This window comes from Rhinichthys klamathensis, unplaced genomic scaffold (assembly GCF_029890125.1).
Source record: "Rhinichthys klamathensis goyatoka isolate OS25496 unplaced genomic scaffold, OSU_Roscu_1.1 h1tg000108l_1, whole genome shotgun sequence".
Lineage (NCBI taxonomy): Eukaryota > Metazoa > Chordata > Actinopteri > Cypriniformes > Leuciscidae > Rhinichthys > Rhinichthys klamathensis.
Window position 1 is genome coordinate 1,421,975 of NW_026606646.1, and position 144,179 is coordinate 1,566,153.

At 38.3% G+C, this 144,179-nt stretch overlaps 4 protein-coding genes and 1 long non-coding RNA gene across 6 annotated transcripts; 3 read left to right on the forward strand and 2 right to left on the reverse strand.

Annotated features, from left to right (window-relative positions):
- Positions 1–1,321: 1,321 nt before the first annotated feature.
- LOC130087358 (uncharacterized) lies at positions 1,322–3,429 on the reverse strand. The gene is made up of 5 exons (XR_008807356.1): positions 2,889–3,429; positions 2,590–2,770; positions 2,065–2,231; positions 1,763–1,885; positions 1,322–1,363 (listed from the first exon to the last, which is right to left on the reverse strand). It is a non-coding gene; the product is annotated as an uncharacterized LOC130087358 (long non-coding RNA).
- Positions 3,430–12,077: 8,648 nt separating this feature from the next.
- On the forward strand, positions 12,078–16,956 carry foxh1 (forkhead box H1). The gene is made up of 4 exons (XM_056253635.1): positions 12,078–12,132; positions 13,522–13,960; positions 15,258–15,362; positions 15,458–16,956. The coding sequence occupies exons 2-4, from the start codon at positions 13,595–13,597 to the stop codon at positions 16,403–16,405; spliced, it is 1,419 nt and encodes a 472-aa protein (XP_056109610.1). The 5' UTR covers positions 12,078–12,132; positions 13,522–13,594; the 3' UTR covers positions 16,406–16,956.
- A 4,454-nt stretch (positions 16,957–21,410) lies between these two features.
- oplah (5-oxoprolinase, ATP-hydrolysing) lies at positions 21,411–76,159 on the reverse strand. The gene is made up of 26 exons (XM_056253667.1): positions 75,944–76,159; positions 75,570–75,761; positions 66,449–66,563; positions 65,778–65,901; positions 64,674–64,869; positions 63,294–63,459; positions 57,082–57,220; positions 52,950–53,017; positions 51,257–51,543; positions 49,601–49,713; positions 47,992–48,162; positions 47,733–47,870; positions 47,512–47,650; positions 46,258–46,370; positions 42,674–42,825; positions 42,382–42,542; positions 38,831–38,932; positions 37,727–37,901; positions 37,397–37,581; positions 37,141–37,287; positions 36,221–36,355; positions 30,084–30,233; positions 28,915–29,072; positions 28,665–28,825; positions 22,895–22,992; positions 21,411–21,632 (listed from the first exon to the last, which is right to left on the reverse strand). Exons 1-26 carry the CDS (start codon positions 76,112–76,114, stop codon positions 21,513–21,515), a joined length of 3,876 nt encoding a protein of 1,291 aa, XP_056109642.1. The 5' UTR covers positions 76,115–76,159; the 3' UTR covers positions 21,411–21,512.
- Positions 76,160–85,179: 9,020 nt separating this feature from the next.
- On the forward strand, positions 85,180–111,689 carry stat5b (signal transducer and activator of transcription 5b). 2 transcript variants are annotated; one of them, XM_056253671.1, is made up of 20 exons: positions 85,180–85,404; positions 87,215–87,350; positions 89,000–89,156; positions 94,158–94,247; positions 94,349–94,523; positions 95,525–95,655; positions 95,748–95,899; positions 97,977–98,132; positions 98,227–98,406; positions 101,812–101,899; positions 102,936–103,058; positions 103,171–103,263; positions 103,969–104,175; positions 106,243–106,337; positions 106,411–106,553; positions 106,699–106,854; positions 108,635–108,692; positions 110,328–110,432; positions 110,524–110,595; positions 111,449–111,689. In XM_056253671.1, the coding sequence occupies exons 2-20, from the start codon at positions 87,223–87,225 to the stop codon at positions 111,570–111,572; spliced, it is 2,433 nt and encodes an 810-aa protein (XP_056109646.1). In that variant the 5' UTR covers positions 85,180–85,404; positions 87,215–87,222; the 3' UTR covers positions 111,573–111,689. The 2 variants fall into 2 exon arrangements, with proteins under 2 accessions (XP_056109646.1, XP_056109647.1); XM_056253672.1 differs by lacking the exon at positions 110,524–110,595 and having other exon boundaries at positions 85,187–85,404.
- A 15,557-nt stretch (positions 111,690–127,246) lies between these two features.
- On the forward strand, positions 127,247–138,644 carry ghdc (GH3 domain containing). Its single transcript, XM_056253673.1, has 11 exons — positions 127,247–127,359; positions 127,807–128,073; positions 129,691–129,887; positions 130,312–130,506; positions 131,538–131,657; positions 132,216–132,513; positions 134,098–134,287; positions 135,772–135,843; positions 137,027–137,160; positions 138,214–138,302; positions 138,389–138,644. Exons 1-11 carry the CDS (start codon positions 127,284–127,286, stop codon positions 138,608–138,610), a joined length of 1,860 nt encoding a protein of 619 aa, XP_056109648.1. The 5' UTR covers positions 127,247–127,283; the 3' UTR covers positions 138,611–138,644.
- The last annotated feature ends 5,535 nt before the right edge of the window (positions 138,645–144,179 follow it).

The following is a 144,179-nucleotide window of genomic DNA, read 5'->3' on the forward strand; positions in this document are numbered from 1 at the left end:
TATTAACATGAATACAAAAAATGGAAAAAATGGAAATAAACCCTGTTGGACAACACTGAGAAGAGATTTCTAGTAGCAAACAGAAACAGCCTAGTAGTGTCTGCTTTAGACCATGGCAATTAACTTAAAGACTATTTAAGGAACATTAAAGGAACACTCCAGTTTTTTTGGAAATAGGCTCATTTTCCAACTCCCCCAGAGTTAAACTGTTGAGTTTTACTGTTTTTGAATCCATTCAGCCGATCTCCGGGTCTGGCGGTAGCACTTTTAGCATAGCTTAGCATTGATCATTGAATCTGATTAGACCGTTAGCATCTCTCTCAAAAAAATGACCAAAGAGTTTCGATATTGTTCCTATTTAAAACTTGACTATTCTGTAGTTACATCGTACACTAAGACAGATGGAAAATGAAAAGTTAAGATTCTCTAGGCTGATATGGCTAGGAATCTCTTTCCTGCGTAACAATCAAGGAATTTTGCTGCCATACCATGGGTGAGCAGGCACAATGATATTACGCAGCGCCTGAAAATAGTCCCCAGCTATAACTTCCAACGTGACCGGCACTAAGTTTCAATCGTGGCGTAATATCATTGCACCTATGGTACTGCAGCAAAGTTCCTTGATTGTTACGCAGGAAAGAGAGTATAGTTCCTAGCCATATCGCCCTAGGAAATCACAACTTTCCATTTTCCGTCGGTCTTAGTACACAATGTAATTACAGAAGAGTCAAGTTTTAAATAGGAAAAATATCGAAACTCTTTGGTCATTTTTTTGAGAGAGATGCTAACGGTCTAATCAGATTCAATGATAAATGCTAAGCTATGCTAAAAGTGCTACCGCCAAACCCGGAGATCGGCTGAATGGATTCAAAAACGGTAAAACTCAACTGATTAACTCTAGGGGAGTTGGAAAATGAGCCCATTTCCAAAAAAAGTGGAGTGTTCCTTTAATACCTTTTTGATTACATGAGTAAAAATATTCAGCATCCAAGCATCTTTGGCACTTTTTTGGGGGGGAATCCCACAGGCACATGTTTTTCCTCTAAAAATAGTCCTCTGAGTTAGATTAAAATTTCCTCAAAAGTCAATTTAAAGATTTACATATGTAATCTGCAATGTATTCTCTGCTGTCTGTAAAAATATATACTTACATTATAACATTTTGAACATGCGCAGAATTGGCAACATTTCGAAAACAAACTTAAGAACATTTTGAAAATGTACATTAAGGCCATTTGAAACCATTATAGTACAGTAGAACATTGTGACAATATGCATCATATGCAATGCATACATAAAAACATTTAGGGATGAAACTGTAAGGTAGGCACCTGTGCCACTGCGAGCTAGACTTGCAGGTTAACTCTTAAAATTGTCCTGTGAGGTAGGCTTGTATTTTTACCTCTTAAAAGGGTCCTGGTGAGGTAGGTTTGTATTTTTACCTCTTAAAAGGGTCCTGGTGAGGCAGGCTTGTGTTTTTACCTCTTAAAAGGGTCCTGGTGAGGTAGGTTTGTATTTTTACCTCTTAAAAGGGTCCTGGTGAGGTAGGCTTGTGTTTTTACCTCTTAAAAGGGTCCTGGTGAGGTAGGCTTGTGTTTTTACCTCTTAAAAGGGTCCTGGTGAGGCAGGCTTGTGTTTTTACCTCTTAAAAGGGTCCTGGTGAGGTAGGCTTGTGTTTTTACCTCTTAAAAGGGTCCTGGTGAGGCAGGCTTGTGTTTTTACCTCTTAAAAGGGTCCTGGTGAGGTAGGCTTGTGTTTTTACCTCTTAAAATAGTCCTGTGAGGTAGGCGTGTGTTTATACGTCTTAGTACTTGTGGATCCAGGAGAGATGACCATCACTTTGGTAGCTGCAGCTCCTCTCTGCAGCATTATTCCAGTGTTGCCACTGTCAAACAACAACAAACAATCATTATCATAATAATAAATAAACTGTACTATCAGGAATGTACAGTATCCTGATACACTGCAAGATAATGTTTATAAAGTAATAATATCAGTTATCTTGTCGCTTAATGTGGCAATGCCAGACTGTCAAAACAAAGAGAGTGAGATTAAAGAGCTCACCGATCTATATGAAGTTCCATTCAAAGTCAAGGAGATTCTTCAGTAGCATGGCGACGTGTGTATTGACTGCAGAATACTTCTTCTGGACGATCACACCTTTCTTCTTGGAGACAACCTTGCCCCTTTTGGCCTTGGTCCCTCTCTCTGGATTTATACCAATGAAGCGCCTAAAATCAAAATAGTCTAAGATCAGAGTGGGGTTGCAACAACATACTGTTTTGTGTACATTAAATTAAATGCAATGTATTGGGTTTTTTTCTTCAATGCACAAATAGAGTGGACTTGAATTACGTATAGAAGTGACATCAAATGGAATTATTATAAAGCCTATAGTACAACAAAATACCCTCTGTGTGTGTGTGTGTGTGTGTGTGTTGTGGCTTGAAATGTACAGTACTAATACCATTTTATGCGTGTTGTGGTTTGAAATGTACAGTACTAATACCATTTTATGCAAACAATACAAACACATTAATTTAATTGTATATATCCATATAATGATGACAAGGAATGAAGGGGTTTTACCTCTGAATGAATTCAAGAGTGCAGGCTGCCTCATCTTGATATTGAAGGTTGAATATGTAGTAGATTGCGAACACAGCAGCAAGTCCTGTTGCAAATGTTGGTGTGATGCCCTCAGAGATTACACGGCCCTCTAAGGTGATCATCCAACCTTTAATTGTGACTTGCCCTGTTGCACCTGAAACTTCAAGTCATAGCAACATGAGAATGCATGTTACCTTGTATAAACATTTGTAAACTCCAGATGAATGGCCGCTATGATATATAATGTGTCTATCAATTAATCTAAATGAAATGTATACCAGGCAGTATCAGGCGAGGACTTGCAGGAAGACTGAGAGTTGTCTCAACATCAGCTGCAGTGGCAGCAACCTTTAGGGAACAAATGAATTATGCTTACCATAATAAGATTTTTAAGAAGAAAAATTATAATAAGGTCAATAATTAGTAAACACTAGGTGAGAATAACCTAGAGGCAAATGAGATAGGCTTCTGAAGTACCTACAGTCAAACTGCTAAATAGATTTGGCATTCAAAATTTAAAGGGTAACAATTTTATTTTTTACAGGTCTTGGGGAGTTCTACTGTAAATGTCTAAAAAGTAGTATAAACCCTTTTGTGGTTCCAGAGGAAACTGCACATAATCTGATAAATTGCCTCAAGTGATGTCACTCAGTGGTCAAGTTGCATTGTGGATAATCTAGGCACCAGCTTTTGAAAAGGAAGAAGAATATTTGGAATTAAAAATGTAATATTTCTGTTTCTGCTGTATTGATTTGATCATTTGCTTTTAAAACGTTCAACAGTGTCATAGTAGGGCAAAGAAGACAAGTGAAATACTTTTTAAAACCTTGCACCTACTTTACCCATAATGCAATTTAGCAACTGTGTGACAACATTGAGGTAATTTATCAGCTTACATGCAGCTTCCTCTGAGCCACAAAATAATATACACTCACTACTGTTTTCACATAATGTAGTAGTACTCCCCAAAACTAGTACACAAATTAGGTGTCTGGACACTTAAGACTGGTGGAGTCACCCTTTAAAACACAGGGTTAGAAAGAAAAAATAAAACTTACATCTGTAAGAAGGATCAGCCCGGTTAGGTCCTCTCCAAAGTGTGCCATGAGCAGCTGAACAACACGAAGTGCCATCTCATTATCTTCACCATTAGAGAGGATATCCTTGACATCTTTGTTGGTAGGTTTTCCCCTGAAGTATTCTGTGATGGCTCTTCCACATTCCTCCATACTGAGTTCCAAGCTACGAAGCACATTGATGTCTGTGAGCAACTCAAAATGTGCGTATATATACCTTGGCGTGAAAAGAAAAGGCCATTTGCTTTTCACATCTTCAATGTCAGGTGGTGGAAGTGTATTTATATGGCGACGTTGTAGAGAGAATGTGAGCTCCATTAGATTTTTAACTTCTGCTCTTTCTGCTCCACCTGCACCCTCCTGTCTATAAATCTCCTCCAGTCTCTGGCGGTGCTGCTTCACAGTGTCATCAGTTTCTTCTGGGGGTAGCTCTGGCTGAAATCGTGTACATCCATATGTGTCAGTTGGACCCCTCTTGCCTGTGGAGGATCGGTGGCATGAGAAGCTTCCGTCACGGTTCACATTCTCAATGCGGTTTTTCACTTGAATCAAAAGTGATGTATAACCTCCACACAGAAGTGACCCATCTGGTGCAATATCAGCAAAACTCTTTGGATACTGCCTGATGATATTTCGAACCACAGTTAGGCACTGTGCGCGAGTGGGGTTAGCTTCATACCTTCTCATTTCATCCGCGAGTACTCGTACCATCTGGCGTCGCTCCACTGGTTTAGGTCTCTTGCCATCTGCAATTGCAGAACGAATTTCCTGTGGCATTTGTTCCCAAGGGACCTGGAATGTTTCTGGCCATGTTTTCAGTATCTGAGATGTGGAAGGTCTGTTGCTTGGCTCGCTGTTTCTTGTCTGGCTTGAACATGTTGAAATGGCCGACAGCTGTGATGAGCTAGAATTAGGCGGAGTGCATAATGTTGGTGATGAAGACCCAGACACCGATCGATCACTAGTCGTCAGTGGTGATGAAGTTGGAATGACTTGAAGATCCAATGTAACTGTCTCGGTTTCTAAAAAACAAAAAAACAAAAAGAATTAGGGCACATAACATATAAGCTATATCAGAGTCACTGCAGAGATTTGGCCAAAAGTCTACTTAACTCTCCTTATTAGGCATATTTGAAAAGTTTAAAAGTGCATTATGTAGATTTAGAACAAAGAAATTCCACAACTGCGTAAACAAGAGAATTTGACAAGAGAATGCCACACTAAATTAACCATACATTACCTAATTTGAATGCATCCAGGAGTTTTCTGCGCTGGATAACAGGTAACAGATCAGCAATGTCTTCCTGTTGTACATATTTTAAGTCTTCTTTTGACTCCAAGCCGGAGCTCTGAAGTTTCGATACTATTTGCAACTGGGTCTCTTCAGACAGATTTGGCAAGGTCTTGCAGATTATCTCTTTGATCTCTTCACTCATGTTCGCCATCATTCTGGACTAGAGGGAAAGAATGGTGAAGAATGATCAGTGGTGTACCATGGAAAGTGTACTCAGGCAAGGGATAGTAATCTAGCAGATTCTCCTGATTAATACAACAGTAGCTTCTCTGCATCAGTGTGAGGCTGTAAACACCCATGTCAGGAATACGCAGGGCATGATACTTTTCAGCAATAAAATATACTGCTGAATCCTTATGAACGAGAATCACTTTGATTTTTCCAGTTACAAGCCCCTCATCATCATCATCAATCACAATGAGCATGTTCTTTTTGTATTTTGTCCCCTTCACAGTCACTTCATTGGCTATCAGAGTGTTTGTGGACTCAAAATTGTGATGTGCAACTGCTTCTATGATTACATCATTGTAGTCATCTGAGAAAAACTGTGTGCCCCTCTCCACTGAAACACCTGGAGGGAAGAAGGTGCCAGCACTCAGAAAGGCCTGCAGAAGCTGATGTCTCTCTGCAAGAGTAGAACATGGATTCTTAAAGTTGCGCAATTTTCTCATACACTGTTTAAAATAGGTGTGTTTGCTCTCGAATCTTAAAGTCCATAGGCGAATAAGTGGCCCAAAGTGGATAATGAGCTCAGGATAATGACTGACATAATGATGTTTGGGCTTCAGTGGGTTGTCAGGAAAGGTTTGTATTCGGCAATGCAAATATTCTTCAATCAGAACTCTTAGGTAGGCTATCTGGCCATTTGAAATTGCAGGTGCACAAATGAGGTCCACAACTTCTCTAAGTTGCAAAACCAACTGCCATACTTTGTTGTCACCTGGGTTTTTTACTTTGTCTCCGATCAAAACGGGCAACATTCTCAGCAAACACCAATTCTGCACAGCATGTCCCCCAAGTTTTACACCCTCTGGATTAACCTCACACGGTTTGTCATTAGCATCCCTACCGAGATACTTGAACTGATTTATTCGTCGATTCAACTCAAGATAGTTAAACATTTTATCCACCTTAACAAGATGGTTAATGTACAGTGCCAGATCAGAGGATACAATACCTTCAAAAAGATCGTGGCCAAGACATGGAGGCAACCCTGGCTGACATACATGGAAGTATTTGAGCGTATTGAACACAGAGTCAAATTTAACACCTCCACTAGATGTAGACTGTCCTTCACTGCTCTGAACATGACCACTGTATGACTGCACTGTGCGTTTTGTGCCCTGGATAAGAGGATCTGCATGGAATGCTTCTCTGCTGATATCACAATATCTGCAGAAGTGTGAACTCCTGCTGAAGTTCTCCACAAAGCCTCCTATGTTATGTGAGCCTAGGTTGTCGCCTGCAATGGCACACAAAGTTCCCTTGTAGACCTTTCCATCAGACAGGGTAACACCATTGAGCTCAAGATCTTTAAGGTCATTGACGAGGGTGCCCATAACCAAGTCTTGACCAAAATACTTAAAATCGTGTTCTTTACAGAGAAGAACAAGTTGCATTTGATCAGTGCTGGATCTGTTGTGTGGCATTAAATCTGCAAGAGTTAGATACACTGCAAGTATCTTGTGTTTTTTCTTTCCAGATCCCAGTGGGTTTACCACTTCAAATGCATCCTGATACAGGATCAAGCTCAGTGATGAGCTCTCCGTCTGGAAGAGAACATTCTCAGCCATATTTTTGCCATCCCACACATCCTTAAGAATATCCTTAGAACCAATACTGGAGTGTACTTGCTTATATTGTTCCTGCACTGATTTGCAATGGAATAGAGAATCAATTGTCTGTTTAATAGGAACATACTGGGCAAAACACTCTTTGCCTGCCTCATTCTGACCTAGACAGATCTGAACTGGCTCAACATAGTTGAAGCTGTTCTTGAAAACTGTTTTTCTTTTCTGATCAGTTTTCAGTGGCTGAGTGTTGCAGGTCCTAAAGAGATCCTCAGTTTTAATGACTTCAATCACATTGTTTGTGTCAGGTTCAGAAATCCCAAGTGTAACCAACTTCTCTTTTAGTTTGAAAAGCAAATGTGACTGACTTATATCATGTACTTCCTGAAAATCTTCAATAATTGTTTGGATGACAGAGGATGGAAGCAAACACTTTGCTTGCAATTTCAAATAAAAAAGGGCTAAATTTTTAAAGAACTGTGATTCATCAGCAATTTCTGGGTAAATCTCTTGTTCATCATCTGCATCACTAGGAGGCTCAATCTGCATATCAGACTGATCTTGTTCACTCTCATGGGAAACACCAGGATTCACAACGGACTCAACCAAATTTTCCTCAGCACCATTTTTATGTTTCCGACTCATGTGTGATGTGAATGTTGATAAAACTGTAAAGCTCTTGCTACAGTGTCTATAAGGACAAGCAACTGTTTTCCCCTCTCTAATGTGTGTTTTCAAATGAGAGTAAAATGCAGTCAAAGTCTCACACCTTGCACTGCAGATATTAACATGACATGTTAGTTCAACACCAGACAAAGTAGGCCTAACTACACGTTTGTTATGTCTGTAAGTGTGACACTTAAACGTTGAAAAGTTTTTAAAATTCTGACTGCAATCTGGCAAAACACACTTAAAAGTTAAATTAGGTGTATTTTTATGAATTCTCATGTGCCTTACGTATGTCACTATTGTGGCACAGTTATGACAACAGATCTGACATGGGAACATTTTGTTACTGCCTGATTAGTCTTGATTACGGCTGGCTGCTTTTTAGTGACACCGTATCAGTCTTCACGGAGAAATGTTTAATCTTAACCGAGTTGCAATGTTAAGATTGTGAAAGAAAAGCCACAGATGATGCTAAACGGTTTGAGAAAGCTAAAACAGTTGGGAGATGTAGTCTGTGTGGAGACACGCAGCAACAGATAAACCAAATGCATTCACAAAGAGTCCAGAAAGGCAATATTTTCACATTAATTTTCCGTTTAAACAGAAAAATGCAAAGCCTTGAGGATTCAAGTGTCTCTCTTTAACCGATCTAGCTTAATTTTCTTATTAGATGTTTGTAAAACACACTAGGCTACATTAAAAGTCGACACAAAATAAATCTCACCAAAACCATCTCGGTTATAGCCGATGTTCCAATAATCGTATGGTCTGGTTGAAATAAATCCTTAATCACCGGGCATCAATGTAGGCTAATTATTCCAGTACAATGATATTTTCCTGCTGCCTCCATCTGCCGATTGCCTCTTACCGATTAACGTGTTGTTCCTCGGATGCAAACGTTCGGCTAATGTTACCAAAATTAAACAAAAAAAAAAAAAACACCCAAAAATATTGTCATTCAATCTAGCCCTCACTGATAAATGACATGTTCAAATCCCTAGCTAGACAAGCTCCTGAACATCAGTTTGATATCAAACATTCGTGGCAATATGAATACGATTTTAATTACCGTTTAATTTGTAGATCCAAGACCCGATGGATGTTGTTGATGAAGAACACTCGATGATGTGTTGCATGCACGTCATCTAAATTGTGCGTCCTCTTCTGGAAATGATGGTTCCTGAAGTCCCGCAGGAGTGATGGCAAATTATTTCTGTATTTTATAAAGAAAATTTACCAAAACAAAAGTAGTAGCCTCAATGTAAAAGACTGACGTTGTATCAAACTTCTGACCGTGCTCCAAATTCCCCAGTCACTCAGTTTCTAAAAAAAAATACTGTAGTTTCCTGTAATTTAAAACATCAGCATACTGTTTAGGGCCTCTGTCCTGTTTCTCCAAGTTAAGCAGCCCACAATGCATTGCTAACTACAGTACTAAACTGTTTAACATGAAAACAGTATTTTAATGTTGAAAATTGGCTGTAAATTTACAGCAATTGCTTACAGTGTGGTGACAACATAGAAATGCATGGCAAACATTGCATGTTGCCAATATTTTTGAGAGACCCTGGCTAATGCAAATGAATACAATTTGTGTCATGCTGGAAACATGTAAACATTTTCTGGTGTTTTTTTATTTTTTTTTATTTTTTTTCCGATTAAAGCCAATGCAGCTTTTTTCTTCTTCCAAATAAGGAAATTAACCCACTTCTTTTTTGATTATGGTGGGGAGGGGAAATTACATCATGCACAATAATTTGCACTAGTTATAATGACGTTTGAGATATCTTTAACTTTCATTCTGCCTAGGCAAAACTGAATTACAGATATCTGCAATTGTCATTTAAGATGTGTGACGAGTTGAATGTCGTTTTCAATGACGTCATTGCTGATATCTGTAATTCAGTTTTGCCTAGTCAAAACTGAATTACAGATATCTCTATCTGTCGTTTCGACTAGTCACAATTACGTTACAGATATCTTGAATGACAATTCCAACTATCCAAAATGTAATTACGACTAGTCAGAAAGACGTTGTTGATATCTACAATGTTAATTCCGGATAGTCAAACTTAGCTTTTAAATGCTAAAATGGCTTGCCATACTACCCCAGACCTAAACCTACCCGCGTCATCTAACTGACGCTTAGGTACAGCGTCAGTAATGACGCCCTAGGATCGCGTCATGTAACTGACGCTAAAGGGTGCCTAAAGCGTCGAATATTGAAGCATGGTCAAAATTTTCATTTTAGTGACGCCTTGGGGTGAGAATGCGTTGCAATGCTCAGTACGAGCTAAACCAGGGCCAGGGGTTCAAACTATTATGACTGAGTGTCTCGGGATAGCCACTGAATAATGATACCACAGAATTATATGCCTTTATAGTGCATGACAGATAAGAAAAGACTTGTAATGGTGGCACCAGCAGGGAGCAGAACGACAAGCACTGCCTCTTGTGCACAAAATCCATCAAACTTGGGAACTTGGTGCTAAATGACTTAGGCCTATAGATAAACTCTGACTCTGGATAAAGTTTGTAGATTTAATTGGATTTTATGCACATTTACTCTCTGCAATGCATTTGAAATCAACACTCAATACACGAAAAATAAAGGTTCATTATTGGCATCAAGGGTTTCACCTTTGACATCCAACCTTTCCATTGCACAAAAAGTTTTTCATAGAAAATGTTTAGATTATTCAAATGTAATATGGTTCTTTTAAGAACTTTTCCTTGAAAGGTTATCTGGAGAACTCAAATGGTTTCTATATGGCATCGCTGTGAAAACCTATTTTGGTTTTTAAGAGTGCAGGACTTGGGCCTATATTGTCCATAGGTTTCTGTAAAGTCTATTGATCTTTCAGAAATATACAAAACCGTAATTATTTGAGATTGAGGTTGTGTCCCATTTTTCAAAGGGTAGAAGACTTTTTTTTTTCATCGGCTATGTAGCTACACTGGAGTGTTGTGTTGCATTTTATTATAGAATTATTTTGTGTCTTCATGTGTGTAACCCGGAAATATGCAAATAGGGGACAGTCCGTCAGTGGTCGTGGGCAGAGCATGGGCAATATGACATCATATTGCTCAGAAAATCCAAACGGCTTGATTATTGAGAGTGTTCAGACTTTTTGAGGATAAAAAAAGAGGAGTGAATGGATTTTTTTTTATTGTATATGGTGGTTGTGTCCACACACTGCAAAGACACATTTATATGCAAACACCATATAAAAGTGAATTTTGCATCCGATGACCCCTTTAAAGAATCCAAAGCAAATCAAATGCCAATATGACATATTTCTTGCACATGCAATTTCCAACTAATTTACCTAAATACCCATTACAAATAAGAAAATAGATTCTTAGTGAAAAAGTTAACAGATTAAAGATTAGAATGCTTCTCTGGAAGTACAGACCTGACCCTATTATAATTTTGATTTAGATTGAGTTAGCACATGGACAGCCCTCACAGCAGGCAGGTTACACACGGCTTATCTGTTTATTCACTCGCAGGGCTCGTAAAAGGGTCATCATGACCACTAGTCAGCAATAATAGCGGAACATTGGGTCATATAAACCAGAATCAGGCAAAAGTGAAATGATGAAAAAATGTGTTCTAAATATGCTGAACTGTTGAACTGAAAGTGGAAAAACTATTTAAGGAGAAAGATTCAAATGGAAATCTCTATCTGAGATCACTAACCTCATCTCAAGTGTTTAATCTGGTGACCCCTGAAATGACCTCACAGCTTCTTCTGATCTTTTCCAGAGGGACGCAGGAAATAGAGTCCTCTGCTTTTCTTTACATGACTGAAGTGAAGACAGTTCCGCTTTACTGATTACAAGAAGATGTAGCCTATATTCCTCATCATGCGTATTTTATTATGTAGCTAAATCTTTGGCAAATCAACACGCTGCCCCTTCTGTTACTTAGGCCTATACATCTCAAACTTACTAACTCACAAGTGGTTCAGAACATGTGTGCCAATTTTTTCATTTGCTAGTGAATTAATGCAAGAAACAAAGTGTCTTAAAGTTGTGCAGTTATAAATGCAAAACTTCCCATTTTTGTTTCACAAGCTTCATTGTTTTTCATAGCTTTCAAATTTAGACTATAAGAGAGATTAATCTAAATTTAAAATAGCATGTAGGCCTACTTTCCATCAGCATGATCTATATTATATCACTTTTTATACTGTTTTTACACCAGTGAAGAACCAGCACTGATTTCATACAGCAGAAGAACTAAATCTAAACAGTGTGGCTACAGATCCTGATTCAAATAAAATATCAAAATCTTATGTGAAAATTAGTTTCTATAATTTTGATTATTTGTGTCATAGCCTATTGTATTTGTTTTGTTTTGCTCTTATTTATTAAATATTAAAAACTCTTAGTGCCAGGACTTACGAATAATTGTCTATTTTATTGTTTTAAATATTCAGTTTATAAGCACGTTAGTAAGTAAGAAAATAAGTAAATATGAAGGGTATATAGATTTTGCAGCAAATGTTTGGTTTGGATCATAGACTTTGGTTTGGACCATAGACTGTGGTTTGGACAGGTTCGTAATAAATGACGAGTTGGTCGTCCAATCAGCGTTGAGAATTCGTTTGATTAGAGCGTTACTTACGTCATCTTTACGCAAACGAGCTGCAGAGTCTTCTCAAACAGTCAGAAAGCGCGTGATCAGGTAAGACACGCGTTCATTCATTCACGTTTAACAGCAACATCAGCTCCTTTAAAATCACTTAAAATGTTTATTTTTATAGTTCAAAAAAATGTGTAAGGTAAAGTGGAAAATAAACCAATCAAATCCTAATGTGAAATAAATGAAACACTGTTAACTTAACAGAAAATTCCCTTAAAAACGCGTAGGCCTACACCATTTGTTCCGTAATATTTAAACCATAAAAAAGTCCAGTTCACATATTGTGTCAGCTACTAATTTGGAACCAGTGATTTGATAGATGTGCATATGAAAGACGAGTATCCCAATAACGTGCTACAAAAGTAGTCAGTATGTTGTCAATCAGTTTTCAAGGCGATTATCAGACTCTCGGTGTGATAAATTTAGTTCTCATCCCACTATTGTGTTTTTGAACCCCCGGGACGGAAGAGATTCTTTCTAATCCAACTTGTTTTCTCTGGCTTGCTGAGATATGAGAGTCCTGCTTTAAACCCAACCCAATCCCCCAAAAGCCCTTTCTTTCGGCCTGTGGAAATTCCACATTTTGATGTTTAATCCGGCTAACTATTTTTTTTTTACCCAATAAGCATCAGATGCGTGTATTGATATAGTCTATGTGACAATGCTGCATATAAGTAGGCCTATAATTTGCAGTTATTTCCTGATTGTGGATTGGGTGTTAATCTGTGTATTGCTGTTTCCATTCTTTTATTATTCACACCTCGTAATATCTGACAGACAGCATGGGAATGTGTTTTTCCTCAACAATAATATTTAGTTGTTGTTGTTTTTTTGTTGCTTTTGTTGGCAGTTCATTCCATTATCTTTTGTGATGTGCTGGCAATGGATTTTAAAAGCGTAATAATCATTAATTGAGAGTCATAATCGCACATTAATTGGATGTTTTAGATGGCCTATAAAATGTGCTTAAAAAATATTTCACTAAACTATCGTTGTATATGGAGTATAGCATGCCACACATGCTGTCACTGTCATGGCATGTCAGCTACCCAAAAATCTGAAATCTTTATTTGGATCTCACTAGTTAGTGGAGCTGTTGCACTTCTTCTGCTGTGACATTGATTCGTTTCAACAGTAACACAAGTTTACTTTAGTATATTTAGGCCATCTTCCACCCAGCACAAGCGCCTATAAAAGGGCCTACTTCGAGATTTAGTTATTCTTATTTGCATGATTTGTGGAGAAAGGTCTACACATGTAGGACACATCATGGATAGGCCACTTAAGATGTCTTTCAGGTAATCTGAGCGCTGATTTTGATCGTGTCCTCCCCCTCCTCCCCCGCGGTGATCGCGCATCGCGCCTCATTCTCACTCCCATTACGCAGCGGGATTGACATGAAACTGTGAATTGTTTGCTGCTCAAATATAGTTGACCTGGAGCCAGCAGTCTGAGGGGTTGAGGAGCGACCATCCCTGCCTCCCTCCTCCCCCTCTACATCAGCATGACAAAGCACTGGGGGGGTCCGGGCTTGTTGGCACCACCCGTGATCATTGTAGGAACAGGAGCCCAACGCGACCATCACCTTGACTGCAAAACCAGCTTTTCCTCTTCCAACCCCAGCTGTCATTGCACCACAAACCCACTGCTGGAGTTCGGCGGCCGACTGGATAAGTCCACAGGGATGGCGCAGGACTCCTGTTACAGAGGCAAACCGTCGGATCGGAGCGCATGGGAACTGCAGGATGGAAACTCCAGCGGAGGAAAGAAGAAGAATTATCAGCGTTATCCCAAACCACCGTACTCTTACCTTGCTATGATTGCCATGGTCATCCAGAACTCTCCGGAGAAGAAGCTCACTCTATCAGAGGTTGGTCACTTTCACATGCGCGCAACGCGCAACTTTTTTTTTTCTTCTTTTTTTTTGTCTTGGTCAAAATCCAACAGGGAATGCAAATTAAGTTTCATAATCACACAGTTAATTGCAAAAAAGATGCAGAAACAATTCTCGATCAGGAACTGTAATTTGACAATTGATTACAAAGAAACGGCACACTGATTTAGACATTTTTGAAGTAGAAATATTTTCTTGTAAAGTAGCCTACTCCAGTAATTTACTTTTATTACAACTTCAAAATATGTATTTTTACAATTTCATCATGTTTCGTCGTCAATTCTTTTCTAATTTAAGAGTTTTCAGCGTTTCAGCTGAAACTATTATCCTTATCAGAAGCCTAACAGTAGCAACGTGTACACTTTCAATTTAAGTTGTGAGGCAGCAGAATGACTTTTTCATTTTTCATTTAGAAAATCTTATTTTTCATTCTATCTTAATTTTTCATTCTAAAATCTTATTAGATCCTTTCAGATTTAAGGTTCCTAATGAATAGAAGTTATTTTAGTGTTATAGGCTACTTGAAACTTTGATTCAAAGGAATTACCTGAAAATTAATACAAAACTTAGTAACCATCACAACACTGGCGTTTATTTCCACAAATAAACTGCATTAAGTTTACGTGACGTGAGTTTTTAGTGCTGGTTGCCTGGGGCGCGTAATCTGTCTCGTGTCTGGATCTCGATGGGGTTTGTGTTGTGAATAGTGAAAGCAGAGGGCGATACTCTATCATGCTGATATCTGTGGCTGGAATCACACTGTGCCACAATTACTACGCGATTGTTTCGAAATGTCGCAATGTGTAAGAATCCACGATCCGGATTAACAGTGTGCTGACTTTCAAGAGTGACTCCTGTGAATTTTTGTTGATGAATTGAGGTAGAACCTGTTACAGGTGATTGGACTCGACATTTTCTTTGATTAAAATAGCATTAGATCCTGTATTTGGTCATTTAGGCCAAAAACATTATTATTATATTATAGCCCATTTTAAATGGTAAATTCGGGATAATATTAAGTGTGCGTTTTTACATGTATAAAGTGTCACCCCACAGAAAATAACACTTTTTAAAATGTGATTTAATTGAGATATATATATATATATATATATGTGTGTGTGTGTATGTACATACATACAGTTGTTTTCAGGAAGTTAACATCTATGTATTTTTAGTAATATAGTAATCAGCTGTCTGTTTTGAATCTGTGCAGTTTAGAAGCTGTGCCCAATAATAATACGTTTTAAATAACTAAATTGTCTTCATGGAACAGATTCTGAAGGAGATCAGCACTCTCTTTCCATTCTTCAAGGGGAATTACAAAGGCTGGAGGGACTCGGTCCGACACAACCTGTCCTCCTACGACTGCTTTGTGAAGGTGTGTGTTTGACTTCAAGTAATTGATAAATGACGTTATATGTTAGTTTAATGTTAGTTTGACGTTATCCTGTTGCCCTCTCCTCCTCTCTGTAGGTTCTGAAGGATCCTGGTAAACCCCAAGGTAAAGGTAACTTTTGGACTGTTGAAGTGAACAGAATTCCCCTGGAGCTGCTGAAAAGACAAAATACGGCAGTGTCCCGTCAGGATGAAACCATCTTTGCTCAGGACCTGGCCCCTTACATCTTTCAAGGTTACGCTCCGTCGAACAAGTCCAAACCTCTGCCCGCTGACCTCTCATTACCCCCTGTTCCCACCCGTCACAGCCCGCCCCAGTCAGAGGACCCCTATCGTCCCAAACTGGACTCTACGTTTGCCATAGATTCTCTCCTGCATAGCCTCAGGCCTGCCAGTTCTGCTGGGGAGGGGGTTCGAGAGAGGGAATGTTGGGGTGTTGGACCCCCTCCACACACTCGCTCTGCCACTCCACCTCGCCCTTGTAACGCCTCGTACAACTGCAGTTCGTCGGCCAGCTCCGTCAGTCCCGCGTCAGATTTGTCCGACGAGGACTGGAGAGGGGTGACGCTTGTCGGGAAAAGGTCAAGTGATCGAGGATCGACTTCTGATGGATACAGTGACTCCTGCCCCCCGCCAAACAAAAGCTCCAAGCGTGGCATCACTCCTCCGTGGGAGCTGCCGACCTCCTACGCCAAATACACCCCCCCAAATGCGGTAGCCCCTCCTAGCATGCGCTTTAACGGAAACCCGTTTATGCCACTGGGCGGGATTCCGTTCTACAGTTACGGTGGTGCGCACGTCACATCATCACACTTGATCGGTCACCCTTATTGGCCCATTCTACCAAATGGGCCGGTTTCCATTCAAGCACCTCCCCTTCTCATGGACTTGGACAGCATGCTGCAATCTGTTCCTCCCAATAAGAGTGTGTTCGATGCGCTTGGCTCCAACAATCAGACTTCTCACCCAACTCCAAACCAGTATGCCCTTCAGAACGGACCTTCCCTTTGCAAATATTCTCTTTAAACTGTCTATCTCATAATAGTCCTGGAAAAACTTCCCATCTTTGGCACTGCATGGCCAGGTTTACACACACAGATTTGCAAGCATTAATGCTGCTCAACACAAAATACTCAATCTGTGAATTGTCTCAGGGAATTCTTTGAGAAAATCCCTCTGTATTACTGAACTGTTACTGGAGTTAAGAAGGGCCAATATTGACCAAAGATTCAACCCGACCAATGTTGACACTGTTCGTCCACTCATGTGACTTTCTTTGACACAATTACTACCTCAGACTTTTAATGTCAGTGGAGAGATTGGTACATTTAGCTGCTCTTGTTTCCTCAATGGACCCTTGTAGTGTTTGGCGATAATGCAATACTTCACATGATCAATTGAATGTTGTCTGTTTATAAGCCTGAAATATTGTGTGTGGCTGCTTTAACTTCCTACAAATTGACCAGAAAAATCGTGCTGGACATTTGTAGGGATTGGGGATGTGTTTGTGTGTGAATGTGTACTTTTGAATCTGTAAGGAACCTGCAATGTTTACATAAAGATTGGCTTTTCTGCCATGAATGTGTCACTTTTTATGTGTTGCAGAGTAAACATGCATTTTTTTGGGGGGGAAATCTTGACTTTTGTATGGCTTTTCTGACCTGATTCTCTACCCCCAATGTGTGTGTTTAAAACTTTCATTTCACCCCCCCCTCCACTTGGTAAAAGTCCAATCTCAGGCTCTGATAACAACTGTGGAGGCTTGACAGATCTGATAAGATCCAGTCTTACGCGTTTTTTTTCTGGCATGCATTCACTTTGAAGAACTGTAATTAGAGCCATTTTTTATCAGTCCACTGTGTCTCTAAGCCTTATCACAACCCCGTGTCCCTGTGGAGTGTATAGGTGCTGTAATTTTTTTTTTTTAATATAATCTGGTCATGAAATGAATGTTTGTCACCTTTTGATCATGCATGTCTGCATAAAACTGTCCAGAAGCTCATATTGAGCAATTTGATCAGTAATTGAATGTAAGGGTCATTTAACTGGTGGTCTGTGGTTGTCCCTCTGTCTGGTGCACGTCACCTCACCACCTCCTGCTGTTTTTTTCTGTCCTGTCCTCCCTCAAATCACTCATTCACACCCCCAACACTTCCACTCTCTTACAGGTCCATTTCTTTATAATGGACCTTATGAGCGTTTGTGGCTGATTAATTGGCTCCACTGTAGAGAGTCTTTCTTTATTGTGTCATGGTAGCAGTCAGACTGTATATTGTGCTTAAAGTGTGTCCATTTTAGGTGGAATCCCATGGAAACATGTCCAGAAGCCTCCATAGATTTCATCTTAAAAGTGTGTATACACAAATAGTTTCAGTTTGCAAGGGAAAGTGGCCCAAAGGTTTTTTTTTATTATGTTTTTTATTTTATTTTGAAATGTCAATTACAAAGCATGAGAGACATTCTCACAGAAAATACATGTTTGTTACTGTTGTTTTGCTTTTAGTCAGTCAAATGTTCGGTTCTTGAGTTGTTGTTGTTACTGTCTGACAGTCACATCATAACTTTGTGGTTTGAGAAGCCCTGCACATCTTGAACCCACTATTTTACTTGAACCCAGTGATGAAATTGACAGGAATTTTAAAAATTAAGAGATTCATAAATCAAATGCAACCTGATTTGACTTATTTTCTTGGTATTTTAAAAACAATATTCTGTATTTCAAAAGATTTGTGCTGTTCACAAAGAAAAATGCAGTGGAACAACAATAATCTATTAAAACTATTTTGAAAAGCACGGTAAATAAAAAGGCTCAATCAGCACTGAACCTCATTTAAAACTAAGTTTGTTTTGCTCAGCACACATCCTTTAATTCAGAAACTTCACCCACTATGTTGTTTTCATTGTGGAGACAAAATGGGCACTCTAAGAAAACTAACTGAGACCAAAATAAGAATGAACAAATTCAATTTAAATAAAATCACAACCAATTGACCAAAGCGTAAAATTACTAAATAATTATTGCTTTGAACATGATAGAACATAGACAATAGAATTGGTGGTACTATATTTTTTTTGTTGAGAAAATCCATATTAAAACGCTATATTAGCGTAACTTTTTAAGGGTCAGGATCAAAATACCAAATAGGCCTAGTCTATTGGCCTAATCTTTTTAAAAATCCTTCATGATGTTATTCATAAACAGTCTATGTAGGCCTATTTCCATAGCTGCTGTGAGTAATACTGGCATTACCAAAATAAATGAAAAATACAAAATTACAGAAGAAATGGCAGAAATGATATTCTCGAAAAATAGCCCTTATACATTTTTTGTTTTTCTCAAAGTAAATCTAGTAGCATAAATCTCGTGTTAGACAAAGGACCTTCGAAAGCACATTTGAAATGCTGATGCTTTTACATAAAGAATGTTTTAATGAATTAAGTAGGCCTAATCAAATATATCTAGCCGATAATGAAATGCACCAAAACCCGTCTTCTCCACGAAATAACAATATTAAACGCCTAGCTATGCGTATAGAGTAGGCTATATCTCAATCTGCATATTGTTTTCTAAAATAGGCTATTGAATATCCAGACAAGTGATAATGCAAGGGAAATTTGTAATAAGAACTGTAAATGTCGCTTAACGGAAAAGATCCGTCCATCCATTATTCAAACCGTTTGTCAGGCTATAGGCTATTGCGCTCTCAAAGGGTTTGAGATTGAAACATTTCGTTTTCAATAAAACCCACAATACAGAAAACAATCAAGTAGGCTAGACTACAAAATATATATTTTTACATTTGAACAAACACGCAACCAATATAATAAACAAAAATAGGCTCAAATGGCCACATAGTCCATAAAAAGATGGGTAGCCTATGGCTATATTCAGCTTCAAAATAAGAAAATAAACCATGTTAAACATATTAGGCCTATATTATGCCAATGAGCATATACGTTTGAAGGTAAATTATTCATGCTTTCTGTCCAATTAGTCTGCTTTTAGATTGCCTTAATTTTGAACTTTTGTAAATAATAGGATATCAAATGAATGACAACCAATGAATCTATTACGCTACATATTAAGTGGAGGCATTTAAGTGAGTTAATGGTTTAAATAAAAACAATAACAGCTAATAAAAAACACGTTTAAAAAAAGAAACAAAAACAACACAAAACAATAATTCGAAATTGTAAAACGCTTATGAAAAATCAATACGGAAAATTCCTTAATTTTAGTAATGTGCTCCATTTTTACAGACTTTAGAGTTTAAAGAGGTTTAGAAGTAAAAAAACAAAACAACTAAATTGAACAATTTGTCATGAGCCATAGCCAAGCCGTATTTGGGGTAAAACGCGCATCTGTTGGGGCAAAAGGCACAATAATTAACATGATGATAAACAGCTGTCTGACTATTCCATTTGTTGACATGACATGGTTAGATTCAGATGGTAAATAAATATAATATATTAAGTTGGGTGTCCACCTAGAGATAATCACCATATTCATAATGAAACCATCATATTAAAAAATATGATACATTAATCATATCATATAATAAAACATAATTTTTTGTTACTATTGTAAATCTATATTACATTATTATGGGATCTACTTCAATGCTTTCATAATCTTTACTTTTTAAAATTATTTTGTTTCTGTATTTTTATGTTAACATATTGAACAAAAATTAATTATTGTATTTACCAAAATAAACAGAAAATAGGACAAACTTTGCTAAAGTGGTTGTTTTAAACAAGTATTAACTTGAACTAAAATAATATGGTTTTAATAATGTCTAAGTATTGTATCAATAGCCTACTGTGTGCCTTTCCCCCCATTCTGGTGAGCCTTTTACCCCGTGATCCATACCCCGTTTATAAGATTTTTAAACAAAATGAACCCCTTTTATGATTTATTTTTACACAAAATGTGTTGCTCCATGTTCAATACAAACATATATTTTTAAACGCAACCTTTCGCTCGCATGACTTCATCAGGCAAACACAAACAGACAATTACAAGATGTAGCCTACAACTTAAAGCCAACATGACCAATCACTGCGTTTCTTGACCACATCGTGTCATTAAAATATTAGAACGTAGGCTATAATAGAAGGTATTGAGAAAAGTATTTCAAAAGCAGCACAGTAGCCTAACAGAATATGCATTTACAGCTTAATGGACTGTAAGTCGCCTTTTGATCTAGACTAGCCTTTTTCATGAATGCTTGGAAATGTAACGCGCCCAATTGCTCAAGTCGTTTGTTTTACAGAACTAAATAGGCGTATTAAAGGGCATATTGCAGGTTGTTACTCCTGGTGTAGGCTTTTGTAATTATTTCAGCAAAGTGCAAATTGTCCCCCCATTATATTGGAAAATAATAATGCCACAAACAAGACAAATTTATAATTCGTAAATAAATGATTGAAAAAAGAAATAGATTTAGAACTTTACATTTTGGTTTTCCTTTTGTATTTCCCCAACTTTTATATTGTGTCCTTATGCATTTATTTGTAAGGCTAACCTTATAAAGCTTGTTAGCCTTCTTAATTAGCCTTTATTTTGTCAACCTATCTATATGTATGTACGAATATAGGCCTGTATGTAGGCTATTTGCTAAAATGCTTGCATCAGCGCATGGCCTAGCAGTCTCTTTTTAAATAAACTCCGATGTTTGTGCTGGAAGTGGCATATGCACATTTATAAGGCAATTTAATCAAGAAATCAAATAAGAAAATGCTTAAAAAAAAGAAATGAAGAAACCTAAAAACCTTTCAAATTGCGGCGTGTGATCTGAAGTCTATCTCAGCGTCTCGGGCATTAACAGGTTAACACCTCTTGCCAGTACATGCAACATGTCACTCATAAGCTTACTGTAATTTCATTATCGATGACTCTTATACAGTGCATGCTAATAGCATAAACTGTTATTGAAATACACTGATTATTGATTTTCTCATCATCACTTTATATAGCCTAGCCTATACATTAACAAATCTTTGTAAAGCAGAACACATAAAAATACACTTTATAAGAGGTTGCATTAGACTTTATTTCAGCTTTCTTAAAAAATAGTTTTCTATGTTCCAATGCTTTATTCACTAAAATGCATGAGTCAATGAGGTCTTCTTAAACTGTGTCCTGTGGCTCATGCAGGCAAGGACGTTTAGAGGGAATGGTTTGGTCTCCATCCTGTTTATCCACGGCTCCATATCCACCTCCTCCAGGGGTGAACAGACTGAACATGTCCTGTCAGGAATAACACAGGTTACACAAGTAAATTTTAAATAAATAAATAAATAAATAAATAAACAAACAAACAAACAAACAAACAAACAAACAAATCTATCTACCTACCTACCTATCTATCTATCTATCTATCTATCTATCTATCTATCTATCTATCTATCTATCTATCTATCTATCTATCTATCTATCTATCTATCTATCTATCTATCTATCTATCTATTTATCTATCTATCTACCTACCTACCTACCTACCTATCTAGGATTTGTTAAATTAACATTCAAAGTCTGTCGAGTTACAAATGACAGAATTTTTATTTATTTTAATTGAACTTGCTTGCATCCAAAATTGAGGTAACAAACAGGATGCATTTCAATTTTTCAAATGGCAATTCTGCATCCTGTTTGCTATACCTCAATTCAAATTCAGGAACTGAATTGGAATTCAAATGGCATTCTCACTTGAGTTCTAAATGGCAAAGATGCCTGGGAAATTCTTTAGAAGTCAGCCATCAAATGGCATGAAGTGACCACTGTTTGTGCCCTTCTCTACTGTTTGTTTTTAATTTAATTAAGTTTTATTTTAAGCAACCCCCCCCCCCCCCCCCCCCCCCCCCCCCCCATCTCCTCTTATTGCTTGTTTTCTATGCTATATCTATGCTTCCTTTCCCTTTGTTCTCTGCCAGTGTGTTCTGTGCTTCTTGCTGTTCACCTGCCTGTTTTTTCTTGTCTAGTTATGTTAATTTATTTGGTTTTGTTATCTTTTTATCACACATATTTGTTCTCTGCCAGGTTGCGTTGTGGTTCCCTGTTCCTCTCCAGAATTCACTGGTCTCAGACTGCTCTCTCGCTGCTGACCATTTGGACTGTTACTGGTGCTGGAGTTTGGATTTTCCTGGGTTACCATTCGCCTCTCTGGACTCCTTTCTGCCATGAACACCTGCCTGTTTCCGATCGTGAGTTGGGATGTCCCAGTTGGTTCTGTTTGCTCCTCGCCTGACTATCCTGCTTGTCTGACATTGATTCTCGCCTCACGATTGGGATTTGATTGCCCTGGACTCTGATCCCTGCCTGTCTGACCAATCTCTTCTCCACTGTTCCGATCTGGCCTGGAGCCGAGCGGCTTGAACTATCTTTATTATTGTGTTTCAATAAATTAAAGTTAAGCATTCTTCTGCTTTTGGGTCCTCCCTCAGATCATCACATTATTGATTTGGAGGTATTTAGAAGTATACAAAAACACACACACACACAGTTTGTCTTACCCCAGGATCCAGGCTGATGGTATTCTTGGCCCCTAAATTTAAGACTCTGCCATCCGTTCTATGTAACAAATTCAGCCCTGGTGCTCCATTTTTACCCCCTAGACAAGCCAAAATTATGTATGTAGCAGTAAGCACTAAGCACATAGATGAAAGCATAATAGTGCTGTCAAAATTAAAGCGTTAACACATGTGATTCATTTTTTCAGTTTAACGCATTAAAAATATTTAACGCAATTAACGCAGCATACGTTTTTTTCCCATCATCCCTTGGCTAGCGTTACATTATATGACCCCGCTCTTATTCATGCAAATGCTTTTAAACCATTCACATAAGACACAAAAGAGACCTCCGTGCAGTACTGGCGTGCTGTCTGTGAATCTCCTGTCTGTGACACACACACACACACACTCGTGCGCACAGAGAGACGCTTCAGACAACGCTTGAACAGACAAAAACACAAAATTATGCCAAAATGCCCATTTTGTCGAGTCTTAAATGAGTTAAATGAATTCTTAAATTAACGTAAAGATTTGCGAGAAAATGGGATGCGTGTCAGATCCATGTCATATGTGGCAGCTCTTAAAGTGACAGCAGCCTAATAAAACTTCTGCCGTCTGTCTTTAAAGGAGTAGTTCACTTTAAAATTAAAATTACCCCATGATTTACTCACCTTCAAGCCATCCTAGGTGTATATGACTTTCTTCTTTCAGAAGAATACAACCGTATAAAGTTTTAAAGGGGTCATGCCATTTTTGTACAAGCTAGTATGATTCTTTAGGGTCTAAATTAAAAGTTTGTAATATACTTTAATTAAAAATTCTCATTAGTATTGTAAGAAAACACTTATTTTACTTGGTCAAAAACAGCTCTGTTTTCAGCACGCAGTTTCAGTGCATATGACTTTAAATGATAATGAGCTTAGCTCACCCCGCCTCTCTGTTCTGTGCGTACACCATTTATAACACAATAACACAATAACCATAACGCGTTGTTCAGTATAAACGTGGGATTATGAATTATATTGAGAACATCATACATAGAAAACATGCCGTAATGTACCCTAAGTGTAAACCTTAGACGCATTCATTGTGAAGCGTGCAGCTAGCGATTTGCAAAGATTAATATAAATATTAATATAAAGTTTAATAAAACGTTACACTCACTTCAGTTGTTCTAGAGGTTCAGCAGGAACACGAATAGCTGGTACTGATCCTTTTTTCATGAGCAGCTTCTTAGCAAAACCAGCTTTATACTGACCCTCGTTTATAAAGCAGTCTGGTGATGAGAAATGATTCACGCAAACATGAAAGCATTGACGTTGCTCGTGGGGAATATTCCCTTCGAAAACAAACTCAGCCACTGCGTCTTAAGCAGTTCGGATTTAGGAACATTAAAATGACTGCTGTGTTCGTTATTACACCCAAGAACAGAACACCACAATCGCTTAGACGCCATTCTGCTCATAGACAGTGCTCCAGCATATCAACAATGACCGCGCCGGTCCGCGCCGCGTAGACTATGATTGACCGCTCCCTCATGAGCGAGTGCGGGTCTGTGTTGAAACGCTGCTGTCAATCAACAATCGTGGGTCGAACGGCTCAATTTGAGGCAGGGGAAAACATATAAGGAGATTAAAACAAAAACACTGGATGGATTTTTATCATTTTATGATGGTTGTGTACAGACACTGCCAACACACATTTCAGTACAATCAACTTGTAAAAGTGCATGTACCATTATATGACCCCTTTAAATATGAATATTTTTCTTACACAAACTCGTCGTTTTGCTTCAGAAGGCCTTTATTAACCCCCTGGAGCCGTTTGGAGTTCGTTTATGACGGATGGATGCACTTTTTGGAGCTTCAATCAGTTGGTTGCAATCCACTTCCATTATAAAACCCGGAAGAGCCAGGACATTTATTAATATAACTCCAATTGCATTCGTCTGAAAGAAGAAAGTCATATACACCTAGGATGGCTTGAGGGTGAGTAAGTCATGGGGTAATTTTCATTTTAGAGTGAACTACTCCCTTAAGGATAATCAAAGAACAAAAGAAAGGAAAATCACTCACTGCTCTTGACTGATTAACTTTTGTAGCTTTAATAAGGATTAATCTGTATTTAATTTATAATTTATGCAGTGAAGACTGAGATACTTTAATAGTTTAATAACTATTTAACTTCTGTGTATATCCTACCTGTTAGACCTACCTGAAAATCTTAAAGCACTGTTTACAAGGTTACATGGGTCAAAAATGACAAAAACAATAACTTTTTGTGCATTTTGACAGGGCAAGTCAAAAAATTGAGCCCTGATATATTGAAGGGCATTTATTATAATGTGAAGATTGTTTTAATCTCACTTAACTTAAAAGTTGTTGTATATTTTAAAGCTTAAAGGTCCTGTTCTTCATGTTTTTTTGAAGCTTTGATTGTGTTTACAGTGTGCAATATAACATGTGTTCATGTTTCGCGTGTAAAAAAGCACAGTATTTTTCACACAATTTACTTATCTGTATACCGCTGTTTTCACTGTCCAAAAAACGGCCCGATGACTTCCTTGTTCTATGAAATACGTAACGAGTTCTGATTGTGCCAGCGGTTCCTGTGTTGTGATTCGACAGCAGCTTATCGCACGTTGCCCGGAAAGGTCACGCCTCTTACCATAAATTGGAGATGCATGCGCTGATTGTTATTGTAAAAATGTCAAACATATTACCTTATCAAATTGAGCCGGAATCAGACCCGGAGAACATCGATGAAGAGAATCGATTAGAACCTGTTCAAACACGACTTTTGCAGGATGTTTCACATTGGTAAGCTGTTTATTTAGTGGTTGTCATACTTTTAATTGGTTAAATTGTAATGTTAAATGTTACAAACCGTTATAAAAGCTTGTGGTATATGGGTTTGTCCGTCTGTCGAATTAACGATGGTGTTGTTGGATTTTTAAAATAAGTCCATTGTTTATTCCTACCTTAGTTACACGCGTGCACGGGTTTTGATTAGTAATATATGTTTAGGTGTATATGTGACAAACTGTGACTGTGTGAGGTTGAAAACATCTGCTGGAAAGAAATACAAAAAGTAGCTACTGTAACACCTCCTAATTAAATATTTTTTTGTTGTGTATAGTTCTTTTGAAATTGTTTTCATCCAAACAACTTTATATAAATACACTTTATTTTTACCATGAATATAGCCTTAAAAGCTGCCATGTTGTGTAAAAGAAATCGTTGCCATGCATTACAATAATTTATTTATTAAAAGTTGAATGTTACGTGACTGCACATTAAATTATTACTGCCTCACATCAATGTATATGTTTTGTCTGAGGAAGCTGTCCTCGGCAAAATGTGCTGCACATAGTTTTAATTGTGGATTATATTTTTCGGGAACCGAGTTAAACATAAATTGTAACTATTGATCTCTAAGCACAGCGTCACTGGGAAGGCCAAACAAAGGTGAATTGACTCCGGCATGAAAATAACAGCGTCTCGACGACATGGCGACAAATACACTCTACAAACAAAACTCTTCCTCTTCTCCGTGGGAGCGCAACAAGACCACATCCCCCTTTTTTGTGTATTCCTGTGGGCGGAGATTAGTCAAAAAACTGTTCTAGTTACATCATTAAAAAAGGAAGTAGAGGGATGTAGTCCAAACCGTCCGTTCGCTGTAGGCTTTGATAGGGGACTTCTGTTAAATAAAATATCTCGCTAGGCATTGAACTTTGAGCTTTATAATTTTACAGGTATTATTTATGCTCTAACAGCAACATTACACACTAACTAAAGTTTGAAAAATGGAATCGCGAAGAACGGGACCTTTAATTATGTTAAAATGTATAGCTCTCAATTATACTGTAATGCTGAATGGCTATAATTAATGGCTAAAATTGAGAAAAAATCTATTACATAGAGAAATAAAAATTGGTATCGGTGATGCATTCCTTCATAAAAAGATGTCATTAAAGGTGCATTGCGCAACTTTTCATGTTAAAAATACCTGTTTTTCTTCCTATACATGATTAAAGAACTGCCTGATGGGCTGAATGAGCCCTTCTCTGCGCACTGAGATTGCCTCTATAATCCTGTACAGTAAAATATATAAGAGGGATTGGGGCTCGAATTTGAGACTGGGCGCTCACCAGGCTGTCTCGCAAGTTTGTGTATTCGCCGGCGCCGCCATTCTCCGCATCAGCGGACAACTCGTGCGTCAAAAGTAGAAGATGGATTCAAAGAGACCGGCTTGTAGTCCATTCCAAACCCCAACGCAAACTCCACGTAAAGTAAAAAAAAGAAAAATTTTGTCTAGTGCCACCAAAAGGGCCAAATTGGAGTCAGACAGGCGTCGGAGTAAGACGAGAGTCAACCTCGGGAAATGGAGAGATCTCCGGTCTGCTCTTGGTCTCAAACGGGATCCTCAGTTGGCTTTTTTCTTGATAAAACGGTAAGATATAGCCCAGTCTCTAATGTTTGATACGGCCAATCTATGTATGACAACAAATGACGATGCGTAAAATGTGTAATGCTTTAGCGTAAGCTAGATACATATACAATCAGAATTGATTTTATACCATTGTCAGTGAACAGTTTCATGAACTAGGAATTGTGTTCGGACCAACAAGGAAGAACGCCGTTGCATTGGCTATAGTCTTTTTCGGTAAAAATAGTAAATTGTAAATCCTTTCACTGCTGTCACTGCTATCCTCAGTGGTTCTCTCCACAGTAACATCAAATTGGTCAGAGCTCGTATTCTATCAAAACGAGGAAAACGTAAAATATTTTGGTATTGTGATAAAATACATGTTAATGTGTCAATACAAGTATTGACACATTTCACATTAATGTTTGTCAGTGTGTATTGTCCCTGTCAAAATATCTACTAAATAAATCAGCAAAACAGTTCAAGATTCTTGAGTGTGATAACATGCTGAAAAATAAGACCGATAATTAGACACAAATTGAGTAAATTCTAACAGAAAAAGGATGTATTGTTATTGGAATATTCTCAGATACAACAGGCTGAACCCCGCAAGTCTTCGGCAGCTTAGCCTGTTTTGGCTTTTATGAAAACGTCATGGTGACATTTGATTGTTTATTACCTTGAGACATTTGAGTGAACGTTGTTGACCAACCGTGTACGGTATGATTATTATTTTGAACTATTGCGAAGTAATCAATTATATTGTTCATGAACGTGTTTTCATAACAATACAATCATAGGTGGATACAGTAAACACATAAACAAAGTTTTCTACTACCCCCGTTTTCCCCTCACACATAAGAGTAATTTACTCAAATGTCTTTCCTTCCATATATTTGAAATGACTTGCAGATTTATAACTTTATTACCTCTGAAGACATTTTGGCTGTACTGTACACCAAAGATCTGTACAGCAGATGCTCCTTTAGTTATGAACAGCTCGTGCATGCGTGCGTGTGCGTGTGGTCTATGAGCGTGCACAACTCTGGTTGCAGTTTCGCTTGTCGCCAGAGGGGGCGTAGTTCTGCAAAAACTCAGAAACCTGCGTTTTGCACCTTTAAACAAATATAATAAAGGCTACTGTCTTGTCTTTATGTTGTTTCTACATTAATTTGGAGTTTAAATTTGAAATGATTAAAATACAAAAATATACTAAAAACTTTAATGTTAGGTGTGATTAATCGCGATTATTTACAGAAAAATGTGCCGTTAATTAGTAATTTCTTTAATTGATTGACAGCACTAATATATATAAATAAATAAATGCAGATGAAGCTACCATGTAGGCCGTAGGGTCGTGTAGAGCGCCTCTCCGTCAATACTGACAGAACCACTGGACTACGAAATCGAAGTTTCCGGATCACACCATCACCTCCATGGTACAGACCTTTGCCTCCAGAACCAGTCCGGAGAGAAAACTGCTCAAGAATCACTGGATACCTGAGACGGCGACATCAACTCGACTTCAAATATCTCTTTCACGTTATGTATGAATGTAATGTTTCAATAATGCTGTTAAACACTCAGACCTGCTCTCCAGGATCTCCGGGTCAGTGATGCGAGTGTTGGTCATGTGAGTGTGAACGCCCCCACGGCCATTCCAGCTTGGCCCCGCCCCCGCACCACCGGCAACCGTCTCATAGTAACCGCTTTTCTCACAGCCGAACGACACATTGTTCATGCAACCCTTAAAAGAGAATTTGAGAGAAAGTGGGATCATAAATGGCATCTAAATTGACTCAAATGAAGTTTTTCATTCATTACCACAGATGCCTTTTGCTTACACTAAATAAAGATATTATGTACAACGTTTTATGTATAAGTTTTATGCAATTGATTTTTTGCCTCATCACTTCTATACATATAACCAAATAGTAATTAGGCTTGTCGCCACACCAAATTGTTTTAAAATTGAACAAAACCTTACATGTTTCATAATTCTCAATATTACCACCTAATGAATAAAAAAAATATTTAATGAATATATAATTAATAACAAATTATACAATAACTACAAATATATCCAACCTTACCTAAATACCGTATATAGTACCGTACACTCATGTTAAGCGGTATGTACTGCTTGATTGTAAAATCTTCAAAAATGTTAACTATATTGTCCAGCGATCTATTAAAAGTTGGTTATATAGTATATCTTACTTCACCTGCAAACATACAGTATTCTCATGTAAAGCATTAAATACAATACAGCAAATATCGGCTGCATGATTGTTTATACCGTCCCAAAATGTCCCCACAAATATATCATCAACACAACCTCATGGCAATTTGTAACTATTTTATGTTTTGACGAGTTAATTGGTATTTGCATAATTTCCATTTCCATTTTTTTATACGCTATTTTTTCAGCTTACACCAAGTGAAGAGTATGTTTAGGGTTGGGGTTAGGGGTATATCTATATAACTGCCTGATTGCTTGTATTGTTGAAAAATGTAAACTATAATATTGCCCAGCTCTAATCTGCTAAATATAAGGCATGGATATATTAAGATATTCTAAACATTAAAATTATGATTTTCTGTAAAGATACTTTATACGTAAAAAGCGCTATACAAATAACTTGGACTTGACTCAAACAGCCAAAAGTGTATGGCCTGAAATCCAGGTCCGGATTTTTGCTATGCGAGTTCAGAAGCTGCTGTAGATATAGATGATTCTGTGTGATAAAACACACACCTGTGAGGCCGCACACGCTTGGAAGGCTCTGAAGATGACGTCCACCACTCTCTGTGAAGTCAGCACATTACCGCCCACTACTGCAGCATTCTCAGACGGCTGCAGGATCGAGCCGGGGGGGATGAGGACTTTAACAGGGGTCAGGCAGCCCTGAAACACAAAACAAATCATGACACAAAGTGGCAAATAATAATATTCAAAAAGATTTATTAAATTAGAAATCATATTTGTAAAAAGTGCAATAACACTTTATTTTATAATGTTCTTGTTACATGTTACAAGTCAAGTCACATTTATTTATATAGCGCTTTTTACAATACAGATTGTTTCAAAGCAGCTTTACAGAGATAACAGAAAAATAATGCAAAAAAGTTTGTTTCCAGAAGAAAATAGCGTCACAGTCCAGCTTAAGTAAGTTCAGTGATGTTTCATTTTTGTTTTAAAAAAAGTTATTAATTTAGTTAATTTATATATATAGCCGTTCTGGAGAAAACCGTGATGTCATCGTCCAGCTCAGTTCAGTTCTTGTATAATAGTGTCAATGCAGGCAGATCAATAATATTGTTGAATATTAAATTAAATGTTCAATTTAACATTATTTTTTTGTACTACACAGTAATAACAGTGAATTATGCATAATTACAACCATAAACGCTATAGTAAGTTGTTAATGAATATTAAATTATAACATGTTGTTAATTAATATTACTCAGTACTTATTTGTGTAACACTGTAACAAGGACACGTATCGCAGTTTTCCACGTCTGTCGCCATAGTTACTATGGCAGTACGAGCGGAAACCAGGGATAACGCGGATATTACGTCATTGACAGGCGACAATGACCAGGGATGAGCCATTATTTCAAATTGGAATTTCTCTGAAAATGAAAATCTTTGGTAACTTTTGGGATATTGTAAGTACACAACTGCAGGACATTTATAGACATATATACACACATATATACACACTGTGCAAGTGATGTTTGGATATTTTATTACAAAAATCTTACATATTGTACCTTTAAGTGACAGGTAAACTACCCACGCAACTATGTGTATAAATATTAGTGCAACAAATCAATGTAAACAAAAAGGGGAGCAGACCCATGGCAGTGAGGTATAGCAACTGATGTCATTGTTTGTTCTTGCACACCAAGCAAGCATGCTTGAGCTTCCGTTTACCATATTTGATGTACCGTAATTCCTCAAATAAAGACCGGTATTCAAATAAACGCCGGGCCTCTGATAGTGGCCGGGGGCGTGGTCAACGCGGACAAATAAAGGCCGGTCTCAAATTAAGGCCGGGGAAAAAATAGTGTGAATAGGTACACTTTAACCCTTTATGGTACGCAATATGATATCAGTGAGAAAAAAATTATTTGTTATGTTTTTCCTGCTTAAAATTGGACACTATAACAATATCAATAAACATTATCATTATTTTTAAATTTATTTATTAATTAAAAGTTTGTTGCCTCAGGGCAACATTGTACCACAATGGACAAATTGAAACATTTGACATTTTCATGAAGAAAAAAATTATAGATTTATTGAAAACATCAATTTATTTAACTAAACACTTGAACAAACACATTTATCAAGTTTTTAATGAATTACACATTTCATTTTTAATAAATAGTAACATTTATTATCCAGCTGTTGCTCTCAGGCAACATTGTACCATCGTGGAACGCAAGTACTACAAACCATCATATCAAGTTATCATATCAAAACATTACAGTCGGTGTTGTTTCAGGGTAAAACATTAACAATCACCATAACCTTTTCCTAATATGAAGGCCAGGCCTGAACAACAGCAAGATCAAACATGTGGAAGACCTCCCAGGCCGACCTAATGACCCGTGTGAGGTCAGGGGGGCCTGACCCCCCCAGGGGCCCGACGGGAGCACTCCAAAATCCGAAAATCCCAGAAGCAGCGCCACCTTAATCCTGTGTGGCACCACACGCCCCCTTCCCACTCACCCACTATTTGTCCAATTACCCACTATAGTGGCCAAATGTCCCGTTGACCCCACTGAACGGTCCCAAGCCACAACCCCGTCCCACAAACCTACTATTTGTCCGATTACCCACTATAGTGGCTAAATGTCCCGTTGACCCCACTGAACGGTCCCAAGTCACAACCCCGTCCCACAAACCTACTATTTGCCAGATTACCCACTATATTGGCCAAATGTCCCGTTGACCCCACTGAACGGTCCCAAGCCACATCCCCGTCCCACAAACCTACTATTTGTCCGATTACCCACTATAGTGGCTAAATGTCCCGTTGACCCCACTGAACGGTCCCAAGCCACAACCCCGTCCCACAAACCTACTATTTGTCCGATTACCCACTATAGTAGCCAAATGTCCCGTTGACCCCACTGAACGGTCCCAAGCCACAACCCCGTCCCACAAACCTACTATTTGTCCGATTACCCACTATAGTGGCTAAATGTCCCGTCGACCCCGGCTGACCACTCCCAAGCCACACGCCCCGTCCCACTCACCCACTATTTGTCCAATTACCCACAATAGTGGCCAAATGTCCCGTTGACCCCACTGAACGTTCCCAAGCCACGACCCCGTCCCACAAACCCACTATTTGCCCGATTACCCACTATAGTGGCCAAATGTCCCGTCGACCCCCGCTGACCACTAACAAGCCACACGCCCGTCCCACGAATCCACTATTTGCCCGATTACCCACTATAGTGGCCAATAGTGACTGTCGAACCATGCTGAGTTTTCAGATTGTAAAAATCCATATACATTTAGATAGTTCAAACTCTTTTCCTTACAATTGAACTATACTTGTATTCAAACCTAGTATGCCTGGTATGGCCTTATGTGATTCCATTACGGTACAATGTTGCCTCGAGGCAACATGCAGTTTTATGTAATTCCCTATGATACATTTGATGATATATAATGTAATGTTTTTGAAAATACTTCTTTACTAACCAATGAACGTGACTAAGATTTTTTGTAGTTGATTATCTGGACAGAAATTAGTGAAAAATGCCCTTGTCAGTGCATACCTGTCAAGTTTTGGATTTGAAAATAAGGGAAATTTTCCAGCGCCCACCGCGAGCAGTCCCACCACACCATATATATATATATATATATGTATATATATGTATGGTATATATAGGGTATATATTAAGAGCATTTATTTAAAGGCTTATTTGCCTATTTTCTGTTCATTTAACATTGATGGTTTACATTTACATTTTATTTTCATTCCACACATTATTTTCATTTCATATAGCTTTTCTTTTACAGTTTTTCTTTTCATTTGCAGTTTTTCTTTTCTTTACTCTTTTAGTGAGTTATTGAACAAATTTGTTGCAGACTTTGTATTAACTGTTTTGGAAGGAGTGTATTGTGGACTGGGCCAGAGTGGTTAATTTTACATGAGAGTAGAGCAAACAGTTCTGTTGTCTAACGTCATCCTATTCTCTGTAACAATATTTCGTACCATGCTAAACACCCTTTCTCGTGCTGACATAAGGCTTGTTTGAGATGAGCAAAATCTGCGCAGAACCGATCACCGGTGATCAGCGCGAGATGCATGCCGGTTAGAAATGTGTCCGAGTGCGGTCCGCCTTGCTCTGATGTCATGCTGACGTGTGTCAAAAAACTCTCGCGACCGCAAGGCGCACGTGTCGGATTCTGCAGTCGCGCGCAGTTGCTCTCCACCGACTGCGCTGATCAAAAGCATGATGGGAAACGACTTGCTGACGGCACAGCTTAATGCTCATTGGTTTAAACAACCGTGATGTATTGTTCTCTTTTAAAATGTTTGATTTTAAAACTCTGATATCATGTTTTATGTGTATAGATAATGTGTGGATATCCCCAAACTCTCTGACAGTGCGATCTATGTGATGTTATTTAAAAAAAAAACACATAGGCCTATCTGTATTAAAGAAAAAATGATTCATAAACATATAGGCCTATTTAAAATGGAATTAAATAAGTACTTTGGGTGTCTTGTTCATTATATTTATTTTCATATTCAAGCAACAAAACTTAAAATACATCCAGTTTATTAGCAACACCGTGCACGAGTGTGAATCCCGTGAATCCCGCGATATCCGCCTTTGATCTCACAGGTGTCAGATCCACTGCGAGAAGAGCGATCTGTCCGGCTTGCCTGCGCTTTTTTCACTCCTCCTCTCACTGCAGCCGCCTACTCTCGACTACATTTCAGGCGAGGCAAGGCGCATCTCAAACAAGCCTATACATCATTCCTTCCCCGTGTGAGATGCTAAAGTAGCAGTTACAAAACGCGTGACTGTCCCCCACCCTGCTCCTCTTCAGAAAAGTAAATTCGCTATCCCATTGATCGATCGCGGTATTTACTAGTACATGAGGGTTTTGGTTTTTTGACAGGAGTGCCTTGCTCTGTCATAGCGTCCATCATCCGTCCCTGTTTTCCCCGCGTTGTCACTCATGATCTGACCTCACACACTAACCTCGCGACAACTGCCACCTACAGTAACGTTACCTGTAGTTATCGCGAGGCTAGTGACAGAGCTCAGATTGGGAATGTTTTTTTTTTTTTTTACTCCGCCCGGGGTATTATTATTTTTTAATAACGCAGGTTAAAATACGGGAGATTTACGGGAAAATCCTAATACGGGAGGACGGCGGGAAAGAAGGGTAAAATACGGGACTTTCCCGGCCAAAACGGGATACTTGACAGGTATGTGTCAGTGGAGAAAATATGGAGCCATGTGACATGTGCACGTGTGCTGAAAGAGGGAACACAATGGACCCCTTGGGGTCATGTTACCACTCTTTTGCATTTTCATTGGTTAGTATTTGAGTTCCCCTCCTCTTAGAGAGCATTGACAAATAAAATTGTATTAGTTTTTATTTTAAAACAGCTAAAATAGACTATGTTGCCTGGAGGCAACACCGTACCATAGAGGGTTAAATGAATGTAACGTTACACTCAAAGACGGACGCGCTCAGCGCTTGTCATATATCGCAACTATTAAGTGCTTTTAACCACATGTTTATTTTAGGTTTCAGACATTTAAATAGATATGATTTATAGCAAAACAATAAATTTATAGTTTGTAAAATACACAATGGTGTCTATGGAAGCAGCAATAACAATCCATTCAAATATATTTGGCGACGTGTTTTATTCATATCAGATACACAGTGTAAGTAACTATAAAGTTTACTCTATTCTTCTCCCAGTTCACCGGCCACTTACTTTCATGTATTTCGGGAGAAACTGAAGAATTCACGCGCTGTAACTTAACAAATACAACAGGAATCTCCGAACTGCGGTGCCCATCTAACGTTACAGATCAAGATCATTTATAAAGGCTTTTAAACGACAAAACAAACTCACTTACACGGATTTGAGAGTCAGAATAGAAGATAGTTGATGACATGGTAAGCAAGTTTGTTAATATTTAGAAATAAAAGCGCTACATCTGTCATATAGCGCTATTTTGGCTGTGGTGAACACGTGCCAAGCATGACGCGTCACCATGGAAACTTGGCTGGCGTGCGGCCGGGGATCGCGAATTAGAAATAAAGGCCTGCCTCTAATAAAAGCCTGCTTCAAATAAAAGCCGGCTACCATCTGCAGTTCAGGTAAATAAAGGCCCCGGCCTTTATTTGAGGAATTACGGTATGTATCTGTATATGTGCTTTGATCAATGTGCTTTGATCAATGATCAATATTATCATTAAAATATGAAAATTAAAATGACTGGAAATAATAGATTATGAAATTGTTTTTTACGACCCCGTCTGTCAAAATGACAGACAATGCGGGAATCTAACGCGACCTCTGATATACACACTACAATATAGTTACTACATAACCAGGTTTAGGGTTTGGTTTAGGGTTAGTTGTTTGTAATTATGCATAATTTACTGCTATTATTACTATAGTAAGTAGATGTAAGATGTGTAACAGGGATACTGTAAAATAAAGTGTTATCTAAAATATATTTAAATAGAAAAGGTTATTTTCAATTGTAATAATATTTCACATAATTAACTGTTTTTTCCCCGTTTTACTCTACTAATGTAGCTTTGGAGAGCATAAGACACTTCTTTCAACAACATTTTATTGAGCACAATCCACCAAAGTGTGTCACCTGGTTGAGGGGGATGTCCTGGCCCACCATGCATCTCAGACAGTATATGAGGGCTGAGAGGGTGATGGCACGAGGAGCATTACAGTTGCCCCACACTTCTGTCCCAGTGCCGGTGAAGTCAAACACTGCGCTGCCCTGCAGACAGACACAAAGATGGACAGAGGTATTGATCATCACTGTACTGCACCTTGAAAATTGTATTTTGGTTTTCAAACATGCTTAATCGTACATGGCCTACATTAATACATTCAGAATATTTGCTTTCATTGTTTTCAAATTGTACATTGTTTGGAGGACAACATTGGGCAGGAAGTAGAATAACAATTTTGTAAATTACAGATTAAAATATTTTATTTATCTATTTTTATTAAAAAAATTAGAATTATTTTTTATTATTAATTAATCATCTTTCTTTGTTCATCGAATTAACCAATTAATCGAATAAATAATTAACATATTTATCGTTTATCAAAATACTTGTTAGTTGCAGACCTACATGTAACAGAACCACACATCAATCCACAAATGCAACAAATCCTTGTGCTTGAAGAATGAACAAATGGCATGCTGTATGTGTAATTTAACAAGTAAAATGCATTCGTAAATGCAGCCATTTATATTGGTATTCTTCCTCAAGAATGTATGTTCTATTGCTTCATATTTCAAACCTAATAAACTTCAATTTGTGAAATGTTTTGATTGCAAAGTATTTAAAATAAATGCCACTTGTTTTGATATTTTGTTACATAACGTAATGTTTAAATGCTGCTCAAGCGTCCAAATATCTTAATATTAAGTACAGTATGAAACCATGAAGGGTGAAAGGATCAAAATGCAAGTAACAACAAAAAAAAGTTTCAGTTCTAATATAGAAACTGATTTTAATTTGAAAATTTTAAAAAGTACAAATAATTTCTTACCTGTTGTTCATTGATCTGGACCTTCAATCTGATTGGTGTCCCATCGTCCATTTGATCTTCTGCCTCAACCTCGAGGGAGCCCGTTTCCTGTCGCCGCCGACGGGCGAAATCTTTCAGCATGTCACGAACTGCAAGCTCTGCGTTACTCTAGATATACACAGGGCGTTTCATTGATAAACATATGGCAATCCCTGACATAAACATCAAGCTGAGATTTTCACCACCCATATTTAATACATCACACCAATGTCCACACCTGAATGTATCCCATGTATGCCTGGACGACCTCCAGGCCGTAGCTGGTGATTATCTCCCCCACAAGCTGACAGCCCCTCTGATTGGCTGCTACCTGAGCTCGAAGGTCCGACAGGTTGTCACGGAGATTGCGTGTCCCAGAACATCCTGGGTATTGAGCAGGTGCCATGAGGGCTTCTGTCACAGCTGATAGACATAAAGATGACTATGAATAATGACAAAAATGAAAAGAAACACCACCAATCTTATATAGACTGACCATGGAAATACCCATGTATAACTATATGGTGATAATAATTCAGTACTATCTGTTACATTGTTTTTTTCTAACCTTTCTCCTGAAAGACTCCACCCGAGACCAGTTTAAAGGAAGTGAAGACAGCGCCCTCCTGCTGTAGAGAGGTGGAGTGGGGGGGCATGGAGCCTGGAGTGATGCCCCCTATATCAGCATGATGCCCTCTACTGGCCACAAAGAACACCGGCGCACTCATGCCTTCACGAAACACCTGCAGAAGACAGAGCCAATCGCATCAAGTTATGCTGCAAATTAATGTGTAACTTAAGGAAAATTAAGGATTATTCTTTTTTTTTTACATTGGGAATATCTGCATATATATATAAACAACATAAATAACACACACATCTACATCTATATCTATATATTAGTGCTGTCAATCGATTAAACAAAATTAATTGCACATTTTTCTTTAATTAATCGCACCTATCATTAAAGATTTTAATATATTTTTGTAATACTTTCACATTGAATCTCCAAAATGATGTAGAAACAACATAAATACAGTATATTTTAAATATTTGTTTCATGTCATCTTTTTACTAAGCACTATGAATAAAGGCCAGTATCACTGATACCAATACTGATACTGATGTCTCTATTAAATAGATTTTTACATTTTAGTCATTAATTATAGCCATTCAACATTACACTATAATTGAAATCTATCAATTTAAACATTAAATAGGCTTTAAAAAATATAACAGCTTTGCCATTACAGGAATAAATTACAAAATATATATATATATTACAGAAAAACAGTTATTGAGAGTTAAAACAGTTATTTTAAATTGTAATATTTCAAATATTTCAAAACCTATTTTAAATATTTCATAATATTACTGTTTTTACTGTATTTTTAATCAAATAAATACAGCCTCGGACGGTGAACATAAGACACTTCTTTAAACATAAAAAAAAAAGTTATATATCCCAAATATACCATTTGAAATTGTGTTTGTTACCTTGAATGACTGTATTGCAGTAATGATGTCAAAAGTAAAGCATCCAGAACATTACAGTAATGAAAAACAGGGCTTCATTTTCAATTGTGGTGTGAAAACGAGTCAAACATGTTGGTGACAGCCTTAGCATATCATTTAAGATGAAACTGCATAAAGTTCATCATGAGCAACCTACAGGAGTGATGACGGTGAGGTCTGGTAGATGACTGCCGCCCGCACACGGATGGTTACTGAGAATCACATCTCCCTCCCGCATGCTGCCTCCTGACGCCTTTATCTAACATAAATCAAACAGTTTTTCAACAGGATTATATAATCAAACAGGATTATAGTGCACAAACATCTGTGAAAGAGCAGATTCTCATACATTCAAATTCACAACATCACAAAAACTGATCATCTGCTAAGAGTGAGCAGATGCAAGTGTGCTATCAGGCATCTCTGGGTGTCCTTGAGTCAATCTACATTATGCCACGATATGTTAGGCTGTGTGTATGTAACAATAATTGACAATTATTGGTAATGCAAAGTGGAGAAGCTGTTGCACCTCTGCATTCATTTTCAATAGTTCTAAGGGTGAATTATTCCGCTTATACCATGGTTTCGCATTTAAAAGGGGTTTTCTCAAAACGCAAAAACTTTTTTTTGTAGGTTTTCAGCACAGATTAAGCATCTCTATTAGGAACAGCTCAGTCTGACAAATTGTGTGTGTTTGTGTGTGTGTGTGTGTGTGTGAGAGAGAGAGAGAGAGAGAGAGAGAGAGAGAGAGAGAGAGAGAGAGAGAGAGAGAGAGAGAGAGAGAGAGAGAGATTTTGTGTTATTTCCAGCATGTGTTCTCAGTATGTGTGCCATTGAGCGTGTTGCATACACATTAATATGATGATAACTATCAAGCATCCGTTTATGGTAACACTATTTTACAGTATCTTTGTTACATGTTACATGCAACTATAAATTATGCATAATTACATCTAACTAACCATAAACCAAACCCCAGTCCTAACCCTAACCCTATAGTAAGTACATGTAGTTAATTAATATTACACAGTACTTAAATGCATAATTACATTGTAACACTGACACATTAAAATAAAGGGTTACACTTTATTTTAAGGTGTCATTGATACAGTGTAATTATATATTTAAGTACTGAGTAATAGTACTTAACGTACTTACTACAGGGTTAGGGTAGGATTAGGATTTGGTTGAGGGTTAGTTGCATATAAATATGCATAATTTATAGTTATTACTATGGTAAGTACATACAAACATATGTCACAAGGACACTGTAAAATAAAGTGTTACCAAATAAAGTGTAACCCTGTTTATTATCCAGATTAGTTTTAAAGGTTTACAAGCAAAACAATAAACAGACAATGCAAGAAATCACATTGATAAAAGACTTTGAAATGATCTGATATTTCTTCGGTAGTGACGTCAAAACAAGCATTATCTGGTGTCCTAAAAATGACAGTATGAAATTTCATCCTCTCATGTCTAAACTGTTGCTACATTTTTTTCATAATGTTTTATCAATAAAACAGTCTCTTCATTGTCCCAGAAGAGCTGTTGCTTAGCAGCCGTGACTGGAACGTCCTACTTCTCATTCATTGTGCATGAAAATGTCACAAAATATCTGAAGGCAGAAAGCAGGCCAAAAGTTGGCATAATGAGCGACAACCAGTGTTGGGGGTAACGCATTACTTTTAAATTTACAATAAAATATCTTCGTTACTTTTTCAAAAAAGTAACGCAAGTTACTTTGTTTTCCTATTTATTGACTGAGACCTCTTCTGTCCCCATGTTAAGAGAAGTTGGGAGCAAGATGATGCATTGTGAGCACTGAGTAAATATGATGGTTATTGTAGTTCTAGACTAAATGTGAGCATGCATTTATTCATCTCTCTTGCACAAAAACAGATTCAGTATTCCTCAAAATGAATAAAAACAGTGATATGCAAACCTGCGATAATTACATTTTAAACTACATAAATAAACTATGTATTTCATCTCACTTTATTAACCAATGTCTTTGCTGATGACATTCGATGATCCAATTTAACCATACTAAGCAAAAAATTTCTTAGATAAGTTTCTTTTTGGTTTTTATTGCTGAAGAGTGTTGAACTTAATTCTCCTGCGTCCTATTCTTCTGTAATCCAGAATGGCAGAACTGCTGAAAGGTGTGTTTGAGCAGCGCCCTCGACTGTGCAGACGTGAATTTGTATTTCCTTCAGCCTGAGGTTTATTCATTTCACTTTTGGTGTGAAAGGGCCTTTACGTTTGCCAATATATATATACACTCACCGGCCACTTTATTAGGTACCCCATGCTAGTAACGGGTTGGACCCCCTTTTGCCTTCAGAACTGCCTCAATTCTTCGTGGCATAGATTCAACAAGGTGCTGGAAGCATTCCTCAGGGAGTTTGGTCCATATTGACATGATGGCATCACACAGTTGCCGCAGATTTGTCGGCTGCACATCCATGATGCGAATCTCCCGTTCCACCACATCCCAAAGATGCTCTATTGGGTTGAGATCTGGTGACTGTGGAGGCCATTTTAGTACAGTGAACTCATTGTCATGTTCAAGAAACCAATTTGAAATGATTAGAGCTTTGTGACATGGTGGAAGTAGCCATCAGAGGATGGGTACATGGTGGCCATAAAGGGATGGACATGGTCAGAAACAATGCTCAGGTAGGCCGTGGCATTTAAACGATGCCCAATTGGCACTAAGGGGCCTAAAGTGTGCCAGGAAAACATCCCCCACACCATTACACCACCACCACCAGCCTGCACAGTGGTAACAAGGCATGATGGTTCCATGTTCTCATTCTGTTTACGCCAAATTCTGACTCTAACATCTGAATGTCTCAACAGAAATCGAGACTCATCAGACCAGGCAACATTTTTCCAGTCTTCAACTGTTCAATTTTGGTGAGCTCTTGCAAATTGTAGCCTCTTTTTCCTATTTGTAGTGGAGATGAGTGGTACCCGGTGGAGTCTTCTGCTGTTGTAGCCCATCCGCCTCAAGGTTGTGCGTGTTGTGGCTTCACAAATGCTTTGCTGCATACCTCGGTTGTAACGAGTGGTTATTTCAGTCACTGTTGCCCTTCTATCAGCTCGAACCAGTCTGGCCATTCTCCTCTGACCTCTGGCATCAACAAGGCATTTCCGCCCACAGAACTGCCGCTCACTGGATGTTTTTTCTTTTTCGGACCATTCTCTGTAAACCCTAGAGATGGTTGTGCGTGAAAATCCCAGTAGATTAGCAGTTTCTGAAATACTCAGACCAGCCCTTCTGGCACCAACAATCATGCCACGTTCAAAGTCACTCAAATCAACTTTCTTCCCCATACTGATGCTCGATTTGAACTGCAGGAGATTGTCTTGACCATGTCTACATGCCTAAATGCACTGAGTTGCCGCCATGTGATTGGCTGCTTAGAAATTAAGTGTTAACGAGCAGTTGGACAGGTGTACCTAATAAAGTGGCCGGTGAGTGTATATATATTGTTATTATAAAACAAAAAAGCAAGCCCAGCCCAGGTTAGAAAAAGAGTAATGTAAAAAAGTAATGTAATTAGTCACTTTTTTAGGGACTGACGAAATATTGTAATACATTACTTTTTTAAAAAGTAACTTATCCAAACACTGGCTACAACAATCAAGAATTCAACAATTGTGTGTTGTAATTTGTTGTATATTTGTGTGTTTGTGTACCTGGAACTGTACAGTCTCCTGCATGGCCCCTAGATGAACAGGGATGTGAGGAGCATTAGACACCAAACCTCCATCTGGACCAAACACAGCACAGGAAAAATCCAGACGCTCCTTTATATTGGTGGATATGGAGGTTCTCTGCAGGACACGACCCATCTGCTCTGTGTTTGAGGAACCAGAAAGCATCAGTGCACTTGCAGATAATAACATAGACAGCCCACACTGTACACTGGTCAGATTTCACATTTACACACTCTTCATTCATTCCAAACTTTTTTCAGTCCCATCAAACCTGCGATGCTCATGAAGCGATGGGAGAAGATGGACAACTGGATGGTGTTGAGTTCAGTTCCTACGACACACTGCGTTCCCGTACCGACATCAATACACACGTCACCATCCTCTGTCAGATGAGCCACACACGCCGGCTCCACGAGAATCGTGCTGGCAAAAGAAGAAATATTATTATTAAAAAAAATGTAATTAAAAATATATGGTTACAGAAACAATGAGAATATTTCTAAATGCCTTAGATCAACCCTCAATTGGAAAATCCCAGAATGGAATTCTTTCTTCACCGATTACGATGGAAGAGCTGGAGAGAAACAGATAGTGACAGACAGCTTCCCTTTGGAAGGACATCAGCAGTTTAGAGAAGAGTTAAACCCTCTACTTTTAAGATCTTTTTATTGGAAGCTTGAAGAGGGGCAAAAGCAATCATAACATTTATTGGTAACACTTTATTTTAAAGCTGCAGTCCGTAACTTTTGGCGCTCTATCGGTTAATAAACAGAACTGCATGAGTCTTGCGGAAGAACATTGTAGCCGGAGCTACTTCTCTCTGTTTATGTCTATGACGAGTCACGCAGGTACTGGGCTACTCCGCAGTGGTACGACCCAAACCAGTCTAAAATAGTCCCAATATAAACACTTATTATCAAGTTCAAGTTCAAAATGCTCACATATACCACTTAATTAACAACAATACACTGACACAACAAAACATTCCACACATATACCTCACATACACCACCCAATGACATCAAATGCACAGACATGAACAACACATATTGCACATTAAGTGTGTCAACGGGTTATGAACCAGTCCATAAAGTGCTTGGTGCAAGAGGCACAAGACAAATACTCATAATGCATATGGTAATTAAGATTGACCCTAGTGCAGTGGGGTCCCTGATGGCAGAAGAGTGAACAGGTGATGTGCTGGGTGGTAGGGGTCGGTGGTGATGTTTCTCGCCGTCCTGATAATTCTGGTGTCGTAGTGTGAGGCTATGGTAGGCAGACTGCAGCCAATGATCTTGGAGGCTTTGCGCACTACTTTCTCTAGCTGTTGCTTACCCTGACTGGTCGCGTTACCGTACCAGGACAGGATAGAGAAGGTCAGCGCGCTTTCTAAGACGCCTCAACTGACGGAGGAAATAAAGTCTCTGATGGGCTTTGCTTACAATGAGACTGATGTTCAGGGCCTATGAGAGGGACCAGTGTATGATGGTGCCCAAGAAGCAGAAGGAGGAGACCCTCTCAACAACCTGACCATTGATGGAGAGGGGAAGGTGCTGGACTGCCTTCTTTCTAAAGTCCACTATCATCTCTTTGGTCTTAGATGTATTGAGGATTAGGTTATTGTCCTCGCACCACCTCACCAGCTGTTCCACTTCACCCCGGTAAACAGATTCATCTCCATCAGAGATAATAACATTCATTATAGGTGTACCGTAGTGATTCAGGATAAGACAAAAACGCGGTTAGGAAAATGGATTCATGATGTACTCGCTCATTATATAGCTTTTGCAAATTTTGAACACAAAAAGATTTTACGGACTGTAGCTTTAAAGGGTTAGTTCACCCAAAAATGAAAATTAAGTCATTAATTACTCACCCCCATGCTGTACCAACCCCGTAAGACCTTTGTTCATCTTCGGAACACAAATGAAGATATTTTTGATTAAATCTGAGAGGTGGATCACTGCTCCATAGGCTGCCTAAGGGAATGAAACTTGACGGCCCAGAAAGTCATTAAAGAAAATGTTTAAATATTCCATGTGCCTACAGTGGCTCAACTATAAGTTTATCAAGCGACGAAACCATAAATAACGACTTTATTCGACTATTCCATTACTTCCTTGTGGGCCTGAGACGAGAGTTCAAGAGATTTCCACGACGCATGCGCGAGAACTGAACAAGAAGTAGTAGAAGAAGAACGTCCTCTTCTCAGTTCTCGCGCATGCGTTCTGGATATCTCTTCAACTCTCGTCTCAGGCCCACAAGGAAGTAATGGAATAGTCGAATAAAGTCGTTATTTATGGTTTCGTCGCTTGATAAACTTATAGTTGAGCCACTGTAGGCACATGGAATATTTAAACATTTTCTTTAATGACTTTCTGGGCCGTCAAGTTTCATTCACTTAGGCAGCCTATGTAGCAGTGATCCACCTCTCAGATTTAATCAAAAATATCTTCATTTGTGTTCCGAAGATGAACGAAGGTCTTACGGGGTTGGTACAGCATGGGGGTGAGTAATTAATGACTTAATTTTCATTTTTGGGTGAACTAACCCTTTAAGGTGACATTGTTATTACTATAGGAAGTACATGTTACATTTAACTGTTTATTTTGCATAATTACAAGTAACTAACCTAAACCAAATCCTAGCCCTAACCTTAACCCTACAGTAAGTACATGTAGTTAATTAATATTACGCAGTACTTATTTGTGTAATTACTGTAGACTGTAACAATTTCACCTTTAAATAAAGTGCAGCCCAATTATTCCCAAAGAAGGTGAAGAACACGCTACTGTGCAGAAGTTTTTGGCATGCTAGATTGTTCACCAAAAATAAATAAATAAATAAATTAATTAATTAATTGTTTTAAGACACAAGTTATTTATATGTTTTGCTTTAGTGTGCCAGTAATATAAGTTTACACTTACAAAAATGTATTATGGCAATAATAATCCAGTGAAAACATTTTTGTTAATTAAAATAAAGCTGAAATAAACAAAAAACAAACTAAACAAAAATAATTAAATAAAAAGCTTAAGTTGAAGCACTAAAATGACTAACTAGAAATAAATAAAAGCTAAATCTAAACTAAAACTAAAACATAAATAAATAAATATAGCAATATTTAAAAAACCTAAAACTACTACATTAAAGTACTAAAAAAAATGATGAAGTAAAATCAAAATGAAAACTGTAAATATAAAAATAAATGCTAAATCAAAATATGAAAGAAAACTATAATATTATATAAATAATTCTAAAATAACACTGATAACTTGCTGCTTTATATAGCCTACCTTACTTAAACTAAAACCAGAAAGAAGAGGCAAAGGAGTATGTTTGTTGAATTTTCTCACTGAAGCTGCTCGTAAATACGCTTAGTACAGCAAACGCACACCATAATTCAGTCCATTTTATGTTCACATTGTGCTTTTGTTCTTTTCTTGCGAACCTCACGTGACCGGAAAAGAGGAAAGTCTGAGGCAGTCTGTCAGCCATGTGCCATTTTTAACAGACCTCCAACATCGGGTGAGATCAGCATCTGCGTGATCAGATCGATCGTGGGCTTTGTTACGCGGGTTGGGCCGGATACAAAATGAAATTAGTGCTGCTGTCAGGTAATGGTCTGGTGTTCTGTCAAGTACTGCAGGTGCAGCTCCCCAAATTTCCTCAACAAGACATGATCTGAGGAATCATTCATTATTCATCATATCTGGAGCAAATGCTGCAGGATGACACACATACTGAACTTTAACAGATTTGATCAAACCCCTAAAATTAGCAAAAGTTTAAAGTGGCAAGCATAATGACTATGTATAACATGATCTTTAGATACTTTCAGGAAATCACACACACCTGTTCTTATCAATAATGATGGCTGGTCCCTGGATGCTGTGATCACAGGAAAGATTCTCCCACAGATACACACTGGTGTCCAGATAACGGTCCTCAAAGTAACACTGGGTCATCTGGGTCCGAAAAATGTTAAAAAATTAATCAATAACATTCCTTTATAATTCCTTTTTTATTAATAATTCTATTAATAACAGCCACAATAAAAAAAATCTAATATGTGTAAAAGCATCTTGGCAAGTGGTAATCTATGGTAAGGCAAGATGCACTACTAAGAATGTTTCTTATATGATCTTAAAAACCTTTTTATTTAAAGTCTTCTATTAAAATGCTTAAAATTTGTTTTGTAGCCAAATATTTTTCCAGCAATTTAAATCAAAAAGCGGTTTGCATGCATGTGAACATCTTCAATACCTCAAGAAGTTGGTGTAATGACCAAAGAGAGCAGAGGTGGAATCTGGGATGGCAACTTAAAAGCAGCACAAATATGTCCCAAACTTTGACTGTTAAGGGGGTCGCACACCAGACGGGATGCGCAGCAGGTGACTTCACCCTGGGCTGAAAGATTGTGCGTTGTGTGGCTAGAATAAAGTCTATATCCTTTATATAGGGAACTATAATAATATAGATAATTTTTTCTATTTTTTTGTTTGTGTTGTTTTTAAAACACCAAACTTTAATGCCATTTTGTTCACTCTTTAAGTGAACTTTTGCCTGTTTGGGGATTAGAAGCATTGCTTTGGACTGCTGCCTTGAACTGAACATGATGCAATACCTGAGAGTTTTACTAGCCACTTCTCATCCGGTGTGCGACCAATTTTAGTGTACCCCAAATCACCAACACTAACTGTGATTTAATGGACTACACAGGGCAAACTCCATCATAGCCAATAACAGTAAAGTCAAGGCAAAGACCCTTTTCACAGACTGTGATGACACGTTTCCAGAGTTATGAACAACGGCTGAGGTGTTGATGAAAATTTTACATCTTTCTCTCTTCTGTTCTGACCAATGCAATCAATCTATCTATATTTTTTCCGCTTTTTGTTAAGTAATAGAAACGCAGAGTTTTTTCCTTTTGCTATTGGAGCAAATGAGAATCATAGGTCATCATAGTTCGGTAAGGTTCTGAGAACCACAGAAATGTGAAAAGGGACTTGACTTCCTAACATCTACAGCTATCTGAGTAGCAGTTTCAGTATTTTCCTTTTTATTCTTTTAAAATAGATGGTTAGGTTTGCATTTGTTTTTTAATACCTTAATAGGTCTTAGAGATTTCTGCTCTGCTTTTGGCTGAACTTTTGACCTAATTCCAGACTTCCCAGAACCACGCACACGGATATCATCCACCACGATTGGCCGATCTGTGATGGTGAAGCCAAACTCTTTCAGATATCTGTTGTAGAATCCGAAAGAGTGAGAAACAGAAGAGGATGCATCAAGTCATTTTTGACCATTCACAATATAAACAGCAGTACCGTTTAGTGAAGGCCGTGCGAAAGTCTCCCGAGCGACAGGAGTGGGCGTTACTGGGGTGACCTGCAGCCGTGATCATGAGCGCGCAATCTGTGCCCTCATAGCGCAGGTGCAAGAACACTTCTATACTGATCTGAGAACTGTACAGACACAATCATGTCATTATCAACTTTTTGTTGCATATTCATTTGTTTGTCAAAAGATAATGATACACCAGATGAGCAAAAAGAGAAGCTTTTCAATGTGACTATTGAGAGTGACCTGCTAAAGCCTTGTTTGCTCAGTATTTGGTCGCAGCGTTGAGAGAGTTCCTCTATCCTGCGGTCCAGCTTGGAGTATGAGTCGGCTTCATACTGTAGAGAACACGGTTCCTGAACCTCCTCCACCACATCAGCCAAAGCCAAACCATATGCTGACAGCACTCCGCTGTATCTAACAGTAAAAAAAGAAAGAGTATTGTACTATCACCAATTCATTTAAAAAAACTTAAGCACTTCAATGTCAGTGTTCTTATTCTAAATGGTTCATAAAGACTCCCCAGCAGGCATGGTTGTCAGTTCTCATAAAGCACTTTATTTTTAAATATAGTATGAATATAAATATGAAATACAGCCAATCAGGGCCTACAACTAACTTTGTGCCACACATGACAATGGCCATGAAACTGTTTTTGCAAAAACGGGCAGTAATGACACCATACCAGTAAAAATTCAATATAAATTTAAAACATTGTTAAGTAAACAAGAACAAGTAATCAAATTACAAGAAATAGCACACATAAATACAGTAGAACAAAGATAAAAAATAAATAAATAAATAAACAGTGGTTTTAAGGTTTTTCAGGCAGGTCTAACAGTAGTTTTCAGGTATATAAATTGAATAAAGTTATTGAATGTAAAATAAAACTGCATATATTTGTTTGATTAACATTAAAAATAGAATCAGCGGGAATATTAGGCTGCTGTCACTTTAAGACAATGCAGGGATCCAATTTACTGATACTGTATATATGCGTTGTCTTTCTCAACTGTTTACGTTCACTTAAGCCATTACTGAATATGTTTACTAGGATACTCGCCAAGACAGGCTTATTTTAACATAATTTTGTAATACATAATTATAATTTTACATAATTTCATCTTCTTGTGCTTGAATATTTAAATTGGCAAGGCTCAAACTGTCGAAACGATGCAGCACTGCTCCATCAACTGTCCTGAGCGTTGTTCACGTTTATGTTCTCAGGCATTAGGATTCATAAAAATGTTACTGGCCAACTGGCGATTGATTTGCATTTGGCGCTTGGTGAGAGTTAATTTCAGGCCCTGAAGCCAATCATTGGGGTCTAAGGACATGTGAAGAGAACATGATGCGAACACAGTTTTTCAATGTCATATTAAAACTTTTGTGATCACAGTTTCACAATTCTTAATTTTCTTAAGTTATAGTGCACAGTTAAAAACTAATGAGATTTTCCATGTGTACTACAAGATACAGAGCACTCAGTCATAATGGACCACATCAGCCAATGAATTGACTTGATGGTAGATGATACACCAAACTTCAAGCGAGTCAGATAAATGACCTAGGAGTTCAGACAAAGTTCACAATGGCAGGAAAAAATCACAAAGTTTCTGAAATAACAAAAAAAAACCATTCAATAATTTTTGTGAGCCAATCACAAAATTTGGTAGACAGCATCATGCACACACCCTGCATGTAGAAGACAAATTTGATGACCATCAGCCATTCACAAATGAATTTACACACAGCACAACAGATTCTGGAAAAAAGCATCTCATTCAAGCATGCGACAAATGCTGAACACACTAAAACACACAGATACTGCACACATATAAATAAACAGACATACTTGTGTATGAAGACAGTCTTCATGCCTAAGGCTCTTGCGATGGCACAAGCGTGTTGACCACCAGCTCCTCCAAAACATGCCAGCACATGCTTAGATGTATCATGTCCTTTAGCCTGTTGAGAGAGAGCTGATATTCAAAACACAAATTTAGATAGCCGTCCTGGAAAGCAGCAATTGGTTGGATGGTGGGCTTTACATTCCAAAATTGTATAAAACCTACACAGCTGTTGGTCATCTGGTTATTATCAGTGAAATAGTTATTACATTCTGATTCAAGATAACAAAGACAAACAATTCCTTTCATAAGGATAACACAAGGAACAAGTACAAGGTCAAATCTGATCTGATGTTGTGTTAAACTACTTTACAGGGGTACATTCCTTGTTTAAAAGGTTGCATTCAATTTAGATGTGCAGGGGTGTTGCTGTAGCTCAAAAAGTAACACAATGGTTATTGGTTCGATTCTCAGGGAACTGATACAATGAAGTGTCACAAATGAAGGCCACGTACACACTGCAGCTGAATTCGGTTCTCAATTCACCTTTTACTGCTTAATCCAGTCCTGTACACACACAAACCAGTCATTTATGGGAGTGACAACCGCATACTACAACCGCATTAACTCCCGAAAAATGCTATACAAAAATTCTACGCAGTGTGTACAGAACCGAAGTGAACAACAAGTTGCTTGCTAATGACGTATTTTAACATGCATCAGAGATTTTTCTCTCTTCTGTATGTGCTTAAATAACAGTGAAAGTGGTAAAAGCCTTGACTCATTCGTGTTGCCAGATCTTGCAAGAACAAGCAAACAAGAACAAACCCACAATAAACCGACATAAATCCAAGTGCTTTATGCTGAAAATAAGACCAAAATTTCATGACCCACACCTGCTCACTTTAATAACTTCATAAACTCAATAGCTTTATGAGCAAAACAACAAGCCCAAAAACGATTATAATAAGTGGACATGGCAAAACTGCAAATGTGAGCAGCCTTTCCAAGCATTAGCCATACAAAACACCTCCATTGACTGTGCTTAAGTAAAATTGCTGAGCATAACGAGTCTTTTGCCGCTATACGGTTTCTTTAGTCAGAATAGCGGAGACCAAACACCCGAGACGCAAAACTCGCAGTTTCGGGTGTGAGTCGTGTTCCGTACATTTAAATGGATTTGTCACTTCTGAAACTTTAGTCTGTACATGGCCATAACACCCATCACCCAGACAAAAGTGAAATCTATGTCAACGAACTCACTAGCCGATTTGACAGGTTATGATTCTGAAATGAAATTCTGTTACTAGTATGTGAATATCAGCAGATCGGTAATATGTGCAGTGCTCAAATTCTGTTCACAGAAACAGGAACTATTAATGCAGTGTATGAGAGCTGCCCATGTTCGCTTTGTCCTTGATCTCAGTGTAATCTTGTTATCAAATCAACAAGTGGCCACTTAGATAAGTTCAGTGGCTACCTAAACAAGTTTATTTTGTGCAGACTCTGGTTTTTCAGTCTCAAGAAGGTTGAATGTTTTTATTGGTGGTGGCAACTTATTTCTAATTTTGTCACAACAACCAGCCTGGAAATTCCTAAAGGATAGAAAGACCACACCTATTCTCTTATCTAAACTATAAAAACAGAATAGTGTGCTGTACCTGTGTGAGCGCTCTGATTGGCCGGCACATGGCCTCATTGGCCACACTGATGAAGCCCATAGCAACATCCTCTACACTCATTTCTGAGTGGTGTCTTCCAGAAGCACTTCTAGATGATTGGTTAGTTGAAAGGAAGAGGTTAATTTCTTGTGTGAGTTTGCGGAAATGCTTCATGGTTTCCTCAGTTGAGAGAGGCTCATTTTCTCCAGGGCCAAAGATTTTTGGGAAGAAGGAAGGCATCAAGCGACCAAGGGCTAGATTTGCATCAGTGACAGTCAGAGGACCACCTGAACCAAAAGAGAAACAGAATAAGCATGTGCCATAGAGTGAGTGTAGGTTTGAGTCCCGTCTTTATGATACACTGACTTTTTCAGTTGAACAAAACATGGCCGAGTATATAAGGTAGAAGCTGTCGCAGCAAATTTTAAAAGTATGAACCTAAAAGAACATAAAACATTTGAGGCAAGTAAGGCTGCATTCAGATCACCTGCATTCAGTGCCATTAGCTAACCTATTGATGACAATTTTTTCATTTTTAGGTGAACTAACCCTTTAATGTCCCAGTACTGGAATACTTTCTAACAACTTACACAATATTTTGTGTTATATGTACTGAAGTATGTGAACTGGGACACAGCAATAGATGGGAGACAGACACTTGAAGGACAGATGGCAAAGCAAGAGCAAGTATTAGGCAATGTAGAGCTAAAGTGGTAAATGTATAAGCAAGAAGAAGACAGAAAGATGGTGAGTCTGATCATAGACCTATAAAATACAGATACACCTCATTGGCCGCTGGATCGTATGTCAATGGCGCCGCCATATTTGTCCAGGCAACTTGTCGTAACTCTAATAATTGGACTGTGGAAAAGATCCCTGACTATTTTGAGGTTTAACAAACCTTCGTTCAATCCAAACCATTTCTCGGGGAATTCCCTTTCACACGTAAGTCTGTTGTTTTTGTTTTATTTGGTCATTATAACATTATGTTAGACTTGTAATATTGTTGTGTTATGAATAATAAAATAAAAATGTGTGTGTTAAACTGCAACCAAGGTTAGGAGGCAACCAATATAGAAATATATTATAAAAAAGAAAAGATAAATGCTTTAGATAAATAAGGTATTGAGCGTCAAATTATCTTCACATTTATTTGAAATTGTCCTGTGCCATCCTATAAAGTGATTCAAGCGAAAAAGCTAAAGGCACAAGAGAAAAAGCTAAAATGACGGTGTGTGGAAAAGCCATTTCCACAATTAAAAACGAAGAGAGCATTTCATGTACATTAAGTTTTATTACATTAGGGATGTCTCCACAATTATTAACCAAGAAAAATAAACCAAATCTATGCTTGACAAGCGTGAGTTTTCACAATTTCTGATGACAATGAATAATTTTCAATTTCTAACTAGCGAGATTCAGAGTAATTGGAGACAGAATCTTTTTCATACTCCAGACAGATCATAAACCGCTGAAATCGGTTGAGAAATGTAAACTTTTTTTTTGCCGCTTTTTGTCCAGAAAAACTGCAGCTCTCCGTTTACTTGTATTTGTTTATAGAGCAGTCTTGCCCGGACCAATATGGCGGACTCGTTGGCGTATCGCAGCAACGGTCCAAAACGGCCAATGAGGCATCTATGTATTTTATTTTTCTATGAGGCTGATAAGAACCTAACATTCGCTCGCCTCTTACCCTTCCTATAGCAGGCCGGTCCGGGATGAGCACCAGCAGACTCTGGCCCCACAACAAACATCCCTGACCTGAAATACAGACAGACAAAAGAAATGTTCAACTTTCCTAACTTACACAGGGTTAATATAGTTAAGCTCTCATTCTTTATGGTTGTAAATGTACTATGACATGTTAATGTTTTGTATGGTACATAAAATGTACTCTCTGGAAATGATCCAGGGTGGTAATTCATTTTAAAGCTAGATGGCGGGATAGTTCAAGTTCACGTACAAATTTTTTTTTTGAAGAGTTTCAAAGAGTTTTGCAGAGCGATGACATCTCAGATCATTATCTAGTCTTGTGTATACTTCATTCAGCCAAGGCTGCAAAGTCGACTCCGTGTTACAAATATGTTAGACCTATCACTTCTGCTACTAAAGATTGTTTTATTAATAATATTCCTGATCAGTTTCATCTCCTCAGCATCCCAGATAGCTTAGAAGAATATTGCGACAGAAACTTTTGACTCTCTCTTTTCCAGCACCTTAGACAGTTGCTCCTTTGCGCTTAAAGAAGATTAAAGAAAATAGTCCAACACCATGGTACAACGAGCACACTCTAGCCAGCGAGCAGCCAGAAAAATGGAGCACAACTGGAAGAAAACAAAACTAGAGTTTTTTCATTTCATGGAAAGAGAGCACGATTGCGTACAGAGAGGCTTAAAAACTGCTAGATCTGCTTATTTTTCAACCCTATTAGAAGAAAATAAACAAAACCCTAGGTATTTATTTGAAACAGTGGCTAAATTAATTAAAAATAAAGCTTCAACCCAAGACGTTTCCAAGCAGCACAGCAGCAATGACTTTATGAACTTCTTTACTTACAAGATTGATAATATCAGTGAGAAAATTATAACTATGCAACTGTCTACTACAGTATTGCATCAGGCAGTGCATTGTAGTCTCCTTGAGGAAAATTTTGATTCATTCATTGCTATAGGAGAGGAAGAATTTTCTAAACTTGTTAAATCATCTAAATCGACAACATGTATGTTAGACAATATACCAACTAAGCTATTAAAAGAGATGCTTCCAGAGGTCATAGATCCTCTTCTTAATATCATTAATTCATCTTTGTCATTAGGATAAGTACCAAAAACTTTGATTACGATAAAACCGCTTGTTAATAAACCACAACTTGATCCTACAGAATTAATCAATTACAGGCCAATCTTGAATCTACCTTTTCTGTCAAAGATACTAGAAAAGCCAGTATCCTCACAACTGTGTTTCTTTTTTAGAAAGAAATGGTATCTGCAAGGATTTTCAGTCAGGATTTAGACCGTACCATAGTACCGAGACAGCACTCAGTCACAAATGATTTGCTCTTATCATCCGATCGTGGTTGTATCTCTGTATTAGTGTTACCTGATCTTAGTGCTGCATTTGATACTATTGACCACAACATTCTTTTAAATAGACTAGAAAATTATGTTGGCATTAGTGGAATTGCATTAGCATGGTTTAAATCATACTTATCTGACTGTTATCAGTACCACAAGGCTCAGTGCTAGGACCTTTGCTGTTCACTCTGTACATGCTACCCTTAGGAGCTATCATTAGGAAGCATGGCATTAGTTTTCACTGTTATGCTGATGATACTCAGCTCTATATTTCTTCACACCCTGATGAAACTTACCAATTCACATAATAATAGAATACTGTCTAACACTTGATGGCTGCTCTGTCAAGTCTTCGTCGTCGGTTAGGAACCTGGGTGTGCTCTTTGATACCAATCTTTCATTTGAAAGTCACGTGTCTAGACTCTGTAAAACCGCATTTTTCCATCTTAAAAATATATCTAAATTACGTCATATGCTCTCAATGACAAATGCGGAAAAATTAGTTAATCCGTTCATGACATCAAGGCTAGATTATTGTAATGCTCTTATGGGTGGTTGCCCTGCACTGCATTGGCTCCCTATTAAAGATCGTATACATTTTTCAATATTAAATGGTTTAGCTCCCCAGTACTTGAGCGAGCTCTTAATGCATTATAGTCCTTCACGTCTATTGCGATCTCAAAATTCCGGCCAGTTGATAATACCTAGAATGTCAAAATCGACTGCTGGCGGTAGACCCTTTTCCTATTTAGCACTAAAACTAACAGTCTTCCTAACATTGTCCGGGAAGCAGACACACTGTGTCAGTTCAAATCTAGACTATAAACATCTCTTTGGCCTAGCATACACAACACATTATAGACTTCTATAATTCAATGTTAGGCTGCATAGATTAGGTCAGCCGGAACCGGGAACACTTCCCATAAATCCTGATGTACTTGGTACATCATAATAAGGATGGCGTCTACGCTAATATTAGTCTCTCCGTTTATCCCGAGGTTTACCGCAGTCAGCCGGATCCAGGCCGTATCCAGATCTGATGAAGGACCTGCGCCTGAGGTTTGCTTTTTTGAAGTTTGTGCAGAGATAACCTTTTTTTCAAAATCAGAGTGTTTTCTGTTAGAACAGTGTATGTTAGAGACCCCTAAGTTAATAACTAATGATCTTTGCAACGGAAGTGAATCAATCAATCAAAACTAACTTTAGCTGGACAATAACTTTATTCTAGAGCTGCTGTAAAGCCAAAACAATCTCTGTTACTGTAATTTCCTATTATCACTGTAAAGATGCTTTGAAACAATCTATATTGTTAAAAGTGCTATACAAATGAAGGTGACTTGACTTGACTACAGGGGCACTTTAATAAAGTAAAAAAAAGTAAACTCAGGTAATCCAATGAGTAGAAACAGCAACGAAACAGCGTGTTGAACACAACATACGAACAATACCGGAACACTGAAATGAGCAACAAAGAGGAACTTAAATACACAGTGATAATGACAACATAACAAACGGGTGTGCTGATTAAATGAGTGTCCATGACAAATGATGGCTGGCAGGAAACTAGGAACAAAGGAAACAGGAAACTGATGAACTAAAAGTACATGAAAATGAAACTAAAAACACTGATTGTGACAATAAGAAAAGTCAATGGGATGATGTCTACTGCACTGCATTGCCATGGTAAGTGTGCTTCCTGTTTCCTTCTAACAGCCACATTATGCAGTTCCAGTGATCATAATTACAGTTTCTTCGTCCAGAGTTCCCACTTCAAGGGCTTTGAAGAGAGTAATGCATTGAGATGATCACTAGTTAACCGATTTATCGCTAAAGCATATATTTGACCCATATTTGCCATATTTGACCCATATTTGCCATGTTTAAAAATTATTTCAAAGGCTGATAATCTGATTTTTTTTTCTGTTTGGCCAATAATTGTTTGAAAAAACACTTTTATTTTGACAGTGGTGATTTACTTTTTATCAAGTGCAAATATTTTTCTTATTATTTATTTTTAATTATTTTAATACATTCTTTGTAAAATAAATAAAATAAACTCACAACATTTGATGTTGTGAAATTTGTATTTACTGATAAAAATAAATAATGATTAATAAATAGTGATATTGGCTTTATTTCTTGCCACCATGCTCTCCAAGATATCAGCATCAGTCAACCACTAATTATCATTTCCGATTGGAATTCGCACATGGAAATGGAAAGAAGTCAGGAGAGTAACAAACAAGGGGGGTAAAGGGCAAGATGCAGGACAGGGAGCAAATAGTGACAGAACAGAAAATATGCCATGTGCTTGAACACAGAAAACCAGACACCAAACATTAAACCATGACCTAAATGATAGGCTCCTGTCAGGGATGTTTGCAGTGAACATAATCTTTATTTATAGAGACACATTCCAAAACTGAGTGGGCACACTAGCTTCGCATGATTGCACAGTCAGTGTTTGCATGAATGCATTTGTGCTGGGATTGATTAATCGGTAATCTTAACCAGTTAAATTATTAACAACAAAACAATTGGTCATTGATTTAGCATGAACAACCCCATGTCAAGCACTGGTTCTTTTCGTCTTATGAAAAATCACAATGAGAACAACTGAACCAACCTATCTAAATCTAAAAGAATGCTTTACAATGTGTAAAAATTATTTAAAAAAGCTTTACAAAATCAGAGCACAGACTCAACAAATCAATAATTACATTATCTATATTAATATTGTATGTTTGTTACCGAAAGAACAGTCGAGAGCCTCCACCTGCTGCTACAGTGCTGATGTCAAGCTGTGGTGCCTGCAGGGTGATGCCAGCGACAGTCGCTTCAAACACATGTTCATACTGTCCAGCGTATCTGCTCACATCTGTAGATGTGCCTGTACAAATAAATCTATCATCAGTAATGTCAAAGTGCTCAAATGTTTCTTTCTGAAATCAGTTCAACCAGTTCAAACCTCCTTCACTGCATGCTAAGCATGAACAAATAAATACATAAAGTATAAGATTTGAGAGCTGCGTGTCAGGGTTATACTTCTGTTTTGCATGTGCATGTGCATGACGTCATCACCTTTAGAGATTCGCGTTTTTGTTGTTTACACAGAGACCGTTTTCAAAAACTTGCACTTTGAAACTCGTTTTCAAAAGTTTGCGTTTTCAGGCACCCAAAACGCCGTTGTCGTGTAAACGAAAGGCCAAATCGCAAAAAAAGTTTACGTTTTTAGTTGAAAATGGTGTCGTGTAAACAGCCCCTTAGTTTCTTCAGTTCGGTTTTCTGTATTGTTTATGTGAGTGTGTATTTTACTCTCATTCTCCTGTGTGTTCTTCTTACTCATTAAAAAAGACTTTTGCTGATCCTCGACTCGTGCATGTGTGACTACACATGACAGACTACTGGACCTTAAAAAGGAGTAATTTTTGCGCCATTTTCTTTTCTCCCCTTTTTGTTTTCTTTTTCAAAATGGACCTTACCACCACACAACTGCTCTGCCTGGAGCAAAAGGACCGCTCACTGGAGGACCACACCCGGGACTTTTTAGAACTGGTGTGACTCACTCACTATCCGGTCCAAGGCACGCCTTCCAGTGAGCAGTCCCAGAAATGATTTCGCCACATTTGTGGAGGGGGTTCTGGTGAATAACGGATCAGCATTTTGAGTCTGCCGCTATGCACAAGCCCGAGTCTGAAAGGAGGACTGAGCCAATCATAGCTGCCAATCATAGCATCATTGTAGTGGAGTACAAGGGAATGGAGGCAGACTCCGCCCACACTCCCAAAGCTGAGGAGTTCCCACCCAGCCTCCCACTCCCGCCTCCTCTTCCAAAGACAGCCAGTTCTCAAGCCCTGCCTCCGCTGGTTCCCTTCAGCCCCTCAACTTCTCCTCTAATGCCACTCTGTGTGGATCTGACTCGGGTCTTCCGGTCTCCAGCTCCGGCAAGTCAAGGGACCCGGACCCACCTCCAGCCACTGTTCCTGTCACTCCACCTCGGCCTCCGCTTTGCTTTGGCTCCTCCCTCCCTCTGCTCCACCTAGGACCATCAAACTCCACCGGGTTCTCTCGATCCTTCGGCTCCACCTCGGTCAGACGTCGCCTTGCATGCGCCACAGACTTGTGAGCAATCCCCTGTGCTCTGTCTCTCCACCCCTTCCAGCTCCATCTTGGACCTCAGTCGCTACGGCTCCTTCGCAGCCTCCGGAGCCTGCGGTGTCATTTTGGTACATCTGCTCTCCGTCTGCGCTCTGGGCTCCCTGTCCATCGGATCCATCTACATTCGTCGTGCCCATGTCTTCGTCGAGGAGACTCCACCACGGCTGCACCTTTCCTCGACTCCGCCATGGGGCTTCGTCCTGGCTGGACTCTGGGTTTCCATCTGGGTCCTCCTGCTCCTGGCTCCTCCCACCCTCCACTCCCCCATGGACTGTTTTGCCAGCCCTTCTTTGGTTACACCCCTCTCCAGCTCCACATCCTCGACCAGAGCCCCCTCCCTCCTCAGATGGACTCTTTACGGCGTGAGGACGTGCCTTCTGGGAGCGCAAAACCTCACAACACCCACCCCCTGTCAGTGATTGGTTGGAACACTATTTATTTTGGTTTCGAGTGGTTGGTGAAACAAATTGCTTTTGTGTGCAAATCTCAGAGCCTAGGCTGCCTACAGAGAAGCGGTTTTATGACGGCCTGCTTATGGGGCGGGCAGCTAGAGGATCGTTAGGAAAGATTAGATGAATGTGAATTGTGCACTGTTCATCAAACCTCAACCAACACACAGAATTCACTCTTTGTTCGGGAATCAAGCATTCAGTCATTCCGACAAAGGTCTTGGGTAGTGCTGGGCGGTATACCGGTTCATACCAAATACTGTTTTTTAATTTTGTTATGATATGAATTTTTAATATACCGCAATACCGGTGTATGCCGCTTAAACAACGTTCGGAACGCGGGGCGACACTGTTTGAGAGGGTCCCTTTTCACTGTTGCACACTGGTGAGGGCACAGCTGTGTGTGTTACTAAGCGTGACGGTGAAGATGGATAGGTTAAACTATAACTGATAGCTGTCAAATTATATTATAGTGTTCCCATACATTGGTTCACAATATCAACACTACCTGCCACAAGTAGATTTTCCAAAATGTGGCGCAGGTGTTATTATATTAACATGGTTCCCACACCTTGGTTAACTTCAAATACAAGGACTTTTCAAGGCCTTTCCAGGTTCAATACCCTCAAATTCAAGGACTTAATGTGGGGACACATTTCAAGTGAGAGCGAGATTACATCGTGTTACCTTGAAAGATGCATTGTTACAGTTTTGCGCGCGTGAATGTCATGGCAACGTATAACACAAAGTACCTCACATGGGAAACACTTAACGTAACGCGTAAATGCACGTAACTAACGTAAATCAAGCAAGCTAGTATGCATAGGCCACGAAGTGTTGGCGAAAAACACATTAGCGGACCATAGGGAATAATATGGAATTTTTTCCAGAAAACTTCTTGCACAAAAAAAATTCAAGCACTTTCAAGAACCTGTATCTGTATGCATGTTTATTTTCAAAAAACTTTCCAGTGCCTTGACATTTCTTTTTCAGATTCACAAACTTTCATGGATTTCAAGGACCCGTGGGAACCCCTGTATTAATGTATATTTGAAGGGAACCGACTGTCTTTAGAAAAGTTTCGATGTTATTTTCATTTAATCTTTCTTTATCTTTCCTGATAAAGCAGCGTTTATGAGCGGAGTGCAGCGCTGCTTTGTGTACAGCAGTTACCGGGGAAACTGCTATTTCTGCCGCTCCTAAAGAAAAAGAAAAAAATTGTGTCATGAACCGTAAAACCGGTATAATTTCTGAAAAATACCGCCCAGCACTAGGTCTTTGGTTCTAAATGTGGTTATATTAATACCTTCACTGTGTTTTATCCACTGTCAATACTATTTTGCATACTTAGGATGTATGTTGTGTAACCAGATTATTACTCAGTGATTCAGAGGGGCAGCATAAAAGTCAGTATGACATATGATTTGTCCCATGTTTTTCCTATACCCTGTTTATTAAAGGCACATTATGCAGAAATTGAGTTTTAGTCAAACAGTGACCCCTATAGTCGCTGTGGAACACTTACACTGTCGTAAATAGCTATCTAGACATATGTGGACATTTTTGGACTGGTCTAATTATCAACAATGGATGAATGAACAGCATCGTAAAAAAATGGCAAACTACAAGCAAGCGCAACAACATAGAATGCAATCAAGTTTAGAAATAAGAGATTTAGGCTACTTAATCCATCAACAAGATCGCCTGGTCAGCATCGCGGTCCAGTGCTGCTTTTTAGCTCGCGCCAACTAGTGAAAGCCCGACCGAGTGGGACTGTCACAAGGAAATAGTCAAAGGATTCAGTTGCGAGTAAACAGTAATTTATTGAGCACAATAGTAGATATCCGTGTGGGTCAAAATGGAAGCAGACAGAAGAAGACTCAGGCTCGGCAACGCAGGGACACAGTGGGCAGACACAGATGCAGGAACAGGTAGAAATTCCTCCGGGAAAATCTCAGGAAACCACTGCATGGTACAGGAGTGGAATGCAGGAGAACACGGCGAGTAGAACCCTGGTAGCCTCAACAACCAACTGACAAAGACAGGACGAGGTAACAAACAATATATCGGACATCCTCATTCAAAACAGCTGGCGCTGATCAGCTCATCAGCCGCGCCCGCCCTCGCGCTCACTCACACAACACGCACACACATAGCGAGGGCGAATCAGGGACTCTTTTCCGGTTCCTCACGCGGTCAGATTCTCTTTTCCTTTTCCAAGTCTCTTCCGACCGCGTTTTCTTTGCTTTTTCCATCGTCAAGTATCACGTCTGAAATGCGCGCAAGTGTCTTCGTGCTTCATATGTGGTTGTTGATGTGTGTGAGGTCGTTGCCGTAAAGCAAGTCGTGATTCTCGCGAGATTTGTCGGGGGCGCTCCTCTCAAACTTGCATTGCTGGTTTTTCCAGCGGCGACCCCGCCAAGCTTTATTACCAGGATGATTCGCCCTACTATGAGTTTGTTTACCACCGAAATGACTTTGAAGCTGTTATATCAAGGTACAATTCTTGCATAGTGTGCCTTTAAAGCTGCAGTCCGTAGCTTTTCCTCTTTGTCGCCATCTCTCTGTTCGAAATCTGTAACTGCAGTGATTCGCGGAATTATTATCTTTATGTGGGTTGTAAATCGGCATTAAACAGCGCGGATGAACACAGAGTTTTGAGGCGAGTGGTGCTGTCAGTCACCGCGCTGTGTGGATACTGTCATACAGAATCACAGATTCACTTTTTGAAAGTTTGACCAACATAAGAATTTTCATAAGAAAATGTCTTCTGAACAAGTAAGTAACATCCATTTTTGTTCTGACCAACTAAGGGGGAAAAAGCATTCGACATGATAAGCTTCGTTAGATTTAATCAACGCGATTTACAGCAACCATGCAAATTATAGCCTACTTTGTTCTCAAATTGTTCATGTTAACAACATCACATCAGCATTGCGTGACTAATGTTAAATTTAATGTGTTTTATGGTTACCTGTGTAGTTCAGAATTCATATTCTCCATAATAGCAAAACGAGAAAGGCACAACAAAGGAAACTCCATAACTGTGTGAATTAAGAAAACGTACTGTTACACGATTAAACTATTGAAATGTCTTAACTTACTTGTTCAGCAGAAAAAAGCCGTCTCTTCTTCCGTTTTGAACCCCTTCAAAACACGGAGTTCACGCACTTTTCAAAAGCCCCGCCGATGTTTAAATCCTTGTGTTCGCATGAGACGGTTTCTTTCTCTTTCTCTAGCCACCTTAAATCCGAAGTACGAAGTCTTTTGGGTTTTATAACTGCTGAATCTCCAGTTGACACTGATGATTGTTGTTTGGATCTTTCTGGATGCCATAAGTTTAATTATGTAAAGTGCTGCGAGAAAAGCCTATACATCTAAACATCTCGTCACGCGCAGTATAGCCGGCTAGCCGAAACTCCTTCTTTATGTGTACGGGTGTGACGTAATGACGCAAAGACATGCTCGAATTTCCCGCGGAAACCCACCCGTTTTGAATCTAGCTATGGCAAGCAGATAGTTTTGACCACTGGCAGAATAAGTTTTTTTTAATATAATTATTTTGGATTATTTTTAACTTAAAAAAGCTACGGACTGCAGCTTTAAACAATATTTCTTGTGAAATTGATTTGGTTTTATTTGATATTATATCATTCTCCCTTCTGAAGAGAAGAAAAAAAAATCACTTGGCAGTGATAAGTGTGACTTGTGTTTTGTCTTTTTCTCTCTCTCTCTCTTTACTTTCGTTTTTAGCAGTTTGACGCAGGTATTTAATTGGCTCATTAATTTGTCAATCTTGGAGATGCATACTGACGACAACGTGTCTCCGTCAATGAGGGGGGGTTATGCGAGTAAAAAAGAGAACGCTTGCGTGGAAAGCGGAAATGATTTTCTTTGTTTGATTCATGCCTGTGCACCTGTTGTTAATGTTTGCCCTGTATCATCTTGACTATATATAATGTTTATGGTAAAGTCTGTGTTCTTTGATCCCTTAGTGTATGACGGCTCATTCGTTCCTTTTTCTTTGTGTTAATTCACAGTTCATTCGTTTTGTTATTAAACGGGGAAAAGAAAAAGGACAGGTAAGATATCACGTGATATACATGTCCCACAATGAGGATTCAATTGTGTTAGAACACTAGGTTTGTGACATGTGCCACCCCTTGTACTGTTTTTTATATATATATTTTTTTTAGTGAGAGTAGTTCATTTAGGGCATTTCGACGCTGAAGATTTTCTTTTGATTTGGGTTTCTTGTGAATCACCTTTATTGTAGTGAACATCTCCTTTTGTGTTTCTTAGAAAAAAGTCAGTCATAGGAGTTTTAAACAACATGAGTAAATGATGATCTCTTACCTCCCATGTCGAAACCAATGACAGGCTTCTTTTCCGTAAACCCATAACATGTGACAGCATAGCCCACAACTCCTCCAGCAGGACCAGAGAGAACTGCCCGAGAGCCACAGAACTGCTCCATTGGTGTCAGCCCACCATCTGACTGCATGAACAACACATCTACACCCTGAGAGAGAGAGAGAGAGAGAGAGATGGGGTACCGTATTTATGGAGGATCCCTATTCCACTCTACAGATAAAGCGTTGTGGAAATTAGGGTTCACGAACCAACCCCGAAGTGATAAAATAAAATAAAATTCTGTATCAACATTTATGTGCAAGACAAGTAGTTTGTTTAGGCATGGTTTGTAGGGAAGTACAAACCTGCGCACATATATTCAAACGCACATAACTATAGAATCAATTCTTAATGCGCATGTGAATGCCATCAGCGTTTATCACAGGTTCGCGTTTAAAGTCTGTTTAGAGAGAACGGTGTCATCTTAGCGGCCCCTAATTCAATAACAAATGATCATTTCAACGGAAGCGAATCAATCAAAACTAACTTTAGCTGGAAAAAAACATTATTCAAGAACCACTATAAAACCAAACCAATCTGTGTTACCTTAAATTATATTAAGTTTATCTCTGTAAAGCTGCTTTGAAACAATCTACATTGTTAAAAGTGCTATATAAATGAGGATGACTTGACTTGACTATTAAATTAAAGGTGCAGGAAGCGATTTCTGAGAAACACTGGTGAAAGTGGTTCGGACCAAGCACCACAACACACTTGTAGCCAATCAACAGTAAGGGGCGTATACACTCATGATAGGGGAGGGAGAAAGTAAGCAAGAGGGAGATTTGTGGAAAGACTGCAGAAAGAGAGATGGCTGAGAGACATTACAAAAGAGAAAAGGTGAGAGGAATATAACAGGAAAAAGAAGGTTTATGATCAGGCAAGAGATTTAGGACCCATGTGAACATTAGAAAAGCTTTCCAGTGTTGAAGAGACCTAAGCAGGAAGGCCTGAAAAATGGACGCTGAGGTTGTCTTGTTTCTGCTCCATACGCGAGTTACATCAGTTTTGCTATGTTTCACAGAACCAAGATACACTGTTGTTGTAATGTTAGCTATAGTAACAGGACAGTTTTGAGTGTTATTGTTTGTCTGGAGCTGGTGTGCTGCTGGCGACTCTACTGTACACACGATTATATACAAGCTACAGTATGTTCATTTTTTGTTCTTGTCATTCATTCGTCATCCACTCTTGCATTGCGTGTTTGTGCATTTTGGGGATGGAGCAATGAAAGGAGGGGTGTGTTTGTTTGGGTTGATTTCAAATATCGACAGTATTCAACAATGTTTCTCAGAAATTGCTTATTGCACCACACGCACATACCTTCAAGCCTCCTTTAAAGCCTGCAGTGAATTCAGTGAGGTAAAGGTGTATTTTTGGTGTGAGGTAGGCGTCAGCACAAACAGTGTACCCACGAGGCACTGCTCGCACCATTGGCATAACCTCACTGGAAAGAGACACCTGAGTAAAACCAAGACGCTTCGCCAAAGACCCCACAGCCTTCTCATGAGCCGCCCATCTGAAACACACAATCAGGAATGATAAATATGATTTCAATCAATATAACCAAATGTCTCAGTGTGTTTGAATTATTTCAGTGTTTGATATAATGGCACATTGGGCATTAGGAAATTTCATCTCCACACCAACTACTTCAACTAAACGAGCACCAACTGGTGTTCCACAGGGCTCAGTGCACAGACCACTTTCACTCCCTCTTTATACCAAGTCATGAGTATTTGTGAGCCATTCTTACACAGATAATAATCAAATAACTCTCTCTTGTCCACCTTTTGGCACCCAGGTATCCTCTCATGACACTGCATTGCAAGATCCTGCACCCTGCAGTGTTTATGTTGATCTGTGTTTAGTTGGTCTTGCAGATGAATCAGCATACTAGTTAGACTAGTAGACCAACAGATCTGTTTGCAGGAAAAACATGTTTTCTTTTCTTTTCTTTTTTAAATGTTTGACCACTTTCACTGTCCTACTCCTCAGTATAATCTCAGGTAGTGTAATACATGTTTTATTACACTACCTGAGATTGTAATGAGGGGTGAGACAGTGAAAGTGGTAAAATGTGAAAAGTGGAAAGTGGTTTCTGTGGTTGCATTATCTGTGATAGTACATTGATCTCTTAAAAATGTCAAATGATCAAGGAAAATTAGATTTCTTAATTTATGACCCCTTTAATACTAAAGTCCTCCATTTTAATTTGCAATATAATAGATAAATGAAATGCATAATGGCTCCAGTTCCGGTTCTGATATACAGCACTGCTATGGATTACAGTCATTATTAAGAAATATCAGATCACAGAATGCTGCAATTGACCAAATAGAAAAAACATATTCCAGAGAGCCATGTAATAAATAAGATGAGATGTAGAATAAATAAGATAAGATGTAGATAATGATCTATACAAACGTGTAAGAATGCAGTAGCAGCACCGCCAGACTTCTGATGCCTTTGGATTGCACACGTCTCAAATCCTGCTCAACACTTTGAAGATCCAACTCACGCCACACCTCAAGACTTTCTCCAGTACTGCCTGAGAGAAACGGAGACTCCATGCTTAGATGTCATGCAGTTGACATTAGTGATAGTTTTCTGAGATTGTATACACCAACAAAACTAGTTTCATATGACATAAACATACAATGTTAGCCACGGTTAATTACACTCCAAATAGCTTTAATGGCCATTTTTACACTCCCTCTCTGACCATATGAATTATACATGCCTTTTTTGTTGCTATGCCTTTAGGATGTCTAGAGGTAATTTACCTCTGTAATAACCTTGACAATGGTTCTGAATGGGAATCATAGATAATAATGTTAAAGCATACATTTTTGTGACAAGTTGTGGAATTTCAGACCAAATAGTTTTTGCAGCTCAGTTTCAATAATTGCCCTTCTGCACTGAGGAGAATGTTTTGACCTCTAAAACTAAAAATACATAGTTTGTGATAGAATTAATTTGATGTAAAATAGCCCTTATATATAAAGTACTTTACTACAAAAGATCAAGAAAACCTTAATCTATGATATGACCTGTTAAAACGAGGTATATGTAGGAGATGTTGACATGTTTTTCACCTGTTACTATTCGTTTGGGCTCGTTTCTGGGAAGCTGACAGGAATCTTGTCTGAGAATAACCCTCTCTTCCACTTCAATCACCTCCTCGTACAGCACATCCGGCATACACACCTCCTAAAACAACAACACACACTTTGAAACACTCACACGCAGCCCCTACAACAACAAAATGATCTTGATTATCTTGGAATTTCATCAAAGCTTTGTTGTTTGTGAACAGTTTTTCAGTGGTGAGATGAAACACTGTTAAAAGACAAACCTAATTTGGTATTATCATTCATTCTCTTCTGGGGTTTCATACAGCTGCATTTCCAGTGTGTACTTTGATTTTCTCTGAAAAATACTGTTTTTGTGCAAAAACTACTGTGTTCTAAGAGGTGGGGGAAACCGGAGAACCTGCAACATCATTACAACATCAATATTGACCAAAAACTGGTATGGTCCCAATATACTGTGTATCCCAAATGGAAACTGGAATTGTGGCAGATAGGATTTCACAGTCATTTATGAAAAATACCCTTGTCCTGAGAACAGAGTTTAAACATTCTGTTAAGATTTAACTTCATTATATAGTTGACCGTTGCCTGACTATAAATCAGTGTGGTTTCATCATTTGTAAAAGCCAAGAGCTTTTACAAAAATATGATACTGGAATTTTACAATTCAGAATACACAAATATTATTCCAATTTAAGAATTTTACTCTACTATAGAAAACAAACAGTTGTAACAATTGACTCAAAAATGTTTAAAATATACTTTTTGGGACAAAAAGTCTTTTTTGATAAAAAAAAAAGAAAGAAAGAAGTGTTTTTGTGAGATGGACAGTTTGAAGGACGACGTACCCTAATAATGAGACAGGCACTTTAATGGCACAAACATTTGTAAGTATACTCTATTGGCTAAGAATTTGTATAGTTGTGTAACGTATGTTTCTGGACTCAGCGATTCAAACCACTATTAACATCAGATCTGTTTCTCCATCTCCAACTCACTTTTTATCATCCCTCCCACTAATCTTTTATTCATTCTTGAGGTGGGGTGGGATAGTAGCGGCAAATGATTCAAAGAAGCAAGGGGTGACCCCTGGGCCCTTATACACTTGAGCAAAACTCTTAACCCTGGATAACTGTAAGGGGTCAGTCGCTTATAAGTATGCTGTTAAATTACAATTACAAGTGGTACAAGTGTCTCTTTCCCAAATAATAAAGGTAATAAGGTTTTTAAGAGTTTAGAGATAACTGGCACACAAAGGAATGTGGTCTCTAGACAAATGGTCTCCTACCCCCAAAAGGTGTAACCAATGAATGCAACTATCCATTGTTAGCACATGTTTCCATGAGAAAGAAGTTTCTGTCTATCCACCTTTTTCCTGGTTAGCGAATTTACCCATGATTCATAGCGGGTTTGAACCGGAAGCCGGTTGTCCTTTTCCGGTTCGAAGCTTTATGAAGATTAAGCACCGCTCGCTCAGAACAAGGGGGTAATCCATAGACATAATAAATACATAGACGCCCTATTGGCCGCTTTGGAACGTTGCTGCGATACGTCAACGGGTCCGCCATTTTGCGGAGGGCAAGACTGCACTGTAATCAAATGTAAGTAAACGGGGGAGCTGCGTTTTTTTCTGGATAAAAACAAACTGTTTTTACATTTATCAACCGATTTCAGTGGTTTGTATGTGGTGTACAAAAAGTTCCATCTCTAGTTATTTAAAATCTCGATAGTTAGACTTGTAAAAAAAAAATTTTTTAATAAAGAATGGTCAAAGCTCAGGCTTGTCATGTATCTGGCTTTTTATTCTTGGATAAGAATGGTGAAGACCCCCATACTGAGATATAATTTAAGTTTTCTTATTGTGGAAAAAGCATTTTCTGTGATTGACCAGATTTTAGCAATAACAAAGATAACTGATGGATCCTTTATAATAATACGTTATGGTACAACTACAGTGCAATGCACTGTAACATAAAGTTACATATAACATTTAACACAAAGTTAAATATAACATAAAGTGAGAAGTAATAGTAAAACGTTTAGTCAATAAAATAAACAAATAGTATACAGCAATTAAAATAGTAAGTAGTATAATTATATAATATCATAAGTACAATAATACAATCATAAAAATATTGATAATAGCATAGTTTATTAATAATACTATAATAATAGCAATAGAATAAGAAATATCAATTACAGAATATACACAATAAAAAATAAGTTAAATAGTGACTTTAATATTTAACTCTTTTTGTTAAATTTCAGTTTTATTGATCAGTAATAGCCATTATAACAGAAGTAGCTTCAGTCAAATATACAGCAGGATACAATGTTAAAATAGCCTAAATATAAAGTTATGAAACTTCACTTTGCCCTCAGCCAAAATAATTTACCAGGGAACCATTTATAGATTAATGAGACCAAAGATCGCCCGTTAGATATATCTCGTGTTTAACCACTAGACTACAGACATCCGAGTCAGCGGCAAAACTTCAGAAGCACTGGCCTAGGGACGGCTGTTCCAGGTGGGGTAGACGAGCGCTGAGCCCCGGTGATAGCATCTTACAACTCCGAAAACGTCAGATCAAATTTTTAAATAGGCGCTATCTTTATAAACAAACCACACATATTTGAGCTTTAAACAACTACATTGTCGACTGAAAAACTATTTAAACTACATTTCGTGACACAATAACAGTAGTATTTTTTAATTTATCCTCTGAACGTTACTATTACCAATTAAATCATGACCAAACACAACCAAAAACAAACGTTCAGTCTTGCTTGTGAAAGGTAATTCCTCGAAAGCTGTTTTCAATTGTGTGGCGATGTGTACAGCCCCAAACAGCGCACAAAACATGCATTTTTCTCAATTCCCGGTATTAGAGGTATGGGAAAGTTGCCATCCCCAACATGGCGGCGCCGTTGACGTACGCTCCAGCGGCCAATAGGGCGTCTATGTATTTATTATGTCTATGGGGTAATCCATCGACCGGAAGTTGAAGCCGGCCGGGTGCCGCCATGTTGTAGCAGAACTTCACTTGCGTTAGCATTTCCATTGACTCCCATTCATTTTGGCGTCACTTTGACAGCGAATGACTTTACATCTGAGGCGTTTAAAGACTCCATTTGTCCATTATTTATTTCTAAAGAAACACGACAATGTATAAAGGGCTCCATTGCCTTCTATGTTACATTATGGCCCCGTAGAAACAGATTTTGTAAAAATAGGCTAACGATTGCGTCATAACCACTCGACTCTCTGTCGCGCTGTACAGAAATTACCGTACAGACAGGAGGAGAAGCTCGCAGGCAATCGGGGGGACGGCCCGTCAAGGGAGAAGCCCATAGATAATGAGTCCATAAAAGCAACGGAATACTTACTCCTGCTCACTCACGCCAAAGAACTCTTTGCTCAAGTTCCCCGTCTCTGCAAGATTAACGTTGGCAATTTTCACGCACAGCTACTAGAAGATTAACGTCTGTCAGACAGGTTGCTCACGTCATCAAGCTTAGTTTGAGTCGGTTTGAGTCTGCGCGTCAGGAACGGAAGTGCTCAAAAATCGCTAAAAATGGGCTTCAACTGTCTCAACTGAGTTCCAATGAGATGGCTCTGTCCACTTCTTATACTGTCTATGGCTCAGAACGCCGCAGTGATCTGCTGGTTAGAAAATATGTGAAATAAGTAGGGCTGCCCGTGCACGACTGAAGTTGGGTTGTAAGTTATGTATACTATATGGGAGAGAATGCTAAACCATAATGGGCGTTTTCGTAATATATTGACTATTCTGCATCACAACGCACGCATAAAGCTTGCCACAAAAAAACAGCAAAAGTAATGATTATGCATGAAACATTTGAATTGTTTATTAATAAACTAGTGTTTTCTGTAAGTGTCGACTGCTCTAAACAATGCGCGCCGCCATGACGACGACTCCGGTTGCCTACTTCCGGTTCGTAACTATTAGCAGTGAGAGAATGAGTTCAGGCTCTACGTGCTGTTGTTGGTTGTTTTAACAATTCAAAGAAGAAGAAAAAAAAAAAACCTTTTTTAGAAACTGGGTGCTTTGAGCATAAGATAAAAAGGAGAGAATGCCCATGTCCGGTTCGTATTCAATGCTAGAGAGTAACTTAGACGTTTTTGGTTAGCTACGCTAAAACTGAAGCATCCAACGAAAAAGGTGTATGTCTCTCCGCACCATTTTGTTGACAAACGCCTAATACGTTAACAGTAGGGATGGGCATTTCAAGCAAAAATAATAATCGAAGATCGCTGGGTATTATTCAATTATTATTCGAAAATCGCACCCCTCCATCACATCACGCACACATGCATGTATAGGCTATAAGCTACACACCAGAGCACATGAGCAAAGCGGAGCAGTGATGCTTAAATATAAGTAAAAAAACAAAAACTAAACATACGTTTTATATTTAAGTTTCACAATATAATGTTTTTTTTTTATTTATTTAATCGATGTTGATTATATGAAAAGGGAACCGCATGGGATGAGTCAGATATGATCATAAGATGCCCAATATTTCGGAAAACATTTGGAATGGCTCAGACAGACATGATTTTGACCACTTATTAAGTTTTGTTTTGTAGAAAGCCTTTCTTTAAAGTGAATTTCGTTTAGTATAAATTGTATCTTCATTTTAATCAATGTTTTATCAACAAATTGCCTGGAATACTAATAAATAAGAAGCAAATATATATACAGGACACGGAGCCGCGGCCGCGTGAACTGGAGCGCGTCTTATTAATCAACGAAACTCAGCGTAGGCTATAAGTTACTTGCCTCACATACATGAGAAGTATATCTACAGAAAGCTTGAAATATGTACTTTTAAACAAAATAATTAAAAACGAGCAAAAATGGGCTGCTCTCTGCTTATGTATAGGTTAATTCGTATGAAGTGTGCATTTCTCTCTATAGGCGCGTTCTCTACTGCGAACATGGCGAGTCAGCATCATCAAATTTATATGGATATATGAAATGTCGCAAGAGGCTCGGGGCTTTTTCTGTACTTCAGATCAGCCCGTGAATGCTGAGAGTCTCGGCGATTCTCAGCATCAAGTATTTCCTATATGTCGGGTTAACTCTTTATTCTAGAGCATTTAATGTTTTGTATTGATTATCTTTGAACTGATTATGAAATAGGAATGATACATTTACCTGACATAATAAATTGTTACATTTGATTATTCTAACTGACTTTGACATTTTCATTAGAGTTAAAAGTAAGTCAAACATTCGCTCACATTTAAAGGTGCTCTAAGCGATGTCACGCGTTTTTTAGGCCAAAACATTTTTTGTCACATACAGCAAACATCTCCTCACTATCCGCTGGCTGCCTGTCCCCTGAACACACTGTAAAGAAACGCGATCTCTGTAGACAGCCCAGGCTCCACACACAGAAACAAAAACAAACTGCGGCGACCCGCTCCCCGAAACATGACAAACAGTTCCAGCCAATCACCGACAAGAAGGACTTGGGGGCGGGGTTTTGGGGGTTAGTGCGCGGAACATAGACAGTAAAAGAAATGGACAGAGCGATCTCATTGGAACTCAGTTGAGACAGTTGAAGCCCACTTTTAGCGATTTTTGAGAACTTCCGTTCCTGACGCGCAGACTCAGACCGACTCAAACTAAGCTTGATGACGTGAGCAACCTGTCTGACAGACGTGAATCTTCTAGTAGCTGTGCGTGAAAATTGCCAACGTTAATCTTGCAGAGACGGGGAACTTGAGCAAAGAGTCCTTTATCGTGAGTGAGCAGGATTAAGTATTCCGTTGCTTTTATGGACTCATTATCTATGGGCTTCTCTCTTGATGGGACGTCCCCCCGATTGCCTGCGAGCTTCTCCTGCTGTCTGTACGGTAATTTCTGTACAGCGCGACAGAGAGTCGAGTGGTTATGACGCAATCGTTAGCCTATTTTTACTAAAACTGTTTCTACGGGGCCATAATGTAACATAGAAGGTAATAGAGCCATTTATACATTGTCGTGTTTCTTTAGAAATAAATAATGGACAAATGGAGTCTTTAAACGCCTCAGATGTAAAGTTATTCGCTGTCAAAGTGATGCCAAAATGAATGGTAGTCAATGGAAATGCTAACGCAAGTGAAGTTCTGCTACAAGATGGCGGCACCCGGCCGGCTTCAACTTCCGGTCGATGGATTACCCCCTTGGCGCGGAAGAGGAGGAGGGAGGGTCTAGCTAGCCTCCGTTTTGTTTGACAATACTTTAAACGTCAACAAGAAGTGACGTCACCCGACATCGCTTAGATAACCTTTAATGATGCTCGGATATCATTAAAACCTTTTCATTTATGGAGTCAGATGAAATAACAAGAAAATACATATGAGAAAATGTATTGCATGTAATAAAAAATACTTTGCCACGAGAAAAGACAGTAACACGACCTTTAAGGAGAAAATACTCAGCAATGGTGTTGACATGAATTTGTACATGGTTTGTCTTAAAGGTGAACTAAGTAACTTTTTTACCTTAACCGAACAGCTTTGGAGTCATTGTAATGTTTATATTACTGATTTCGTGTTGAATGGTGGTCGTCTCGCACCCCCCTGGTGCCTGTGAGCCGCAAAACCACCCTTGCAACTTTGGGCCGGCGAGCCGCCGGCCTGAGTGTTGGGAAGTATCGTGTGATATCAGGTCTCGCGAGGTAACGAATTGCTTTACGGCAAAAAACAGATCTGATAAAATGAGCATCAAACAGAAATAACCCGGCGCCGTATACATGTGGTGTTGGGCGCGCGCAGCTCATAAAGGGGCCATACCTTATTTCCACTCGTTACAGCGTCCATCCTACTGAACAGGTACCAGTGTACAGGGGGAGGGGATCCGGCCGTGAGTGCGAGCCATCTCTGCGTGAGTGCTATTCACGACAGTACAAGTGCCCCACAGCGACTCTAGGGGTCGTTGTTTGACAAAAACGGAATTCTTACTGAGTGCTGCTTTAAAGGTGCTGTCTGTAAGAATGACAGCTAGTGGTCGAAATAGGTACTGCAGTCCAAATTCAAAATATCAAAGATCATTGTTTTTCTCCATACTCCACTTTCGTGCCACGTTTCAGCTATAGAAGAGCGCATCATCCGGTTGGTGAAGCTTGCTAGCTCTCATTGGCTAGCGCGGGTATCACTTCAGAGGCTTACGATTTGGGATCGTGCGGGCTCAGACACAATCGGGAGCAGTTAAATAATCGTAATGACACCACACATGAGGATTTTTTGGACAACAAGTCGGTTGCGAGAAGCCTTGAATCAGGCCACATCCACCAGATCATTGGGGGTTGGACATTGGGCTTAAAATCTTCAAGTGTGTGTGGCCAGCCTAAGACGATGCCGGATAAAGGAACAGAAAGAAACTCAGGCCTTGTCCACACGGACACGGGTATTTTTTATAACCGGAGTTTTTCCTACAGCGTTTAAAAAAAAATCTCGTCCACACATGCTCGGTCTCAGTCTACATGAAAACGCAAAAACACGCTATCGAGCGCGGTCAAGAGCATGCCACGCCAGCAGGCGGTGATAATAAACCTTAACCGTAAAGCCACGTTGGCCAATCAGAAGCGCAAATCTGACGTCAAACACAGCGGATAACGGCACACACTCTGACGTCGTAAGGCAAAAACCCCGGTTTCACTTGCTGCGTCCCAATTCGCATACTATCCGTCCTAAATAGTATTCGAAAATAGAATTAGTACGTCCCAAATCGTAGTATGTTGAAATGAGTGTCCCAAAGAGACCCGGATGGTCTACTATATCCGGTCAGAATCCGAAGTGCAGATCGATGCGCACTCTAACGGCTGATATTGCCCACAACCCATCGCACGTTGGACGAGGATTCGGTTAGAACTACAAACACGAATGAAAAGTGTTCAAAAACTACAGACATGGAGGACGCGCGAGTCCAACGTTTATGTAGAGAGGTTTAGATAAAGGGGTTTGAGTGATTAATTATCAGTATCTAACCTGACGAAAATGTATTTATTCAATGTTGTCCACATTATATTGCATCTGCAGCAGCATTGTGAACTTTTGCAAAGATACGTTTAGCCATTAACTTTTAAATGCATTATTATATTCAAATTCCAAACACATGAGGAGAGTCTCCGCATGAAAGACCCATGACTGGCAGATGAACGTGCGACAACAATTCTCTCCGAAATGGTAAGAAGTTATATTAGATTGAATGGAGGATTTTAACTGTGACGAGATGATTGATAGGGCAGTTTACGGTGATAGGATGCACGCGACAGATCTGTCCGTTAAAGATGACGAAGTAGTATGTCCCAAAGCTTGCCTACTCTTTTGCTACACACTCAAAAGTATGTACTTTTTCTTCACAAAAAGAGTACATACTTTTAGGGCGTAGTATAAGTAGGCGAATTGGGACGCAGCAACTGTCTACACGACAACACTGTAACCGGCGTTTCTGAAAATCCTCACCCTGGCAGGGGTTTTCAAAAATGTTCGGTTTCAGTGCGTTTCCGTGTGGACGAACGGCCGAACCGCGTAAAAAAAGTCACGGTTATAAAAATACCCGTGTCCGTGTGGACAGGGCCTCAGGGCTTAAATACACGGGGAAAGTAATCAAACTGAACAGTAACAGGAGTGAAGGACTAATTAACAATCAAGGAAACCAACTAGGAACTCAGGCAGGTAAAACGGGAACAGAACACAGATAAACGAAACCAAAACTGAACATACATGTTACAACTGTTTTCAACATTGATTATAATAAGAAATGTTTCTTGAGCACCATATCAGCATATTAGAATGATTTCTGAAGGATCATGTGACACTGACGACAGGAGTAATAGCTGCTGATAATTCAGCTTTGCCATCAGAGGAATAAAAACTTTTAAATAGTAGTGTAAGGCCCAGTAACAGAACTGTCATGCTTGAAAAGCATTTCTCGAGTATCTTGTGTGCACATGCCCATTGTAATAAAGTATTATGATGTAAAGAACTGTTGTGCGTTTGAATGAATCTGTTGAGTGAATGAACATCATTCAAAGGCTCAGCTCTTATAAAGCTTCTGACTTCAACACCAAGTCTCTGGGATGAATTTACATCCTCATTTTTACTCACCAGATCAAACAGGTCAGGTCGCGCTTGCGTGCCGATATGTAGAAGGTCACGAAATCCGCGTGTCACCAGGAGTGCTGTTCTCTCACCCTGACGCTCTAGTAAGGCATTAGTCGCCACTGTGGTTCCCATCCGAATCCAGCCAATCTGAGAAGTGTCCAAGGGCTGATCTCGAGCAAAGCTCTGCCCCGTTTCCTGTTCAATACACGAACCCAACAGACAAAGTGGACTTTTATGCGACACTTCAGTGATGTGCATACTTCTGTTCTCTACATTCTAAACTACGTATCCTCCCCAGATCTATAACCAAATAAACCAAAAAAAACCCTCTTCTCAATAAGCATCTACATCCAAATAGGTTAAGGTTTTCTCCTCACCTCCTGCAGTACTCGCCGAATCCCCTCAGTAGGGGCGTCTTTGTAGTTCTGGGGGTCGTGTGACAGCAGTTTTAGGACTCTCTCTCTACCATCGGGCAAACGGGCGAACACATCCGTAAAGGTTCCTCCCCGATCAATCGCAAAATCAAACTTCCCTTTAGTTTCAGCCATGCTGGTGACACAGACTGCAATGAACACAACATTTAAAAGTGACACACTGACTGGATCACAAAATTTTGTAAACCTATTAAAGGGATAGTTAACCCCAAAATTTTAATTCTGCCTTCATTTACTCACAATGGATTTCTTTCTTCAGTGAAACCCAAAAGAAGCTACTCTGTCTTTTATTCAGTGGACAAAAACACTATTTAACTGATGTCTTCTTTTGGTTTTCTTTCTTTCTTTCATGCAAAACATACATTTCAACAAAAAAACAACTTTAGAAATCAAGAACAAGTCATGGAATACAGAGGGAAAAAATACCATTTAGATTTTTTAAAATATTATTAGTAAACAAATCCAAAGCAAATACTTTATGGTTGGGTTTAAATTTAAGGTATCTTGCTTTGTGAATGTGGCATTTGCCCATCATACAAATGAAGTCTATGACATCATCTAGCTCATTATTGCCAGAAACTAGTGATGGGCACTTTCAAAACACTGTTTCATTAAGCTTCGAAACCTTTACGAATCTTTTGTTTCGAATTAGTGGTTTGGGGTGTGTTTCAAACTGCCAAAGCCACGTGATTTCAGTAATCTGAGGAGTTTTATACATTTGTAAACATTTTAATGAGGTATTTGTATAATTAAAAGGAATAATAGTATTTAATAGCCTCTGTTTAGCTGACCCATCCATAGAACAAACAAAACAAGCCCTGAAAATTGATCAAATAAGACATATTATTAGGGCTGCCCGCTAATATTCGACTAATCGTTCATCGACTAATATTTTATAAGTAAAAATAAATAATAATAATTGCCAAAAAAAAATCGTCAGTCGCAGAAAAAAAAAACTCCACAGGAAGTGGCGAAATCATGCAGGCTGTAACGGACAGATTATCCGCAAGAAATCCAAACATTCGCCTATCATCCATGCCTATCAGCAACTTTACATGTCTGCTAGCTCTATGCTAACCTAGATAAATGTGCGCTATTATTAGGCGCATAAGTGTTTGTGTGGACAGCGTGCTTAGCCTACTGCATGACATACAGGCGCCGGCGCGATCACTTGCATTTAACATGAAATACTCCATAATTTTTGGTTATACAGATGAGAGTATAATGCAAACTGTAAAGGATCTACTTTTTTTCCCTGTAAACTCACAATAACAACAAAATGTGTATGGAAGTAAAAAAATGCCAAATGTTTTTGAAACAAAAAAGCTTGTAGAATTGCACTACTTGGGAAAAAAAAAGGTATTGCATTAACCATGCTTGCATTTTAATGCATTGTATTTTTAGGGCTTGCATTTTTATGGGCTGAAATTCAACATGGTTGAATATTTAAGCTGTGCATATTTCAATTCAAAACATTTCAAACACATTTTCATTATTACAAATTAAATAATCCATATTCACCTTTCAAATTTCACTTCCAAAATATTCAAAATGTGTAAAAATACAAGCTATAATATTCAACAGGCAATTATCGGTACATTTTATTTCGCTTTGCAAATTCGTTTCCACAAATTCAGTGGTTCATATTTGACAGTAAATTCAACATTGACATACAGGAACTGCAGGAAAAGCAGTAGATTACTGAGCATACAATCAATCTGCTGTTAGTCGACCTCACCAGCAGGGGGTGCAAGTGCGTATTGTTGACAAAGACCAGAGCAACAGTTAGAGCAAGCCATTCATTCATAAAAACTCATTTACAGCAATGTAACTGTATTTGTGCTTATTATGCAGTCCATAGCTTTTTAGGGTTAAAATTTATAAAAATTATATTAATTTTGAGAAAATACATAACCAGCCAGTTCAAAACTATCTGCTTCCCTAAGCTCGATTCAAAACGGTAAGCTTGTAATACTGTTTTTAATTCCAGTGGTACTGGTAGATTTCCGCGGGAGATTCGAGCATGTCTGTGCGTCATTACGTCACATCTGTACACATAAAGAAGGAGTCTCGGCTAGTAGGCTATATTGCGTGTGAGGATCTGGAGGTGGAGATTTATAGCCTTTTCTCACAGCACTTGATATAATTAAACTTATCAATTTGATGGCGGATCCAGAAAGGTTCAAACGGTCACCAGTGACAACTAGAGATTCACCCGTTGTAAAATGCAAAAGACTTCGTTCGGACTTCAGAGTGGCTACAGAAAAAAAGAGACTGCAACCGGACCCATGCGAAAGCAAGGATAAATATCTGAAGGGCATTAAATGTAGTCACGCAATGCTGACGTTGTTAACATTAACAATTTGAGAACAAAGTATAATTTGCACGGTTTTACGTGATATGATAAGCGATTGTTAGATTTAATCAGCGCGATTTACTGCAATGTCAGAACCAGAACAAAAGTGGATGTTACTTACTTGCTCAGATGACATTTTCCGGTGAAAATTATTATGTTGGTCATACTTCCAAAAAGAATAATCTGTGATTCTGAATGCCAGTATTGACACCGGCGCGGTGACTGACAGCCGCGCGCTCTCCTCAAAACATTGGATTCATCCGCGCTGTGCCGTGTCAAGGTACAACTCACGTAAAGTTGATAATTCCGCGAACAGAGATGGCGACAAAGAGGACAAACTGCGGACTGCAGCTTTAATGCAATACCTATTTTTTTCAAGTAGTGCAATACTACGGAGCCCGGGAAGTCACCTGTTGGAAAAAAAAAAACAATCCGTGGCGACGGTTTTGCAATCCGTCCGCTCAGTTTATAAACCGTACTCACGAATTCTCAATCTGTTCCCTCGGTTTAACAAATCGTGCTCACGGATTAATAAACCGTACCCACGAGTTCCTAATCCGCGCTCTCAGATTTATAAACCGTGCCTTCAGTTTTTGCAATCTGTACCCACAAATTCATAAACCGTGCCCACGCTTTCGCAATCCGTACTCACGGGTTTGTAAACTGTATTCACGGATTTGTGTCCTCTCCCCCAGTCTGTGCCAACCAGGCCTTCTGCGGGATGCATTTATTATGTTTAAACTTAATTCTTTTAATGGATGATTTCTTGAATTTAGGTTAGCCTACTTGTATCTTTTAAGTCCATTTGTTTAGGAGGAAAAAGCTCAGTATAATAGAATAAGCAAACAAATACTTCACATATAAAAAAGAAATATAACACAAGGTTAGGTTATATAAAGATAAAACATTCATAAATTATTTTATGATTGAAATTTTACTGTCTTCAGTGAACTCATTTATAGTTATAAACGCAAATGATAATAATATTATTACTATTACATATAGGCTACATATTTAGAAGGCGCTTTACCAAAAAAGGAACAAAGCAATTCGTCAAATGTCAGTCAAAATACAGGTTTGACAATAATAATAATACAGGGCTAAGATTATCACAAATAAACACAAGATTTTGACGCATATCTTCTCCATTATTATCTTCTCCATTTACACCACATCACTGGGACCTATCATACAGGCACATGGTTTCTCTTACCATTGCTATGCTGATGACACCCAGCTCTACCTCTCATTTCAACCAGATGATCCCACAGTAGCTGTACGGATCTCAAGCTGTCTGGCGGACATCTCGGCATGGATGAAGGAACATCACCTGCAGCTCAACCTGGCAAAGACTGAGCTTCTCGTCCTCCCTGCCAATCCGTCTCTACAGCACGACCTCACTATCCAGCTAGATTCTTCCTCAATCACCCCATCAAGGTCGGTCAGAAATCTTGGAGTAATCTTTGATGATCAGCTGACCTTCACAGACCACATCACAAAGACAGCTCAATCATGCAGGTTTGATATGCACAACATCAGGAAGATCAGGCCTTTCCTAACTGAGCATGCAACACAACTTCTCGTCCAGGCCCTGGTCATTTCTAGGCTTGATTACTGCAATGCTCTTCTGGCTGGACTTCCATCATGTGCAACTAAACCTCTACAAATGATCCAGAATGCTGCAGCTCGTCTGGTCTTCAACGAGCCCAAAAGGGCCCACGTCACTCCTCTGTTCATCTCTCTGCACTGGCTACCACTCGCTGCTCGCATCAAGTTCAAGGCTTTGACGCTTGCTTACAGATTGACCACAGGTTCAGCTCCCTCCTACTTCCACTCACTACTACAAGTCTACATCCCTACCAGAAGCCTACGATCGGTCAATGAGCGACGGCTCGTGGTACCATCACAGCGGGGCACAAAATCACTCTCCAGAACATTCTCATTCACGGTTCCATGCTGGTGGAATGATCTCCCCACCCTCATCCGGAATGCAGAATCCCTGACAACATTCAAAAGACAACTGAAAACTCATCTCTTCCGGGAGCACTTAACTTAAAAAAAAAAAAAAAAAAAAAAAAAAAAAAAAATCCTTTCCTCTAAATCCTCGCTTGCCTGGCTTATGCTACTCCGAGCTATGTCTGAACTTTGTATTTTGAGCACTTCTTGCGTTGCTTTTGCCTCTTCACGATGACTCGCTTGGTTTAGTCCTCAGTTGTAAGTCGCTTTGGATAAAAGCGTCTGCTAAATGACTAAATGTAAATGTAAATGTAAATATCCAAGTGTGTGTGGGAGTGTGGAGCGCGCACTATGCACGGAGGCGCCAGCGCGAACACTTGCATTTTCCTATCAACAGTGGAAATCTATCATTTCTGGTCATACAGAAAAGAATAATACATCATTTGCAACTACTTTTATTTGTCCAAACTCACAAGAAAACGTTGTGCTTTTGTAAAATAAAACAATCAGGCGCGCTTTCATGATCTCCGTGAACTGGAGCGCGTCTCATAAGAATGAACTAAATGAACTGAAACAAAATATGGCATAGCCTACCTATATAAAGCTTGAAATGTTCACTTTTAAACGAACAATTAAAATGCCTCGTTATTTTTTCAGACACATTTATTAGCATTAGCCTATAAACCATCTCTCTGTATGGTTCCAGAGACATGGCTCTTCTCATTCAGCACTGCGGGAAAAATATTATTTCCAGGTTCTAATTTGGCCTTAGAAAACCAGTAAAATCGATTTTTTCCCCCATATTAATTTGTGAATATTTTAAATGTTTAATAAAGGGGTATTACATTTTCTTGTAATGTGAGTTTGGACAAATAAAAGTAGTTGCGAATTATGTATTATTCTTTTCTGTATGACCAGAAATGATAGAGTAAAAGTTGTTTCCACTGTTGATAAGAAAATGCAAGTGTTCACGCGCGCGCCCCCGTGCCATGCAGTGCGCGCTCCACACTCCCACACACACTTGGATATGCTCAAAATCTTGTGTTTATTTGTGATAATCTTAGCCCTGTATTATTATTGTCAAACCTGTATTATGACTGACATTTGATTAATTGCTGTGTTCCTTTTTGGATAAAAGCGCCTTCTAAATATGTAGGCCTATGCAGGCTAATAATATTATTATCATTTGCGTTTATAACTATAAATGAGTTCACTGAAGACAGTAATATTTTAATCATAAAATAATTTATGAATGTTTTATTTTTATATAACCTAACCTTGTGTTATATTTATTTTTATATATGAAGTCTTTTTTTGCTTATTCTATTATACTGAGCCTTTTCCTCCTAAACAAATGGACTTTAAATATACAAGTAAATGTCGTTTTTTAGAAAATTCAAGAAATTATCCATCAAAAGAATTAAGTTTAAACATAATAGGCCTAAATGCATCCCGCAGAAGGCCTGGTTGGCACAGACTGGGGGAGAGGACACAAATCCGTGAATACAGTTTACAAACCCGTGAGTACGGATTGCGAAAGCGTGGGCACGGTTTATGAATTTGTGGGTACAGATTGCAAAAACTGAAGGCACGGTTTACAAATCTGAGAGCGCGGATTAGGAACTCGTGGGTACGGTTTATTAATCCGTGAGCACGATTTGTTAAACCGAAGGAACAGATTGAGAATTCGTGAGTACGGTTTATAAACTGAGCGGACGGATTGCAAAACCGTCGCCACGGATTGTTTTTTTTTTTTTCCAACAGGTGACTTCCCGGGCTCCGTAGTATTCAACAGGCTTTTTTGTTTCAAAAAGATTTGGCATTATTTTACTTCCATAAATGTGCTTTTGTAAAATAATGAAAAGGATGCGCTTTGAACTTGAGCATGTCGCAAAAATGAACTGAAACTCAGCATATAGGCTACTTGCCTCACAGACATGAGAAATATATCTATAGAAAGCTTGAAATGTCTACTTAACCAAACAAATATTCTGAGAGAATGTAATCTGTAAAAAACTTGCATAAGCGTGTCCACTACAGCGGAGATGGCGAGTCAGCATCATTGACTTAAATCTAGAAAAATCTTTAGTCGAGAGCAGCCCTACATATTATACAGACACTTAATGTTATTAAATGATGAGTTAATTGCATCTGACTGATTATACTTTCAATAAAACATTTGCAATGGGTTTGTAAAAGCTGTTTTTTTGGCATGTTTGGCATGAGTTTTTGTTGCATTTACACTGTTTTGACTAGCAGGCGTCACAAGCTGTGGTGTTAACGCTTCGAAACAGTGAATCATTTTGCTTTGAAAAGCGTCGTTTCTCCCATCACCACCAGAAATATCCGTGAAAAACAACATTAATGACACAAATATCACACGAAAAACACAAGAAATAAGGATGCTGACGTTTGGTGTAAGAAGAACAGAAATAAAATAAGTGAGAGAGAGAGATTCTGCCTCCTCTTGACAAAAAGAAGAGAAGAAATTAAATCATACAGGTTTGGAACAACATTTTTTTGGACTATAATTTTAAATTAGAACGTGCATATGCAAATAATACATGAACAGTTATATTCTATGATAAAACGCTGTCTGAACGCTGTGCTGTCTGCAGATGTTATAAATAGGTGCACATTAGACTAAACGCTTAAGGGCATCACAATCCCTTAAACCTTAACTAGGCTAAAGATCACTGACAATACTCGTATTGTTCTGTCAGTAAATGCATTGCATACATCACAATCAGGCAATTACAACATGTTCCGAGCATGTTCTGCTGTACTTACACTTGAAGCACTAGTGAAACAAGAAACGAATAGACGATTCCTCTCGTGTCGCACTGACTGTTTACAAATATGAAGCCACACTTCCCACTTCGATATTGATAAGTTCAGTAGATCAGTACCACCTCTTTCTGCTACACTGTCTCCGCCTTCTGAGATATATCACGTGACTGAGACGGGGGGCGGTGGATAGTATTGGCGCGTGATTGCTCAAGAAGGAAGGCGAATCCTCAGTTCATCATGTTGTCCCAAACCTGTATTACTTTATTTAGGGTGACCAACAGTCCTGTTTTCCCAGGACATGTCCTGTTTTCACGTCCTGTCCTGGCCGTCTTGGCTGTTTTTTTATAGAGTGATGAAAATGTCCTGGTTTTTAAAAATCCTGAAAGATCAGCTCTACAGCAAAATATAGGGCAAGGATGATGAGGAAGAAAACAGGATAAAGAGGAAGAAAACTAAAGATATAAATATATTTTGTTAGTTCGTTTTTGTAAGTTTGTGAGAGCTATTTTTGTTCAATTTGGAGGTATTTCTTTTAGTTATTTATTATTTATATATTTATTTTTTTCTAATACAGAAGAGACATTATTTCTATCATTATTTCATTCATTATTTTTTAAACCTGTGATAATAAAACATGTTGAGTAACCTCTGAGAAGCCTATTCTGAATTTGTGTCTTGTAATATAACAATTTTCTATCCATACAGAGGAGGCATAGCCTACTTTAAATGTATTGAAGTTAATAAGGCATCTTTGAGTAAACTTCGAGTATCATTTGAGTATCTGTTTGCCGGGCCGAGTGTCTTGGTTTTTTGTAATCAAAATATGGTCACCCTACTTTATTTCATCTGCGGAACACAAAAGAAGATATGTATATTAATTTAACTCGGTTAAATTAATGTTTTTTTTGTATATTTGCCCCCATTTTGTGCTATGTATGCATATTAATGTATATGTTAAGGTATTGTATCTGGCCTATTTAATGTCTGTGTTGAAGTAACTGTTTATTAGATGAATCTTATTATATCTGACCAATAAAAAAACTGTTATGATAGCTACTAACCATTGCATTATTTAAACAACTTTAAAATGATTGACACAGTTGCAGGAGGACTGATTAATTGACTTATTTATTTGGAGATGTTTTTTGAATGTAGTCTATTTTTAATTAGGCTATAATGCATTATTCATTATAACGACTAGCTATTTAACTAAATTAATTATATTTCATTTATATTTCATTCACTTGGTGAAAATAAAATAACTATACTCATTTAAATGTGTTATTTATAGCACATTTACTATTTGTTATAACACATTTAACCCATCAACACATAGGCAAATTAACAAAACAATATAAACTCTACCAAAAAAAAAAAAAGTGTCAGAAAAGATACTCAAAATTCAAATTTCAAAGCAGGCTACATGTGTGTTTTCAGCAGAGATTTGTTGTGGAGCCACAACACATTACAGTGTAGTGCTTTATAAACATGTAAATTCGTAAATTGAAGTCATTGCATGCACTTGAACTTGTACTTTCCAGTAGGGGAGACCAGTGTGCCATGGTTTATGAGGTGAATGCATCATTAATATGCTAAATCTGAATATTTTGTCACCACTAAAATATTTTGTGATTTGTGATTTTATAAAAAATAATAATTGTACAAACTAGCTTAATTATAGTAAATGCACTTCTGTACACTGCTCAAAAGTTTGGGGTCAGTAAGATTTTTTTATGTTTTTGAAAGAATTCTCTTCTGCATATTTGATCAAAAATACAGTAAAAACAGTAATATTGTGAAATATTATTACAATTTAAAACAGGCTACTACAACTCATTACAAAACATTTTCCCAGAAAGTTTGAGTTAGAATAGTTTACAAGCGGAGTTTACCGGCGTGATGACGTTTAATTTCCTCGACAGCCTCTGTAGTTCCATTTAGCCACTTGTTAGCAACAGCCTTTTTCAAGACACGTAACAGCTTAAAAATCACGAGCGGGTGTATTTTATGTCGTAGAATAAAACGTGAAAGTGTCTTGAGCTTGTGTTCACCACAGACCTTATTTCAGCCATTTAACAAAAATCAAATTGAGTTCGTGACGATGGAACAGGAAGTGCTAAAATGTTTACTCTTTTCCGCGTTTTGGCCTACAAAGTGATGTCATACCTGCACCACTCAGCTCAGAGTTGCTGTAGCAGTGTATTTTTTGTGCAGTGGAGCTCATGGATGGATGAACGCTGTCAAACTTTGAACATCCACAAGTCATCATCACATCTTTCTGCTGCAGGTCTCCTTTAATGCTGTAAGCACATGTTTTATCACCCTTTTTTTCAGTTGTTCTCACGTGACTGCTCTGAGCTGCTTTCTTAAGTACTTTTAATGATTAGCTTAACAAATGTTAAACTGCTCCCGTGGGTGATAATTCACCATGTTTCCAGACTCTAATACACATTTTAAATCGTTCATGGCACAGGTAAACTGTCTGATTTTAACGCGAGATTTTGAAACACTTGTGTTTTGTATGGTTGATCCTTAAGGTTGAGCTAATGCTAGCTGCCAATGCTAACTAAACAACCCACGAGCCCTCAAATTCATAATCGAAAATAAATGTGTAGTGTTTCATATTGAAAACATGATTTCTGGGATATTTAATTTCTGTTTGCCTGTTGTCTTCTAGTTAACTTAGCTCTTGAGGTTAAAGCAACAGGTTTGTGTTGATGCTAATTGTATGTGCTAATATAATATAGTCTGGTTCAAAAACAGCAATACGAACAAATATATTTTTTAAAGAACAAAGTATTATTAGTTTTATTAATGCGTGTATCTCAAATCTTATTTATTTGGCAACCTAAATACCCGTTTTTGTCGTCAGGAAGAGTACATGTGATTTACCATGGTGCAGTGATGTATTATATCTGATAAAGTTATGGTACTAAATGATTACCATACTCATGTATCATGGTTTCTACATGGTTCGTCAATAATATTATGGCACTCTTTAGGGCACATGCAGCATGTTAATGCAAAAACATATGATTAAATGTAGTGTAATCATTGTAATGCCATACTGATTTATTTTTTACAGTATATAACTTTAAGGCCGTTTTAAACAAAATGCTTCTTTGATTGTCTCTGCAGTATATAGTACAAAACTGTGCACATTTTGTGTATGCACAGAATACCTGGATGTCTTTTGACAAATATATTGTATTCTATAAGAGTACATTTTACTAGACATTCCATTTCTTGAGCCTGTAGTGACATCAGCTATAGTTTTTAAACATTGATTGATGGCACTGACAGAACTTCAGATGTTTTTTACATAAGTGCACAAAAATTAACCATGTGCATTCCCAAGATGATTACTAAATCATTAAATCATGATTTGAACATGCAGTGTGATGAGGTCATGTGACTACAATGTAGCACATTTGAAACATTTGTGGAATGATGACTTTACCTCTATATTGTGAGTTTATAGAGTGCTGCGGTGATGACACATTTTTATTATAAGCCAGCCTGGAAGTTGGCATCACCCTGGTTTCCTCAACAAAAACCCAATATAGGATTTTTGATATGATTTCATGAAAATGACAATTCTGTTATCATTTACTCACCCTCAAGTTGTTCCAAACCTGTATGAATTTCGTTATTCTGCTGAGCACAAAAGTAGATATTTTGACGAATGTTGGTAACCAAACAGTTGATGGGATCCAGAGGTTGCAGAGGACAGCCCCTTCCGTCTTGATATTTTCACTAAAACACACAAAATAACATTTTAATAATACTATAGCTAATTACACTTGCCACATGGTGATTTATTGAATTATAGGCAGGGGATACTTACTGAGTGCAAGATTGGTATGACCACTTGGCCAAAAACGACGTCCACGCAATTCAGTATGTTTCATTGCGTCATGACAAATGATACAACTAAAAATGTGGAACACGTACATTAGTTTTATGCTCCAGGCACAACTTCACAGTCAAGAACAAGATATTTCTTTCGGTTAATTTGTCAAACAGAATGTCAAGTCGAGCGCATTTCATTGTGGGATACAGTTTTCATTCTATTTTTAACGTTGCAATTGCACATCTGTCTATCTGTCCAGAGCCAGGTATGGCGCTGTGGATTCAGGCGCAGCAGCTGCAGGGGGATGCCCTGCACCAGATGCAATCTCTCTACGGGCAGCACTTCCCCATTGAGGTGCGGCACTACCTGGCACAGTGGCTGGAGGCTCAGCCATGGTGAGTGTCTCCTCCCCTAAAAGCTCAGATCTATGTATGTGAGGCTGCGTTTACACTTGGCATTAACATGCAACCTGTATCCGGATGTTGGCCAAATACACATTGAAAAGACAAGTGTAAACGCGCTTCTGATCGGAATGTTATCCAATCAGCGTGTCCAGGTTCGGAGGTAGTCGAGGACGCATTGTGATCGGATCTCAGTGTAATGTAAACGCAATCCAGCCATCGTGTCACAAAACCCCGCCCACTGTCATTATTCCCTCTCCTCTCTCCAGGAATTGCTGCACGTAGCTGTGTGGTTTTGCGATAGTCGAGTGCGAAGTACATCGCAAATATACTGAAATGTTTGCCTTCGCACCCGAAAGTTGCAGAACCATTCATTTTCTGTAAAGAACGTGCAATTTTTCCCACCACAGCTGGCAACGTTCACGGACCCATACGTTTATCTGTACCGTTTACGGCATCTATCCACAATATTAGTACTTGCAGCCTCTTCATCCTCATTTTGCGAGATTTGTAAAATGTCCCCCGACTCAAAACTGTTTTTAAAAGAAAACCCACCACTTCAGGTCGACTTTGCACCGGAGGTGGAGCCATCCTTTTTTTTTCCCGCGGGAATGCGAGATCCGATCTGTTATCCAGATACAGAAGCTAGCTGATGAGGACAGGTGTAAACGCACCGTGTCCTGATTGGCTTATGATCCGATCTGCTTGATCGGATCACGGTGATCGCATGTGTAAACGCAGCCTAATAGACCAGGTTAGATGTCATATTGAATTTAACCCAGATGAAAACCAGGCTGTGAGGGATAGACAAACAGTCTTTACTAGGGGTGTAACAATATATCATGTCACAATATATCGCAATACAAAACTGCAACAATATGTATCGTGGATGGTTCACCCAAAATAAAAATTACTGTGTGTTTTCAGAGTTTTAGTGTCAGTACTACATTAAACTACTATATATAATGTTGATTGAATATAATGTATAATAATGCAATGGGGAAATATTTGTGGGTTCTGATAATGCCAAATGTCTTATGTTACCAGTAAAAAGTGGCCTACATTATTTTAAATATATCTAGTGAGTGAGTGACAGAGTGAAAGCATATTTGTCTAAAATAAATCTGTATTTTCAGCTTCAGAATCATGAATATTTTTATTCTAGTGTCACTATTGTCCTGTGCATTGGGTTACCAGCACCAAGTCCAAACCCACACTGTAATATTAAATGTAACATTTTAATCACCAGTACATTTTTTTGTTAACTTTTTATCATATGTCTTTGAGTATCGCAATAATATTGTATCGTGGGTTCAGTATTGTGATATGTATCGAATTGTGACATGAGGGTATCGTTACAGCCCTAGTCTTTACAATGACACGCACTGTATAAAAGTTCTAGATCAGGTAATTTTCACAACTCTGTTTCATGGAGTTTTTGACTCAAGGGTTTTTTTTTCCGGAATGGCGTTTCATTAGTTCACAACAGTACAGTCCATTGAATACACTGTTCTAACCCTCACAGCCTTGTTTTCATTCCTGTAAAAAAGGAATATGGCACTACCCTGACTAAGGTCTATAAAGTCTGTGTACTATCGTAGCAGGGCATGATATGGACTGAAGCACGTTTATGTCGTGTGCAGGGATGCCATCGACCTGGAGAACCAGCTGGACGAGTTTAAAGCCAAGCGTCTGCTGGAAGGTCTGATCCAGGAGCTGCAGAGGAAGGCAGAGCATCAGATGGGGGAAGATGGCTTCTTACTGAAGATCAAACTGGGCCATTATGCCACACAGCTGAAGGTATGAGAACCATTAATTTGCAGGTATATGAGGCAAACCCGACAAGGATGAAACTTTAGGGTTTCTTGGTTGCTTTCCTTGTGAAAAAGTACAGGGGACAGGGAGAGAATTTATATTCTGAAATGGTTTTACATTTCCTTCCAATAGACCCTTATTAAAATACATTATTAAACTTAATGTGACATCACACAACAGGCAACTGCTAGACGGTTCTTTAGGGTGCTTTCACACTTCGATTCACAGTTCAATTGCCTGGTCTGAACCTAAGTTTGATTGCCCCCCCTCCCTCGGGCTGTGTTCACATCATATTATTTGGGTCCAAACCGAGGTGCGTTTGCATCATCAAAACAGCATTGCTTGCCTTACTTTTATATTTTGGTTTTTGAACCTTTGTTTTTGTTTTCAAAGCTCAGCACTAAGGATGTCCCAATCCTGTTTTTTGTGCCCCCGATCAGAGTAATTTTCCTAGTGCTTGGTTATATTTATAGGCATAGTGATGTCAATCGATAAATTTTTTTTAACTGATTAATCGCATATTTTTCTGTAATTAATCACACTTAACATTGACCTTTAAAAAAATATATATTTTCATATTGTAATAATTTCACAACACAGTATATGACATTGGTCACCATGTAGAGTACTACTTAGAGACCTATTAACTACATACCCTTCATACTAATGGTTATTACTTTAACACAATAATTAAGAACCCACAACTAACTCTCTTTAATTTAATTCATGCACTGCACGCTATTAATGTGTCTAGTGTTGGGGAAATGTACTTTTAAAAGTTATGCCTTACAATATCGCACTACTTTCTAAAAAAGTAACTAATTATGAAAAGTAATGTGTTACGGTACTTTTCCTCACCTGGTCTGGGCTTGCTTTTTTTTTCTTCTATTTTTAAGTTCTATTTTTGGCAAATGTAAAGACGCTTTCACACCAAAAATGAAATGAATATTCAAATTCACTCCTTTGAGTTGTGCTGGCATTTCGATTGCAGGAGAATAGGATGCAGGAAATTAAGTTCAACACTCTCACGTCAATAAGTACAACAAAATGGAACGAATGTGATGCTTATCTGAAGTGATTTTTGCTTATTAGTTTGGTTGAATTGGAACATCGAAGATCAGCAGCAAAGATATTGGTTGATAAAGTGAGATTAAATACATATAATATATTTGTATTATTTAACATATTTAATTATTGCAGGTTTGTTTTAAATTGAGTTTGCATTTCTGTGTTTTTATTCATTTTGAGGAATACTGAATCTGTTTATGCTCCCATTTAGTCTAGAACTACAATAACCATCATGTTTACTTAGTGCTCACAATACCTCTGCCTCTTACTCACAATTTCTCTCAACATGGGACAGAAGAGGTCTCACTCAATACTAGAGCCCGACCGATATATCGGCGGGCCGATATTAGGCATTTTCCTAACTATCGGTATCGGCATTTATAATGGCCGATAAATGAATATTTAAAAAAATGCGGGTGCGGTGATTCATGTAAGGGTGGCGATGCCAATAAAGCACATAAAATCTGTCACAAAGAACTGACAAAAGTAATAATTGTGAATACATCAAATATATTTAATTGTTTATTAATAACGAGTCTTTTCAGTCAGTGTCGCTGCAAAGTTGACAACGCTGACTCGCGATCTTCAGTGAACACGCCAGAGAGAAATGCACATTTCATACGGATTACAGAAGATAGCAGTCTGTCTTTCGCTTTGAATTGTTCTGTTTAAAAGTAGACATTTCAATTTAGATATGTCTCAGAGTCAGGTCTGTACGCTGAGTTTTCGGTTCATTTATGAGACGATTTGCCGTTCACGCGCCGGCGCCTCCGTGTCGAGATTATCTATTGTCTGCTATATTTACTTCTTATTTATTAATTCCAGGCAGTTGGTTGATGAAACATTTATTAAAATTAAGATACAATTAATAGAAAACGAAATTAGCTTTAATGAAAGGCTTTGTGCTTTCTGTTTATGGTGAAAGTTTTAAAGCACGTTAGTGCCGCTTTCAGAGCTTGTCACATCCGTAACATTGTTTTTTTCCTCATAAATGCGAACACGAAAAATAAAATAAAATGAATATTTTATGTAGGGATGCACCGATCCGATATTTGTATCGGGTATCGGGGTCGATACTGCCATGTTTGCCGGATCGGGTATCGTTCAGAAGAGCCCGATCCAAATCCGATATTGTGCGTATATATTCGGTGTTATTGTTAAGCCCAACAGAAGGCACACAAACATTATAAAGCACCATAAAGTTTTCGTGCACTATATTATAAGTGTTCTGAAGCCATTATATATTATAATGTGAGATAGACATGAATATTTAAGTCATTTAATTCAAGATCACGTAAACTTTTCCATCCGTCAATCTGTCAATCATTCTTCATTCAGCATTCAAACAGCGCGTCGCGTTCGGTTACTACAGTCAACACGAGAACAAGATGATTCAATGTTACTATTATTATACTTGATCTGTAGATAAAGGTCTATGGTTTCGCATAAAACAATTTTATCTTGCTGGACTTTATTGCTGTAACTTAATCATGTTACTTTCTACCGGGTCAGGAGTCTCTTAGATCACAACAATGGAGTACAGTAGAGCACTATAATTGTTCTTCACGCGCACAGTAGGCTAACTGAAATTTAAAACTATTAAAAGAAAAGGCTCAATAAACGATTGCATAGATAGATACTGTAAAATACACTACGCATCAATATGTATTTCCTTTGTGCTTTGAACTTTTCACTGCGGACTCGACGCGCTGTGACTCCGTGTGGCTTCAAGCGCATCATTCTGCGCTCGGGATGCGCATAAGCGCTGTGTGCCGCAATGTATTGGAGCCTTTCATATCATAATACAGTGACGCAATGAAAGATTATTAATAGCCTTTCTTGTTCTTTCCTATCTATCATATGTTCCTACCTTATTAAACAGCTGTGCTATACATTTAAAACATGTCTCAATTTTAGGCTATATATAAAATAATTTATCTTTTTGATTTTTGTTATCTTGTTTTTCATGAATATATTTTACAACAATACAAAGAGCAATGTGTAACGTTTTACCAGATTTAGTGTTACACTTATTGTCTCTTATTTGTTCCCCACTAAATGTTTTTTTCACTAAATGTTCAGATTTTATACAAGTATACTGTGCACTCTTGATTTTTATAGATTACATTTTACTGCTGAATTATAATATCCACTAATCTAGTTTATAATAGCATTTTTGTCATAGATTATGATCATATATTTTGATTTGTTTTTCTTTATAATGAAGTTGTCTATATTAAGTAGATTGTGTTTAATACACAAAAGAGTGATTATCAGTTCAACACACAGAGTTATAAAAATTCTACTTGATTAAAAAAAAAACTGCGCTGGTACCGGATCGGTATCGGGGATCGGTCGATACTCAGAATTTTTGGTATCGGATCGGATCGATTCTGAAAAAATTGGTATCGGTGCATCCCTAATTTTATGTTCTGTTGAGAGCCAACCCTTCTTCATCCGGTTGGTAGTAGCATATTACTTTTGATTTGCGCGTGTAATTCACAGAATTGATTTCTCTGCTACCAGCCTCTGTCACGTATTGTGTGAGCTTGTGATGGGGAAAGCGCGCAGCTGAGAAGTCCTGATTATATTGTCTGCTATATTTACTTCTTATTTATTAAATCCAGGCAATTGGTTGATGAAACATTGATTAAAATGCGTTGCGCGAGCGACAAATCTCCGCAGCTGGTGCGACGCGAGCAACAATGGCCGCGTCCGGTTTAGTTAGACACAGTGTTAAATCTCATTATGCCGCTACGTTACACAAGTAATAATTTATATAATTATAACACTATGTTTCACGTTTAGTACATTTTGCTTACTACTAATTTAAAAATAGTATAAAAGTACTGTAGGCCTACATATGTAATTAAAACGTTTTCATTATGATATTATTAATTTATTTTTAGTAAAAAGATCTGAGTTCTTCCTCCACTGGTAGAGATTAGAGGAATTAAGACTAAAAATAGAAGATAATAAGGTTTTGTCAGTGACACTTTTGGTATATTTATTGATACAAGTTATGTTTTATATAATGCGACTAAATTAAAAGACAAAGTCGTTAGTGAAGATTATGCAACAGTATTTAGAATATAATATAATATAACATGCAATGCAAACTAGTTTGGTTACAGCTCAAATGTATCATTCTCATTATATCATTCACCCTGCCTCCATTACATTTGTCACACTCACACATGTGTTTGATCACCACATTTGAGTGATCATTGCAAAACATTTATATATTTATTCTGTTTGTATACTGTGTATTCTAGTACCCATCAAAAGTTTGTACACACCAATAGGAAAGTGTGTCCAAACTTTTGACTGGTACTGTACTATAATACACATACATAATATTGCTACTGTATTATAATATATAATATCGGGCCGATATATCGGTATCTGGCTTTTTTTTATCGGTATCGGCATCGGCCCCCAAAAATCCATATCGGTCGGCCTCTACTCAATACATGGGAAAACAAGTAACTTGCATTACGGATTTGAAAAAGTAACTCAGATATTTCAAATAGAATAATAAGATGTAGTTATTCAATCACATCTGCTCCAGTTTATTTGTGATCATAGAACACCCATTTGAGCTTGTCTAAAAATATTCACATTTGGAGAAATATTGCTGTATTCACACTGTTTAGTTCATACTTCTTTAGAAATAATCATTATTTCGTTTAATTTTCCTCTAAATTATGCAAAATGATGAGTATGAAGCGGCTTCAAAGGCTCTTTGACTGTTCACACTGTCAGTCCAAATCCGATTATTTTAGCGTCCATTTGGAATCTGATTTTAATGATTGAGAATTGAGGTCAAGCGCATGTTTTATTTAAAAAGATTTGTTCCTCTGATGAATTGAGTTCATACCCACGATGATGTGATTTTGATGATCCTATGTTTTGTAGAGCTCGTATGACCCTTGCCCTTTGGAGCTTGTGCGGTGTGTCAAACACATTCTGTACACTGAGCAAAGACTTGTACAGGAAGCATCCAATGTAAGTCACACACGCAGTTTCTTTGGTTGTTGATCTACACTGAGGATGTAATGAGTGGGATGTGACAATTGAATGATATTTTGTGTGTTTGTGGTGATCAGGCCAGCACTCCGGGTTCGGGTCCGGTGGACGGGACCCCTCAGAGATACCAGCAGATCAACCAGACATTTGAGGAGCTGCGTGTCATGACCCTGGACACAGACAACGACCTCCGCAAGCTGCAGCACAGTCAAGAATACTTCATCATTCAATACCAGGAGAGCTTGAGGATACAGGGTATGAACATATAAGTCTCATCTCATTCTGCACATATCATTTAGCTTTTTTCTATATTATACCACAACACCACTGAATGCTTGATTCTGCAAGCGAAACCTTTTTAGAGTAAATATTAAATAGAGTACATGCCGTTGATTTCTACAGATGAAGAGAGAATATATTTGATCTCTTGGAGACTTAGCAAGTTAAAGCAGCCTAATGGCTACATTTAAATCAAGTCTCATCTACTTATCAAGTCTCAAATCTAGTTTAATTATAGAGCAATTTACAACTACACAGTAGAGTAAAGGACTGTACACTCAGTAAAAATACAGAGATAAAATTAGCAACAAAATGAAACATAATTATGGGTTACATTTTATTTTAATGTGTCCTTGTTACAGTGTAGTTCTCCATTTAAATACTGAGTAATATCAATCAACTACATGTACTTAATATAGGTTTAGGGTTAGTTGCATGTAATTGCAGTATGCATAATTTATAGTTATCACTATAGTAACTACATGTAAAATGTTACAAGGAGGACACTGTAAAATAAAGTGTTACCTGATTATGCATTAATATGGAACTTGCAGTTCAGTGAGTTCTGGGGTGCTTTTCCATACAACAATGTCAGTCGCTGCGTGCTTATCTACCATAGTACAATGCATCGGTGCAGGTTTTTACTTCTGCTAATTAATCAATTCAAGATTGCAATTAATGTCAGATTGTTATATTTAATTTACACAAAACAACAGAATGCCGTTCCTTTTTTTAATCAAGTTAACATGCAGTGTGTAGTTGGCCTACACTTTACTCCCGTGTGGTTCACGCTGTCAACAGCTTTCTCCACAACGTAATTTCTCTTGATTGAACTCAAGCTGAGTGAGTCGATCTGAACAAAATGACAAGGACATGTCATATCCTACACAGGGTTTTCTGGGAACGCTTTTGAGTACTCATTGAACTGTAGCTTGTATTTTTTACTGATTCATTGAGGTTTTATCTGTGTCGAGTAGCACAGTTGAGTAGCTTGGCCAGCCTTCCTCCAGCCGATCGTGTTGGGAGAGAGTCGGGTCTGCAGAGCAGGAAGTCCACGCTAGAGGCCTGGCTCACACGAGAGGCCAACACCTTACAGAAATACAGACAGGTACACTCAAACCCCATGATACGCATGTCTTTTTTACTTACTACACAAATATTTTCCAGCAGTTGAATAATATAATGTGTGTTTGTGTATAGGAATTGGCGGAGAAGCATCAGAGAACACTAGCTCTGTTGAGGAAACAGCAAACCGTGATCGTGGATGATGAACTGATCCAGTGGAAGAGACGACAGCAGCTCGCAGGAAACGGAGGACCATCAGAGGGAGGACTGGACATACTGCAAGCCTGGTACTGATGCACAATATACACACACTCACACATTTACTGAGGGTGTACCGTAGGCTTGTTTTTCTTTTTATAAGCTAATTAATATGAAGTACCCTTATACAAACCTTAAGGCCACACCATACACAAAAGCACCCCATTTGTTTTTTGCCATTGATTGGCATATTGAAATGTTAGTTATCAAAGTGTAAATCAATATATATTACAATAGATTCCGGGAAAAATGCATCTGAACACAAGTTGCAAGGTAACTCACATTGGTATTTAAGTTGAATTTCAGTTTTAGATACATAAAGACTGTAAAATATCGGGTAAATAAAACGTAACGTTTAACATTATACCACTAGAAACATGTATTTTAGTTCCCCTCACTTCACAAAAATCCATCATATTTAACGGGAAACAGAACGAGAATGTAATATTTATATAAATTGAACTTCAACAATGGTGGCGTTTATTATAAACACCAAGCCTAAACTAATTTAAAGCAAAACTGAATTACTGGCTACAACTACTGATATACTTGACTTGCCTTACTTTGCCTAACAAACACAAACTTAAATGTGAGGAGAGATCAAAAATATAAAAACCTATGAAATAAAAAATGTCTGTATGAACACACAGACCAGTAATGTCTAATTCACTACAGTTGACTTGTGTTGACTGAAATTTAGTCATTTACCAAATTCTTAAAACATGTAAAAGATAATTAATGATTTCTGTTATTTTGACAAATAAAAATTAAATATATATGATCTACAATGTTTTTCTACTTTACCTCATTAAAGAATACAAATATAGGGATTAAAAGAATAGGATTTATTGTGCTTAACTTCTTTTAGCACACTTTTTCTCATTGATGCATGTTTCTTAATCATTATGACATGTCAATAACTTTACTGCACTGCACAGATATATTTACATACTGCAATATAAAAAAAATATAGCAAAATCTTACGCTGAGCCCTATTGGTTTTAGTTGTCCAGTGTCATCCAACAGGTAATCAATCAGGTGAGTTTAAAGTCCCTGTAAAGGCAATTCTAAGAAAAATTCTAAACACATTATAAATGTTAGAAATATATTGCTAAAACACATTACAAAGACTGTGAACTGTGAAGTACTGTATTGTGGAGTTAGACCGTTAAACAGTTTTTCACCGTTGCTGTGTTCAGGATTTTTTGGGCGGGGCTAAAACGGTGGCTCTGATGCACTGGAGCCACTGAGCTCTTGGGCCCAGCCCCTACTGTCGGTGACACACTGGAGCCACTGAGGCTGGCCCCTCCCCTAACAATATTGCACATTTGCATCAGTTTGCCTCTCAATCGTGATCTGTCAGTAGTACTATTAGTTACTACAGCCTACAGTTTGCTAGTAGCTAGCTATGCCTTCATCACAGAAATGTGTATTACCTGGATGCGATCACTAACAAAACAGATCGGTGTCCTTATTTAAATTTCCGAAAAACAACCGTATTAAGAAGAGGTGGATTAATTTTGTGAAGAGCCACCTTGATGGAGAGCTGAGGATCACCACCAACACCCGCCTCTGTAGTGATCATTTTACACAGGATAGTTTTATAAACTTTCGTCAGAGACAACTGGGATTCACTGATAATCTGCTGTTACTGGTGAATGTGGCTGAACAGAATATCTCCCGTCCCGAAAGCAGTATCACCTAATATCACCGTCGGCTGCTTTCCCGCGAGTGGGCTTGGTTTCAGCGCAGCCAGCGGTGCCCCCAGTGTTTTAGAGCAGAGAGTACTGCTAATTTTTTCAAGATTTTGATAGCTTATTTTATTTACTTGGCTGCTTTTTTTATCATTCAAATTTGGCTGGGTGGCTAATAACACATTTTTCGGTGGTGTGACAAACTCAGAACACATACCTGTACTTAATTTTGACTTAACAGGTACTTTAACAGTTATGTCAGCCTGTTTGAATGGCCGCTGAATGATAACAAAGCAGCACAGAAGAGTGGATTCTCTGAGATTCAGTTGTTTGTGTGAGATGTGCATGCGCTACATTGCTTTATTCAGGTTCCTCTTGAACAGTATTTTATCTTCTTGTTTTGTGAATGCAGGTGTGAGAAGTTGGCCGATATGATCTGGCAAAACAGACAGCAGATTCGTCGAGTTGAACACCTGACACAGCAGCTGCCCATACCTGGACCCACAGAAGAACTTCTCACTGAACTCAACGCTACCGTCACAGATGTCATATCAACACTCGTCACCAGGTGCGTAAGCAGTCGCTGTCGTCATTGGACACTATTGTCTCTCTCAGAGAAGCAAGGTTTTGAGCGGTGTCTTTTTCTTCTGGTCTCTCTGCAGCACATTTATTATTGAGAAACAGCCTCCTCAAGTGCTGAAGACTCAGACAAAATTTTCGGCAACGGTTCGCTTGCTGGTCGGTGGAAAACTCAACGTCCACATGAATCCTCCTCAGGTTAAGGCCACAATCATCAGCGAACAGCAGGCCAAGGCATTACTCAAGAACGAGAACACCCGCAAGTAAGTTTTTTTTTTTTTTAGCTATAGAATTAAATAACAAGGAACTCACATAATGGTCTTAACCTGGCTTTGACTAAAACTTAACATGGAAGAGATTTAGCACTTGTTGCTTTATCTCATTTGGGGTAGGGGGCCACATTGTCCAAAATATTACAAACATTACTGAAGTGGCGGAGCCCCTATTTTATTACGTCCGCTAGGGGTAAGATGTAATAAATAAATAAATAATACCTAAAGTCTTCCATCCAGCCATCAGACCAAAAGGACCAGGGAAAACACTTAGATGTTTTTTTTGTAAATAGCTGAAAGAAGTAAAAATAAAATGGTGGAATTCATTGAAACCAAAGAAAGTAACAATAAAGTGGTATGATTTGTAAAACAATTAAAAATAAATCAATAAATTGGTATATTTCATCAGAAAGACCCAAGGCCCAAAATAACAAACAAAACCAATCTAACGAAATTAAACGGCAACGTAACAAAAAACAAAAAAATACAATCAACCTTATCTATACTCTAACAAAAAACCCCCACTGAATAACCAGGTTTCAAACAAAAGGGCAGGGGCCTCATTTATAAACGTTGCGTACGCACAAAAGAAGGCGTACGCCGCTCTCTACGCAATAATTGGTATTTATAAAAAGCAAACTTGACGGGAAAATGTGCGGTCCTTCACGCAAGCTCTGACCCAGGCGTACGCACAAAAACGGGTGAAATGAGAAATGGCGACACCGTCGGCAGATGGAAGAAACACTTAAAAGTGTGTGAAACTGTAGACCGTTGTGTAAAATAAATGGCAATACTGCCTCTCATAAATAACACGAAGACGTCACAAAGCAAGTATTACAATTAACAGCCTACACGAACACCCGTTTGATCGATCTGCAACAGAAATGCAAATTAACACATATTTGCAAAAAGAAAAGTGAAATATGTTCTGCAATAATATTGGCATGTTATACAATTCATCCTCATAAATAAGATGGTAAACAGAACGAAATAATGTACAAAACTGATATTCTCGCCAATGTGTCCGTCTGGCGGAGCAGATATAGCTAGATATAGCTAAATATAGCTAGATAGTCAGTCAGATAGATAATTAGGGAGAGATAGATAAATAAAATAGATAGATGTATTATTTGTCCACTGGGAAAGTTGTTTTCATAGTAAAAATGTATTTATCAGCTACGGAATGGTATTCATGCAGGTATTTCATGCATATGCCTTCAGTTTGTTTTATTTTTGATTCAGAACCATTCAGAAAGCTGCAAGAAATTACATTTGCGCTGAACTATTTCCCATTTCCAATTAGATTATAACCGACATCTGTAGCTTGTCATTTCTTTTTTATTTCGGCCACAGTCCGAGGTTGTGAGGCTACAGCATTTACGGCGTCTGCAACCTTTTGCCACTCAAGTGCCTTTTTGGCATTAGTAGCTAATGCCCACACGGTGCCCTCCAAACAACATTTTTCTCCTCTTTTCCACCTCGCCAACGATAACTTCTACTTCACATTGAGTGAAGTTACGTTTTTTTGATTTCCTCTCTATGTTTGCCATGATTTCGCAATCGATGAATATTAACTTGTGGGCGTTTCACGGACTATTTATGGGCAACTATGGGCGTGACATGAAGCCGCAAAAGCTGCGCTACTTTTAGAATTGATTGTGATTTATTAAGGAAAAACTACGTAGGATGTGCGTGCGCACGGTTTTATAAATCCGAATATTTATGTGCGTACGCACGTCCTATGTTTCATCCGTACGCCACTTCTGACGCAAATCCTACGCAAAGTTTTATAAATGAGGCCCCAGGTCTCTCCTATATTACTACCACATTCTAAATAAGTCAAAGAAAAACTCAAAGTACTATAAAACCCTTTTGGTCTGGCTTCTGGAACAGTGCAACTGGCCCGGAGTCACAGCAGCTCCCTTTTGTGCAGCGGAAGAGGTGTTTTAAAAGGACCGCCTGCTGAGCGTCCAATAACCGCTGACAGGCAGCGCCACAATTGGCAAATCAGCAGCGATCTGATACCTCAACTCAAAAGACGGGAAACAAAAGAAGAAACATAGAAAGGGTTAACAAAATACAAAAATACACATAACGTAACACTGGGCGAGAATAATCATAACGGTTCAAATTGAATTTAATACCTAATTTATCATCCAAAATAGAATTCTTTGGTAGATTTACATATAACAGCCATAAAAGGCTACCACAGCTATCACACAACATGGAGAATAAAACTGATACAAGAGTGTAGAGTCCTGCGCGGGACTGTTTTCTTCATCCCGCTCCCGCCCGCCGAATTTCTGACCATTACCGCCCGCTCCCGCGACGTATGTGTTACACTCCCGCCCGCTCCCGCAAAACTCTGAGAATTTATTCCCGCACAATAGAGATGCATTGACTTTGTCTTCTCCCGTCCCGCAGGAAAAAACACGTATTTGTATTGCTGTTCTTAAAGAGATTCATGGGGTTGTTTGTTTCGTTTCCCTGGCCTGCATGTATTCTGACGCACTGATCAGGAAGATGAATAGTAGTCCAAATGTCAGACTTGCCTTGCTTAGGTTTTGTGCTGTAAATACCTCGTTTGAGGTTCTTTTCCACATCATTGACATCTCCATCATGTCGCTAGGCTATCTCCCGATCCTGCAGTTGTTTTTTTTTAACGCCCATTCCCGCCCGCAGCAAAGTTAAAACCGCCCGCTCCCGCGAGATTTGCGTTGGGTCCCGCGGGACCCGGCGGGACTCAATCCCAATGCAGCCCTCTACAAGAGTGAACCCATCATAAAAAACAAACAAAGTGTAAAGTAGCCTACTTCATACGATATGAAATTAAGACAACTGCAGAATGCACATTTGGAAAACAACTTTCTTTTTTTATTTCCCAGAAGAAATATTCTGTTGTCCATTTCTCTTGAATTGTACGACAATCTTAATCCACCTTCCATTTCTTTGAAAGAGTGTTACTCGAAACCAATCCTGTAACCCTGAGTTTGTTTAACTAGCTTTGTGGTACAGGCATCTGGATAAGTCACATATATTTGAGTTCAGTTTGATCTTCTCATGATTGATTTTTGATTATTATGAACAGTGTAGAACTGTCTGCTAAAGTGCTCTCTGAGATGCTGCATCTATTAATTTTTTGAGAATTTGCATCTTTGCACCACCGTAATATTAAACCATTTGACTAGATAATTGTTGGATGACCAGTCAAACAGTTCACCATCCTGGCACATCCCTAGACACCACACTGCAACTATAGTCGCGTATCGCATACATGAATCACAGATGTCTACCATATTATACAGTTTTATGGACATCTCCACCAAGGCCTGTTGAGAAACACTGTTTTGTTCCTGCTTGTGTACATGACTTGTTTGTCCTTTCTTTATACTGAAGTGACAGCAGTGGAGAGATTCTGAACAACAACTGTGTGATGGAGTACCATCAAACCACTTGCACCCTGAGCGCACACTTCAGGACCATGGTAAACTGCGCTTAAATGCTTCATGTTACACATTGAGTGTGTTTGCACGCACCACAAAATGCTGTTAACCCTATAAAGCCTACTGTATCATATTTGATACGCAAACAAAGGCCTCAATTATCAACATGATCAAAACAGTGCTGAAAGGCAATATGGTTTTAGTTGAAAAATAGTCCCCCTGTAGTCAATCATTTTATCCCTTAAAACTCATCTTTGATCACCAAAATTACATATTTAAAGTTTTTTTTCTTGAAAAATGTTTAGTCATGTCTTAAAGTAGCTTGAATGTAACTCTACACCCTTGGCTCATTTAGTATAGGCAGTTCTATGAATATGCAAATTAGCTCCCCGCCACTCACTCACACCTGCTCAAAGATCCACTCGTTGATGTGATTGGTTACAAGGTAGTTTGTGACGTCAGAAACACCAGCGATTTCAAACCGTGTTTTTGAGACTGCCTTTGGTTCACTGCAGTTTTAAGCAGAAAATATTCGGCAATGGTGTTGACATGAATTTGCACATAGTTTGTCTTAAGGCATATTAAAACACCACTTAAACATATAAACAACATTAAACGTTTGATTATCACCACAGGGGGAATTTAAGTTATGACTTTTATAAGCTAAGCTTACGTTCCACAGGGTCCAAACGGACCTGGGAATGCAACAGGTGTATACAGGTTTTTAAAAAAAAAAAAAAAAATTATGTATTACAAGGGTTAACATTAATATTTCATGAGAAACTTAGGTTAACTTGATTATCCATACATACATTTTTAGAAAAATCATGTTAATTTGCGAGTATCAAATATGATACACCAGACTTTTGAAGAATGTTCATCTCTCAATCATCATTGTATTGCATTGCATTGTTTTGCAGAGGTTGCTTTAATTAAAAAAAAATTCTGACTATTTCATTCATTTATTTTTCGACCTCCTGGTATTTGATTCAGTGGATGTTTTGATGAATCAAACCTTTTGTTTTTATTTTTTTAATGATACTTTTTCTTAATGACTATTTTTCCTCTTGTTTGCAGTCTCTAAAGCGTATTAAGCGTTCAGATCGCCGTGGGGCGGAGTCAGTGACCGAAGAGAAGTTTACGGTTCTGTTTGAGTCTCAGTTCAGTGTGGGAGGAAATGAACTTGTGTTTCACGTGAAGGTAAAACATTGAACTAAAACAGAAATCTTGTCATAGTCATTCCTATTTGTTGTCTTATTCAACATTGTATCATTAATACATTTGTTCCTTTTTGTTTCTCTCTCTTGTGCAGACATTATCCCTGCCTGTTGTGGTCATCGTTCATGGGAGTCAAGACAATAACGCTACAGCGACAGTATTGTGGGATAATGCTTTCTCTGAGCCGGTTAGGACACATCATTTACATATTGTTTGCATATTTGAATGAAATGTACTGGTCTCAGTTGAAACATCAATGGTATTTTTTTTTTTTAAATGTATGTTTTTTGTTTTTGTTTTTTGTTTTAAATGTATGGTATTTTTTTTTTTTTTTTTACCTTAACTGAAATTTGTTGTTGAAATGTAAACATTTATATGGTGGCTGTAATAACTTTTCATGACAGATTTATTCAAACATACATTAAATAATGAAGACAACATGTTAAGTAAAAATACAATGAATGTGTAATATAGTGCATATATTTTGCAAGATGTTCTTCTCTATGGTTATTTTGTCTAGTTAACTTACAAGCTTTTGAAATTTATTGTTTGAATTTCGTTATAAAATTGACAATTTGAAAGCGCAGACAGTTTCATATCAGAATTATCAAAGCTTATTGCAATTATTGGATGGGAAGCGCTACAAATAATCTTTAGTGAAGTTTTGTTCACGCATCATCTGAAATCAGCATAGATTAAAAGATCTCGGTTCATAAAAATGAAGGTCCAACCCAGCCCTGGCATCCACAATGTTGTTTGTCGGGGAAATGTCTTTAAATCCTTTTACATGACCAAAATGCAATAAAGTGAAACATTTTTGCTTTGCCACGTTCTACAGTGTTCACAACAGAATGCACCTGTGCTCATTAGGTTCTTCATTATGTCTCCCTAGGGTCGAGTGCCGTTCGTAGTGCCTGATAAGGTGCTGTGGCCGCAGTTGTGTGAGGCTCTGAACATGAAATATAAATCAGAGGTTCAGAGCGACAGAGGCCTGTCAGAAGACAATCTGGTGTTCCTCGCTCAGAAAGCCTTCAGCAGCTCCAGCAATAACCCTGAGGACTACTGCAACATGACCATCACCTGGTCTCAGTTCAATAGGGTAACCATCACTAATACACAAACCAGTGTCTGTACATGCTTATCACCTGAAGATGTTGTTCTTTAAATTGATTCTTTTCAATGGTTGGCAAATCAGACTGAACGATTCGGACGGAATCAGTTGAATCGTCTGATGCAGCCTTTTGGTCATGTGGGACTCTAAATGAGCAGAGAATCATAATACTGTTGCAACACACATATGAAGCAGCGTTTAGTTTTAATAAATAGCATTTTAGAGGCATGTATTAGTGTTTCCCATAGGATTTTGTGAGACTATGGGGATGGACCTCGGTCCCTCTGGTGGGGTATGGGGGCATGCCTTGTCTCAGTTTACATTACATTCACACTGGTATTTTAGGAAGCCAAACAATTACAATAGTATAATAGTAAAAATAATATTATAATTATTATCCCTAAGACAGTAATGCGTTAGTATTGTAATACAACTGCACTGTAAAATACATTTTATTTTATTATATTGTATAGATAATGTTAAAGCTGCAGTCCGCATTTTTTTCCTCTTTTTCGCCATCTCTGTTCAAAATCTGCAATTGCAGTCATTCGCGGCATTATCAACTTTACGCGAGTTGTAGTTCGACATGGCACAGCGCGGATGAACACATTGAGGAGAGTGTGCAGCTGTCAATCACCGCGCCGGTGTCGATACTGGCATTCAGAATCACAGATTATTCTTTTTGGAAGTATGACTAACATAATAATTTTCCCCCGAAAATGTGATCTGAACAAGTAAGTAACATTCACTTTTGTTCTGGTTCTGACATTGCAGTAAATCACGCTGATTAAATCTAAAAATCGTTTATCATCACGCAAAGCCGTGCAAATTATACTTTGTTCTCATCTTGTTAATGTTAACAACGTCAGCATTGCGTGACTACAGGTAATGTCCTTCCGTTATGTATCCTTGTTTTCGCATGGGTCCGGTTGCAGTCTCTTTTTTTTCTGTAAGTTAGCCACTCCGAAGTCCGAACGAAGTCTTTTGCATTTTACAACGGGTGAATCTGTTGTCACTGGTGATTGTCGTTTGAACCTTTCTGGATCCGCCATCAAATTGATAAGTTTAATTATATCAAGTGCTGTGAGAAAAGGCTATAAATCTCTACCTCCAACATCCTCACACGCAATATAGCCTACTAGCCGAGACTCCTTCTTTATGTGTACAGATGTTACGTAATGACGCAAAGACATGCTCGAATCTCCCGCGGAAATCCACCAGTACCACTGGAATTAAAAACATTATTACAAGCTTACCGCCTTGAATCGAGCTAAGGCAAGCAGATAGTTTTGAACTGGCTGGTTATGTATTTATGATCCTTTTTAACCCCAAAAAAGCTACGGACTGCAGCTTTAAGTATTGTTTTACTTTGTTTTTTCACTTGCAAGAGATAAACCCTAGAAAAAGTTTCTGTGAAAACATGTTTACCAATGCGAATCACCCAAATGCTTTAATCATATGTACAAAAAAAAGTTAGAAACTATGAAAATAAAGTAACTCGTGCTGTTTGCTTTTCCAAATGCACATTAAACTCACAGCACATGCAGAGATGGAGTTTAGTATGAAAGCTGGATTCAGTGTGAATCAGAGACACGGAAAACACCGGATCACGAGCTGATCGTGCGAGCAAAGTGCCTGCTTCGCTTTGAAACTCGCAGCGCAACAGACTATGTAGTTATTTCATTATAGCCTTTGGTGATTTGATAAGGACACTAAGCCATATCGTGCTTTAGATTTGATTTCAGTTGACCAATGCTTTGACAAAGCAATGGTGCAAAACTCAACGTTAGAGACCTTTTATGTTATTGTGAGAAGTATAAAAATATTTTTGGTTCATTATGTAACTGGTTACTGAGAGATTAAACTGGTGGGACAGAATAAACTGGCGGGCCACCAGAGCTGCCAATATAAATAAGTTGGACTTCCCAACGCTAGTGTTCAGCAATCATTTCCATTATGAGTTGTCTCACTTTAGAGCCATTACTTTAGTTTTTTTCTCAGAACATGAAATGAATGCAATGCAGTATCCAGTCTTGGCTGTTTTTGTGTTGACAGGAGAGTTTGCCAGGCAGGAGCTTCACATTCTGGCAGTGGTTTGATGGAGTCATTGAGCTAATGAAAAGACACCTGAAGTCTCACTGGAATGATGGGTAAAGACTGATTCAACACACTTCAGTCAGTAATAAGTGTACATTTGGTAAAATGTTGTATGTTCATCTGCAGAGCGATTCTGGGTTTTCTTAACAAGCAGCAAGCTCAGGACATGTTGATGTCCAAACCAAACGGCACGTTCCTCCTGCGCTTCAGCGACTCAGAAATCGGAGGCATCACCATTGCATGGGTCGCAGAAAACCCGAACAAAGCAGGTAAGAAGCACAGTAAATGGTTAGGAAAGACAATATTCATCATCAGAACCCAGTTGCATGCAGCCAAACGTGGGTCAGAGCTGAACAGAAATGCGTGACTTTACCCAGCATCCATCAATCTGAGTATGTGTGTTTCGTTGTGCAGGAGAACGGATGGTGTGGAACCTGATGCCCTTTACTACTAAAGATTTCTCCATCCGCTCTCTGGCCGATCGGATCAGTGATCTGAACCATCTGCTCTTCCTCTATCCCAACCAGCCCAAAGAGGAAGTCTTCTCCCGTTACTGCACACCTCCAAACTGTATGCATGCCGCCTTTTGCAAATGTATCATAAATGTTATGATTGATATTTAGCATAGTTACAATTACTTAGCAGAGATAATTTCTAAGGCTGCATTTACACTGCAGGTCTTGATGGTCCCAAATCCGATTTTCTGACTATATCCGATTTTTTTGACGAACCGCTTACATCATCTTTTAAAAGTGACCCGTATCCGATTTTTGCATGTACACTATACACTGCTGAAACTACCAAATGTAGACGTTCTGACCCGGAAAAGGAAGTAAAACAGCACGAAATACAATGGATGCAGATGCGAATAAAATTATCCAGTGTTTTGCTTTCCACAATATTTTTAAAAGTCATTAAGCTTTTTATCTTACGGTGGCACTGTAGCCACGAGTGCTTAAAACCGTGCCTCCCCATATCTCTTGAAATGTCTTCAAACACGGATTTATTTCTGTAACAACCCTGCATTTTTGCCTGCACTGTCTCTTCGCCCCAAACACTCAAATGACATGAAACCTCCGCATTGCTCCACTGTGTGTATCCTTCGTCCTCCATCGCGCCTATAATAAGTCATGTGATCTCAGTTGGTGGTGTCCACCTGAGTTGACGTCACTTTTTTAATGACGTACGACTCGCATTTACTGGGGAATATCCGATTTGTCTGCTTACATGGCACACGCAAATGCACGTATCCGATCCATATCCGATTTATTACCACATATGAGTGTGGCCTGAATCCGATCTGAGAAAATTGGAATCCATGCGTTTTTTTCCTGCTTACACGTTCATGGGTCATATCCGATCTGTGCCACATGAGAGGAAAAAATCGGATTTGGGTCACTTGAACCATGCAGTGTAAATGGGGCCTTAGTGTAGATCCGACTTCTGCAATAATGGTAGTATGACTAAATTCGGTACCCACTGATAAGCAGCTGCTTTCAAAATCGTCCATACATATTTGCATGCACATTCTATTAAGAGTGACAAGTTTCCATTTACATGTTTTTTCATTGTTGAGCTTTAGAGCCAATCACAGACATGTCTGTTGAGTGTGTGAATCTGAGTTAGTGTGTGATTTCATAATCCACTCAAAAACGGCAGTGCAAGTTCTGCACACTCACAAATCCTTTATTATAACCACCAAATTATGAACATTTTTTTAAAATTTATTGTGAAATGTAGGCGAACTAAGTCAGTGAGTTTGTGCTGATCTGAAATAAGTTTTAACGATAATAAAGGGTTCTTTGCTTGAATAATTTATTATCGTTATAATTTTTTCAAATATTCCAATCATATTAAAATAATGTTGGCCATCGCCAGCTGAGCTTCGTAAGCTGAAGAGCAAATGAACTCTAGGAAACTTGTAGCACTTGATTAACAGGATAATAAACTCACTAAAATGCATCCTATATGAGATTATTCAGATATATACAGTACATAAACTAGAACTTACATCTGCACAAAAGGATGCAGATGCACAAGTGAACTTGAACCATGCTAGTCAGAATATGTGACTCCCATTGTGGATGTGCGTAACGCTCTAAACCACAGGCAAATAAAGCACAAAGAATTTACTACATTCTATTACACTATTTGTGTAGTGAAAAAATGATATTTTGACTGCTCTAATCAGGAGTGCTTAGTTAGGGAGACATACAAAATGTGCAGTGTTGGGGAGGGGGACCAGTATCAGGATAATGCTCTGTCTAGATGAAAAATGCTCACTTTAGGTCTTGTGAATGTAAGAGTTCCCAGTAGCAAGTCTTTAATGAACATGATCTTGCTTTTCCAGCAAAAGCAGTGGGGGATGGATATGTCAAACCAGAGATCAAGCAGGTGGTGAAGGTTGAGTGAGTATTTTTTTTCTTCTCAATTTTTATTTGACAAAGTCAAAAACAATCCAAATCAAATCCACATGATTATCACCAGCATTTTCTAGATATTAGAGAAATTATCCAATATATGCCAATATATACAAATGGATCTATTATGACATACTGTATCTGCTGCCTTTGCAACAAGGAAACTATGTCAGGGTATGTATTCCTGACCAAAGCATTTTCACCTCAGAAGCTAGTGCTCTAATGCTGGCATTGAGTGCACCACAACTAAAAAAAATCTGACTAAAAAACATCTCTGTTAACACTGGGATCTGTTAAAACAGATGACCCAACAATTGTGAACACAATAAAATTTTCATCTCTTGAATGTGAAATTTTCACTTTATGTGGGATCTTTGGAAACAAGGAAGCAGATAATGCTGTCAAAGAAGCATTATCTACAGAACAGAGAAAATGCTCTATATTTGTGTTGCACCAAAATGACTTTTTTACTGAAACCAAAAGTCACAGTACAGGTATTCATCAGTCCGAGGCAAAAAAAACCCACAAAAAAAACCTCTCTAACATTTGCATGGGCAGAACAAGACAGCATGCTCAGTGCTTAAATAGTCTGCATGTGATTAGAATTCAGGTGAAGAAGTCCTGTTAAGGGGAAGCTACCCATTCTGAGGGTGTAAAAATGTAATGATTATGTAATATAGTCCATGTTTAGGTATTCCACACTGACAACCAGCTTTTCTTATGGTCATATACTGCACACCCCAAAATATTTGGGATGTATTTGTGTCCAACTTGGCATGTATTTGTGTAAACACATTTGGTTATGTCTTAAGTGAACATAAACAGTTAAGATAAAGTCGAATGTGCATATTGGATACAATATATTGGATTTGTCCTTTTAGGTCTGACAGAAGTCTTTTATAGAATAACATAAGTTTGAAACTTTTAAAACTAAGTTTAATTCATACAGTGAAGACTGTGCAGTGTTTTATTATTATATTTGATGATTACTGTATTCGATTTATGTTGCATTTCTTCTGTTAGTTATTACCTAATATTCTATTAAAAATTAAAGTGCTGTTTATTACATTTGCATCTTTGTTCTGTTATATTTCTTTGTCTTATTATTTGCAATTTTTTGTTACTGACTGTTACCATCTTCAATAATTGTTTGACAAAATGTTACATTAGTATGACTAGTATAAGTTTTGCTGTGGTAGAATTATGAAATTTCAAACCTTCCAGTATAGTTGGAAACTTTATTTCCAACAAAAAAAGAATTATATAATAATATTTATCATTATTGTCGAATACACTTACTCATATTGTGATATAAGATTTTGGTAATTTGCCCCCCAATTCTGTTAAATAATCGTGATCTTAATATGGACCAAAATAATCATGATTTGTGCCATAGTCGAGCAGCCCTATTATGGACCCATTTATATATATCAGTATATTATGATAATTTAATTTAATAATGGGAAACTAGATGCAAACAGAATTTTGGAAGTTGAACACTTATTCGAAACAATATTATAATGTGTATTTAAATACATTACAAGAAATGACTTGAGCAAGACATCAAATGTTAATACAGACCTTAGGTTAAATGACCTGCTTGTACTTTCTTTTCCTTCTCAGGTTTTCCTCACCCAATCCTGAACCGTCTTCCGGGAATTCCTTCATGGAGCATGCAGCATCGCCCACCGTCAATCAACACCATAACTTCACAATCTATCCATCAATGTAAGTTCTAAGAAACATTTTAAAAATATTTATTTCCCCCATGCTATTAGTGTCATTCTCTCCAATAACATGATTGCATGATTGTATGCAGTACTGCGGGAAGTAGGGGTGCTGAGGGTGCTGCAGTGGTGCTCCCCTGCCGTGGAGCCCAAGAAAAAATTAGGTGGGGGTGTTAAAGATAAATAAATAAAATTGTTTTAACAAAAAAAAAAAAGAGAAAAATAATTGCATTAATTCATCTATTCATTAGAATTCATTGCAAACATTAGTGACTTGACTGTAAAAAGTCAACCTGTAACATAATTCTATATCCAACATTAACAATTAACAAGAATTTCTAGTCATTGCAAAGAGAGAGCAGAAAAAGAGCGAGAGTCTGGTTGTCCCTCAGCAGCAACTAATCTCGCATTCTAGTTATTTATCAACATTTTACTTATGCGTCTAGGCTGTACACTAGGGATGTGCCGATTTTCCTACCGATTAATAAACAAATTCTGTCATCATTTACTCACCCTCAAGTTGTTCCAAACCTGTATGAGTTTCTTTCTTCTGTTGAACACAAAAGAATATATTTTGAAGAATGCTGGTAATGACCCAATGACTTCCCTTTTTTTTTCCATTTTTTTTTTCATACAATGTAAGTCAATGGGTCCCATCAACTGTTTGGTTACCCATCTTCTTCAAAATATCTTTTGTGTTCATCAGAAGAAAGAAATTCATACAGATTTGGAACAACTTAAGGGTGAGTAAAGGATGACCGAATTTTCATTTTTGGGTGAACTATCCCTTTAACCGAGGAGAACTTTTATGAACTAAAGTTCTCTTGCGCTTTTTTCCTCCGCCATCGTCCTGTCAGCCATCGCGCTTCACTCTAGTCCTGTAGCTCTACGCAGTTTCTCTTGGTCTATGGACCCCCCCACCCCCTCTAGTTTTCACAGCCACCCCTGCTCAAAATACTATCCTGCAGCTATGATTGTCTGTTTGTATGATTGTATGATTGCTGTGTGTGTCTCAAGGAATGAATCCATGTTAGACACTGAAGGTGAATTCGATCTGGATGAGACCATGGACATGGCCCGGCAGGTGGAGGAGTTCCTTCGACAGCCCATGGAAACCCAATGGAGTGGACAACAGTCATGACCTTTAACCCTGTGATCTCTCATCCCAACTACACAAACACTTTATGGTTGCATTCCATCTTTTTATCTTGACAAATGTGAAATGTTATGTTTGTCAAAGCTGATTATTGGATGTCTATATGCCTTTGCATTTTTATTATACTTTGTGTAATTTCCCATCATTAACCAGCAAAGAACAGAATACCATGTCATATACAGTGATGCACATTGTGGACTTCACAATGTAGACTTTTATTTGGCTGGATAGGAGTGGCTGCATTACTAGCCCAATGTGGGTTTTCGACTTTCATTACCCATAACCTTTTATGTTATAGTCGTCTTATAAAAACCTACTTGATCAAATCTCCAATCAGACGGTTGGCACATTGACATTTAGCTGTCAGTATTCAGTCTTCTCAATTTGTTCACCTCCACCTCTGTCTTTTCTATGGTGGGCCAGTGGTGCACAAAACAACAAAATGTAAAAGGGGAAAAAACAGAAGTTAACAACACAGTGGAATCAAGCCACAACAGAAGGGAATCAAGTGACAACACAATGGAAGTGCTCCTGCACACTAGTGTGCTTAACTAGCTACTTGCATGTAATATTGACAGCTAGAGGTTGAAATGGGTACTGCAGTCATAATATTGTAGAGTTGTTTCCCCCGCCCCTCCTTCTCAGACTAAATGCTCACGTGGGTTGCCAGATTGAGGACACGCAACATGGAAGGCAACGAGCCTGACGATAAGTTGATGAATTGACTTATCCACGTTTTAATATGCCTCTGGTCATAGAGCTTTTTAGATGGACGCCGAGAGTTTTTAGGTCGGGCAGAATCTGCGATCTCTGACCCAGTTCGTTTGCTGGCTTCTATGGCTGCAATATGCTGTGTTTTTCGCCAACTGGCTACCCAGGGTGTCGAAATACTACTGGGTTAATTGGTTTTTATTGCACCAATATTTTTTTAATGGACACTTAAACTGACTGGCTCATTTAAATGTAATAATTAGCCTCTCATACAACATACATTTTCTATCGGTCTAACAAAAAGCAACTTTTGAACAGTTTTTACTGTACCAATCTTTTTTTATGAACACTTCGACTTCCCATGAGGGACAATACACACTGAGCCGTCCTATTGCCTATCAGCCCATTTCAAAGTGCCGTTTCTCCGCCACAACAGAGCGTGCATTAAAACTAACACAAGTGCTTCATACTAGCAATAATGGCCTAACGAAATCGAAATATTCAGTTTTTACTGTACTAATCTTTTTTTTATGAACCCTTGAACTTCCCATATGGGTGAATACACAGCCACATATTGCACAATCAGCCAATTTCGCAGCGCCGCCGTTTCTCAGCCACCATAGAGGAGGCTGTGTTAAAGTTAACATATAGGCTTTATACTAAGAGTTAATGGCCTAACAAAACCAAAGTTTTTACTGTACCAATATTTTTTTTATAGACGCTTGAACTGTTACCCTGAATGTTTAACCCACCCCTTTTGGGGGCCGAGAAACTTTTGTAGTTTGTTTCCATTGTGTTGTTTCATTCCTTCATTGTTTACCAAAAAGGTAGTCCTGGCTGTCTTGGTTAATATTGAAGTGGTGTTATTTCTCCCCAATTTTAGTTACAGCATTTCCTAGCTTTGAAAATTGATGAAATTTGTCTCAGAATATCCATGTTTTGTAAAGTTTGGATTTTGTGCTTGTGTGTTAGTTTTATGAGCCTGAGCCACACCCAACAACTCAGACAAACAGCCTAGAATGGCTAAACAAGTTTTAAAAAGAAAAGAAAAATCCAAGTGGTGAAAAACACAAAACTTTTAGAAATATATATGCATATGGCCATTTGATTTGGGCGAACTAAAGGAATTTGGTTAATCTTTGTTAATCCTGTTCATCTTGCCTGTGCAGTTCCAGAGATCTAAAGAAGCTAAAATATAATTTAGCTTGCTATAGGCCTAGTGTCACTATGTGGCTGATTCTCACCAGCCACACACCATATGTATCAGTTAAACGGTATCATGATCAACCTTTCACACTTAAGTTATTAGCTACTGATATTTGATTGGCAATTTTCATGATTTGTCTGATAGATTGGTAATATTATTTTAATATTAACACTTCCTCTGTCAAACAGTTGCCGAGTTATTTTTTAATTGTAATGTTACACGTATGGGTAGAGTTTAGCACAGTTTGGCTTGAATTTTCAGAATTTCCTGTTTATCTGCACCAAGTTTTGCTAAATTTACACTTACATCTCCAGAACAAATTGAGGAATCAACTCTTTTGATCACTTTTTGAGATTTGATATTAGGCCCTTGGTTTAAATGTGTAGCTTTTGTAAAGTTCAAATATCCTCTTCTATCCTGTCTTAAATTGCAGAGACAACATCAACCATTATTAGGCGAGTCTCCAAAAAGTGCTGCGACTGCGACTTTGTGGTGCTTTCTAAATATCACTCAGCAACCAGCCCCACATAGCAATATTTGCTCAACCAATGGTGTGAGTTTGAGCTTAAGACTATCTGATTGTCTTACCAATGGAAGATGGGGTGAATACTTGAGAAACGTGTTGTGGAAATAGAGTTTGATGATACTAGTGGTGCAGTAATTCTCCTTTATGGACTGTAAAAGATTGCACTGAAAGAGAAAGATGACCGCAGTGTCTAGATTCAGCATATTTAACTCATAACCTTGAACAGTTTGCTTATGTTACTCATAAACGGCATGTTCTCTGATAAACAGGCAGTGATGTTATGGTGGTTGGGCCCATATGCGTTTAACTTGAAAGGTGACAATCATTTAAAAGCTTTTATTATCAGTGTCTAATCTATCCAGCATCTTTTGGCCATTTCTTAAAAACTGACTCCACCCTTCTTTAGTTTCTTCATTTTACCTGAGCCACTGTCTTTTCCTGTGCCTTAAACAGCTGAGGTTTGTCCAGTAGTTATTCCAAAGTCTAGTGTTAGCTTTCAGATTTTCTGCCGCTTTGAAATTTTGATCTCAGAAATACTGATCTAAAAATTAACTCGACACAGCAAAACATCTTAATCCCATTTACTTGATAGGCAAAGTTGCATAAAATATCAAGTTTATTTTCCTTAGCCCATTGGCAAATGTTCCTTTATAGTGAAATGGGTTTACCATGTTAATCAAAAATGTTGTCTTTAAAGGGCCAGTCCATTTAAAAAACAAAAAACACACACAAAAAAAACACCTGATTAATGAAAAAAATAATTTCAGTCAAGATAAAGTTGCTCCCGAATAGATCTCAGGAAAGTAAACATCAAAGAGATGTCTTTATAGTACCTATGCAGACAGAATTTTATATAAAAATAAACAAAAAAAAATATATATATATATATATTGAGAAATAGTTATAATTATCTAAAAATATGTTACGATGCAAATAAATTGTGCTTGAATTGTCTTTAGAGCAACTGTAACTTGTTTTTAATGTGAACCTAATGTGATGGCTTGCCTTTTTTTGTCTTTTTTCCTTTAAAATCTTCTCTTTCGAACATTATTTGTACTTTTATTGTGTTGGAAGTAACATCACATTATGTTCTGTATGTAAGAGGATGATGTCCAGTCAGCCATTCATCACAACATAAACTCCCATAGGGTGATCAGGACCCCATCACTAAGTGCAGGGGTTGTCCTGGAATTGTATTTTATTTTTTTGATGATGATTGGTTGGCTATACGCTAACCCTCTTATTATATGGCTACCTGACTAATAAAAATATAAATTAATGGATTTGAGTTGAAATTATTTTATCTTCAAGAGAGTGGCAAAACCACCACAATCCTCCGCTTGACAGTCATGATCAAATATTTCACAGAGCCTTGTAAATACTGATAATCTAACTCAAGTCAGTTCTTTTGGAAAGTGTGCTGTAGCAATGAGACAGGATTATGGATTTACTTGGCAGTACTACTGTGAGGTAAGATTCAAACCAGCAAAGGGGAGTTCCTGTGATGCCCACGACCCTATGATCCAATCAGTTCCTGCTGGACAAAATCAAGTCCCGCCCTACTGTTGTTTTTCTCATTTAAGAAGCCATTTCACTTGGATACACATCTCAATAGGGAAGAAAATATTGAATGAAACAATTCACCATTTCCTTACAACTAACTATATGTTATCTTATTATACAACCTTGTAGCTACAAACCTCAAACTGTCATATCAAAATCAAATAGGCCAATTTTAGACAAATACACTGCCCATTCAACACTAGTGAGATCAATTCATAACACAAACAAAAATCTTATTAGGATTTAAGAATAATTTAGCAGTTTAACGTCTATTGTTACGTCTTATTGTATATATGATATGAAACTGAAGTGCAGTTACCGTAAAATACAATGAGCTTTAAGAAAAATGTATTTTCATTACACTACTGTAAAGTGTTCTTACAGTAGATGAAAAGAACTAGAAAGTTCAAATACCAAAGAATTGAATATAAACAACACCATATACAACACAATACAGTATACTGTCAATTATAGTAGCTACAGTAAAAAAAAAATTAGCTCTGTGCACCTTCTGACAAATTTCATTACAGTATACAGTGCTATAGAGTTTCTTGGTCTTCTGACAAAAAAAGAAAGACTTTATCTAAGGTTACCTCCCTAGGCAGTCATTTCTCAGTTCTGCAAAAAAAAAATACTGTATAGGCTACATGGAATTTTTAATCAAAATCTGAAATTTCCCCTCCCCTCTGCATTGGATGACCTTCCCTGATGACGTAGGTTTGACGGTTTGGGTGTCTGCTTAACATCCGTAAACACGCCCCTCCAACTGACAGTAGACAGGCTGAATGAAAACACCTACTTTTCTAGATCCAATCAGGTGCTAATTGGGAAAAAGCCACGCCCACTATTTTGCCTCATTTAGTATTCCGTTTCTCTCGGAAATACGTCACAACACTGGAGAAAAGTCGGTTTGCAACTTCCGGTTCACGGGGACTTTAAAGTCGAAACATTTCGAGAGTAGGCTACGAGAATACAGTCTTCCGTAGAAGTTGCGTGCTTGCCATTGTTTCACATTGCTGCACACACAGGCATTCATAATGGTGCATAGCGAGTGTTTCACTCTGTGTGTGTGTTTTGTTTGTTTTGTTTCAACAAAAGGAAATTCAACAGGTGCCAATCTCCCAGCATTAGGCTAACATTATAGAACGTTATAAAATATACTGCGCCGGAAAACACTTTTCAGACTGGATGGAGATATCCAGCTTTATGAATTAATGAATTAGGCATTTATATAGCGCTTTCATATGTCTACTAGGCCTACACTCAAAGCGCTTTACAATCATATCAGAGAATCTCTCCTCAACCACCATTAGTCTGTTAAATCTGAGGAAATCACGGGATCCGGCCAAATGATTGGATACAGAATGATGCACTTAAAATGTATCCAGAACGTATTTACGGTGAAGAGGGAGACAGAACGGTTACGTTCTCGACCCAGATAGCGTTGCCTAGACGAGCACGAAAACACCTCAAAAACACTGGCACATAAAGTTTGGACTAGATTGTGATGTCTACTCCGGCGGAGTCTGTGCGCTCGTCTATAGATGGGTTTCCGTTTCTCTAATTACCCATTACCCTCTGCGGCGCGCCGCCATGTTGTGTGTCAAAGCTGTCATGCTCATGTTTACCGCCTATTCATTTACCCAAGTATTTTTGACTCTTTTGTGTTGAGATAACGATGACAAATTCCTCCAAACCTGGCGACAAGGTGAAGATTTACAGGGACACATTAGACGATGTTTGCAAGGCAAGATATGATGAGAAATTCAGTTATATCGATGGAAAGGATCCTTGCACAATGTCGGAAGACTTCATGTAATTTTTTTGTATGTGTTTTAAATCCGTGTGTTATTCGTTCAATCAAATTTTTGTCCCGCCAAAGTCTTATTTGATCGGTGAATAATGTAGATGAACTGCTGCGCTTGTGACAGGACGCATGTTTTACTGAAAGAACGAGCAGAAAGAGAGAGAGAGCCGGTGTTGTGCCGAATTTCGACCCCCTGCCAAATTATTACCCCCCTCGTTGAAGTCAGTACCTGATTGCCTAATCCCAACCCCGCCCCTAATCCTAACCCCTCCCCTACAACTAATCCTAAACCTACCAATGCTAGGGGGGTAATAATTTGGCACAACACCGGTCGCGCGCGCGCACTCCCTCTCTCTTCGGAGCCAGGCGAAAGTGTAAACAAGACTTCAACCAAACTAAGCGCTGTCTAGCTCTCACTCCCTCGTGGAAAAGTTAGTCTTAAACTTAATATTTAAACTTGAATCAAATGTATTGTATGAAAAGTGTTTTTTTAGAGCATACACTGTATCAATGTGATATATTTTTAAACCTAATGTACAAAACTTCACAATACGTCTGTGCCACATCTATAACTAACATACAATACACATTTTATTATAATGTACACGAGAGTGAATATTTACAGTTTAACTTTGTATGTTCTTTTTAGTGTGGAGGGAGAAGAGGTGCTGGGATTATCTTTGTTCACCCAGAAACGCAGTCATTATTAAGCCAATTTATCACTGTAATAAAATATAGAACTATATAACTTAGTCGTTTTAAATCGACAACATGTGCGTACGGCTCGCATGCATTTAATGTATTTGTGTGTACTCTTCTCTGGGCGTACTGTAGTCGCTGGTGTGTTTTTGCACTGACAAGGAGCCATGATCAATGGGTAGGCTAACACAATCATCGTAATGTGCATGATAATCATGAAAATAAAATAACGTAGAATTAAAGGAACTCAGCTGTTTATCAATTTACCTGAGATAAAATGATCGGAGCAGACTTTATAGTGTCTAAGGTTAACAAAGATGAACAAATACAGTAACGAATGTATTGCTAATGGTTAGTTCATGTAAGTTAATACATTAACTAATGAACCTTATTGTAAAGTCACAAGTGTTACCCATAGACAGTATGGTGTTACCTTATCATGCTCCGTAACACAAACGCTTGAGCCACTTGACACACAAGATGGCGCCGTAAGGAGTTAGTTTTTTTACAGTCTATGGGAGTTACGGGATAAATGTGACGTCATCGTAAATCTATCGCATGGTAATTCGTGTTGGTAGCACATGTGTGTAGAATTTTGTTGAAAGCCCAGATAAAAGTAAAAAGCTACTATTTTGTGTTGATCCATGGCAGTTCGACTTCACAAGTGCATTTCTTTACACACACACACACACACACACACACACACACACACACACACACACACACACACACACACACACACACACACACACACACACACACACACACACACACGCTCTGAGCCAGTGGACGCGCACTGTTATAAATGCACACACTTCTGTATTAGGGTCAATGACAAATAAGATTTTCAAGATGAAAAAATATATATTTTAAGCAAAACAGTATTAAAATGCATTTTTATGTCCAAAAAAATGTATGGTGTTGATTCATACTGGTTTTAAAGCATTTTAGGCAGCATTAATTCATTATTAAACAAGATTTCTGATTTTACCACCCAGAAAATGTCAGGTGGTGCGACCATATATTAATTTAAAATAATATACATTTAATGTACTTAGCACTACTGAGACTTGTAAATATGAATCGTTGTAGTGTCTAAAATGCATGTCACATGGTAAATTTCCTTTCCATTTCTTTATTTATTGCCCTTTTATTCCAAATCAGTGTTCAAACACCCATTTTTCCATAAGAAATTTTTATGTTTTGTTTTTAACTGTAACAATTTTTTGTATACATTATATAAAGGTTTAGAGTTATATTGCTTACTTCATTTTGCAATTGCAGTGGGAATTGAAACATTTAAATGTAAATTTGCTGGTTGCACCACCTGACCATGACCGGTCGCACCACCTGACGTTGTGATCAATAATGATTGATATTCACAAAATAAAAAGAAAGATATGTCAATTAATTTAATTCGGGTTTCAATTGGCTTTTTTATTTTAATCCTCTGACCAATTTATAGTGTATCTCCATCATATAATTAAATTTCATTAACAAGAAAGTGCAAAACAATACAGCATGTTATGAAAACATTTGATCATCTCATCAAGTGATATTTCAAGCCTTTATTTGTTATAATTTTGATGATTATGGCTTACAGCTTATGAAAACCCAACAAAGGCTTGAAATATCCCACTTTGCATGTAATGAGTCTATATTAGTTTCACCTTTTAAGTTGAATTAGTGAAATAAATGAACTTTTGCACGATATAATTTTTTTTCTGAGTTTCACCTGTACTATATCATTTGTAAAATAAATTATTTTAGTTTAAATATTGAATAGAATGGGTAGTGGTTTGTTAATTATGTAATGGTCTCTTCTGTAATTCTGTATGACACTGCTATAAAGTATGTATTATTAACAAGTAATAACTGTAATTACCACACAAAAAATAACAGAACACCATATTAACTTAAGTTGTAATTTATCTAGATATTTTTACAATGTACTCTGCCCTTGCAACTGGATCACTTTTTAAACAAGCTCTGTGTCGTGCAGTTTTATCCTTGCTTGATAATGACATACACAGTATACAAAAACAAATTAAAATAGATTAATTTAAAGATGCAATTGTGTTAGTATCAATGTTGGTTATACAGTCCTATATTATTGAAGAATAGGACTTTAAGATGGACAATGTGCTCTTTTAATTGTCACCCATACCATAATAAAAAAAATATATATATATATGCATATGTAGATTTTAAACAAATTAAAAGCTTTATATATTTATTAAAATGTATTTAATATATTCAAAAACGTGAATTAACATGACTTTTTTTAGTTGGTTTAACTGTAACTCTGGTCGCGACACCTGACAATATTGGTCACACCACCTGACATTTCAAACTCAATTCAAATCTAACAGGCATTAACTTGGACCTATACAAATGTTTGACCATGTGCTCAAGGTTTTACATTCATTTTCTAAATCCAATACACATTTTTATAGTAACAACACATTTTAAAAGTTTTCCAGGGGTCATACCACCTGACATGATCATTTGAATCAACCTCATCATCACTCCAAAATGTCAAATTATCTAATATTTATGGGAGGGTGATTAACCTTGTTACTGCATCAAAGGGGTCCTTTGGGGTCTTCTGTGTGATGTCATATGCTGTCACATGGTTTTATTAAAGGAACATTGCATAAAATTGCATTTTTATGTCGGTCGCCCTCCCTGACATTGGTAGAAGTAAATTTTTCCGACAAAAGTTGTTTAAGTAATAGAATAGTTTTGAAATAGGACCGATACACTATTTCCCCTCATTTTTAAGGAATTTAACATAAAATCATGCCAAACTATTTGATTAAGAATTTTATTGACAAAATTAACCTTTTTATTGCAGTTTTTTTCTCTGCTTGTACGTTCGGACGGTCGCACCACCTGACATTTTTGGTCTTTCAAACACCAAAACTCAAAAAATCTATTGAATTTCAATAAAATGAAGAGGGTTTCTTATAAAGGAGATATTGTAGATCCATTTGATATATGACATGTATTTATTCAAATTCTTTTTAGGAAAATAATGCATTTGGACACAAAAAATACATGTCATGTCATTGACCCATTATCGTAATGTTTTGACTTTATTCTCGAAATGTTTCGACTTTAATCTCGAAATGTTTCGACTTTAATCTCGAAATGCTAGATTTTTTTATGTTGCGGTTCAGGGCTTCCGTAGAGCTCAGCTATCTCTTCAATGTCAAAATATTTGAGATGACCAATCAAATCAAAGTGGGCGGGCTTCATGTTCGCAGAACCTGCTGAGCGCGAAATCCAGAGCAGCGCGAGTCGACGTCAGGTAACAGTCAAAGTACGAGGTCAGATGTAAGTAGCCAAACTAAACGTTTTATATTTGACCATGTTTTAGGACAGAAATGTAAAACGACCGACGAAAATAGTCTGGGATGCAAACTAATAAACTTTTGTCTAATTTGGCCATTTTGATTTGAAAATGTTTACGTGATTCATGTAAGTTAGGACCAATAACGTTAATTAGTAACGTCAATTGTGATTAACGAAGCAGAATTAACGAATTTCATCATATTAGGCATACGATTAATAATGAATGTAACGTTACACATACTGTGAATTAATTTAATTTAATAAACTTAGTTACCTAACGTTAGCTTACCTGGTAGACTAACCATGTTCCATAAACAACGACGTTCCGTACAGATAACCGTTTTACCGCCTATCGCTTAGCTAATACTTCCAGGTCATACATAAACTATATATTTGTGTCATTTTCATTTCTCCCTCTTTCACCCGATCAAGACAGACAAATCGTTGCACCAGAGGACTAGTAACCTTTTTCTTCCTCGCATCCGATGGCTACCCTTTGCCAGATTGGTGCAGGCCCATCGACCCCCACGAGTACTGCGCCTGGCTGGGCCTGGCCTTGGCCTTCTCGGACACTTCAGACTGCAGCTTGGGTGAGCAGCGAAACATTTACATTTCGATTTAATTTATGCTTCTCGCAGTATTACATTCTTTATGAAATTTATGTTATCACAAATTGTTAAATATATTACCTTTTGTTGAATAAATTCTTTGAAATGGGAATTTTATTAAATCAATTTTTATAATTGCGGGCGCGTCTGCGTGCAGTGATGTTTTTATTCAGATGGCCAATTAAGTTAACGTGACATGAATTTAATATATTTTAACATTTTAAATTGTCATTCTTTGATGAATTAAACTCAATTGATTGTGATGTTATTTCATAGCCAACTTTTCATAAAAAGTATTTTTTTTTTACTTCAAGTTAAACACAATCAGGATATTCACACATTTAATAAGATTTCATACTTCAAATAATTGTTTATAAGTTGTTTATATTCACAGTTTTGTAATTATATAACTTGATGTTACATGATTAACATATGTTATATAACATGTTAATTTAAAAGGAAAGTCAGTAAAGCAAAAGGAAAAGATGTCAGGAAAGAAAAAGCAGTACCCAAAGGAGATGTTAGAGAAGGCAGTTTAAGAAGTGAAGGCAGAAGCAAGACGGACCTCACAGACGGCAGATTCCCTGTACAGAGCCGGAGGCCATTGAAGGTTTCTTCAACTTGAATGAGGCCCTCTATGTGAAGCACAGTTTGGAGGACAAGCCACAGCTTATCTACACCTGTGATGGGACTGGCTTTGGAGACAAGCCTCAGTCCAGGGAGAAGGTCCTATGCCAGACTGGGAGGAAACATATACCAGCAGCAGCAGACAACCAGGGAGCACATCACGGTGCACTACTGTGTGAATGCAGCCGGGGACAACATTCCACCCTTCGTCATTTACCCCGGCTGCCTCCCAAGTAATGCCTATAGGCTGGATGGGCCCCCCAGCGCCCTCTATGGCATCCAGGAGAGGGGTTACATGGACTCAAGAGCTCTTACTGAAATTGCTCTGGCATTTGATCAGGTATGCTCCTGAGGAGAGACCACTTACTTTAATCATGGGCCAAGATGAGATGCATGTCTCAAGATGTAATCATGTACTGCAGGGAAAACAAAATTGAAATTCTCTGCCTACACCACACACATCCTTCAGCCCCTGGATATTGCTGCCTTCAACCACTGAAGACTGCTTTTTCTCCACCATGGCTTAGTTCCAGGATGTGTCTGGTGTGAGGGGATCTTGTTGTGGGAAAGAAGCAGTTTTCACCTCTCCTCAAAAATGTTTACCCCACTGCTGTCACAGCCCAAAACGTCAAGGCTGGGTTCCGCAGGGGAATCTTTCCTCTGTCCAGGGGTGCTGTGGACACAACCCAGGTCATTTTAGCATTAATACAATGATAATTCATCCTCTAAGCTACTTGCATTTCTTTTCAAGTGTGCTAATGGGTTTTACATATGTTTTACTTTCTTAGGTGGTGAGAATGCTCCCATCTGCAGATGGAAGTGATGCCACTCCATCCATAACTCCCGCCACTCCTTCATCCACACCATCCAGCGCTCACGCCACTCTCACTCACACATCCAGCACTCAAACACCTGGCCCCACCTGTAACAGGTGTAATCCCTGAGAGCCTGGCTAACAACCTCATGAGTCCAGCCCTGGAGAGGAAGGAGAAGGTGAGCCGTCGCATTCCGTTGCCAGCCCGTGTCATCACCAGCGACCAGTATTTCGTTCGACCTGCTGGTAGAAAAAGAAGTTGAGGAGAAAGAGAAGGAAGTTTTTAATTTAGGATTATTTTTATAATGTAATAATTTCCATGTAATCTCCAAATTAATGTAGAAACAACATAAATACAGTTGCCTATATTTTAAATATTTGTTTAATGGCATCTTTTTATGAAAGAAGGCTAGTATCACCAATGCCAATACTGCTGTCTCTGAAATTTTTACTTGCTCTGTAAAAATGCTGAAAAAGTTATTGTTTTTGTAGTTTTTTTTAACCTTGTAAACAGTGCTTCACTGCATAAATCATAAATTAAATATAGATAAATTCTTATTAAAGCTTCAAAAGTTATTCAACTCATTTAAGACGGTGCTTGAGAGGATTCTCGACAAAATGGGCATTTTGGCATAATTTTGTCTGAAGCGGCTTTCTGTGCGCACGAGTGTGTGTTCGTGTGTGTCAAACAGACAGGAGATTCACATACGCACTGAGTTCTCGTTTGTGTCTTATCATGCTTGAATGGTTTAAAAGCATTTGCGTGAATAAGAGTGTGATCTCATATATATATATATATATATATATATATATATATATATACAAATTTTATTTTTTATTATTTACAGATCAAGCAAGCAGATCTCCACTCATGTCAGCCTGCCAGATGCAAACCTGAGTGAAGACAGAAACCAACTGTCATGACAGGAGTTGTTTGCTGATGTTCTCCATGTCTTATTTCATCAACCAGTCATGGAGACACATCTCCTTCAGAATGAGTCTCTTCTGTGCAAAAAGGCAAGTGAGATGTCTGATTATAGCTTTTACTTTACACCTGCTCTCTTTGAAGCTATTAGTCTTTTTTTGTATGATTTATAATTCAAATTGTCCTTTTTTTGCTCTTTGATGAAGATCTCACCTTGTGACAGGACAGGACTGGTCCAGATGTTCGCACTGATCATGCACAGATCGTGGGGTGTGGAATAAAACCTGCACACCATTTCAAACAGGAGGATCCCTAGTGACTACACCGTTGATGGCTTTGCTTGGTACCCATTGTTGAATTTGAACTCTGGAGGAGAGTACGCTTTTGTGCCTGGAGGAAAGAGATGTTGTCTGATGTTTAATACATTTCCACTGCATGTTGACTATGTTTCTGTGAGCTAATTAACTAAGCGGTTCATAACACATACCACTGAAGACTTTGAAGGCAGATTTCTTCATGAGCGCACAGCACCCAAAGTCAATCAATTTGACCTCCATGGTGGCCTGGTTCACCAGCAGGTTCTCCAGTTTGATGTCCCGATGGAATACACCACGCGCGCAACAATAGTGGCATGATGAATGACCTGCCGCATAACATGTCGTGGTCTCCTCTCGTCAAGGCCTCCTCTGTGGGGCTCCATTAAACTAGTCCATTAACAAGTCCATGCAAGGTAAGCGCCTCTCTATGACCATGATGTAGTCATCTGTGTCATCCAGCCAGTCCAGCAGTTTAATTATCTGAGGAACGCTGCGGCCCTTATTGGCCATCAATGTCGGGCCATTTGTAGTCTGTCATTAACATGAGTATAAGATGTTATAAATTCAAAACAGTGACTGAGAAGCAATAACACTTTGATATATGGCATGTTTGGCGTCTTCACTGAAAATTTCACAGCCACCTGATAAACAAAACAGAATCAACAATTAGCATGTGCACAGAGGTCTGTCATATCATGCCAAAAAGATATGGTAATTCTTGTTAGTAAAAAAAAAAAAAGTCCATCCTTGCATGAAGAGACTTGATGCAAGGATGGACTTTATTTTTATTTATTTTTTTACACAAAGCCAAATCCTCCTTCGCCCAGCTTGTGGCCAAATTCATAACGTCTGCAACAGCTCTGTGGCAAAGAAAGTGGAGAGTGGGCCACTTCCAGAATAGAAGCTCTTCTTCCACTTTTCTGCTCTCTTCCTCCATCAATCTCAGGAATCTCATCAAGCCGATGAGGATGTTTCTCTGCCGTGTTGGTGGTGCGTTTGAGTTGTACACAGGATTTGTGTACACTCCATACCAAACACTTTGTTTGGTTGTGAACTTAGCTGTCCCATGATAAAACCGTTTGTCACTCTGATATCAGATACTCAGTCATATCATATCAGTCATAAAGGCTGACGCAGAGAATGGCAAAAAAGAATGAAAATGCGTCACTTAAACTGGAAATTTTGCATGATATAATTCCCATTTAATGATATTTTAAATTATATAATTTGCTGTGTTGTTTATACCTTGGCATGTAAATATAGCCGTGCTATATATAGTAAATATATTGATGTGTTAAAGCGATAAAGCATTACTACTTGAAGTGAACTGCTTACTAAAGCTGCTGCTGTCTGTCCTCATTGTTAATTAAACAACAAAAATACCTTTAATAGCTTTACTATGAATGTGTATTTGTTTAATACTGTGAAGGCAATGCTGTTTTATTTTTAATATTTCATTATTCACTTTCTGTATTAGGCCTACTCGATTTCTACTGTTAAATAGACCTGTACATGAAAAAACTCAAAGCCCTGTTCATTTCATTTGTATCTTTCTTATATTGCATTTGTCCTAAGTGTTTTTGTATCTTTGTTCTTATTTTTAATAACAAAGATAGAATAAGATAACCAAAATAACTATATTGTGATATATATGTGTATATATACATACATATTTTTATAGTGAAATCATTGTTAAATTGATTTCAAAATTAAAATATTTTCATCATTGTGAAAATATTTACAAATGTAAATGAGCTTTAGAATCAATATATAATGTAAAGCTTTAAAATTACATGTTTGGGTTACTGTGTACCTATAAATATTATCTATATAAAATCTAATTATATACATTTATTTGACTGATTTTGGATATTTGTCCTTTTTCATCGACTTTTCTTCTTACTGTGTAAATACATTTAAATTCTTCAGTTTTCATAACCATATCTTAATTTTTAGCAGTGATAAGTTCCACATGCTTGCGCTCCATAGTTACTCTCATGAACTCATGATCAAAGTCTGACTTGATAGAAAACGTTGATCAGCATCATGGTACCAGCAAAGCCTGATTGGTTTGGTTTTGTCAACTTGAAACATCTCCTGTAAACCTGAGTTTGTTCAGCTAGCTTCATGGGTTGTTCTGTAAAGGCTGTCAACTGAACTTCAGAGGCTGCTCATTGCAGAGTCATGGGTGGAGAATGAAGTCCAGCTCCCCCTCTCTGGACGTCCAGCTCTCTAGATGTAATTTGGGTGTAATGGGTGGAACTAGAAGGTCTAACCTCACCCTAATCCCAGAGCCATCCCTCTACCCGTTAGATCCTCAGAGGTGGAGCTGGACTGGGTCAAGCTCAACCCATGACGTCCAGAGAAGGGGGGCTGGACATCATTTGGTTCTGCAGAGAGCACCACTTGCATTTTCAGAGACTTTGGTGGCAGCAGTGAACACGAACAGTAGGTGGCGCGCTTGATCCTACCGTTGCACAGAAGAAGAAGAAGTTGGTGTCAGTGTTTGGTTTCAGTTTTTAATAATCCGTCACAATGATTCGGACACATCAACGTTTGTGGATAATTTTACCATGTTTTATTGCTTTATTGGCCGTGACCATTACATGTGGTGAGTTTGTTTCTGTGATAATAATATAGTTTATTATTGGTAGCTCTCCGTAACAGACAATATCAAAAGGAAACATGATAATTATGTTATATGTACATTCAAATTGGTATAGTCCCTTTTGCTTATGTCAAAGTATTGCCATCACTGTACGAACTGTGGTACTGCCACAGCACTTGGTGAGGAGCTGTCAATCCAAAAATGAATTTGTTTCTTAGAATAAAGTGTCAGTTGACTAGGCTTTCTTTCAGTACACCTAAACTATTGTTTTATATGTTGATTATAAATCATTAATACATATATACATAATTGTAAAGTTGTATGCATTTTATATTTACATATACATTTATGAAGTGATAAACCCTGTGCTATCCGTTGTTAAACGTGTGTATTGGCGCCCTCTTCCGTTTGGGAAGAGTCACTCAATGCTGTTATGTTCTTGTGTAACAGCTCCTGCAGGCTCATTTTTGCTCCTCCTGTGTCTTTGCTGTATGGCTCTTCTATGGAAGATAAAGATCGAGAATCGGTCCATATCGAGTCTTCTCGCTCAATATGTGGCTGTGAAGGCAGTGTGCTGGCTGGGGAATCGCCAGAGAAACAAACTGGAGAAAGACACTCAGGACGTTCATCGCGTTCAGGAGGAAACTCTGCTCAAGCGCCTGCGCAAACACTCCGACACAGTCTACGGCAAACTCTACGACTTCGGATCAATTAAAGGTGATTGATTTCGAAGCGTGTATAATAATAGTAAAATGTAATCAATTTTTGATTTATCAAAACAGGGGTGTTCAATTTTAGATTTGATACTCACTTTATTTCGATTTAATAATTGAGTATTTAATCAAAGATTATAATCACTCATGTCATGACTTTTGTCATAAACTACTTTTTTTGTGTTTAAATGTAAAAAGCTTCACTTTATTCTTAAGTAAACTTTATTTTTGATTATTTTCTATGACCAAACTTACTGTAACTGATCAGTCTAAACTTTTGATCTGGATGTATCTTTAATCTTATGATGGTCTTTAACCTGTTCATTATGTCTTATGAGAGTCTGCAATTTTTTATTTTTTTCTGGCTGAGTATCAGGACTACCTATCCTGTCTTTCACCCTTGTCTTGCCAGGTTGGGAAAATGAAGTATAACCCTGCAGACTATTTTGATGTTGTACAAGTATAAAACTCTGATTGGGGTATTGCACCTCTTGATATCAGGCATTTCCCTAAAGCTTTATCTGATATACTTTTACAAATATTATCAGGATCAGCGAGTCAAGATAAATGCCAAAAACAGCTATTTCTGCACCCATCTGTCTCAAATGTCACTGACTCTATAAAAAGTTGAGAGGGTGAATTTTTCTTTACATGTGGCTGAACATGATGCCACTTTACCTCAGAGTGAAACCCAGATGTTTCAACTCATTGGGGCAAACTAGGTGCAAAACTATTACTGTCAACATTAATCTTGACTAGGGGAAGGATAGTCTGGGTGAGGGGCCCCTATTTTTAAAGTCCCTACTCTTGACATAATGGTTCTCTGGCATGGCTGATTAGATAAATCTTCTGATTTCAGTCCCTCGACTTCCACTGTATTAACAGGGTGACAGGTTTTAGTTGTCCATTTAGCTAAAGCCTCTGTTAAATTTTTATTTATTTGGCTAATGGACAGTTTCTACCACTATTTATATCATATTTGTTTTTTATGGCAGCCATCCTGTAATTTGTGAAAGTAGTAACCTTGATTGACTGGCCATCTGTCCAGGGTATTTCCCTGTCTATGGCCCGAGATACTTTGAAGCTTTTGCTACAGCATCCTGCAAACCTGGAATTTTTTTTTTTAATGTTGTTATGTTATGTTGCAGCTTTATGCTAAAAAGCTTAAATTTTTTTCACATCAATCTACTCAATACCTCATAATACATTGAAATATTACATGGATATACTTATTTATTAATTTAAATAAGTTAATAATTTATGCATTAGTAAATTATTAAATGCATAAGGTTTTTTATTGAAAGTGCAAAATATAGTTTCATAGCTTTTGAATCTTTAATGTTTTATCGCCCTTCTCCCGAAGCATTTGAAGGCTCTGACTGCATGCCACAGATATTCTGTATATAGTTAATTTACGTATATTAGATATATAGTTTATTTTATTTACACATATTAGAATCTTAGACAATAGTTTATTTTCATTGAAAAAAATGTACAGAAAAAAAAAATGGAGTGGAGTAATTATTTTTTACTTCTTGGCTTTTAGGCAATGGAAATTACCTGTGGGACATGCCACCATCTTGTCATTAAATGTATGACAGTTTTTATTGTATCATTTCAGACACAGAAACATTTCGACAGCGCCATCCGGTCACGGATTATGACCATTATGAAAAGTATGTGGAGCGCATGTCTATAGGAGAGCAGAAGGTTTTAATATCGGAGAAGCCTCTTATTCTGGCAATGACATCAGGAACGTCTGGATCCAGCCGTATGCTTCTGAGCACCAGAGACACCAACACGGAATTCTTTCTACAGGTCACACATAAACATTTTTTACAAGTACAAAGTTATGTCAGCATTACACCAAAGTTTTTAAACAGGTTTTCCAAACAGTCCCCCTGTCTTTCTATTGGTCAGAGTATTTATCATATTGTAGAAATGCATTATTCAGTATGATTGATTGCACAGAAGGCAGTGAAAAAACATGGAGAAACCTGCCAGATTCCTTAACACATGTTTAGGAGCTGAGTTTTAGAAATAATGGGCCAATGCAGACCGACTAGCAACAAGTTTGGGGTTGTTGCAAAGGTTGGATATCTAATAGCTGAACTAGTTTACTGCAATTTGTGATCAATGAAACTAATATGATCATTAGTTCTCAAGTCTTTGTATATTTCCCTGATGGCTCGAGAGGATCAGTGGGCATGTAATCTATTATTTTTGTGCACTTTTCTGGCAGGGGGTGACTGTTTGTCTAGATGCTATGAGTCGAGCCTTTCCAGCCACCAACTGTCTCCAGAAGACCCTGAAGCTTTTTTACTCGCCCCTTTTTCGTCAGAGTGAGGCAGGTATTCCCATTGGCCCCAACTCCTCAACCCCTGCCTCCTCTAGACACATGCTGCATCTGTACACCACACCAGCACCCGTCTATCAGGTAGGGGATGGATGAATGTGAATTTAACATGATATTCGCTGATAATATTTGTAAATGTTAAGGTGAAAAGAGAGACAAACCATGAGTGGTTCCTCTGTTCGCCACTGTTTTAGATTTGTAATTGTAATCAAACAATTCACAACAGGTTAAAGTGCATGTTGTCAGGTTTTATTAAAGGGTGTTTTCATAGATTTTGCTTTCAACTTGTACAAATGACAATACTTTTTATACATAGTCCCCCACCCCCATTACAGGGTGCTATAATGTCCATGTCTAATCAAACACACCTGACTGTAATTTTCAAGGAATCCTCAAAACATTGATTAGATTTGTCTTCTATGTTTGATTAGTGTTGGATCTAAATTATACTCATGTGAAAGTATGGACACAGAGTGAAAATTTCACTCTTTAAAAGTCCACGTTTCTAGCCAAAAACATACCTGAGTGACAGTAAAAAAGCACAGCTTTAAATTGTACTTAGAAGTAAATTAGCATAAATACAAAACAAAATATAGGAGATTGTTGTTTTAAGCATTCTGAATCGTTTCAATTTAAAGGCTGATTTATACTTCTGCGTCGGACCTACGCCGGAGCCTCTACTACGCTATAGACTACGCGTTGGTTTTCATTTATACTTCTGCGTCGTTGTCCGCGTTGACGCGCAATTACACACATGCAGAGGGAGCATGTGAAACCCGGGGAGCGGTTCTAGCAGGCCAATCACAGCGCTTGCGGTACGCGTAGAATTGACGCGTTGTTACATTTTTGGAGAGGTGCACGTCAGGGTACGCCGAAGGGTATGCGCGCTACACACAGCCAGACGTAGCTACGGCGTGAGTTTGACGCAGAAGTATAAATTGGGCTTTAGTTCTCTCATCTCATTCATGGGTTTTCGTACAATCTGCTTTCGAGTCTATTTAAGTTGAACTTAACTGGATAAAAGTGCCTGCCAACTAAAATGAAATGTGTTTAACCATAGGTTCTAACACTAGTATACAGAATCTAAAAGATACTGTTTGTTTTGTCTCTAGGTGCTGAATGAGAGAGACGCCTTGTATCTGCATCTGCTGTTTGGGCTGAAGGACCGCAATCTCGGCATGCTGGAATCCAACTTCTGCTCTACCGTCTTTTATGCCTTCAGAGCCCTGCAGGTACAATGAGGACCAAAGGTCTGAGATCACTAATGAAAATGCTTCTACTGTATATTACATTATTCATTGAATAATTATATAATCAGCATTCAAATTTGAGTGACCACCTAGAAGTTGTGCACAATCTCAGATATTTATCATTTGCTTTACATCATGACTTCTCTTTGTTAATAAAGCTTTAAAAAATCTTTGTTTTTAAAGGTTTAAATACAAGGCCTCAGATCACACTGACTACACTGTATAAAGCCATCTGATGAACAGAAATGCCATTTATTTCCTGGTTTAAAGAGAGAAAAATAATTCCAGGTTTTCAGTGTTGTTGGACCACACTGCTCATGTTCAAAAGGAAAGAAAGAAAACAACACACAGTAGCGATACCATGAATACTTTTTTGAAAGGAGCTGTTCAAATATGTTCTAACATTGAATATAGCTAGATGGAGTGCAACATATAATGTGCTTGAGATTATTGTCCCGCTCTTAGATTTGTCCGATATTGTTTTATATCTGACTCTGAATATATCATAGACCCCATGACCCTGTGTTCATCTGCATTTAGGAACATTGGAAAGATCTTGTTGTGGATGTGGAAGTGGGCAGGATCAACTCCAGTCTGAACCTGAAGGCTGAAGTGCGCTGTGCTCTAGAGAAGCTGATGAAGCCAGATCCAGTGAGAGCCACTGAGCTCACAGCCCAGTTTGAGAAAGGCTTTGAGGGGATCGCACTCAGACTATGGCCCAAGTTACACCTGGTCCTGGCAGTGGACTCGGGCTCAAACCAGATTTATGGGGAGATGTTAAGACAGAACTACTGTAAAGATGTCCCGTTCTACTCGCCTTTCTACGCTGCCACTGAAGGTGTGTTTCCTTGTGTGTGTATGTGTTTACCAATACAAAGTTTAGTCAAAGTTTACACTGTTTTATGTTCCAGTTACACTTAATGTTGACACTTTTTTCAGGTTAAATAAACATTACTTAGAATTGTATTAGTTGTTGTTTTCTTAATAGTGTAAGTAATGTTTCTTTTATTTAAAAAAAATATTTCTCATCAAGTTAGTGCTTTTAAAGCATTTAAAAAAAAAAAAAATTCAAAACAATAACTAAGAACACAGTAACACTTTTTATTTGTGCACTGATGTTAAGCTGTTCTTTTTAATAGTCAACTTATTTTCGGATCATCAGTCATTAAATTTCCGTAAACACTGCCGGTGTCGTGATGGTCACAGATATATAGATATACCTTTAATTTCATCAAACTGATTGTTCACTAAAAAACCCTCACAGATCATGTTTTCAAATCATTTCAGGTTCAAATGTGACATGACTTAAACCAGCGTTTATTTGGTTATGCATGAGATAAAAGGGGAGGCAAAAGAGACGCTACCTCCTATCGAAACTTTAACCGCTGGTGTTGGTTTGTCGTTTTAGAAAAACAGGAAATTTATACACTTTTTAATGTAATATTTTTTGTACTGTAGATTATTTTATCATTCAGTTGAAAAAAAAAACCCCCGCAATGCCTCCCTTGCCACCTCGGAGGAAAAACCCCTGGAGTGTACATTTGTTAATTGAATTGTGATATATTAAAGGTGCTGTATGTAACTTTTTCACTCTACTAAAGAATAATAATACCATAATATGTTTGCATATATGGAGGAAACATGCTAAGTTCACATACTCTGAAAAACACTTCTACAGCCAGTTATTTTACTTTGAAATGTGTGATTCCTGCCTGGAATGTTTGTTTTTGTTTTGGTCTGTGATACTGCACGTTGCCAATTTGCCCATTTTCATTGTCCATTGCGCTCGTTTCTGTTGCGTTTGCTCAAACTGACAACCCGTGTGAGCGCCGTCGAGTCTGAGGAGCAGGTGGCGGGAGAAACGGCGATCTCCAATATTTTGAATTGGACTGCAGTACCTATTTCGACCACTAGTTGTTATTCTTACAGACTGCACCTTTAAATAAATAAGCCATAAGCATAGGTTTTTTATATTTTTCGTGTTATTCGTAACATATTCCCTAAGATTGCTGAAGGTAATTTCATGCACTGAATTCTGACTTCAAGAATTATCTAAATGAAATACAAAATCAAACAGTTGTGTCTGGAATACTTCACAATCCACTACCTGAAGTTGTAATAGAGATAAAGTCATGTTTTTCTATAAAAACAGGACTTTTCAGCAAACTTTATGCCAATGCAGAGCAACTTGATGCAGCGACAGCTATTATAGTGGAGTGTCTTATTCCTTGCAATAAGCAGTGTGTCTCTGTCCAGGTGCTGGGCCAAATTTTTTTTAAAACATTATTGAGAACTAGCAATGCCTACTATTCAGTACAGCAAACATTCTGCAGCAAAGTTGTGAATGGAGCATATACTTGCAGCGAGTAGAGCTCACATACATGCGTTAGTTGTGTGTAATAGTCTGTAATTCATGTTTCAGGCTTGATAGGTGTGAACCTGTGGCCTCTGCAGGAGAGCAGACAGTATCTCCTGTGTCCCCGCTCCATGTTCTGTGAGTTTATACCAGAGGAGGATCTGGATTTAGAGCAGCCCAAAACTCTCCTGATAGAGCAGCTTCAAGAAGGACACAACTATGAGCTGCTGGTCACCAATGCCTCAGGATTATTCAGGTCAGGTCTATGATCCTGCTGCTTAACATTTACTTGGTTTTCTTTACACACCTTGCTTTCGCTGCTCTTATACCATCTGTCTGTTCAGTTCTTAATAGTTTTAAGTTGGAATAAAAATGTTTTTGTGTACAAAAAAGTTGCAAATAGGCTACAACGAATTAAATTAATCTTTTTTTAATGGGATCATGTATTGGTGCAGTGCTTCTTCCTCAATTAATATAAAATGTTTAGTCTTTTGGATCTTTGTACAATTTATCCTCCATCCTGTTTTTTGCTTAAAGGGTTAGTTCACCCAAAATTTAAAATTATGTCATTAATGACTCACCCTCATGTCGTCCCAAGCCTGTAAGACCTCCTTTCATCTTCGGAACACAGTTTAAGATATTTTAGATTTAGTCCAAGAGTTTTCTGTCCCTCCATTGAAAATGTATGTACGGTATACTGTCCTTGTCCAGAAAGGAAATAAAGACATCATCAAAGTAGTCCATGTGACATCAGTGGGTTAGTTAGAATGTTTTGAAGCATCGAAAATACATTTTGGTCCAAAAATAACAAAAACTGCGACTTTATTCAGTATTGTATTGTCTTCCAGTTCTGTTGTCGAGCCGCGTTCAGTGACGCTGCTGATGTAAGACACTGCTGACGTGTTATCTGGTGGGTCCGTGTATTCGGGTTCAAATAAATATGGCAGGGCAAAAAAATGCAAGTCTTCCTCTGTGTCGAAATCCTTAGACATGTTGGCGAAGATTGTTTTGTTTACAGCGTGCGTCTCCCTCAGACTGTAAACGAAGCTCGGGCGCACCAGATAACACGTCAGCAGTGTCTTACGTCATCAGCGTCACTGAACGCGGCTCGACAACAGAACTGGAAGAGAATACAATGCTGAATAAAGTCGTAGTTTTTGTTATTTTTGGACCAAAATGTATTTTCGATGCTTCAAAACATTCTAACTAACCCACTGATGTCACATGGACTACTTTGATGATGTCTTTATTTCCTTTCTGGACAAGGACAGTATACCGTACATACATTTTCAATGGAGGGACAGAAAACTCTCGGACTAAATCTAAAATATCTTAAACTGTGTTCCGAAGATGAACGGAGGTCTTACGGGCTTGGAACGACATGAGGGTGAGTCATTAATGACATAATTTTCATTTTTGGGTGAACTAACCCTTTAAGCCCAAAGTATGCTTCAGTTTTGACAGATACTCTTAGCGTGTGTACAGCAGACGCTTAGCTTTTCAAAGTATATTCGATTTCACACACGTATTACAACAATTTCATCTTTGTACTGTGTCTGCGTTATTTCTCTCCAGACGTTTTGACCAATACAAATGTCTCACATAGCGGCGTGTCAATGTGGGCTTCTATCGTTGTTCAGTCTTTTCCGAGAAACAATAACCAGATTTTAGAAACTTAGAAAAGTAAAAGATTGGTAAAATTATGTATCAGACGTTTAAGTGTTTACCTATGTTTTTCAGGTATCGCATTGGAGATGTTGTGAAAGTAGTCGGGTTTCATAACCAGTGTCCAAAAGTGGAGTTTCAGTATAGGTACTCATGTTTATTATACATTATCTAATCAAGTGGTTCTTAAACTGTGATACACAGTGGTACACAGCACAACACTATTTCACACTGTTTAAAAAAATAATAAAAATATATATTTTTTAGTTGTAAAAAATGCTGTAGCTCCATTCCTGTAGAACCTACGGTGTTGTGTGGCACTTGCAACGCTGAGATCATGGGTTCATGTCCCAGGGAATGCATGAAATTGATGGAATGTGTTCCTTAAATGCTGGATAAATACACCTGCCAAATGCATTAAAGAGAGAGTTCACTTTGAAATTAATTTTTGATATGTTTTAGCTTACCTCAAGGGCATCCAAGATGTAGGTGTCTTTGTTTCCGCAGTAGTTTCAATTTTGATATTTTTAGGTCAAACCGTTCTTGTCTGTCAGTCATATAATGCAGGTCTATGGTCACCACCTCAAAGAGCATGCACAGAGAAGTCCAAATTAAACATGATTTAATGACTCGTAAATGTAAGTACACATTGATGGCCTAAGACACGAAACGAGCGGTTTGTGTGAGAAAACGAACAGTATTTATATCGTTTTTACCTCTTGTAACCACAGCCACGTCCAAGTGATCTGAGGGCACGGGCGCTTCGGTCTGTGCGTTACAAGAGGTAAAAACTATATAAATACTGTTCGTTTTCGAACAGTACCGCTCGTTTCGTGTCTTAGGCCATCAATGTGTACTTACATTTACGAGTCATTAAATCCTGTTTAATTTGGACTTCTCTGTGCATGCTCTCTGAGGTGGTGACCATAGACCTGCATTATATGACTGACAGACAAGAACGGTTTGACCTAAAAATATCAAAATTGAAACTTCTGCGGAAACAAAGACACCTACATCTTGGATGCCCTTGATGTAAGCTAAAACGTATCAAAAATTTATTTCAAAGTGAACTATCCCTTTAATGTAATGTATTATCTAATGGTGTGGCACACTACTGACCAAACACTGAATCAGATTCATTATTATTCTGTTTGCCCCTGTAGCAGAATATGGCATTATGTATGCTGCTCACAGTCCTCACACTACAAATTCTGATATACAGATTTCTGTTTGCCCCAGGCTGGAATTTTTTTTAATCAAATTTAGTACCTGAATGTTTGAGAAGCACTGATCTAATCAATTATCAATCGTTTCTTTAACGTGTGTTCAGGCGTGGTCAGATGTTGAGCGTGCGTGGTGAGAAAGTGTCTGAATCGCTGTTTTTGAGGGCCCTTAAGAGGACAGTGACGCAGTGGCCAGGATCCAGACTCATAGACTACAGCTGTGTTGAGAGTGGCATTCTAGGTAATGTTTGAGTTTCATCAAATTCTTTGTCTTGTAAAGGAATGTTCCAAGTTCATTCCAATTTAAACAAATATATACAACAGCGGATATTCACCTACAAGCAATTGAGACACAAGGCTACTTTTTGAGAGGTAACTTCATTTTCAGAGAGAATTGTCATGTGAATAAGTGACCATTCACACCGAAAGGATTTTTGTGTCACCTACGCTGCTTTTCAGTTGTTTTCCTGTGAAAATGCACTAGATGGGTTTTTTTTTACCATTTTTGTTGTTTTTTGTGCCATTTTTGTGTTTTAAAACGTGTCTAGAGGTGCCTTTGTTCTGCTCAGGTGTACAGAGTCTTATTGAAGTGTGTAATAATAGTTACATTAATGCTAGATATACTCACACAAGCATAATATATAATAAAAAAAAATTCTTCACTTTTTAGTGTTTTTTTTCCCATCTGTGCATACCCTCAGATGAAATCCTGCAGGCGCCCCTGATATACAGACTAGGCCATTTTAATTAAGTAGCACTATGGTAAAGCAGCTTAACAATTGTAAACGGGAAACACAGCATCATTTCATCAATTATGAAATGATTTCAATTCAGCTATAAACAGCTCTACAGAAGACAATAGTGCCATTATTCAGCTTGAGTCAGTTCAATGTCCCCAACTAAGCAAGCCAAAAGCGACAGTGTCAAGGAACCCAAACTCCATCAGGTGACAGAAATGGGAAAAAAAATCATGGAAGAAACCAGGCTCAGTCGATGGGCCGGTCTCCTCTGGCCATATGAGCAAACATGGTGTGATTTATGATTCCAGGCTGCATCCAGCACCTCAAGGACTGGAATTTCATTTCAACCCTCCCCGGACTGCAGAACATTATAAATGTCAGCATGAGACTAGTGTGATTGAATTTGGACCCTGTCTGCAACGTCAATAGAGTACAAGTTGTAATGAATCTGGAACATAACTTGAATTTTCCTAAGGTCGATCTTGCGTATAATACTGAAATGTAAATACGTGTAGTGAACCTTTCATTTAATTTGTTATTTGTGTTTGCTGTAGGCAATGCATCTGGAATATCTCAGCCGCATTATCTTGTGTTTGTTGAGCTAAAGGGTGTGAGGAACCTCTCAGAGGAACAAAGATACAAGGTGACTATCTAATGTTCATTAAAAAACTTTTAAGAAACCCTTCTCTTTAACTCCTCATATTCTGGATATCTTTTCAAATCCAACAGTTAGACCACTGCCTACAGGAGGACTCTGACATCTACAGATCCTTCAGGATGAAGGGCAGCATCGGACCAATGAGAGTTCAGCTCGTTCGCGATGGAACTTTCCAAGAATTGAAAGATCGCATGATGGCCTTCTCTAGTGTTTCGTCCAACACCTTCAAAATGCAGCGTGTGATACGTAGGAGAGAGTTTGCAGACTTTCTACTGCAGAGGGCTTTCTCATGAGCATTTCAATTAAAGATGAAGGCTCTGATACAAAGCTGAGGTGTCATTTTTGGCTGTTAAAATAGTTTCTCCTATCCTAGTTGTATAGGCAGAGACAACTGTAAATAATCCATTGGTAGGGCGATTCCCTGAAAATTGTAACAGTGTGCCCCTGTCGCATTTTCAAAGCAGACCTCTGGTACAGGCTCAACCAGGGGCATGAGTTGTCCATCCGATGGAGGTGTAGGATTACAAATTTAAGATCTGCTTATCCTACATCCTTACATAACATCACATGAAAAACTAAGGTGAACTACACTGTATTGGGCATTCAAGGTGAACATGATGGCATCAATTTGCTGAATATATAGAATATAGTTATATAGTCTTAGTTCTTGTGGCCATGTGATGTTTATACAATTGAGGGGTACCATTATCTTCACAGTCGGGGGTAATTGCCTGTATTGTCTTTTAAATTATTTGATTTAGTGGTCCTCTCTAAGGCTGTGTGTAAGGTCAACACTTTTAAGGACTGTCAACACCTTTAAGGACTGCCCACTGAATGCCTATAAGATACCATGTAAAGTTCCCTTAGTCAGACTTGATGACTGCAGCTACCGACAGCTCGTGTTCTCAATAAAGAATCCTGCTGAAGATACAACCAAGTCTCCTGGTCTTTGCTTCTGAGTTTCCTATAGAGGTCACAAGGATAATTTGGTAAACTTGTCTGCTGATCTGCTTGGGTTTGATGGTTGAGTGATGGTTCTTGATCCTGCAGGACCACAATACTGCACATTTCGGATGTGTCCCTTATTTACTGTAGCACACCAGATTTCTATCATTTGTTTGATGCACAACATGGGTCTAAATAGACCCGACTGAGTTTTCATTTTCTATATCTTTGCAAGAAATAAATTTCATCATTCAGTATTCCTCAATTAACTTGTTTTAGATCATTACAAATCCTTATTTAAATTTTTCCTTTCTTTTCGAATAAAAATCGTTTTTGTGTCACTACCCTTCTAATGCGCAACATGGGTCTAAAATGACCCGTATTCATGTTTCTTTGCTGAATATTTGAAAGAAATGTATTTTATATTAATCCAGGTATTCTTTAAATATCTTGTTTTTGATTTCCACAAATCATTATGTTTATTTTTCCTTTCTTACTTTATAAACAAACACGTTTTTTGTATTTCTACATCAATTTTACACACATGGGTCAAAAATGACCCATATAGGAACCTTTGATATTTATAAATAGTATACATACACTCACCGGCCACTTTATTAGGTACCCCATGCTAGTAACGGGTTGGACCCCCTTTTGCCTTCAGAACTGCCTCAATTCTTCGTGGCATAGATTCAACAAGGTGCTGGAAGCATTCCTCAGGGAGTTTGGTCCATATTGACATGATGGCATCACACAGTTGCCGCAGATTTGTCGGCTGCACATCCATGATGCGAATCTCCCGTTCCACCACATCCCAAAGATGCTCTATTGGGTTGAGATCTGGTGACTGTGGAGGCCATTTTAGTACAGTGAACTCATTGTCATGTTCAAGAAACCAATTTGAAATGATTAGAGCTTTGTGACATGGTGGAAGTAGCCATCAGAGGATGGGTACATGGTGGCCATAAAGGGATGGACATGGTCAGAAACAATGCTCAGGTAGGCCGTGGCATTTAAACGATGCCCAATTGGCACTAAGGGGCCTAAAGTGTGCCAGGAAAACATCCCCCACACCATTACACCACCACCACCAGCCTGCACAGTGGTAACAAGGCATGATGGTTCCATGTTCTCATTCTGTTTACGCCAAATTCTGACTCTAACATCTGGATGTCTCAACAGAAATCGAGACTCATCAGACCAGGCAACATTTTTCCAGTCTTCAACTGTTCAATTTTGGTGAGCTCTTGCAAATTGTAGCCTCTTTTTCCTATTTGTAGTGGAGATGAGTGGTACCCGGTGGAGTCTTCTGCTGTTGTAGCCCATCCGCCTCAAGGTTGTGCGTGTTGTGGCTTCACAAATGCTTTGCTGCATACCTCGGTTGTAACGAGTGATTATTTCAGTCACTGTTGCCCTTCTATCAGCTCGAACCAGTCTGGCCATTCTCCTCTGACCTCTGGCATCAACAAGGCATTTCCGCCCACAGAACTGCCGCTCACTGGATGTTTTTTTCTTTTTCGGACCATTCTCTGTAAACCCTAGAGATGGTTGTGCGTGAAAATCCCAGTAGATTAGCAGTTTCTGAAATACTCAGACCAGCCCTTCTGGCACCAACAATCATGCCACGTTCAAAGTCACTCAAATCACCTTTCTTCCCCATACTGATGCTCGGTTTGAACTGCAGGAGATTGTCTTGACCATGTCTACATGCCTAAATGCACTGAGTTGCCGCCATGTGATTGGCTGCTTAGAAATTAAGTGTTAACGAGCAGTTGGACAGGTGTACCTAATAAAGTGGCCGGTGAGTGTATATTTACTGCAGAAAACTATTCACCTGCCACACATTTTACAATTCAACACGGCTGCTTTTGTATATTTCATGCATGTAAGTTTTATTTAATAAATTTTTTTGTCACAGAAAATATTTGATATTTTGTGAAAGACATCTAGATATAGCCTAATATTTGAACATTTAGGCTAAGGTTACCTTGACCTTGAAATCCATTACTAGTGCAAAAGAGAAACATGTCCAATACTATTAGCTAGCTTGCGGTCGACATATTCTATTTTATCTAATGTTAGCTAAGTCAACAAAATAAAAGTTGCAATAGAAAGTTATATATACAAGTATATATTGTTGCTGTTGGGCAGAAACCTTGTACCTCCATATTAATTTTTATTTGTGGTCATAAATCAATGCTATCGGTCACATAAGCCGTCGTGTGGTGGCGTTCTGGTGCACCGGCTGCTGTCGCATCATCCGGGTGGATGCTGCACATTGGTGGTGGGGAGATCCCACTTATCTCACTTTCTCACTTATCAACTCCATTTATCTGCTGGTATAATGCTCTGAAGCCTTTTATTTTGAGACTCGATGTTCTATTTCATAGGTTCACTCATGACTTTAGGAAATGGCCTTGGGGCGGTGCTGATTGTCTGAACCCGTATAGAAGCATGCCAATACATTGGCTGATGGCGCGGGCGCCGCCTCAGCAGCACTAAGTTACTCACTCTTGATATAGTGAACGCACTATATCGCACCATCTGCTCCTCAGATTTTTCAAATGTCTGTCGCAAGGCTATTTATGGCTCCCCTGGCTGCAGATTTTGTGAGAATTTTAAGCATAAAAACTAACCGACGTGAGGCTTGCTTGCTTGTTTTCTTGCTTTGAGATGGATTCATCCACTCTCCCCCTGCTCTGTGGCAATGAAGCGGCTAAGGCCCTTCATGAATCCAAGACTTGGGGATCAGATGTCAAGTTTGAGGCTATGAAGAGCAAGCAGGGCGGTTTCTCCCTCTCTCTCTCTCGCCCAAGCGCTCGCACCGCACTGATTCTCATGTGGAATTACTCCACGATTATTATTTATGCCCCAATCCAGAGGCACACAATGTCATTTCCTTTGGAATGGAGGATATTTTATTTACTGTGGCATCTGATTCTGAGGATTTTGGGCCCTTGGCCGACACTCTTCCATCTAAGGGCTAGGAAGCGCGGCCTTCTGTGACCTACACTGAGCTCATGGAAGTGCCAACCCTTGCTACTGAGAAGCTTAACATTGAATGCCTACTAGCCTCGCAGTTTTCAGTCCTCCAAGCTCTACGAGCGTTTTCTGCATTTAATTTGCGCCTCATTAGAAGGAAGCTGCCATTTTTTAGCGATCTTCGTTACGAGATCTCAAGATCCTGGAAGCAGCCTTTTTCCCGTTCTGCCAAACCCGTGTGGTGGAAAATTTAAACTGAATATTAAGAAAACCATGTTTTAATATTTGACCTTGTTTAATCTGCTAAATCTCTAAAACAATGTTCTAGGACGTTCTGTATTTTACATGAATGTGTGTGTGTCGAACTCCTGACTGTGTATAAATAACAAATATGGGAAATGAGACTAGACAGATGACTAAGTTAGAACTTGTGATCAATGAAGTAATCGTTAAAACAAATTCTTACCCAGTAACAGAAGGAATAACCAATCAAATGAATGTCATTATGCCATACCTCCCTATTGTATAAAAACTGTTGTTTCCGTGTTTTCGGTGGGATTCTCAATGGAATTTGTCTGAGATCCACCGGCCTTGGTTTTACTTGGGAGATTCTCTGAGTATTGCTCGAGACTCCTGGCCGTAATTAAAAGCATCTAAAGGACATTTACTGAAGTCTGTCTGTCATTTAAGCTGCGCAGCAAAGAAGTTAGGTAAAGGAAAAACTCGAAGCTAGAGACGTCGTAAGGGACGTAAAGAGCTTGAGTAAGAGTAGTTCAGAAACCTCGAAGCTATAGACGTCGTAAGGGACGTAAAGAGCTTGAGTAAGAGTAGTTCAGAAACCTCGAAGCTAGAGACGTCGTAAGGGACGTAAAGAGCTTGAGTAAGAGTAGTTCAGAAACCTCGAAGCTATAGACGTCGTAAGGGACGTAGAGAGCTTGAGTAAGCTATAGACGTCGTAAGGGACGTAGAGAGCTTGAGGAAGCTATAGACGTCGTAAGGGACGTAGAGAGCTTGAGGAAGCTAGAGACGTCGTAAGGGACGTAAAGAGCTTGAGTAAGAGTAGTTCAGAAACCTCGAAGCTAGAGACGTCGTAAGGGACGTAAAGAGCTTGAGTAAGAGTAGTTCAGAAACCTCGAAGCTATAGACGTCGTAAGGGACGTAGAGAGCTTGAGTAAGCTATAGACGTCGTAAGGGACGTAGAGAGCTTGAGGAAGCTATAGACGTCGTAAGGGACGTAGAGAGCTTGAGTAAGCTATAGACGTCGTAAGGGACGTAGAGAGCTTGAGGAAGCTATAGACGTCGTAAGGGACGTAGAGAGCTTGAACATTTTAGGAAAGCGGATAGTCAGATTATAGGTTAGCATTAGATAAGGGAAATTTCCACTACATTTTGGCGAGCCAATCCAGGAGTCCTCGGAATCTCCCTCTGTCGGATGGACGGGGACGAGGAACCATGTTGTCTTCACTCTGCCAGACTGCAGAACCCTGTTCGACAGAGGGACCCATTCCAGACGGACTAAAAGGACTTAAAATTATTAAGGTAGGACACACAGACTTCAGTTTTTGTTTTCCTTTTTAATGTGTAAAATAAAGCATTTTTGTGCGTTTTTAAATAAGAATTTGGAACGTGTTTCTAGTTTGTTCTGTTTTGATGGTTGAAATTGAAATTTTCCATATCTGTGAAATCTAAAAGAGGGATTTTAGAAGAGTGAAATTTAATTGAGAAATTATTTAGCTGAAAAAAAAAAAAGAGAAGAGAAAACTGGCTGAGCCCAGGTTTAAACGGTGTATCCCATTATGACGAAAGACGAAAGTCAACTAAATTTACCACAACAATATAATTTCTATTTAACAAGATATACATAGGATTGAGATTAAGTGGCCAGATAGAACAAATATTTGAAGGAAATTGGTGATCACATTTAAAAAAAAAAAA

Excerpts from the sequence above, each read along its gene's own strand:
- foxh1 (XM_056253635.1), top strand. The coding sequence starts at position 13,595 with ATGACAAAGCACTGGGGGGGTCCGGGCTTGTTGGCACCACCCGTGATC. Across the intron at positions 13,961-15,257 it reads AGAAGCTCACTCTATCAGAG|ATTCTGAAGGAGATCAGCAC; the intron begins GTTGGTCACTTT and ends TTCATGGAACAG. Across the intron at positions 15,363-15,457 it reads CCTACGACTGCTTTGTGAAG|GTTCTGAAGGATCCTGGTAA; the intron begins GTGTGTGTTTGA and ends TCCTCTCTGTAG.
- oplah (XM_056253667.1), bottom strand. The coding sequence starts at position 76,114 with ATGGCTGAAACTAAAGGGAAGTTTGATTTTGCGATTGATCGGGGAGGA. Across the intron at positions 42,543-42,673 it reads TCGCTTCATGAGCATCGCAG|AGCAGATGGGTCGTGTCCTG; the intron begins GTTTGATGGGAC and ends CCTCAAACACAG. Across the intron at positions 22,993-28,664 it reads ACGACCCTACGGCCTACATG|GGGGTAAAAATGGAGCACCA; the intron begins GTAGCTTCATCT and ends TGGCTTGTCTAG.
- stat5b (XM_056253671.1), top strand. The coding sequence starts at position 87,223 with ATGGCGCTGTGGATTCAGGCGCAGCAGCTGCAGGGGGATGCCCTGCAC. Across the intron at positions 89,157-94,157 it reads ATTATGCCACACAGCTGAAG|AGCTCGTATGACCCTTGCCC; the intron begins GTATGAGAACCA and ends TATGTTTTGTAG. Across the intron at positions 106,855-108,634 it reads TTACTGCACACCTCCAAACT|CAAAAGCAGTGGGGGATGGA; the intron begins GTATGCATGCCG and ends TTGCTTTTCCAG.
- ghdc (XM_056253673.1), top strand. The coding sequence starts at position 127,284 with ATGATTCGGACACATCAACGTTTGTGGATAATTTTACCATGTTTTATT. Across the intron at positions 129,888-130,311 it reads ACACGGAATTCTTTCTACAG|GGGGTGACTGTTTGTCTAGA; the intron begins GTCACACATAAA and ends CTTTTCTGGCAG. Across the intron at positions 135,844-137,026 it reads AAAGTGGAGTTTCAGTATAG|GCGTGGTCAGATGTTGAGCG; the intron begins GTACTCATGTTT and ends ACGTGTGTTCAG.